The 144,179-nt window shown below is 40.4% G+C and overlaps 2 protein-coding genes across 2 annotated transcripts in view; one reads left to right on the forward strand and one right to left on the reverse strand.

Annotated features, from left to right (window-relative positions):
- Nucleotides 1-4,127: 4,127 nt before the first annotated feature.
- On the forward strand, nucleotides 4,128-112,038 carry ELOVL6 (ELOVL fatty acid elongase 6). The gene is made up of 4 exons (XM_042470133.1): nucleotides 4,128-4,500; nucleotides 89,293-89,424; nucleotides 103,492-103,643; nucleotides 108,651-112,038. Exons 1-4 carry the CDS (start codon nucleotides 4,412-4,414, stop codon nucleotides 109,073-109,075), a joined length of 798 nt encoding a protein of 265 aa, XP_042326067.1. The 5' UTR covers nucleotides 4,128-4,411; the 3' UTR covers nucleotides 109,076-112,038.
- A 29,510-nt stretch (nucleotides 112,039-141,548) lies between these two features.
- Nucleotides 141,549-144,179, reverse strand: part of EGF (epidermal growth factor) — a 74,802-nt gene continuing 72,171 nt past the window's right edge. Inside the window, 1 exon segment of the mRNA XM_042470080.1 lies at nucleotides 141,549-144,179. This exon segment is cut by the window's right edge and continues 530 nt beyond it. The gene's annotated coding sequence lies outside the window, so the exon portion shown is untranslated.

Below are 144,179 nucleotides of genomic sequence, written 5' to 3' on the forward strand. Positions count from 1 at the left end.
TGAAGCATGCTGGCTGTCTTTGGATTCCTCTGCCCTTCTTCTGTTGATCTGTAGCCATTAGCATCCTCTGCTTAATGTATAATGTCACTTAATGCTTAATGCCACTGAGCCTGGATTATAGCACAAAGCAATATATGTCTATTGACTTCAATGAGATTTATCTTTTACATGGATGCATGCAGTTTTTAAAACTTTTTGAGTTAATTTTATAATTGGAGTTGTGTTTCAGAAAATGGAGTAATATAACACGGTTCAGGTAATGGCTCATGCTATGTCTTGTCCTGTGTTGTGCCTTTTGCAGTGATGCTGAGATGGACAGTAAGATTTGTGAACCGGCATTTTGTGATTTGTAAGACAGCATTCAAGGTTGTTGTTGTTTTTCTACATGACAGTGACTAACAGGTAACCATTTGTTACCTTGAAGAAACAGGACAATAACTAGTTACTTTTAAAAACATTAAGTTGGAGTGGTAAATACACATAGGTTGTTCTGGAACTATAAAGGGAACTGCTTGCTTTTGGAAAGTAGCTTCCCAATCTTTAGAGAGAGAGAAAGAGAAAAAGATTGGTTGGTCACGTATTTCTTTCATAGAATATTGATGGTACAAGCTGTTCCATTAAATCATCATCATAATTGAAAAATTCCTACTACACTTGCGCAGGGCAAAAGCAGAGAGAGCAAAAGAAGGCAAATAGAAAGGAATGTTTACATCTTGTTCTGATAATAATAGCACTTGTATTATTCTCTGTATTTCAGAGGTGCAGCTAAGGTAGGCCTTTGGAGCCAAAGTCCCCAGAAGCCTCCAGGACAAATGAGCAGCAGCAACAAACACGTCTGCCATCAGCACCTGGGCCAGCATGGGCTTGCTGGAGCCTACTGATATTGACCATGCCCACCACAGTGCTTAAGTGTGCTGATATCCAGTTAAAGGTGTTTAGAGTAAATGTAATAGAAAGAAAACCCATTCTCTTTATTTCTGTAGTCATTTTGGTGATATAGTTTTGAACAAAACTGCATATGCTCAGAGTATTCCTTTTTCAAAGGTAAAAAAAAATCCCCACCCTACCTCATCAATATACTGTATAAGGAATGTAAAAGCAGTTCAAAAGCCTGAAACAAATTGTTGGTAAGGTGAAGAGGGGAATGTTTTGTTTTGAAGTCTGCTTGGAGTTTATCAGACAAGGGAAATTGGAAGTATAATCCAATGGCAATCTGAACGCAATCATGGGGTTTAACATTATTGCGTGATAAACTACCACATGCAATTTCGGGCAATGGCAAGATATTTTCGGGCAATGGGAAGTCAGTTTGAATGAAATTTGAATTCATGTAAATTTGCTGAACTAGCAAATTCACGTGACTGCGTTCTGGCCCCACTTTCTTTTCATTCGAAATTAAGAGAAATTCCTCCCGTGTGATAAACTTCCTTGAAGGGCAATACAACCATTAAGTCCCAGGCTTCAAACTGGGCACTGTCAGCATCACTTTCAAGCCTTGTACAAGAGTGGGGAAATTTCCTGCAGAGTATTGCAAGTCCTTAACTGAGGTTATTTAGTTGGTTGATTTCTTTCAGCATAATCAAAAATTAACTCACCTCATAGTGAAGAAAGCAGAAAGAAAGAAAATCAACTCATTTGAGATGTGGTGCTGGAGATATTGCGGACAGACAATAGGACAGACCAATGAGTCCCAGAACTCTCCCTGGAAGCCAAGATGACAAAACTGAGGTTGTTATACTTTGGACATATCATGAGAAGAGATGACTCACTAAAAAAAGACCATAATGCTAGGAAAGGTAGAAGGTAGCAGAAAGAGAGGAAGACTGCTCACCAGATGGCTAGACTCAATCAAGGAGGCCACAGGCATGGATTTGCAAGGCCTATGAAAGTACAAAGAATGAAGTGCAAAGGCAAGCTTAATGCAGAACATAAAGAAAACAAAGATAATGACCACAGAGGACCTCAATATATTCAACCTTGACAAGAAGGAAATCCAAATAGTAACAGAGTTCCTGTACCTTGGATCAAACATCAATCAGGAAGGAGACTACAAGAAACCAGAAGACTAGAAATGGGAAGGACTGCTATGAAAGAACTAAAGAAGATCCTAAAGAGCAGATATATAAAACTGAGCATTAAATTAAGAATTGTCCAAGCCCCTTCACCATGTATGGATGCAAGAGCTGGACAGCGAAGAAAGAAGACAGTCTTGTGCTGGCAGGTCTTTGTGAACTGAGAAGGACTGGGTTTTTAACATTGTGTCATGTTATAAATTTTAATGGTTTTAATTTTAACATGTTATATTTTAATTTATAACTGTTTTAACTCTTAAAATTGTTTAATTGTTTTTTTAAATTTTATATTTATCTATTTTATTTTATTTATTTATTTATTTTCCCCATAGTTTATTTATTAAAACACTAAATTAACATCATTCAAATAAAATTTACAGATTTCTTATTCAGTTACAATCTTCCCATAAGTCCCATAAATTTGCTTCCAAATTTGTCATCCATTCTTTTCCCTCTTCTATCTTCCACTTCATTCTTCCTTTCCCACTTCTCTTTCATTTCTTTCCCTTCTTTCATAATCTCCTCTTACAAACCCCTTTCCCATTCATCTTTCACTTACTCCAATCATCTATCACCTACTCTCACCTTCTTCAACTTCCTTTTCCCATCTTTCCATACATACTGTATCTTCCAACATCCTTATACACTCATCCCTCCACTTTCGCTGGGGTTAGGGGCACAGGAGCCCTGTGAATGTGAAAAAAATGTAATTAACAAAAATTCAATGTTTCTACCTGAGAGAACACCTCTCTGGGAATCTGTAGGTCTTCCAGTTTAACTCTGTGGTCAACATCTGCCAGACATTCAACACAGAATTGCACTGGAGGAGCTACAAATGCCTAGTGGAGTGTTCTCTCTAGGAATCTCTAGGTCCTTCAGTGCGACATTTAGTTAAAGTTGACCATAGAGTTGCACTGGAGGATCAAGATATTCCTAGAGAGAACACATTAATAAAACCTGTGCATAATCACAGCCACAAAAATCAAAGCCCCAAATGTGGAGGGACGCGCGTACTTCGGCTTTACCACACTGGATTATTTATGTTACATTCCATTCATCATTAAGTCATGGCCAGCATCCATAGTTTTTTGTGGGTTTTTCAGGCTATGTGGCCATGTTCTAGAAGAGTTTATTCCTGATGTTTCGCCAGCATCTGTGGCTGGCATCTTCAGGGAATGCTGGCATGGATGTGACTGGGGTATATATATATACTGTGTGACCCTGGGTAAGGAGGAGTGATTCTCATGTTAATCTGTGTATTGCTTTGTTATTGATGGCAAGGCCTCTGGGTGGGAGGGTATGCAAAGAGGATGATTAGTGTCTGTTTAATTAGTGATCATTGTCTGCTGGGAAAACCACTGACTCTGGCTGGTTTTTCATTTGCAATTGCTGAGTCCTGATTTTGCTGTTTTCCAGGACTGGTAGCCAAACTTTGTTCATTCATCCTTCTCACACTTTAACTTCCCATGTACCTTTGACGTGATAAACCTTTATACAGCTAGCTGGATATTTTCCTCCTGATTATTTCCTTTCAATTCAGGGACGTAGCTAGGATTTTAGGAAGGGGGGGGGGGTCCAGGGTAAGTGCCGCCATTATAATGGGGCTTGGGTGAGGCGGCGCAGCAGCACGCACCATTCATTATTCTTATGGAAGGGGGGGTCCGCACCCCAAGAACCCACCCCCCCTTGGCTACGTCCCTGTTCAATTTAGTCTCGATCTATTTATCGATTTTAATCGTCTTGGACTGTTTTTCAATGGCATGGTTTTAGAGTTGTGGTTCGCCGCCTTGAGTCCCTATGTTGGGAAAAAGGCGGGATATAAGAATATAAAATGATGATGATGATGATGATGATGATGATGATGATGATGATGATGATGATGATGATGATGATAGGCTCATGGGAGGCAGGTTCACACAGCCCCAGCCCCAAGTCCTTGGCATGAATGGCTGTGGGAGAGGCCCAGGACTTGGAGGCAGGGACACTAGGACCGCCTCGACTCCCTTCCCCGCCCAAGAGTGGATTGCAGAAGCTGAAAGAAGGAGGAGGAGAGAGCTCCAGAACACGAGAGGAGGTTATAGGAACAGCAGACAGAGAGAGGAGGGGAAAAAAGGAAGGGGAAAATAGAAAAAGCAATGCTCCAACGAGGCTATAGCTGAGAGAGAGAGAGCCAAGCAGATCGTGGGAGGAGGAGAAGAAGAAGAGGAGGAGGAGGAGGCAACCTCTGGCCAAGCATCCATTCCAATTTATATATATATATATATATATAGTCCATTCAAAGGAGACGATCTCCTCCCAGCTCCTCCTGCCTTTGCTGCCTCTCCCTCCCGATCGGTCCAATGAACATGTCAGTGTTGACTTTGCAAGAATACGAATTCGAGAAGCAGTTCAACGAGAATGAAGCCATCCAGTGGATGCAAGAGAACTGGTACGAGGGGATGGGGAAGGAGGGATCGGGCTGTGTGTGTGTGTGTGTCTGGGGGTGTGTGTGTCTAGGGGATCGGGGCTGTGGGTCTGAGAGAGTGTGCCTCTGGGCCAGAAAGTGTGCCTCGATGCGCGCGCAGACGCCCTGCCCAAATCTCTCTCTGTGTGTGTGTGGGGGGGGGTCTGCAGATCTCCCATAGGTAGGTGATGGATTTCGTTTGATTTCAGTTATTTTATTTCCCCCATCCCTCCTTCCCTCCTTCCTTCCTTGACCTGAATGGGTCCAGTGTTGGGAAAGCTGGCCCAAGGAGGCCGAAACAAGGGCCCCGCTGTCTGTCTCTGGAAGGAAAGGAGAGAGACCCAGAGAAAGAGAGAAAAATTATATAAGGAGAGAGCATGCCTTCTTCCTTGCAAAGCCTTTCTCTTGCTCTCCATCTTTCTGGGTGAATGGGATTGCAAGGGTTTTCCGGAGAGCAGCTTCGAAGGAGCGGCTGGTTAGGATGAGGGGGATGGGGATGGATGGATGCATTATTATCATCATTATTAATATTATTATTATTACTACTGCTACTAGTACTACTTAGTAGTAGGCCCTTAGTATCCGCCGGGGTTTGGTTCTTGGATCCCTCGCGGAGATCTAAATCCTGGGATCATTGGGATCCCTGCATTAGTGAATGGGATCCCACATTCAAAAGCTAATTCATATATTATTATTATTATTATTATTATTATTATTATTGCTGCTGCTGCTGCTGCTGCTGCTGCTGCTAAAGATCTAAAGCATCAGTGGGATCTCACAATCAATGGGATCCCACAATCAAAAGCTAATTAATATAATAATAATAATAATAATGATGATGATGATGATGATGCTACAGTGGGCCCTTGGCATCCACTAGGGTTTGGTTCCAGGAGTGGATACTAAAATCCAGGGATCAATGGGATCCCAAAATCAAAATTTAAATTTGTTATGATGATTATTACTATTACTACTAGTACTACTATAATGGGCCCTTGGTATCCAGTGAGGTTTGGTTCCAGGATCCTTCATAGATAACCAAAGTCCTGGGATCAATGGGATCCCAAAATCAAAAAACTAATCAATTATTATTATTATTATTATTATTATTGCTGCTGCTGCTACAGTGGGCCCTTGGTATCTGATGAGATTTGGTTCCAGAGTTCCTCGTGGATACCAAAATCCTGGGATCAATTGGATCCCAAAATCAAAAACTAATAAATATATTATTATTGCTGCTGCTGCTGCTCTGCTACAGTGGGCCCTTGGTATCCGATGAGATTTGGTTCCAGAAGTGGATGCCAAAATCCTGGGATCAATGAGATGCCAACATCAAGGGGACACCAAAATCCAAATCAGTGGGATGCCAGCATCACTGGGATGCTCAAGTCCCATTAAATCCCATGATGTAGTGAAATGGTGTCCCTTGTATCCAATAGCAAAATCAAGGTTGGAGAAATTTTGGAATGTTCTCAAGCCGTGGATGGTAGAATCCAAGGATGGAGAATGCGTGGATAGAGAGGGCTGACTGTATGTGCATTTTAATTCCTGCTTTCCTCTCAAAATTGGGGTTTAAAGGGGCCTTCTGCCCAAGCAGTTGACCTTCTCCTCCTCCTCCTGGTGGGCCTGTTTCATTCCCCTTCTTTCACTCAGGAAGGGTTAAGGACTGGGATGTTTAAGGATGAACTAGGAGGGAATAAAAAGGGAGGGATCCTTGTTTGTAGGCAAGGATGGGCCAGAAACTTGGAAGTCAGGTTAGCTGGATTCAGTCTTCTCATTCAAAGAGAGAAGCAAAAAGTACACAATTATGTGTGTATGTGTGCATTTTAGCTTGCCAACAAGGGATAACAAGGTTGTTTTACTCCGCCTAGAATAGTTAAGTGCCCTTCAGTGTGTGGTGACCTCCTCTTTCCCCATTCCCTGCCATGGGCTGCGTCCACACTGCAGAATTAATCTGGTTTGATCTCACTTTAACTGCCATGGCTCCATGCTCTGGAATACTGGGAATGGGTGTTTGCCTGGTGCCACAACAAATGCCCATTCCCAGAATTCCAGACCATGGAGCCATGGCAGTGAAAGTGGGATCAAACCGGATTACTTCTGCAGTGTGGATGCAGCCTAGTAATACATTGTGTAGTTTCTATTTCCCCCTTGAGTGACAATGCAATCTTGGCCACATTTATGATAGTTCATATCTACTGGACATGCTATCCCAAGGTAGCCCTGTTAGCAAAGTACAGTCACATCCAAAATGGTGATGCCATTTATAGGGCCAACTGAAATGCACAAAGGACATGTTGCAAGCTTTCAAAGCTCCACCGGCTTCTTCATCAACGGGGTTAGAAATCATACAGGAGGAAAAAGAGCTATGCTACTCCCAACCTTGCATTTTATCAAGATGTACCTGTCCTCTGTTCAAGGGGTATTGGAGAGACATTCGTTCAGGCAGGCCTTTTCTTCTTCAGGCCATGCGAGTGCTGCAGGAAATAATAACATGTAAGGTCCCTTAGCAAGACCAGAACAAAAATCTTCCTCTTCAGATTTGAGTTGTCTCCCCCCTTTGGGAAGTTTTGTTATTGTTGCTATTGTTGTTGTGTGCCTTCAAGTTGCTTCCAACTTCTGGTGACCCTAAAGTGAAACTATCATGGGGTTTTCTTGGCAAGATTTGTTCAGAGGTTTGCTATTGAGGCTTCCCCTGAGGCTGAGAGAATGTGACTTGCACAGGGTCACCCAGTGGGTTTCATGCGCCAAGCGAGGACTCTCCAGAGTCCAACACTCAAACCATTACACCATACTGGCTCTTTGTGAAGCTACAAACTCCTTTGTCAGACCTGGGTTCAAGGCAGGTGAGGAGGCTTGCCACAGACTTCTGTAAGGTTGAGAATGCTGGTTTTAAATTGATCCACAGGGGAGTGTGGCAGGAAGAGAAGGGAAAAAACTGTTGTGGACCATGTTTAGCAGCAGCAATGGCTGTATTTTTCCCCCCCCCCCCCCCCCAATAAAGCACAAGAACTCTGACAAAGAAGGCTCAATGTCTCACAAAACTACAAATCTCAGAATTCCATAGCATTGAGCTACTTAAAATGGGGTCAAACTGGATTATTTCTGCAGTGTGGATGAAGCAGGGTGCAGGGCATTTTAGGTGGCCAGCTTGATTTCTCTTAGACCCTCATCTACACTGCAGAAATAAAGCAGTTTCACACTGCTTTAACTGCCATGTGCCATGCTAAGGAATCCTGAGGTTTGTAGTTTGTGTAGGATACATTTATAGCCTTTTCTGTCAGAGAGCTCTGGTGCCACAAGAAACTACAAATCCCAGCATTTCATAACATGAAGCCCTCCAGCTAAAATAGTATCAAATTAGATTATCAAAGTGTTGTCAAAGTGGATTATTTCTGCAGTTGGATGCAGCCCAGGTTGTTTAAGGTGGCTGAATTGGTTTTTCCTAGGGACTCAATCTACACTGCAGAAATAATTGCAATTTCACACTGCTTTCACTGCCAGGGCTCCATGCTAAGGAATCCTAGGGTTTGTAGTTTGTGGGAGACATTTAGCCTTGTTCTGGTGCCCCAACAAACTAGCATTCCTTAGCATGGAGTCCTGGGAGTTAAAGTAGTGTCAAAGCGGATTATTTCTGCCATGTGGATGCAGCCTTTGTCTGCCTTTCCGAAGCCCTCCATTCTGGACAAGTCAGTGGCAGACTGTGAGGGAAAATGAGGTGAGGCAAGGGCAGCTGCGTGCTCCAGGACTTAATGCCCAGCTGCTGGCGACGGAGGAGGAGGGTAGAGGAAAAGGGGGGCCTCAATCCCAGAACCTATTTTTGAACCTGTCAATGAATAGGAAGAGCAACCCTTGCCTCTGCACATGAGCAGAGTGCCTTTTCCCTGCCTCCCACCCCCTTCCAGGCCATTGTAACAAAGCTATTAGCACAGAATCTGCATTTTAAAGGGGACTGGGAGATGGTTAGGGCTTGTTTTTCCCAGAGGATTTGAGCCTTAGGGGGCAAAAAAAGGATGCACAAGATGGATGGAGTGGCTCAGTCTTGCATGGGTCTCTGTTAGGCTGTTTGGCCTCCTTTGGGTTTTAAAAGGGGATTGGGAGATGTCTTGCCTTTTTCCCCCCTGAAAGAGTTGAACCTTGGGAAGAAAACAAGGATGCTTGAGAGAGGACCCTGACCCATGGATAGAATGGCTGGGTCCTGGATGGGTCTGCGTGCTTCTGCTAGGCTTCTTGGCCTCCTTGGGTCTCCCGGAATGGTGGAATGTCACCATCCTTTGCTCCTTTTTAAAGTCCAAACCACATCCATGTCCAACCAGTTCAGGCTCCTTCGGGTTCAGGGTGACCAGATGTCCTCACCACAAAGGAGGACAAGGCACATTCCAGAAAAATGGACGACCTTCCAAAGGAAACTCTACAAACACTCATTGCAATATAAATGTGTGCTTCTTTGTCGTGCTCGAATATGGAGGGCATTTTGAAATTCCTTCCAGACAGAAGGTGGAAATGTAGGGCATTTCCTGGGAAAGGAAGACATCTGATTACCCTGCTCAGGTTTAAGTTTTACATCTCCTCTGCTTTTCTTTCTCTTGGGCTGCATGTGCACCACATCCCTCTTGGGCCATGCCACTTTCTGGTGCAAGCTTGTGGACAAAGTTGGAGGCATGTGTGGGATTGGTCTCCCCATGGGTGCAACATGTCCCCAGGCCATGGTTTGGTTGCCCTGCTCTATGGTGGGGCAGCTCTCCCTAGATGTGGGTACCAAACTGCTCTCAAGCAGGCCTGTTTTACTCAGCGAATGATCCCTTTTAGACCCTTGGCTTCCAGGCTTGCTTGAGCTTTGTTCTTGTTGTGTCCTTTCAAGTTGTTCCTGACCCTGTCATGAGGTTTTCTTGGCACTCTTCTCCAGAGGAGGTTTGCCATTGCCGTCCTCTGAGGCAGAGCATGACTTGTCCATGGTCGCCCAGTGGGTTTTATGGCTGAGTCCTGAATCCTGTTCTCCAGGAGTCATAGTCCAATGCTCAAATCACTCCACCACACTGGCTCCGACCCTACTGGAAAAGGCTGGTAGAGATCCATCCTCTCGGATCGATGGCCAACTGGGCAGGGAAGGAGGTGTGGAGAAAGGACACCTTGGCTTGTTTCTCTCTCTCTCTCTCTCTCTCTCTCTCTCTCTCTCTCTGTTTGTCTCCCACAGAAGCTTCACAGGTTGGGTTAGTAGACACCATCGTTGTTGTTGTGGTGTGCCTTTCAAGTTGTTTCTGACATATGGTGACCCTAAAGCAAACCTGTGTGCATGTGTCTTGTGTGCCTTCAAGTCATTTCCAACTCAGGGCAACCCTAAGGCAACCCTATCATAAGGTTTTCCTGGCAAGATTTGTTCAGAGGAGGTTTGCCTTTGCCTTCCCCTTAGGCTGAGAGTGTGTCATTCACCCAAGGCCATCCAGTGGGTTTCATGGCTGAGGAAGAATCAAACCCTGGTCTCCAGAGTCATAGTCCAACAGTCAAAAGTTACCAAAGCACAGGGTGGGGAAAATGTAAGTTTTAAAAAAAAATCTGGCACTTTCAGTCTGGGAGATTAAAAATTATCTTCTGCTTGGCTTCGCTTATTTCCACACAGAGACACCCTGTGTGCTTGTGTTTGGGAAGGAACTTCATCTTGTTTATTGTTGCTGCTTCTCTTTCAGGTAGAAGAAACTTCACACAAGTATACAAAGTGTAATGTTTTTATAACTGTTATTGAGTTTTAAGTTGTAATGTAACTGTAGCAGTGTGTACAGTGTTTACTGTATTGTAATTAGGGAAAAAGTCCCTGCCAACCTTACTGCTTCTAGTTCTCACACAGCCTAACCTGAAAACATAGAATAATGTTTCATGCCTCTGACGAAACACTGAGCTCTGTAAAAGCTTGTGCTGCAATTATCTGGTTAATCGTTTTTCATGCACTAAATATAATTTGCCTTTGCATATAAAGTTGTTGTGTAGCGGGACTTCACTTTCCACAAAATCCCAACTCTCAGCCCCCTTTGCTCCCATTCTTCTCCCCTGTGAAGATCTGATCACCTAGATTAGGATTGGCAATATGTGGTCTTCCAAAGGATGTTTGATTGCATCTCCCCTTGGCCTGGTTAGCAGAGTCAGTCTTGAGGAAAGTTGGGAACTGCAGTCATCCCACACTTCATGAGCAGTACTTTCCCCTTCCTTAACCAAAATAAACTGAGATAGATGATCAAAAATCAAACAAGAAACCAATCAAAACAAATAACACCAGTTCTTTCTGGCCTTTTATAAAAATAGTGGGGGGGGGGGGACCAAAAAAAATAGATATTGATTGGCCTTCAGAATGTATCTTTCCCTTTGTTTCAGGCATAATAAGCAGTAAAGCATAGCCTGCAGCATATTTTACCATATACTTTTCATTCGGACATGCCAGTGCATCACCTTGCATAGAAGCTCGGTTACCTAATTGAAGGAAAGCTTTAATAGATGCAGGACTGAAATAAACAGGAAATAAAAAGGTATAGCCATGTTAGTCTGGAAAATCAGTATGGAAAAGGTATGCTACAAGATCTCTTTGCATACTGAAATCAACAGGTTATGCTCTTCTGCATCGGCCATATTTCTCCTGGTTTCTTTTATTTGTTTTCTGGCTTCTATGTAGCTATTAAAGACGTAAACCTCTCTTGTCCATTTTTTAAAAAGTGGTCTTTAATTTTTTTTCCCAAAAAGAAAACCTGACCATTTTAAATAACTTCAGTTCATTCGGCCCTATTAACCTGTTTTAGATGTGTTTCACTTAATATATTAAAAAGAAAATAGAATCCATGTGACAAAAAAACAGTTTAAAAAGATAAAAAGAGCCTGGACATTTAAAAATGGGTGGAGGCTAACTCTCTTGACCAAGTTCAGAGGAGCATTGGCTGTTGTCCTCTAAACAAAGGAAGCTTGTAGCATCTTTGCAGCATACACCTGAGGATGTAGGCTTAAGTCTACAAAAGATCATGCTATCAACTTCTTTCTTTGAATTAATCTCAAAGGTGGTACAAGATCCCCTTGCATACTGCTATTCCAGGCAAATTTGGCTGTGTCTTTGAATTCTACACATTGTGCACTAAAGAGAAAAAGATATTCATAAAGACTTGGCCACCTTGTAGATAGGAACAAAAAGCAGTTCCACAGCAAAACGATATGGTTGCCAGAGGGTTATCCTAACCCTACTTCTGAAACTGGGCCTGATAACAACTTTTAGCTAAACTAAAATCTGGATCTTCTGTTCTAGTGTTGAACATGTCCTGGTTTCACATACCCATATGAAAATTACTATGTTGTTGTTGTTATTTTACTGAAGTTTTCTTGTACTCAAGGCAGTGTACATAGGGCTTCATACTTTTTTGCACAACAACTGTTTGAGATAGGTCTCATTTGAGAGACAGTGACTGTTCCAAAATCATCCACTGACTTCCATGGTTCAGTGGAGATTGGGGGCCTGAACCCTCATATCTCAAGTACAGTGTTTCTCAGCTTTTGGTCCTTCAGATGTTTCAGACTTCCCAGAAGTTCCAGCCATCATTGCTAATGCTCAGATTCTGGGAGCTGAAGTCCAAAACATCTGGAGGACCAAAATCTGAGAATCACTGCTCTAAGCACTCTACTAGCTGCCTGGATAGAGTACGATTAGTCTGTCAAACAGATACATTTTATTGATTTCATTTAAGTATCCCCATTGAAGGTGTTTCAAGAAAAGGAGACAAGAATGTACTTGCCTTTAAGCAGTAAAGTCCTTTATATTTAAAAATGTCATTGATATACATCAGACCTTGCCATGCACTGTTGAAAATGTAGGTGCATTTTTGCTGAAATTAAGCTCTCAGCCCTTGCTTCACATATGTAATCCATTCCAAATGTCAAAGTATCACCTCCAGATCTTGTTACTCAATACTGTCAGTTACTCAATTGCATCATTATCTTCACTTTATTGCAGCTGTGGAAAACCCATGGCACACATGCCAGAGATGGCATGTGTAGCCCTCTCTGTGGGCATGTGAGGCTCTTGCTGCCAATGAGAGCTGGGAGAGAGGGAAGAAGAGGAGGCAGGAGGAAGAGGAGGAGGAAGAGGAAGCGGTGGTGGCCCCATGCCTCCAGCGACCCATCCGCTGCCAGTGAGAGGAGGGAGGAAAGGACAGGAGGAGGAGGAAGAGACAGGAGGAAGAGGAAACACTAGCAGTGGCAGTGTGTTGTTTCATCAGAGGGGGGTTTGCTGTTGCTAGCCTAAGGCTGAGAGAGCATGCCTTGATGTGTGTGTGTACGCGCTTCCAAGTCATCCCTGGCGACCCTAAGGTGAAACTATCATGGAGTTTTCTTGGCAAGTTTTGGGGGGGGGGGGTTGGTATTGCTGGCCTGAAGCTGAGAGAGTGTGCCTTGGATGTTTGTGTGCTTTCAAGCTGTTCCTGGCAACTAAGTTGAAACTATCATGGGGGGGCTGCTATTGCTAGCTTGAGGCTGAGAGAGTGTGCCTTAGTTTTTTTCCCCTGGAAGCCCTGCCCCCGAAGTCCCTCCCTCCCAGAAGTCCCATGGCGTGACACTCAGTGTGGGAACAGCACTGAGTTTGGGCTCTCTGTCTCTAAAAGGTTCACCATCACTGCTCTATTGCATAATTTCATCCATGCTTCTAGCTAGGATGCCACCCTTCTGTCTTTCCCAGATTTTCTGTACCTCACCTATTGCCATTGTCCTTTACCATACACATCTTTGCTCATAACTTGTATCTTATTTGCTATCATTTTCACTGTTCACCACGTGTCCTTAGCTTGCACTTTCACATAATTATTTCTGTGTTTTTTGTACTTTATTTTAACATGGATTCTGTTCTATGGACTCTCCCATCTTCCTCCCTGACACTTTTTGTTAAATATCCTTCTACACCTCTTTCCATGTGACCTGTTGCCATTTTTTCTGCCTCTGCACTCTTGTTTGTTGCACCAGCAAATGCTCTATTTGTTGCATCATTTCTTTACCCATGAAGCTCTGTCCTGATCTACTTTTTTCTTACACTGACAGCGAGCAGTTTTCTTCATTTATCCCAAGTATTGGTAGAACCATGGTTTAGAGTTGTTAAACTAGTCCTATCCAGTGCTCATTTCAGGTTCCCCATACTAAATAATCTGGTGACCTCCTTGAATGACTTGAGATTTTATGGAAAACAACAGAAGGAGACCACACCTGAGTGTCATCCGGTGGTCTGGATTATTGAGGAAGCTTAGCCATGTCAGGTTGCTCAGGTGTCTGGTTCTGATGCTGTTGATTTCTTTAAATTCTTGCATCATTGTAAGTCTAGGAGCAGTGCATGATGCTGTTATGTGAAGGAGACAATTCAAAAATTTTCAAGCTTGTGCATCATTTCCCCTCCTCTGATACAGTTGAAATTTCTCTTTAGGAATACACAACCTGGCATTCTCTAGATGTTTTGGACTACAACTCCCATAAGCTCCAGAAATCAAGATTAATAGGAATCATGGGATTTGAACTCTAAAACATCTGCATAGTGTGAGATTGCCTGCCCTTTGTTTCTAATCCATTCACAAAATGTGATTGTTTATATTATAAATGGTACCCTCCCACTTCCTCCAGTAAGATTTTGCTTAGATTCTTATATGTTAGATGTACTGGTAAAACCCAGACATATGTGGTCTTAGGAAAGAAGCCTGCAGTTACATTCTGTATGTGGTTCATAGCAAATGTTCCTGATTGCTATCATGTAGCAGACCTGAATAGGTAGATTCGTTTTGTTTTTTTAACTCTGATGTTAACTGCCCAATTTTTTTTTAAAAAAAACATGAAATTACTTTATTGAAAATTAAGTCATTAACTATCATGACAGGAAATGCTACATTTCAGGGAGTGAAATATATACTATAACTATAGGTACTGTGCAGTACATGTTATGCTCCATTGAACAGAATATGTCAACATGGAAATATTTTTCATTATAAATATTGAGTAGCAACTAAACTGAGTCAATTAGGATGATAGGTTATGATTTGTCCAAGGATGTGATTTATAACCCTGTATTTTTAATTTTTCTGCATTTTCAGTTCAAGGGCCTAAATTGTTATCTGCCTCGATCCTTTGGGGAGAGGTGGGCTATAAATAAATTATTATTATTATTATTATTATTATTATTATTATTATTATATTAAATACCCTAAAGACACCAGATCCCATTTGATTTTGGAAGCTAAGCAGGGTCAGCTCTGGTTAGTACCTGGATGGGAAATCGCCAACAAACATCAGGTGCTGCAGGTTATATTTCAGAGGAAGGAACTGACTAGACTATCTCTGAGTACTCCTTGTTCTATGAAATTCATGGGATCCCCATAAATTGACAGGCGACTTGAATGTTCTCTCTCACACACACATTTTCAGTTTGACTATGCAATGCATATTTAATGAATCACCTTGCTATGGGTGCCACTGTTTCTCTAGCTGTAATATAAAATAAGACTTACTTGAAGAGGATTTTTTAAAAAAAAATTTCTCAAAACCTGTGGGAAGATGTAAGACGTAATACTGGGAATTAATAACAGGAAACCTTGATGTTCATTATAAAATCCCCTGTGTGGTTTATTTTGCAGAAGACATTTACCTGCTGGAATCCCAGAAATGTTAAGCTGTTGCTGTTTAGTCTCATGGGAGAAATTGATGTTTTTGCAATTGCTTGCTTCTAGCTTCAAATATTAGATTTTCCAGCTTCAGATATTAGGGCAGCCTCATCTTTTTAAAATCAATTTAGAACTGTATGTTTTGGTTAAGGGACCACCACATTTTTTGTGGAACCACCTCAGGTTTTAATGTTACATTGCTCTAGGAGAGTATAGAGAACAAAACAGAGTCAAAGCTCTGAAGATATTCACTGAATTTCTTGAAAGTACTGGAGAGATCTAGGAAAGCACCCAGGAAGCTTCAGTTTCATTTCACTTGTTCGTTATGAAGTCTGCATTAAGGGTGGAGAGCTGTTGGCTATCCATTTGTTTTAATATAATTAATGAATAAGTTTTCTTAATTATCGAATAAGTTTTTTAATAAGGGGGGGATACAGACAGGCAGAAAATGGCAGCCAGATGCTGCCCCTTCCTGCTCCGGATGGAGGCTGCAGCAGACAAATGCTGAGGCCTCCGTGAGGCTTAAAAAGAATCCACTCCTGGTGGGTTCTTTTTCCACCATGCGTGGGGCACCATTGGCACACTCATGCGCAATGATGTCCGTGCAGCACTGCATTGTTTGAGCATTCGCGGCACACGGTAGGGCTCAGGAGCATGCAGATTCTCCTTGCTCCTGAGCCCTAGTTTCGGCCCCAGGCCGGCACAAAGCACCAGTCTTTACTGGGCCTAAATTTTCTTTTAGGATGACTTGCACTATCTGGCAAACCAGAGAAATTTCATAAGATAGTTTTGGTCTGTAAACTGTAATAATTGCTCTCCAAGTGATTAATATCAATTGCACATTACAATTGATATCAATTGGAGGGTAATGCCAAAATAGGACTTATACTAATTCTATTGTATTACTTATACTCCACATCCCCCCCCGCCTCAAAGCTGGGTCTATTATACTGTCTTATGCACAAGTGTTGCGTCATATTGAACTTTATTGCATGGGCCCTGGAACAGGCCTGTTGCGTTCTAAAAAGGGGCCGTTCTGGGGCCCATTCCATCCCCAGAATGATCCCTTTTTAGTACGCAGGGCATTCCAGGGCCTGTGCAATAAAGTTCATTATTGGCCATCTGACAGCCTATACACCAAATCCATCTTCTGAAATCCGTCTGGCTTTCCAGAGAGTGACAAGCCATCCTAGAAGAAAACTGTTGTAACAGTAATTGTATAACCCAATCCTCTGCCAATGTACAGTATTCACAGGAATAAATCCTGTTAATTTCAATGGACTTACTTTAAGTAGTATTGTGCACTTAGGCTTTTGTTTGCAACAGTTTTTTCTCCATGGGAGGTGGAGAATGATGGATAATGCAATGAAACCTCTGATAGTGTAGATAATAACTTTGTCTAATTTACAGTCCTTATAATCCAGGAAGTACTGTTTTACAGAGGCTGAGAGAAAGGATATTTTGCATGCTATGGGTCTTTCTCTGAGAAGGGCTTTATTCACTTTCCAGAAAGATTCTCAGTTTGTTAATCCCAGAGATCAACTGGGTTCGTTGCCAGCTTCTAAAGAATGAGCCTGCTTGGGAAAAGAATGGCATGAACAAGATGCTACCAATGAGAAGACCTTGCATAATATTGCCACATAGCTAGCTTCCACTTGAGAATGTACCCAGAAAGGGCCTTCAGTGAATATGTTGGTGTAGAAGGAGTATTCCAAGCAAGCTGCAGTACTGTATGCTTTCAGACTACTGAATCATCAGTATACGTGTCCAATTGCATTTGTGTACAGTTTTAAAGAACATGGAAGTGTAGTGAAAAAAGCTATCGGCAACCTGCCTTTTCCTTCAATCCATGTTACTGTCCTTGCAAAGGGATCACATGGACCATTGGACATGTAGTGATGGCCATAGGCCAAAAATGAGAAATGTATGGCTCTCTAGATGCTTGACTTCCCTAACCAGCATAGGCAATGATGAAGAATGCTAGGCATTTCATTTTAGCAATGTAGAACCACATATTCCATCTGTCTGCCTCTGACTTGGGTGACTTGAAAAAGTACCTGCCCTGTTCCCTTCCTTTGCACCATCACCCTACCTGGATTTTGGCCAATTAACACTAAGGCAATTAAGGTAGACAGTCGCACTTAGATGAAAGAAGAGTGAATTCTTCCCACTTGTATACCTGCTCAAGATGAGACATTAGAGTTGTCTCTGCTGTGGCTTCAGAGGAGCAGGGATCCTATTTCCTCACATAGACTAGTCCAGCTCTCCTTGTGAGTTGAGCGAGACACAGGTTTTGTCCCTATTCAAGTTTGTCTAGATCAGGCACATGACATTTAGGTGACTGGAACTTAGGCAAAAGTTACCTTTTAGGAATACTGTTCCCCAAAGAATAACTTTGAATGCTTGAGCTTTGCACTAGAGCTTCCATGTATCCATATTACAGAAGTGGTAAACAGCTTTGGGAACATTTGCTTGTTTGCCTAATTAATATGACTTTTATTATTTATCTTTTTTCTACATGTGATTTTTTTTGTTTCTTTATGTGATAAATTTAACATGATTTTTTTTCCTTTTTCCAAAAGGTGAGAAGCTTTTCTTCTTCCCCTTTCTTTGTTGACCCTTGCCTGCAGAGCTTTCTGAACCCTTTCTTTTCTTCAGACCACAAACCATAACAGCTAGTCCTATTCCTGAGTTGCCTCTTGTAAAATTTCAATAAAGATTTTTTAATATATACAAATAAAAGATTTGCATTGTCGAAAACTTCATACTATTCTTTTCCCCAACCCATTCCCTCCCCCCAAGTTCTTATTGCAGTAGTTACAGTTATTACAGCTGATCTTCTTTGTAATACTTGTATTTATTTGTAGCAAAAGATTGTGCAATTACTAACCTTTCGTTTCTTAATCACTATCACTATCCCTATCCCTGAGTTGTCTCTAAACTTGTCTCCCCAACCACCTCCTAGTAGCTGACCACGATGATTTTTATATCCTTATTTTCATTTAGGAAACTCAAAATAGCATGTATGATTTTCTGTCCTCCATACATACATTATCCTCACAAGAATCCAATGGTGGAGATCAGGTACCCATTTATATTCCATGGTTATTTTCTCACGATTCCAATTTAACAGGCATGGCTCCATCATATGGAACCCTGGGATTTGCAGTCCAAGGAGAGGTGTTTAGAATTTTCAGTCAGAGAGCTCTAGTGCTTCACCAAACTACAAACTCCAGGATCCCATAGGATGTAGTCATAGCAGTTAAAGTAGAATCATAGTGTGAAGTCAAATGTCAAGAATAAACTCTTCTAGAACATGGCCGCATAGCCTGAAAAACCCACAAAAAACTATAGAATCATAGTACTTTAACTCTGTAGTGTGAAAGGGTCCCAGTTAAAAACTGATGTCTAGCTCAAAATAGCTTACAAAAGTTAATTTTAATGGAGTACAGTTTGCATAATGCTTCAGTTTGCATGACCACTGGCCATGCTGGAGGGGGATTCTGTGAGATGTGGTCCAAAAAATGCTCTCCCTTTTCAAGATCCACCCAAATCACCCAGTGAGATTCATAGCTGACTTGAGATTTGCACTTGATACTGCTCTAGGGGTGGGAAAGTCATTTGTAGAGTTTGCATTGCCTGAGACTGGCAGTGGGGTGGAACTCATTTTGCTTTGGAAATTCATACACAAACAAAGCCTGAAATGTGAGTGGGTGGAGGGATTGTATCACTCCCACAAAATTATGTGTGAAAAATGTACAAGATATAAAAATGCATATATGTGAAAAATGCCCACAAAGGGGCTTTAGTCTGTATAAAACAGGCGCACAGACTCCTATCTTAGGGGAAGGCATCCCAAACACATACATTCTGTGGAAAAGCCACAAATTATTATTTTTGTTGTTGTTATTGTTATTATTATTGGCAGAGAGGGGGAGATCTCAGAACAGGAAGAGATAAGAATGTTGATGGTATTTTGAAAAATGGAATAAGATAGACAAGTTTTCACATCTGTGACTTGCTAACTCAGGTTAAAGTTCTTTCTGACCAAACAATCTGAACAAAATTAGAAGAAATATGCTACAAAGTGGGCCCTTGGTATCGCTGGTGTTTGGTTCTAGATGTCCCAGTGGATAACAAAATCCATGGATGCTCAAGTCCCATTAAATACAATGACATAGCAAAATGGTGTTCCTTATATGAAATGGAAAATCAAGGTTTGCTATATGGAATTTATACTTTCTTTGAATATTTCAAGCCATGGATGCTTGAATCTGTGGATAAAAAAAATCCATGGATAAGGAGGGCTCCTTTCAGGAAGTAAAAAAATGGATTTTTTAAATATATATATAAAGAAATGATTTTAGCTGTCACACTTCAATTTAGAAATGTGATTTATATGGTCAAAGGCATCTACTGACATGAAATGGTATTGTTTGTATTGGTGTGATTTATGCTCTAAATGTGTGGGAGGTATTGAGGGGGGGGGGGGGACCGAAAGGCATGGTGGATTCATATTTCTGTTTGGCAATCATCACAATTATTATCTGATAACACTAAGTGTGTGAAATTTTCCCAGCATATCTCAGTAGCACTCTAGTAAGATAGAGCAAGCATGCAACTTTTGAGCTGCACAGCACTTTGCCTGCTGAAAAGTGTGTGATACATTGTTAAATAAAGTTTTGTTGTAACATGCCCTATTGAAGTGAATACAGGTTGGGCTGGCTGAGAATATATTAGCATAAAAATCTTCTCTGTCTCCCTGTTATTGTTTTCTATTGAAACAACATAAGGAGTTAATGTACAGTAGTAATTTGATCCAATTAGAATTAACATGGGTGGTGTCCACAGGAATTTTCTAGAGGGGCTGGGGCCACACATGAAAGTGAATTTCTCCTACATTATGTACACTACAACATTTTCCTTCTTGTGTATTGTGTTGCTTGGAGCCCATTTCATCTCATTGCTGAGTCTTCCCAGCAGAAAATGCGCAGCAGAAAATTTGACATGGTAAAAAGGAGCTGGGAGTCAGGCATCTCATGAGAGGTATGATGAAGGATAACAAAACTTTGAGTGAGAGATGTTAACCCTTGAAGACAAGACATTTTTGTCCCCAGAGTCATATTTTGTTACACAGTCCACACAAAACTAGACCTACAAGATAGGCATTTCATAGAATCGTAGAGTTGGAAGAGACCACAAGGGCCATCCTTTCCATTCCCTTGTCATGCAGGAAAATTCAATCAAAGCATCCCCGACAGATGGCCATACAACTTCTGTTTAAAGACCTCCAAGGAAGGAGACTCCACTACACTCTGAGGGAGTTTGTTCCACTGTCGAACAGCCCTTACTGTCAGGAAGTTCCTCCTAATGTTCAGGTGGAATCTCTTTTCCTGTGGCTTGCATCCATTGCTCCGAGTCCTGTTCTCTGGAGCAGCAGAAAACAAGCTTGCTCCCTCCTGAATATAACATCCCTTCAAGTATTTAAACAGGGCTATCATATCACTTCTTAACCTCTTCTCCAGGCTAAACATCCCCAGCTCCCTAAGTCATTCCTCATAGGACATGGTTTCCAGACCCTTCACCATTTTAGTCGCCCTCCTTTGGACATGCTCCAGTTTCTCAATGTCCCTTTTGAATTGTGGTGCCCAGAACTGGACACAGTATTCCAGGTGGGGCCTGACCAGAGCAGAATACAGTGCCACTATTACTTCTCTTGATCTAGACACAATACTTTTATTGTATTGGCCTTTTTAGCTGCCACATCACACTGTTGACTCATGTTCAACTTGTGGTCAACTTCGACTCCTAGATCCCTTTCACATGTAGTTTCATTCAGCCAGGTGTCCCCCATCCTATATTTGTGCATTTTATTTTTCTGCCCTAAGTGCAGTACACTACCGTAATTTCTCTGTGTTGAATTTCATTTTGTTAGCCTTGGCCCAGCTTTCTAATCTATTAAGGTCATTTTGAATTTTGATCCTGTCCTCTGGAGTATTAGCTATTCTTCCTAATTTGGTGTTATCTGCAAATTTGATAAGTATGCCCCCAATTCTGTCATCCAAGTCACTGATAAAGATGTTGAATAGCACTGGGCCCAGGACAGAGCCCTGTGGGACCCCACTGGTCACTTTCTCTCCGGATGAAAAGGAGCCATTGCTGAGCACCCTTTGGGTTTGGCCAGTCAACCAATTACAAATCCATGTGACAGTTACCTTGTCTAGCCCACATTTTACAAGCTTGTTTGCAAGAATGTTATGGGAAACCTTGTCAAAGGCCTTACTGAAATCAAGATATACTATATCCACAGCATTCCCTTCATCTACCAAACTGGTAATTTTATCAGAAAAAGAGATCAGATTTGTCTGGCATGAGATGTTTCTCTGAAATCCATGCTGACTGTGATTATAGAATTGCCTTTTAGATGTTCACACACTCTATGTTTAATGATCTGCTCTAGAATCTTTCCTGGTATTGATGTCAGACTAACTGGACGATAATTGTTTGGATCCTCTTTTCCCCCTTTTTGAAGATGGGGACAACGTTTGCCTTCCTCCAGTATGCTGGCAGTTCTCCTGTTCCCCAGGAGTTCTCAAAGATTATTGCCAGTGGCTCCGATATTACATTTGCCAGTTTTTTTAATTCTCTCGGATGTAGTTCATCTGGTCCTGGAGACTTAGGCCCGTTACAAATAGGCCTAAAAGTGTGTGCTCCGTGCATGCTAGGGTTAGAAAGGGGCATCCTTTCTGGATGCCCCCAACCCTAGCACGCCAGGAGCACGCACAAAATGGTGGCGGCCGTTCCACACAGCCGCCATTACGACATTACGACATCACAACCACGCTGCCTCTATACGGGGCGGCGCGGATGTGACATTGTCATGCTGCGCCAGGGCACATAGTGTGCCTCTTCCACGGCCACAAAAGGAGCTCCGAAACGGAGCTCCTTTTGCCGTTTCCATCGCTGGGCACAGCCTTCAGATGGCTGCACCCAGCGACGCAGAGGAAGCCCCAAGGACACCCCTTTCCAGGCTGCGGGGAAGGGGCCTTTTGCTGCTTCCCCGCAGCCTGGAAAGCAGCGGATCGGGGCCTCAGCGGCTGCTGCTCTGGCCACTGAGGCCCCGATCCGGCTGGGAAAGGGGCGAGTGCAGGCCTGTAACCCGCCTTATATTCATTTAGATTAACAAGGTATTCCTATACTATCTCTTTGCTTATTCTGTGCTGAAATTCCCCTTTCTGTCTTCTGCTCCATTATCTTCAGATTGAGCATCCTTTGCCTTTTCTGAGAAGACTGAGGCAAAGAAGGTGATGGCATTGTCACCTGAATATATATAAATATATTTTTTAACATCTTGCCATGGATAGTTTTGTTTTTACAAGTGAAAAACAACCAAGACAGGCAGGCATAATATTCTCTCAATAAATCTATTGCAGTTTGTCATTGGGATTCTTACTTCCAAGTCACTATAATATATTGTTTTTTGTTTTTTAAAAAAAGAAGTTCCATTCTATTTTATATATTTTATTTGCTGAACTGTGAATAAGTGAAGCAGAAGTGACAGCCTCTGCTTGTCTATAGGTTGACATGGGGGATAACAGCAGTGGGATTGCCACTAGGGTCAAGAGATACATATTTCTACCCTAATCCTAACTCTAACCAATATTTGCCATACATTAAAATCCTCATTGTAGTAGGCATTTGCAATCCACAACTCAAATACATACAGATAACTGTATGCATGACTTAAGAAAACTAAACAGTGATGCAAGGAGTATGGATTAACAGTAAAGTAGACAAAGTATTTAGTGGCACTGCTTTTCTGGGATCACTGCTGGTAATGGAATATTGACAGCTTCTAAGATGTCCATCTGTTCTAAATCAGGTGGCAATTATGTGGCTCTACAGATGTTTTTAGCCTGCAATTTCCAGCATTCTTGTCCCATTCTAGTTTACTAGGGCTGCTGAGGCTTGTAGTCCAACAATATTTGGGGACCACATGATTCCGACCACCTTCATTTTGGAAACAGTGGGGAACAGCAATAGAGTCTGAAGGGATTCTTTTCAGTGTGGGAGTAGAAATTGATATTCTTTATTTATGGTCTAAAAGAGCATTGCCTACTTACTTTTCTTAATTGTTTATTAGTCAAAGTTGTTCATTAACACTGTTAGAACCACTTTTTATATTGGCTAACATTGTACAACTTTCACACTGGCTGCAAACTTGCATTGGGAAATGGCTCTTAAAGTCCCATCCAGGCAGAACTGTGGGCCCAAAGAGACAGGGCAAAATAAAGCTGCTTCGAATCTCTTTGGAGGAATGCTGTTTAAATGATGCATGCGTCCTAAGAGGCCAGAAGCCATGCCAAAGTCACGCTCCAGTCATAAGGACTTGAGTGCAGCTTTGGCATAGTTTCTGGCCTCTTAACGTGTGTATGTCATTTAAACAGCATGCCTCCAAAGTGACCCGAAGCAGCTTTATTTTGGCCTGTCTCTTCAGGCCCTATGTCCCACCTTCCTTCTCACTTCTCTCTTTCTGCCCATTTGACACAGCTGTGTAATGACTGGTGGAGAACAGTGGTGGTGGTGGCAACCATGGACAAGGAGCATCTGGCTCTGTACCCAGAGCTAGATGCAAAATGAAAAGGTCATCTTCATGGACTTCAAGAAGTCCTAGAGAATGCCTTCGTCATGCATGTGGCTTTAATGATAAAGGTAGATGATTCTCAGCTGGCTCATGCTCTCTACCAGCCACAGTATGGGAATGCTGGGGGCAGGCAGAGAGAGACAGATGAATTTTGAAGGGGTGGGGTTTATATTTGAAGAATATAGGCGGGTTACAAACCGCCAAAAAGCGGCGGCCTGCACCCGCCCCTTTCCCCGCCGGATCGGGGCTTCAGTGGCCAGAGCGGTAGCCGCTGAGGCCCCGATCTGCCGCTTTCCAGGCTGCGGGGAAGCGGCAAAAGGCCCCTTCCCCCAGCCTGGAAAGGGGGGTCCTTGGGGCTTCAAGCCCCAAGGACACCCCGCGGCGGCAGGGAGGAGGAGAAAGGGGCCGCTTGGCCCCTTTCTCCTCTGTGTCGCTGGGCACAGCCGTCTGAAGGCTGTGCCCAGTGACACAAATGGAAAAGGAGCTCCGGCCGGGGAAATGCTCCTTTGGAACTGTGCTTCCTCTGCCACCACTGAACATTGTGCCTAGTTTCATATGTTTGGAGAAAAAAACCCAAATGTCAGAGTCTGTTGTCTTGTCTATTCTGGTAGATCTGACAACAACAAGGCCTGTTTACCAAATTGATTATAAGAGTTGGCCTCTGACAACCTCATGTGCCAGCTCTTGTTCCGGATGTGTCCTAGTGGGGGCGATTTTCAGGAACGCTTGAGCAGCGTTCCTGAAAATCGCCCCCGGGGAACACATCTGGAACGTGGTGGGAACATCGGGCTGTGGGAGCAGCGTTCTCCCTGTGCAGTAAGATGTGTTCTTTACCACCTCCCATCTCCATCACATTCCCTTTTAGAACGCGACAGGCTCGTTCCAGGGCCTATGCGATAAAGTTCATTATATTTAATGGGATTTGAGCATCGACAGTTTTTGTTATCCACAGGGGATCTTGGAACCAAACCCCAGTGTATAGCAAGGATCCACTGTATTAGTTAATAGCAATACTATAGAAAAGGGGCAACATTGTAGTTTCCACCTTCTGTATACTAACAGATGTATCTGCAACAAGATTGCAGTATGAAGGATTCTTCCAGGCTTCAAGCCAGTGATACTTTCCTCGGATACTCTTGTTCATTTCATTATTCATCCCACCTGCACCACTCCCAACAATTGCTTGCCAGTCTAGTCCTGAGCATGTTTGCTCCTCATTGGCTGTTTATTAAGAGGGGAGGATGTTTTTACTCCAGTGTAGACGCACCAGGTGACGGGGGGGGGGGGTTACACCACTGCTCCTCAACATCTACATTGTGGCAGAAAGGAGCTGTAGCATTTGCCAGTATCCTTAAAACACTAGAGATAGTGTGGAGTGGGTTGAGGCTCAGTGGGAGAAGAAAGGAGAAGCTCCAGTTTTGGTTTTTTTTTTTGGGGGGGGGGTTGTTTGTTTTTTAAATCAAGTTTCAAAATGTGGTTCCGTCCTTGCAAATACTTTTTGCATTTCTACAAACTTAAAAGATGCTGATATGTTTTTGTGCTGCACAGTCCTCCATAGTGCACCACTTGATTTATAGTTAAGCAAACTCATTCTCTTGAGTGCTTGTCCTTAAGTAGCCAAAACATTGCCATCCGTACACAAGAAGGAGCTTCAGCAAGACTGTAGCTACTTAATGAGTTGGCATGTAGAAGTAGACTGGAGGCTGAGTATTGAGAAACAGGTGGGTAGGCAATTTATACAGACAATCTTAGGCTACTTATTATGCCAGCCCCTCCTCTATATGTTCAGCTCTTCGTAGTTGGCCGTAATCAGATTATTTTTACTATATGTTGGGATTGTGATTTCAAAAGTACAGAACGCCACACCTTTTAAAAAACAAATGCTTTAAATTAACATTCAGAACAGCACATTGTTTGCATAGCATCCTTGCACTGACTAATAAGCTCACATTTACCATTTCTTCATTTAGATGTGCATTAGAGCTGACAGTTCCTTCTGTCAAAAGTTAGCTATGCATAGTCTGCATACGGAAAATTTGCAGTCATTATTGGATGTGACTGCAAAATAAGGTCTTGTGTTGCTGCTCCTGCACCAAAAATTGGTTGTGACTGTAAAATTTATTTGCTTGGGTTTTAAAAAAAACCACTGAAGCAAGAGGCAAAACCTTACTTTCTCTTTTCCTTTCATTAGCACAGACTGTCAGTATGTGCCATCAGCAATAAATGACAGTTACTCTACTTGCAATGGCCCAGCCAATAATAGTTATCTTCTGAGGTCTGCTGATATGGGGCACACCAATAGGAAATCAGAAAGCCTGTGCTGACTGTTAGAGAATGTGAGGTTATGTCATCACAAGGGTCTGTGTGGTGTGTGTTGTTGTGTTGTTCATGCACGCTTGAAATGCCATCAACTTGACTCGCCTGTTCTTGGAACCACACAGCATTCAGATAGCTTGAAACTAGTTTCTTTTGGCTTAGTCTATTCTGCCTGTTTGGAAAGTGTCCCCAGTTGGCTTGCTTGTTCTCTCCCCGCCCCCCTATTTCTTCTTATATTTAAACTAAAAACAGAGGTGTTATGGAGAAGAAACAGTCTATACATAGGATTTTAGAAAAAAAAACAGGCTTTAAATAAAATGAGCAAGATACAATGTGTTTTCCATCTGTTGCTTTAAAAAAACGATTCACATTACATTCTTTTTTTCTAGGCATTTCTTTCTAAGAAGCAATATTTAGGCCAAAACACTTGATCAAAGTTTATTCTAGTTATAAACAGCAAGGTGGCTCTATTGTTCTTTAGGAAAAGCATGTAATACAGACACAGTCATATGCTGCTTTTGTGGATGTTTTATTTTTAACTACCGTATGAGGCCCTGTTAACCAGGAAAAATTCAGTTTTTAAAATCTGACCATTGTGAATTGTTATCACTTTGCAAATTTAATAAAAAGAAGGGAATAGTTTTAAAAACAATAGGCAATTTGCTTGACTTTAAATGCTTAGATGGAGGATACATAAAACTAAGAGGTTTTAAAAAAAATATGCCGCCTTTCTCCTAAATGGATCAAAGGTGGCTCACAAAAAATACTTACAAAGCAATGTAATTTTAAAAACAATGAAAAACATCACATTACAATAATAATAATAATAATAATAATAGGATTTTATTTATATACCGCCCAATCACTGGGAACCGAGCGGTTTACAACAGAGGGGCTAACAGACGGTTCCCTGCCCTTAGGCTTACAATCTAAAAGACACGACACAAAGGAGAAGGGAATGGTGAGGGGAGAGGGATCAGGTCCAGCAGTTATCTCCCTCTGAGGCCTGGACCAGCCAGATGGACTGGAGGGAGGCGTTGTCTTCTTCCAGGCAGGCCGGGTGGAGCTAGCCTGCCGCTTCTGCTCCCTCAAGATGGTGGATGAAGGGAGGGCTTTAAAAAGATAAAATAATTAAATCAGTGTATTAAATAGTGTTTTAAAGTACTTCTTTGCATTAATTTTTTTGTGGGTTTTTCAGGCTATGTGGCCAAGTTCTAGAAGAGTTTATTCCTGATGTTTCACAACATCTGTGGCTGGCTGAAGATGCCAGCCACAGATGCTGGCAAAACATCAGGAATAAGCTTTTCTAGAACATGGCCACATAACCCCAAAAAACCCACAAAAAACTATGGATACTGGCCATGAAAGCCTTCGACTTCACTACTTTGCATTGGTTTTTCCTATACTTTATTATAATCTAAATTCTTGTTGTGTGCCTTCTAGTCATTTCTGACTTACAGTGACCTAAGGTAAAGCTATCACAGGGTTTTCTTGGCAAGATTTGTTCAGAAGGGTTTGCCACTGTGTTCTTTTTCCAGGGCTGAGAGAATATGACATGCCCAAGGCCAGTGAGTGAGTTTCCATAGTGAGTGGGGGTCTCTCAGGGTCCTAATCCAGCACACCACTCTGCTCTCTTGTATCGTCAGCCCTTCTTATCTATGGAATTTTTATCCACGGATTCAAGCATCCATAGCTTGAAAATATTCCCCAAATATTATAAATTCCAAATAGCAAAGCTTGTTTTTCCATTTTATATAAGAGACACCATTTTGCTATGCCATTGTATTTAATGGGACTTGAGTATCCATGGATTTTGTTATCCCCGTAGGTTCTGGAACCAAACCCAAGAGGATACCAAGGGCCCACTAACTGTACAGTAATAGATTTCCCTTTCAATACTAATACCGGTAATTTTTCAAGCTTTTAAACAGTCCACACCAAAGGAAATGGGAAATGCAAAATCCTCACCCCTGTTTTGGAGTTGTTCTCGACTTCATTTATACCCTGCTTTTTGCCACAAACTGGGACTTACAAGACAGTGTACATATTAAAACAAGTACCATATAGTTAAAAGATTTTTTAAAATATAACACTGAAATGGGATCAAACTATTAGCAACACTAAACATAATTCAAAACACACCATTAAAATGTTCAAAAACAGGTTAAAAACAGTACAAGTAAAACAGTAGGACATAGTCTTGAAAGCCCTTTCTTTTTTAATAACACCCTTCTATTATTAAAGCTATTACCACTATTTAGACTTGTTTGCAAGTAATTCTTGGGGCCAGAGGTGTTTCCAGCTGAGGTAGACCAGACTGAAAGAGAATGACTGATCCAGGGTCACCATATTCAATTGCATTACTCAGTGTGGAACTGAATTGGGACTTTCCAACTTCCAGTCCACCCCTCTAACAACTACATCACACTGTCTCATAATTTGGCATGACATTCAAACTAACAGTTCATGATTAGTTCTAACTCCAAAGTACAACTTGGAAAAGTTACCTTTTTTGTACAACAACTTTTGTATTACAACCACTAGCCATGCTGGCTGAGGGATTCTGGGGATTCTATACCAACCTTTCCGACCTCTGCTCCAAACCATAGAGTGAATGTTAGTGCTGCTTCCAAACCATACTCTGGAGCCTTGTGCTTGTTGATGCAGAAAGGCATTAATGCTTGTAAAAGTAATTATTAAGAAAAGGCAATCCAGATAATGCTTGGCTTTTGTTTCACCACTCTGTACCTTCTTTAGTCTTTGTATTCAAGCTCTTCTGCTTCCTTCTTACCTGTTGAGGTCACTTTTGATAAGGCATACTTTTTGGGTATCATTTCCCCCTTCTTCTAGCAGTTCTTTTGTCTGTCTCCTTTCCTATTCCAAGATGCATTTTTACAGAAAAAGACATTCCACCTCAACATTAGGAAGAACTTCCTGACATTAAGAGCTTTTTGACAGTGGAATATACTCCCTCAGAGTGTGGAGTATCATTCTTTGGAAGTTTTTAAACAGAGACTAGATGGTCATCTGTCAGGGTGACTTGATTGTGTATTCCTACATGGTAGGGGATTTGACTTGACAGCCTTGAGGTCTCTTCCACCTCTATAATTCTATGATTCTTGAGACAATAAACAATAAACATATATCTGGAGGGATTAGAGTTGTAGCAACCACAGGCTCATATTACACTAGTCCTGCTGCACTCTGCTTAATATAAATATTAAGTATGCCTACAGTGCTTACCATTCTGACTTGATTTGCAATGCCATGGGAAACTGTGTTGTATATCTTCTGTTTTCCTGTTCACTTGCTGCTTCAATGAGCTGGTCATGAGGACTGAGAAAATACTTTTTTGCTGGTTCAGAATCTTCTCTAAATTATTGATGAAAGATTACAGCTCTTAAAAAATATTTTGACTAGGATTATCTATCTAAACAGAACAGAGTGAATGCCAAAGTGAATGGACTATTGATCTGCCTAAAAATGTTCACTTTGGGTGAACATTAATTTTATGCAATGCTCAATCTCGCTCTTATCCGTATGTGTGTGTCGAGTTACAGTGACCATGAATTTTATGGGTTTTCTTAAGCAAGAAATACTCAGAGGTGGTTTTGCCAGTTCTTGCCTCTGAAATATAACCTACAGCACTTGGTAATCATTGGCAGTCTCCCATCCAAGTACTCACCAGGGCTGACTGACACTGATCAGACAGGATCTGGTGCCTTTACGGTATTTAGGCCTCTTATCTTTTTGTATGCAGCCATTAAATATAACGGTACTTGGCTATGGAAAAAAATGTCCAAAAAGACTGATGGAGTCCTGTGGACTTTTGATGGTGGTAGGGCAAGGTGAAGGAAGGAGCCATATGCTCAAACAAAAAAGCAAAGCCCACAAACAAGCAGAACTCGGTCTTTGAATCATTCATGGTTTTTCCCAGGTTGAGCAGCCCTAATCCTCTCAGAGCAGGTCAAACAATCCTTGTTGGCCCACTGTGGATTTTCCTCTTTGCCTATGTATCCATCTTCCCTAGAGAGCCAGTATGATATAATGGTTTGAGTGTTGGACTACAACTCTGGAGACCAGGGTTCAGTTCCCAGCTTGGTCATGAAACCCACTGGGTGACCTTGGGCAAGTCATAGTTTCAGGGGAAAGCAATGGCAAACCTTTCCTGAACAAATCTTGTCAAGTAAATGCCATGATAGTTTCCATAAGTCAGAAACAACTTGAAGGCACACAACACCTTCCCTTGATCCTATTACTGGTTGTAGGAGAGCAGCACTGCTGAATCTGCTACAGGTCCATCTAGTCCATTCCAACTGCCACTGCCCTGGCCTTGGAGGGAGAGAAGAACTGACAGTATCTGCTGGACTTGATCCCCTTCCCCACTGCCATTTCTTTCTCCTTTTGCATCATGTCTTTTTTAGATTGTAAGCCTGAGGGCAGGAAACTGTCTAATTAAAAATTTGTAAACCACTCTGGTGAAAGAGTGGGCCATAAATACTCTGAATGAATTAATGTTGCTCCTTCCTAAAGTAACCAGTCAGGTCCTCTTTGGGAAGAATATTACATGAAGAGTCCTGCCTTCCTTCCCAGTTTTCTTATCTCTGGCATCTGATATTCATAGATATACTTTATATTTACATGGAGACTCTATGTGTTTTGTTGTGGCTAATAGCTACTAATATACCTGCTATTCAAAGATTTGCAAAACTTTGAAAAGTTCCTTTTTTGGATTTGGAGTACCTAATGGATATTCTTTCCATTACCTAATCTGTAATGGAAAGAGTATTCTAGGAGGTTTAGTGTAAAATACTTTCCTTTTTCATACTCTGTGGATTTGCTTTTATCATTTTAAAATCTCACTGAAGCTGGTGGCTGTCACATCTTCTTGATTTGGCAATGAATTCCATAAGTTAATTTTGCTCTTAGTGAAGAAATGTCCTTTTCTTTTTCTGTCTCCTAAATCTTTTGCCAGTCAGCCTTTGAGTGCTTGTAAATGTCAGATGTGCTTTTGTTTCAGAGATCATGCTTTAGAGGTGACAGTCATGATCTTTATGCAGGGGGATTCCCGGCCTGTCATGTCTTGTTAAGTCACTTCCTACTAGACATTACTGAAATAGCCAGGTAGCTTCTGTTTCTTCAAGACATAGGGCTACCATCTTTTCATTAAGCCTATAATAAGGTTGGGGTTGGCATGAGGTTATGACACAACATCAAGTATTTGTCTTATTTGCTTGCTCATTGTACAGCATCATGGCAAACTGACCTACATTTACCTGCTAGTCTCAGTTCAGATAGACACACTGGTTCAATTGTTGAATGGTAAATCAACACTTACATAAATCCCATGGATTCAATAGGTCTTCTCTAGTTGGAGCTAGCAACTGGATATGGTTCACAGTGAGCCAGCATGGCATAGTGATTTGAGTATTGGACTACAGCTCTGGAGACCAGGGTTTGATTCCCAGCTCAATCATGAAAGCCACTGGATGACTTTGGCCAAGTCACATTCTCTCAGCCTCAGGGGAAGGCAATGCCAGAGCTCTGCTGAACAAATCTTGCAAGAAGACCCCATGAGTCTTAGGGTCGCCATAAGTCAGAAATGACTTGAAGGGACACAACACACACAGTGTTCAAAAGTGAAACAAAGCAAGCAATTAAATTAAAATGCCATGCCCAATAACTAGCAGAGAACTAATAAGAAAAAAACCTGTTAAAGCCTGAACCAAACAACTGTCTGAAATGAAATCTATGTTTTGTTCCCTTTTTGCTCCCTTTTTCTGGCAGAGAAAGGGAAATGTCCAGTACTTTGGAAAAAAGCTGGTCTAGCTGCTGTAACTACTTGCTATACTTCAGTTGTCAGGGCTGAGATGGAACAAGCTAGATGCCACCCGTGTGAGAATTAAAAAGGCAACAGTGCATAGAACCAGTAGCGATGGTGAGAGCAATAGATACAGAGGAAGCCAGTGGATCCATTGTGGATGAAAAGCAAATCTGCTGTCAGGTTTATAGCTGCTCTTCTAGCCCCTGTTCTAAGTTGTTTGGGAACCTGTTGTTTAGTTGTGGATCCCCCCCCCCCCATCAGAATTCTGGCATCAGGAGAGCACCCATCCACCTCAAAGGGGCCATAGGGGGACTGACTATAACACCGAGTGTGGATTCGTTGTCCTGTGGCACATAGGTACACTACTCACCCCTGGGCTTGTGCATCTCCTCTCCTCTTGACTTATTGTGAACAGTTGATGTTCCAATTGCTTGTTTCTTATTTCTTCAAGAAATCAATTTAACAGTTGTTAGTTTTTTGCCTTTATTAGTGGAAAATAGCGACACACATGGCATACCTTCATAGCATAATCTCCCAACTAGCATGGATTCTGGAAATTATAGTCAAAAGTAATGGTTTTAAGCTCTACTTCATGCAGATGCCTCAAAGCCAATATTACAAGCTTCTGTAACTGAGATTATCCCTGAACAGGTTTAGTGAAAGACTAAACATACCCCAATTATTATTATTATTATTATTATTATTATTATTATTATGCCTTATTTATATAGTGCTGTAGAGGTACACATTTTTACCTTATTATGAACATACTGAGTGGTTACTTCTGTTCAGTAGCCATAAACTCAGCAGTAGATAGGAAGAAAATCAACTCATCTTAAATGAGGTGCTAGAGAAGAGTTCAGTGGACCAATAAATAGGTCCTAGAGCAAAGCAAGCCTGCACTGTTCCTAGAAGCCAAAATGACTAAACTGAGACTATTGTACATTGGACCTATGACAAGAAGACATACTCCCTTGAAAAGACAATAATGATTGGTAAAGAAGAAGGCAGGAAGAAAAGAGAAAGACCATATTACAGATGATTAGATTCAATCAAGGAAACCACAGCCTTGATTCTGAGAAGGGATGTTGATGATAGGGAGGAATCCCCAAGCAGGTAGATTTGCATGTTTCTCATTCATCGGGCCACCATAAGTAGAGGTTATTTTGATAGCAGCCAACAGCAACAAAAAAGTATGCTATACTCATCTAGGATACAAAATACAAAATATCTTTACAGTTCTACCATCCCAGTATTAGAATATTTGCCTTTATTTTAAAAAATGATGTGTTGTTTCCTAGCAAAGCCACCAGAATTTAAATTTTCTTTAAAAGTTGGCATGTTTACCTGGTTGTGCTTTACATGAGAGGAGTAAACCTATCAGTGAAACTCCTACTGGGAAAAGTCACATTGTTTAAGACTATGCAAATACAGAATTTGGTTACTGACCTTTCATCCCCTCTTTGGTTCCTGAAGTGCTGTGTCTCTTTCCTATTGCCTTGATGAACAGAAAATCAACAAATTGGGGTTGACCTCTGCACCAAGATGCAATGTTGGCCAAAGCTTGCATCTGTCAAACCTGGCATATAATTGGTAAAGGCACTGGAACCCTACTTTTTACAAAATATGACTCATAATGTAGACATAGTGTTGAGCAAGAAGTCAGCCTCAGCCCTAATGTATGAATCCATATAATATCCGTATTTAATTGTACCATCACGATATATTACCAAGCTTATTCAATACATTATTCTCCAAGCATTCTTAGAATGTATTACAAATGCAAATCTTTTAATGGATTAACTAATTGGTACCTATGCTGCCCAAGATGTTGACAAAAAACATCCCAGAATATTAACTATAGAATTAAGGCCTTAGAATGGAGGGACAGTTCTTTTTTTCTCTCTCTTAGTAAAATGCAAATGCTGTTATCTGGTTACTGATCTTCTTTTGTTCCAGGCTTTTTAAGGCCCTTTAAAGAATGGCATAGGCCACTTACAGAATCCTGTTTGCTCTCTTTTGAGTCTCGAGGGAGAGAACTTGTATATAAATTGTTGTTTTCTATGAAGACTTTACTTTTGCAGAATGTCTGTAGCTCAGTGATAGAGTGTATGCAGAGAAAAGATCATAAATACAATTCCACCCCACCTCCAAAAAATTAGACAGCAGTTTTCATCATCACCTAACTACAAACCCAGAAGGGAGAATCAGGAAGACCTTTGGATCACAGCTAATCAGTGTAGTAAGGAAACTGAACTGGACAATTCTGAAACATCTTTCTATGGCAGTTTGGCCAGATAGCTAAAGTGTACACAGACCCTTATTGATTTTTCCTCTTTAAAATCTGATTCATATAGCTTTGCGATGAGCACAGAATTCATCAAACCATCACTGTGCACAGTTCCACTGCTTCTGAAAGATTCAAGGACTGGCCAGTCAGTACAAATCTGGTTTCTGGTACAAACCAGAAGCACAAGTTTCCCAGGAGAAGAGGAGAAGGTTAAGCACGACCATCCAAAATTGGGTTGAAAGTACTCTTCCAAAGCAGGTTGATCACAGAAAACATATCTGTATGCAGCCATCTCTACAGTCTTTCCAAATGTTGTCTACATTTTCTGCCATTGGCTTTAAGAGGCTACAAAGAAAACTGCCTTACAAGAAAATAGGGAAACAAATAAATTGTACTGTAGAAAAGGAAATCTTAATTAGAAGCTGATGTATTTCTAATCCAGCAGCAGCAGATGAAGATCTGATTGCACTTATTGATTTTAATAGTCAGAAACGCTTGTCAATCTAAGAGATTGCCTTAATCTGCTGAGTCACACCACTGCCCCCCTTTCATGATTTTATTTTTATCTCTACTTTGATGGTGGGGTTTTTTTTCAGAAGCTAACTGCTGCTTCTGTGACTATTTTAAAATGTAATTGGCTCTGACAGTACACTAGGCACTGAATCCAAAGATGCTCCCATTTGGCCTGCATGCTGGTCAGAGTTGTCAAAGTATGTTTTTAAAATTATCTGCAGGCTGCTCAGAGTCAGGCACAAAGAGCCCCCTCTTTGTGTATATACTGTACTACAGCAAATACTTGTTGGAAGGATCTGTCTCAGTTTTGTTATTAATTTATTGTACCATCTCCTGGTTTGGTTTTTTTTGGTGTCATGTTACTTGCAGAGAAGATATTTTATATAAATTATTGCACAAAAATGACTTGTTCTAAGATTTTTTAAATGTCAAATTGCAAGTGGGCAACATGAAACTCTCCATGGCCTCCAAAAAGTGAGCAGGGTCTGGGAATTACCAGAAGAGGAGAATTTCCATTGCTGGAAAATAGCCGTTCTCTTTCGAAACAAGAAACAGCCTCCCCCCTGCCCCCCAGACACACATACACACCTTATTTCCTCCTTTGCCCTCCTACAAAACCAGCAGTAGAATTCTAACCACTTCTTGTTTCATAATTTGGGGATGATGTGGTGAGTTTAAGCTTGGAAAATTAACCCAAGCTTGGCCATATTGCTGCAAACTTACTAGAGAAAGTGGTTTTGAAGGACAGTAAATTTGGATCATAGAAAGTATCCTTTTCCAGCTCATACCATTAATCCATTTAGCTCTTTGTTCTCTGCATCAATTGCAGATATCTGCAGGGTTTTCAGAAGGAGTGTTCCCAAAGCCAACCTGCAAATGCTGGGTAGGGACTGATCCTATGTGCAAAGCATGAGCTCTGCCCATAAGCTATGGCCATCTTCTTATATAGTGGGAGAGTTAAGGGGTTACACTGCCAGTCTCAAAGTGCCTCTTTGCCTCAAGCCTCCATTGCACAACCTGTGAGCCACTAAACATCCTCCCTTGTATTTTGGCCTGGCTAAGTACTTGACAATTCCTCTGTTATGTAGACCCTGGCAAGGAAAACACAGATCACTTAGCAATCTCCTAATAGGTTCCTATACATAGTTGGTTCCATTTGCAGGCCTTCTTTACAACCAGCTAACTCTGACAAGCACTGGGCAGCCCTATGCTTCCTTTAAAAGGGTCTGTACAGAGGCATTTTAGGCACACCATCCAATGTTGCAAAATTGTGTATGGATTTGTTTCTTTATTTTATCCAGGATCTAGCACAAAAACCTGATTATATGTCTTCTTTTGTGCACATCTAGAAGAATCAAGGGCTTTTGTATGAATCCTTTTTGCATCCTCATACACACATTTAGTAGTTGCTCAGTTTTGCTCTAACACAGGGCTTCAGTTGTTTAAAAGTACAGGTATGCAGGGAAGACAGAAGGAGAGCTACATTTTAATTTTTTGTGTACTGCTGTGATCGCCTCTGTAAGGGATCGTTTAATATGTAAACTAGGAATTCCTGTGGTTGATGCTGGGGTGGAGAAAGGATGTTGGAATTTAGTAAAACTGGTATTTTATATAATAAGCAGAGTAGAAATGTGCGCCCAAAGGTGTGTATCTAAGCTTCTGGTAATAAAAAGGATACTCTGGTAAGTTAAAAAAAACAAGACCTACTTTATTTTTTTCTGGATTTTTTGGGGCTATGAGGCCATCTTCTAGAAGACTTTAGCCTGACATTTTGCCAGCAGCTGTGGTTGGCATCTTTATCTGAACTATGGATGCCAGCCGTGAAAGCCTTCGACTTCACATAAGACCTACTATATCGTTACACAAAATCTATCTGGCATTTAGGAAAGTTGACCATCAGTAGAAAAATCTATACAGTGGGCTCTTATCCATGGGCTTGCCTTCTGCGAATTTGAGCTCCCACAGACAGCAAGCCCCATTGCTTTAAATGGATTCACATGCATATTCCTGTTGGCACGGCCACATATACAACATCTGGCCATAGGAAAGAGCAGAACTTGAGATCACATGTTTTTTGTTATCCATTGAAAGAGGTCCAGCATGGATCCCTCATCAGTAAGAAGGTACTACTGTACTTTAGTAGAGGAGTCCCTAAATCTGACTCCTATACATGAAAGTAAGAAGAAGAAAAATCTCTGAGGTTGCATCCATCTCTGCTCAGGACAGGAAGGAGAAGAAAGAACAAAGAGTCATAAATAAGTTGTAACCTTTAATGGAGAAAGGGAGGCGATAGGAAGTGACCTCTGCAATCACAATGACCAAAGGAGCATAGAAAGATAAACATGGCAGACAACAAGGAAGTTATCTCTCTACTCCCAATTCTATGGAGAAAAGCACTAATGTAAATATCCACTTTCAACAAAGAAAGGGGAGAAGATTTGGAGATTTCTGCACTTCTTGAAACTATTTCTATAGTATTTTGTATTTGTTGGTGCTTCAATGCAAATGGAAGAGTTTTGTGGCACCTTACTAACAAGTGTATTAAGGTACTGTATAAACTTTAATGGAAAGGAATCCACTTGCATCTGAAGAAATGGATTCTGGTCCTGGAAAGCTTCTGCCACAATAAATTTCATAGGCCTAACTCTATATTGTATTTTGGCCTCAGTCTTTTAAGTTGCCAGTGCAAGACTCTTTGTTTTGTTATTTCATCTAGCTTATACGTGAGGGACAGTTGATGTGCCTGAAGTGAGAAAAGAAATCACCAAAGAAAAGCAAAGAAAGACTTGCCTCCAGCATAGGCTGAGTGAGTTCCTTGCCGCAGGAAGTAGATTATCAAAGAGAACTCATGCCTAGCATGTGCAAGCAAGGAAGGAACTGCTTCCTTCATGGTATGAGCCAGATACATTTTGTTCAGCTGCACTCTCTTGCTTCAGAGGAATCTCAGGAGTGCTGTATATTCAGGGGTGTCTGAAGGGCAACTCAATGAAGTCGAATGATGAAACCAAGAATTCTGCCTTAAAAACATTGGCACCATAAGGGCACCACTTTATTTTGGTCCCTGCTATAATAGAATATGTGTTGTTGAGCAAATAGTTTGTAGGTTGTATTGAGAGCTTTTTTGAGCTATAAAGGTGAGATGTGAGTATTTCAAGTAAATGAACACATAAAGCATCACAAGTTCTTTTGGGGTACATATCTGAGATGTTGTTAAGAATACAGGATGTTGCAACAGGTGATGTTTTCCTTCCCCATCTTTTGTATGATAAAGTTCTGAATACATACTAAGCATTTAGGCTCTGGAGTGAGGATTTCAAAGTAAAACCTGTCAACATTAATTGAAATAGTAGGCTTGAGGGGAATACCTGTGCTGAAAATACTAAGAAAAAGGAAATACTTTAGTTCTATGATTTGGATACAATTGTTTAGCTGTTAAGAATGGCGTGTTGGTGTCATTTTGGAGGGTACCAAAGCAGACAGACACACTGACCTTTTTGGAAGGGTACAAAATTCCCAGTTGTACAGGTTATTTCTTAAGCTGCTTCACCTCTACATTTGCAGACTGGGGCACCTTAGCTTATTGTAAATTGCAGTGTAATGATTTGGTTTTTGCTTTGCAGATAACTTAATATTTTCTTTTCATTGCTATTCTGCAGACAGTCATTATGCACTACATTGGAGAGATTGTGGATGGCCTTTCTTCAGAAAAATCTATTCTGCAAAAATAGACAGTTTTGGCAGTATTATATGAAAGAACCAACTTCTCTTTTTTTGCTTCTTCCTTACCTTTCAGGGCTCTGAGATTAAGATATGAGCACAAAACTGTTCTTCCATACCTCATTCTACTGTGTGAAGTTGAATTCACAGCTAAGGAAGAGACTACTGACTTACACAGAAATAGTATTTTCAGTTCTCAGCCAATGCAAATTGGTAGGGCAAAAGATCAGAAATTTAAATTAGAGTACTGCTACTTATTTCAGGCTTTGCCAAGAAGTGACAGTGCTACAGGTTTTCTTTGGCTAAGAGAGAACACTTGAGTCTTATTATGCTTTTGGAATTATTATTTATAAGTTTAGAATCAGATCATAAGGGAAACAGATTCCAACCATACTCAAAAAATGGTTCACTGAACTTTCATCAGCCTTCCCAGAGCAGCAGAATGCTTCAAATCCCGCTCTAAAAAATTCTCTGGCTGTGATTAATTTCATATGGATACATTTACAGCAGCATGTGCAACATTGGCTCTCTAGTTGTTTCTGATCAGCAACTCCCATAAACCCTCATTATTGACTTTGCTGGCTAGAACTTATGGGAGTTGTAGGCCAGAAACATCTGGAGGTTGCCAGAGCTGCCTATACTGGATTCACAGTTAACAATTTTGCCTCTCCCTAAGTGAAAGGTATCATCCTCTAGTGGTTGGAAACAGATCCTAGACCAATGGTTCTCAACCTTCCTAATGCCTAAACCTTTAATACAGTACCTCATGTTTTGGTGACCCCCAACCAGAAAAGATTAATAGAGGAGCGATGTCTCAGTTCCTAAGACCATCGGAAATTTATGTTTTCCGATGGTCTTAGGTGACTCCTGTGAAAAGTTGAGAACCGCTGTCCTAGACTATGGTTGCATGCTGACATGATGTTTCCAAGGATTATATGTTCCAGGATTGCCCAAAACCACTTCTGAAAAATCCTTGTTTGAAGGGAGGAGAGAATGTCACTGAGGTTGAAGATCACGGGAATAAGCACCTGTGACAATCTGTCAGTGCAAAGGACAAACATCGGTTTCATGGTTTCTCTCTCCTCCCTTGTTTTCTAATCCAAATTTTTGCAGACAAAAAACTGGCATTGATTCGTTCCCAGGATGGATTCAAGAAAGGGCTCCTGTAACTTTAATCCTTAAAAGATTTTGAAGCAGAATGATGTCCCATAAGCTCATCAGGGGGATGATGGTAACTAATCTCCCTCACCTTGTAGACTCCAACTTTCAGTTGCCACCATCCCCTTCCATTATGGCTGTGATCTTGCCTATTGTCAAATAACATGAAGAAGTTAGAGTTTCTTCCATACCCCCCTCCCACAGTCCCCACAGTTGAGAAATTGGGTTGAGATGTATCTGCAAATTGGGAGTTGGAAGATGAGATATTTTTTGTCCCAATTGACAGAGATTTATAGTATTAAAAATCCCCATCCTGAATCCAAACTGGCACCCACAGAAGTATAAAAATGATAACTCCCATAATCTCCAGTCATAATCACCTGGTTGGGGATGATGAGGCCTGTTGTCTAGCACATCAGGGGAGTACCAATTTGAAGATATTTTCATTCTGATTACTGTAAAGCAGGGCTCCTCCAGATACTAATTTTCAGAACTCCTGCTAGCATGCATAGGTTAGGTAGGCTGGGAGTAATAATTTACCCACCATTCCAAAAAAGTATCATTCCATCATGTTTCCTAAGCTGTAGGAGGTTCACAGCAGCCTCTGCAGAGTTAATTTTTAAGGGGAGAAAGTTCATTGGAGGTTTATGCATTTTTGCATACTTTATTTGCCTATAGACAACACGAACAGGTGTCTACTGGGTTATAGAAGGAAGCACAGAGACAGAGCTAGCAATTTCAGAACATCTCCAAATCGAGTCAGCTCAGAATTCATCAGAGCCAAATAATTTTAACTCATTCAGTGTATTCTCAGACTAGGAAAACAGTCATACTCAGCAGTCTGTACTGCGCCAATATTACATTAAAAATTCTACTCTACAAATGTTTTAAATACCAGTGTTATTAAAGCCTTTGATTAGAACAATTAAAACAGATGTCCTCTGAGGAACAACTTAGGGAGCTGGGGATGTTTAGCTTGGAGAAAAGAAGGTTAAGAGGTTCTGTGTAAATATTTGAAGGGATGTCATATTGAGGAGGGAGCAAGCTTGTTTTCTGCTGCTCCAGAGAACAAGATCCAGAAAAATGGATGCAAGCTACAGGAAAAGAGATTCCACCTCAACATTAGGAAGGACTTCCTGACAGTAAGGGCTGTTCGACAGTAGAACAGACTCCCTCAGAGTGTAGTGTAGTCTCCTTCTTTGGAGGTCTTTAAGCAGAGGCTGGATGGCCATCTCTCGGGGATGCTTTGATTGAGATTTCCTGCATGGCAGGGGGTTGGACTGGATGGCCCTTGTGGTCTCTTCCAACTCTATGATTCTATGATTTTATATTTAAAACATATATAAATAATATATTTTTTAAAAAACTAAAGTACAGCTGGCCTAAACAAAAAGGTCTTCATGACAGCAGGTGCTCCATCAGCAGAGGGGATTGGCAAAAGTATCACAGCTGTCCAAGTGCTTCATAGGAAGCTACTTTATTCCCAGCCAGAGCCAATTTTGTCTATTCTGAGTGACTGGTCTTTCCTATTATCAATTTTCTTTTAACTGAACATGGCATGGGCCTTCTGCATGCAAAGCATTTCCTCTTTCACTGAGTTGTGGCTGCTTTCTGTACAAAAGGGGACACCATTTGATGCAGACAGAGTTTGGAAAAGCAAGATTGCTAGCTGGATCATGCTGACTGGAGAAATTATGGGAGCTGTAGTCCAAAAACTAATTCTAATGATATCCAAGAATCCTTTAAATACTATCTCTTGCTGGGGGATTGTGGGAATAGAAGTCCAAAATTTAAACTTTTCAAGCCCTAGAGATAAGGGAGCCCTGGTGGTGCCGTAGTTAAGTGCCTGTACTGCAGCCACTCACAAGGTTGTAAGTTCAATACCAGCCAGGGGCTCTGGGTTGACTCAACATGGCATCGTTCCATAGGTCGCTAAAATGAGTAACCAGCTTTGTAAACCACTTAGTACATTGGTAAGCAGTATAGAAATGTACTTGCTATAGGGCTGAGTCTGAATAGTGCCCAGTTTAGCAGAAGATCTGTTGTCAGCACATTCCTTAAGGTTGTCTTTACACTGTCTCAGCTCCTTCTTCTTGCCAGTTTCCATTTGCCAGAAATGCAAAGCATAGCATGATTTGCACACTGAAACTGCGACGAGAGTTTATTGTTATATAATAAATTTTGCCCTAACCTCCTGCATTTGAATTCTCTGATAACAAATGCAAATTGTCAGCCACTTTCTTTGAAAGGAATGGAGTAGGTAATGCATGTTCCACTTCTTTTCCAGGCTCAGAATAATCTTGAAGCTCTTGCAGGACAGAAATCAAGCGTTTTAAAACAGGTCTCGGAAACCTGAAATGGGAAATTGCTTTTTTTGGGGGGGGGGGGTCAATGATGTAGTTTAAAAACAACAAAATTCTTTCTTCCCAAAATTTAGCGGTCACTGTGGAATGGGGAAGATGACGAAACCTTTGTGTCCCCCTTCTCCCTATATTCTGTACCACCTGTTTATGTCAGTTTGTGTGGATGGGTGTACATCTTCTTTGCTGCTGCTGTACAATAAATTATTCATGGTACAGTTGTTTAGCTCAGTGCAAAAGAAAAAAAACTGAATAGCATTTTAGCTGCAAATGCACAAACACGTGAACAAAAAAATGTTTCTTTGTACACATAGAGAGTGAAACTATGATAGTCTTTCCCCAATTATAGCCATTTGTGCCTCACAGGATGTCACTACAGCAATGTTTTCCAACCAGAGAGGTTCCTGTTTATACTTCTTAGCAGTCCAGGATCTTTGTTGGCTGATTAGGTACATGTTGGCATTGGTGTCAATAGGGTTGGTGTCACCTGGTGCGGTAACTCTTGATGCTGCCCCCCCCCCCATTGACCTCCTCCCAAACCACACCATACAGAATCCTTAGTAATGTTTTTGTGCTGATGTTACTCATAAACCGTAATTCACAATTATCACTGAGCCTTGTTCCACTCACTTGATCTCTTCAGCATTTTAAAGGGATGCAGGCGAATGCCACAACCCATATCTTCCCAAAGGGAAGACCTCTTCCCCAGCTCTGTGCTAGTGATGCCACTACACATTAGCAGTCACCTAAAGTACCATAAGCCATTTTGTTGATTGGTTAGTGGCAACCTCAGAGGTGATGATGGCTCAGTAGGATTAATATTTTATGGATAAATGCAAAGAGATTGGTTTATGACTGTTAACCAGGAGAGCCATTTGGACTTTCTGTGTTCAGCAGAAGTATTGCAGAACAGGAGAGCTAGAAGTTCACTCTACAGAGTTTAGCATTTTTGCTGTCAGCTTCACTTCCATCTTCTCTATCCCCCACATAACAACCAATAAGGTATTGCTTGTTAGTGCTCCCTAGGAGAAAAAAAGACCGTACCTCTCCTTCTTGCATCTGGGTATGTGGGAGCTTAAATAAACAACATTCCCTGAAGCTCTGATCTGCCCCACACTGAAGGATCTTAGGAATCGTGTGTGTGTGTGTGTGTGTGTGTGTGTGTGTGTGTGGAGAGAGTAATAGACTTCATGATGTATTTGAAGAACAATAACATTTTTCTGACTCATGAGGAAATGGTTCCTAGCTGCTACAAAATGATAGAGAGACCGTTGAGTATGTCATGACACTATGACTTGAAAGTCTTTCCAAGCTTGCCCTCCAGGTAATGACAGGAACACATCTCAGGAGGTCCTGCCTGACTTCTTTTGCTTCTCACTAGGGAACATCAAAGAAGTACATTAGTGCCCTGTGGCAAGGCAGGGTCACATGGAGACTGTCTAATGTAACTTCCTGCTGGTGCTGAAATGAGAGGGAGTTGACTGTAGAAGACACTGATCATTTGTGCAGAGAGCAATGATTCAAGGGTTAGTGCTCCAGTCAAAAGAAACTTCCCATCCGTATATGAATGTGGAGTAACTGAGATAGGATGCTATTGTGATGATTCTGAGGGGAAAGGAAAGATGAAGCATAGTGTTATTTTCAATATTTTCAATATTCATTCCACTTCAAAAGGAAAAGGATAATTGCTCCAGAGATACACGAGAGCCCAGCTAGCAGCAGCCAAGAGGGAATACTAGTAATGGTGAATTACTCTGAAATTATGTTAGGATAATTACCACTCACCTGTGGGGAAACCACTGAGTGACCGTAGGCTAGTCACTCTCATTGTCTCAGCCTTAGAGGAAGGGAATGACAAACTTCTCTGAATAAATTTTGCCCAGAAAACCCTATGATATAGTCACTGAAAGTTAGAGTTGACTTGAAATCACATAGCAGCAACAGGATAGAAATGAGGTCGGAAATTCAGATTACCTTTTCCTTCTATGGTTCACTTTTTTATCAGCTTTGAAAAGGAATGCACAGTTTGCCCAGAGGCCAAGGTGGCAGTGGGCACGCTTAGGATGATTTTGCTGTTTTTCTTTTGTTTGTAAATGTTTTCTATTCCCATAGGGGAAGAGGTTTTCCCTGAAAGGCTGAAGTTAGCAACAAAGGGTGCAAGTGCATATGGGCATGTGGAGTCAGTGTGAGAAGCCAGAATTGAGGCAAAGCAGAATTGTTCAGGGAAAAAGTGTCTAAAAGTACCATTATGCTGGGAGGGGTGGATTGTTAGTGTGGGAAGCATTACATGATCAGGATTAAAAATGCGAAAGAAATCACATCAAAATACAGGGGAGTCCAGGAAGGGGAAAAAGGTACTTAGTATAGATTTCTTTTTGTTTCTGTTCTCTCTCTTTATTTTTTAATAATTTTATTTTATGTGTTTTATTTTATGTATGTTTTATTTATGCTGTATATTGCATTTTTAAAGGTGCAAGGCAGAATCAAGCACCTGGAAGCTGGGCTAGGTCTAGGCAAGACTAGGGGGATGAAACTTGTATCAGAGGTATGTCTTTGCTAACAGACAGAGACATAATGGGAGCAGAAGGCCAAAAGGAGGGGTAGATTCCTCCTTGTTTTTGTTTTGTTCATTTAATTATTAATAAATGATATATATATATATATATATATATATATATATACATACATACATACACACATATAATTATTCTTGTCCCAAAGGGGGAGGCAAAGTCAAGTCTGGCAGTAGGCAGGCTGGTAGTAGAAGTGTCTTTGCTCACAGAGAGACAAGAGGAGGCTGTCTGAGAAGGCAGATTGTCTGGTTTCTGTTTGTTTGTTTGTTTCTTTGTACAAGTCAATCAGAAATATTTTTCTGGGCCCAAAGATGAAGGCACAATCAAATATTATTATCTTATTCACCCATTCATTTATTTGTTTCCCTTTTTGCAGCCCCTGGGATTCAAGGCAGCTTACAGAAATTAAAACAGTGGCATTTAAAGGACACATTAAAAAGTTAAAATATAATTGAACTATTAATAAAGTTAAAGAGCGGGATAGCAAATACAGACAACAAAGTCCTTTACTGAAAGCCATTTCCCATAAGCAAAGCGCCCTCAAAGGCCTGAGGTGCCAGTCTAGCCTCCCTAGGAAGGGAGTTCCCGAGGCTGGAAGCAGCCACCAAGAAGACCCACTCCCATATTTTCTCCAAACATACCTGTGAGGATGGTATTAGAAGTGTCATTGCTCACAGGCAAAGTCGGTAGCAGGAGGTCAAGCAAGCTGGAAGATTAGTTGACTGGGTGGTTGTTGGTTAGTAATTAAACGGTTACTGTAGGGTCCATATAATTATTATGATCCCAAAGGAGGAGGCAGATGAGGCACTGGGAAACCAAGCTGGCACTGGATAAACTTGGAAGAATATAACTTATACCAGAACTGGCTTTGTTCACAGATAGAAAAAAGAGCAGGGCTAGGAAGTTAGTTGGTTAGAGGTGGTGTTGTTAGTTTTTTTGTGGGTTTTTCAGGCTATGTGGCCATGTTCTAGAATATTTTCTTCCTGACGTTTTGCCAGCATCTGTGGCTGGCATAGATGCCAGCCATAGATGCTGACAAAACATCAGGACGAAAATCATCTAGAACATGGTCACATAGCCTGAAAAAAGCACAAAAAACTATGGATGCTGGCCATGAAAGCCTTCGACTTCACAGTGTTGTTGTTTATGAGATTGTTAATATGAGATACGTATAATTACTCTGCTTTCAAAGAGAAAAGCAAAGTCATGAGCCCTGATGCTGGGTTGGTAACAGGCAAGATTAGGTGGGTGATATTTATACCAGGAGAGAGCCAGCATGTCATACTGGTTTAGGTGTTAGATTAAGACTCTGGAGACTAGGGTTCAATTCCCAGCTTGTCCAGGAAACCCACTGGGTACCCTTGGGCAAATCTCATGCTCTCAGCCTCAGGGGAAGGCAATGGCAAACCTCCTCTGAACAAATCTTGCCAAGAAAATCCTGTAATAGGTTTGCCTTAGGAAGTGACTTAAAGGGACACAACACACACACACCTATACCAGGAATGTGTCTTCCTTGTTCACAGAGACAGGAACTGCTGGGCTGATAAGCCGATAGTTTGCTTTGTTTTCTTCCATTATATAATTAATATTCTGGTCCCAAAGGACTGGGAAAAATGAGATGCCCAGAAGACAGAATGGCAATCCTAGAATCATAGAGTTGGAAGATATCCCCAAAGGCCATCCAAAGCAACCCCCTACCATGCAGAAATTAACAATCAAATGACTGGGTTTGTTTTCAGATAGAAACAGAAGGAGGGATCATAGTTAGTTAGGGGAGCTGTTGCATATGAGATTCTTTATATGAGATATGTATGATTACTCTGTTCTCAAATAGGTAGGCAAAGTCTTCATCCAGTTTCCAATCAGGGTGCAAGGAGGATGACATTTTCACCCCTTTCCTGCCAGTGAGTGAGGCTGGAACAAGGACCTGTGACAGAGATCCTACTTTTGATTGATGCAGCCTCACTTGCTAGTGGGATGGAGGTGGAAGCATCCTTCTCCTTATGTCCCAATTATTTTGCTTGAATATTGTAATAATGTAAAGAGAAAAGTATATGCTTTACTTACACTGTCAGCCCTCTGTATCCATAGATTCTGCATCTATGAATTCAACCATCCAGAACTTGAAAATATTCCCTTCCCCATTTCCCCCTCATTAAACAAACCTTGATTTTGCCATTTCATATAAGGGATCCCATTCTACTACATTGGAAAATTTTCCAGATCTGACTATCAGGCAACTGGAAAGTGAGTATCAATGAAGTAGTCCTCCATTGGTGCTGTCTTAATTATTACATGCAAAACAAACTTAATAAGGGGAAATTACATTCTGTACATACTTTGGAGAAATAAACTGCTTCTTGTACAGGTTGATGGGATTATCAGTACAATTTCATTTCTGTAGCTTAAAGACTTAAGGAAATTCTCATGTAAGTTAGAAAGATAGCTTCTTCAGAACACGAGTAAGTTACTTTTTGGACTACAATTCCCAGAACCCCCCCAGCAAACATGATCACTGGAGTTTTAGTCTAAAAGAGGAACATTTCCAAGCTCTGAGTTCCTTTAAATAACATATGTATGTTATTTGTGGGGTTTTATTTTATTTATTCTTTTAAAAAGCAAACCCAAATTAAAAAGAACAAGCAGAGAGATAATAAATTGAAAATGCACCAGTGAAAACTATTTATGCATATATGGCTAGAAAAGATGAAAATATACAAAAATGTGTCCATGTGAAATTCATGTCTCCATGTGATACATTAAAACGTTGAATTGATATGAGGTTCTCCATGCAATGACTAATAGAGAATAATCTTTTGCCTTTCTAGTGGTGCAGCATGCAGTATTTTTATTTTTATTATTTTTAAAGAAAATCTTGGGTAAGATATTTCCTCACTATGGAATTCATATAACTTGATAGAACTGCAGAGAGATGACCATATAGAGATATGAAAATTTTTGTGTAATCCAAATTGCCTTGGTACAATGCCACACATACCTGTCTTTATGCAGAGAGCAGAGCAAGAAGAAAGTGGCCGAGAATAATAAAATCTCACAAGACATGTGCTTTGTTCCCACATGAAAAGAGAAGTATCATATCCATGTGTAGATGAATCTTACACAGTATTGTATGTTACAGTTGCCTTGTTTACCTATTTCTCAAGTGAGATGTGTATATAATTTGGTGTAACATTATAAAATGCTCAGTGAACATATATCTTTACTGAATGACACAATCCATTTAGGAATGCCTGTTATCATTATTGTACCATCAGGTGTTGAAATCTAGTGGTCTGACTTAATACCAGCAGCATTTAACCATGAATTACTTTGGCCCAATCTGTCCTATGTGCATCCCAGTATTCCTCTGCAGAAGTAAATAATACTATCTGGGGTTTTTCAAACCTCCTTGGTAGCTGCTGGTCTGTTCAGACAGTCAGCAATGCTACTGTACAGTTTTCCAATTATCCTTCCATCTTTATATGCAGCATTGGATTTTTGAAAGATTTATGCTTTTGTATACAGTATATAGAAGATTAAGCCTCGTAGTAAAAAAAAAGTCTGCTCAGAAAGAAGGCTTGAAAATCATTAAAACTTGGCAGTGGCATAGAGAAATGTCCCACTCTTGAGAAGCCAACTTGGAACAAATGAGTACTATTTGCTGATCACTACTACTGTAGTGGGATGGTTGCCAGTGCCACTCCATTGTGGTTCCAACGTTGTGTAATTATTTCTCAGGAACACCCAAGACTCTGGCCAGCTTGCTGGGATAGAGAGTGACTGTTGTTACAAATCATCAGATGGTAACTATGTACTCAATATGTATGCCAAAGCCAAAGTCACCAAGGTACAAAGTGAAACCTATACTGTATTGGACTTTGACCGGCAAGACCTAGCACTACTCAATCAAGAAGTTCCATGGTGATTACAGACTTTCTGTCTTAGCTGTTTCATAAAGAAAGTTAGGTAGCTGAGCCTTGTCCAGAGCTGGAACAGGCAATGTGGTGGGTCCAGGGGCTACTTTTTCTGCCCGTGGGACCATCAAAGGCTTGCAGGAACTACCAAAAATGCCCCTCAAACAAAAAGACAACAAAGGTAGTTGGAAATCCATTTTTGGTTTAGAGAGGTAAATGTTAAACAGTATAGGGAGGGTTTGCAACCTTTTAAAACGCAAAGCTTCCAGGAAAGTACTTTAGATAAAGCTTCTTGGAGAGACAATTCACATTTATTTTGTTCTAGAGAGGGCAATCTGAGGAGTCCAGAGGGGGTGAAGGCAGTAAAAATAGCCTCAAGGTGGGCTGCATTTGCCTACCAGTGGTCTACACTGACTGGCTGCAGTTCACCAGGGGTCCAGTCAGAGGTCTTCAGGAGCCCTACCTCATGGTGCCAGGGGTTTGCTCTGGGATCTTCTGTACACAAAGTATGTGTTCTCCCACTGAGCTATGGCATGGCTACTGCCCTGCAAGTAATGAAGTGGAGTGTGAGCTTTTGGTTTGCATAGGCTGATGGTGATATTGTAGGGTGGTGCTGGTAGTCAGCAACATTGTTGTTTAATTTTGGAATTCAGCTTATAAAGCTGAAAAGTCCAGGACATCACCAATTTTATAGACTATGGCCTGTTACAGACAGCCAAAATAAAGCTGCTTCAAGTCACAGTGGAGGTATGGTGTTTCAATGATGCATGCGTCCAAAGAGTCCAGAAGCCACACCAAAGCCATGCTCCAGTCTGGAGCATGGCTTTGGTGCGACTTCTAGACTCTTAGGACGCATGCATCATTGAAACACCATACCTCCACTGTGACTCGAAGCAGCTTTATTTTGGCTGTCTGTAACAGGCCTTTGTCTGCATACCATGTGCAAATGCAGCTGGGTTCAAAATGAAATACTCATGCCAAATGTTTCCATGTTTGCCTTTTGCTGTAGTGAAACAGCCATTTCAACAAATTATAATGTTGTAACTTGTTGCAACAAGTTAATGTTGCAACATCCAAGTTATATCTAACTTGGGTGTTGTAGAAACATTCGGTATCAACTTAGGTGCTAATGCTTTTGTAAATTTAGTTTTTGTTTTGATAATTGTTTTAGTGAGGTGGCAGTCAGTATTAAACACATCCACCTCTGCTCCTGAGTTGAGGAAGTGGTGGTCAGCAAGAGCTCTCACAAAGGGAAAAATCCAGGGCAGGTTTTTTTAAAAAAGAATCCTGTGTTCTCTAGTTCTCATAGGTACCAGAAAGCATTTTCCCTCCTCTTCACCTCTTTCTGATGAAAACTTGATTGATAGGTTGAAGGGCAATATTGCCATACTATTTTCAATTTCTCTGCAGCCTTCACCAGAGAAGCACATACCACATACAAAACTTGCTTTCTCCTCACAGTCTCTTTCGTTTCCCCATATTCCTTCCAAAATACTTGATAAGCACACTAGTACCCACTGAGAAGAATAGCAGGATCACCAGAGATGACAAGGATTGCTAAAGGGAGAGACAAATACATCTAGTTGGCTATCGAGTCGCCTCACTTGCATAGTCTTAAGCATTGCTTTCTAATTAATTCAGCCTCAGTTCAGAAGAGCTAGGTATTCTCACACTTTTCTGGGTAAGAGCCATCCAACTATGTATACAAAGGAGTTTGACCTGAATGAAGGTCACCCTTCAAAAAGTGCTGTGAGCAACAACAAGAATAATAAGTGTCTTCGGAGTAGAGCACTTGGTTCTATGCTGGCAGGAAAGGTGGGTGACCTCTGCCATCTGTACAGCTGCCACAGTCTCCCCCTCCCACTTGAACAAAGAGCTTAGCCTTGGAGCCTCTAGCTGTAAATAAAAGGAGGAGGGAGAGAAGAGAAAGAAAAAGGAGTAAACTCATTTCAACATAGTGAGTGAAATGCATATGAGTGGGAAGGAAATCCTAGGAGAGATCATGACTGCAGTAACTAGGACTGAACCTAGAACTATATTGTCCACAATTATAATCTTTCATACATTTATATACATTTATATGCATTTATATTTACATACATAATTTACATAAATGCATATATTTACATACCTGTTCATATACATTTATATATTTATATGTATAGGTGATCAAAAAGCAAACCAAAAGCATCTGTGTGTGTCTGTGTGTACACACATATACATACATATACTGTATTTTCTGGCATATAAGACTGCTTTTTCACCCAGGAAAATCTTCTCAAAATTCGGGGGTCGTCTTATACGCTGGGTGTCATCTTATAGGGCAGGTGCTGAAACTTCCGAGCCGGACTGGAGAATCTGCAGTCGCTGCATATGGTGGGAGGAACTCAAAAACAGCCACGGCCACATCCCCGCCATATGCGGCGATCATATGAAAGCATCTACCGCTCTGATAGTCTTGGAGACAGGGAGGGCTAGGCAGGCAGGGAGAGCTGACCAATCCAAGCAGGCTTTGTATACAACAAGGTTTCCTGCTAAATACCTGCATGTCATAAGCTTTTGAATTAAAATTACCATATTGAAATCAAATCTGATGTTTTTTTTAATTTTTATTTGGTGTGCGTTGGAAGAGGGATAGTCTTATACGGTGAGTATATCCCAAACTATATTTTAACTGGAAAAGTTGGAGGTCATCTTATACGCCCAGTCAGCTTATACATCAGAAAATACAGTATATACATTCATGTATACCTGGAAATAAAGATGCATACATGCTCTAAAAGCACCATATCCCTTCTGACCTTGAAGCTAAGCAGGATCAGCTCCGATTAGTGCTTGGATGGGAGATTGCCAAGAGATACCATATTTCCAAGGAAGAACTGGCAAAACCATCTCTGGGTATTCTTTGCCTAGGAAACCCCTATGAAATTTATGGAGTCATTGCAAGTCAGTAGGCAACTTGAAGACACATACAAACACACTCATAAACCCTTGAAAATAAGCCCTACTGAACAGAGTATAGTTTACTTCTGAGTATTTGTTTTTATTTGCCTATCAAGTCAGTTTCAATTTATGGTAAATCTTTGAATAAGAAACCTCTAAGAGCCACAGTGATAAATAGCCCTGCTCAAGTCTTGCGAACTCAGGGCCATGTTTTCATATATTGAATCAATCCATCTGTAATGTAAAGTAATATTTTTGGGTATACATGCATAGAATTGCACTGTAAAATACTCTTATGCACTGACATATGACTAGATTGTGAAGGGGAACTACTGCAAAGAAAGTATTTCTTTGAAGGAGAGGCAGTTGATGACTCAGTTGCTTTAGTGTGAATGCACACTGAGCATTTCAGGAGTTTTACATACATTGTTTATAGGAGCTATCCAAGGTGCTGAAACTTGTTTCCAAAATAGACCACGTGAACAAAATCTCTGCATAGGAGAAATAAGACACATGGATATGCACCATAATCCAAAATAACAGTACATGTAAAAATAGGCTGAACAGCCCGCCATGCTTGCCCCATGAGCATGTCACAAAAGAATGCCCTTTAGATAAAGGTCAGTGTTTTTCACTTGTTTGGAACACTGACAGGCCAGTATCTAAAAAGGGGAGATGAAGAAGAAACATCAGGCTAAATGGTGATGTGCATTGGAGGAAAAAAAAGTTCAAGCAATGCCTGCAGCTCTGTGCATATTAACAGGCGCTGCTTTAGTTAGCTTAGAAGCCCCATGGGCATTGGCTTACCATTGTGTGGAGTGGGAGGAAGGAGCCCACTCTGGTCAGCAGCTATGCAAAAATATTTTTACCTGAGTCAGTGGGCTCCATGTCAAGTTCACAGTTTGGAGCGGGGGGGGGGGGGGTAAATTCTGCAACTGTTAGTGGAGCAGCCTCTTTAGTACATGTGGATGTGAGTCAAGGACTCACAGGAGAGCTCTGGACCTCTTGATTCAATTGGTGGATCCCAGTGGGGCTCCCCCTTTGTTTTTAAAGAAATTATAATTAAATGTTTAATTTGTACATCACAATTAGATTACAAAATACCATTTTTCAAGCAAATAAGACATTTGTTTTTGCATTTAATATTCTAATATATGTTTTTGAAAAACCTGTTAGTCTCAGCTTTACTTTTTAACTTCTGTTAATGGCCCCTAAGAGACTACACATGGACGAAAGGATAGTCATTCCCTTGGGTAGGTTGCATTGCTATATAGCCCTGTGAGAAGGGAAGCAAAACGGTTGTTGTTGTTGTTGTTGTGTGCCTTCGTTTCCTGCCTGTGGTGATCGTAACACAAACCCTTCATGGGGTTTTCTTGACAAAATTCATTCACAGGGGTTTTCTCTTTGCCTTCCTCAGAGGCTTAGAAGTGTGACTTGCCCTAGGTTACCCAGTGGGTTTTCATGGCTAAACAGTGATTCAAATCCTTGTCCCCGGAGTCCTAAACTAATGCTAAAACCACTACACTATGGAAGCTCTCAACGCTGCTGTCGACAACTGTATTTTTAAAGGCTGGGCATTTTTAAAAAAAGCCTTCTAGTTAATCCAGACCTCTCATTGTCTGTGTGCTTTGGATCTTGCCCAAGCTACTCAGAAGAATTTGATTGTTGTATGTTGGTCATGTGGGTGTGGAATTCAAGAGCAAAGGGGTTTCTTTACATTAACAATGTCAAACATTTTTTCACAGACTTTCAAAAGCTGCTACTACTGTTCCAATCCCTTCCCACCCAGTGCCAATATGTTCTACTCACTACCAACACGTGCCCCTTTTAAATGCTTCAAATCAGCCAGTCAAAGTGGAGTTGCAGTGCTTTATGTTCAAAGTCTTCTAGAACAAAGGTCATATGTATATACATATATGCACATTAGTGCTAAGACTCCTCTGATGTGAGAATTTACTTTTTGGATTATAAATCCCAGAATGAAATGGCGAAGGGTGATTTAAAAATACTTTATTCTACCAACTTTCTGATCTATAGGTGTGTATATGTACATATACATATGAAACCCCCACTCACCCACCCACATAATTAGTCTTAGTAGCACTTTAAAGATAAACCTATGTCAAGCAAAAAGAGAGGTAAGTGCTGGTAAAATGCTGGTAAAACATCGGGGAAGTCTGCATGTGTGAAAGCCTGACATGCTTCTGAAACGTCAGGGAATCGTCCCCTCACCTCTAGCATCCTTGAATCATTCATGAAGCAGCAATTTCTTATGATCGGAAACTTTGTGTTCATAGAAAATTTCTGCTCTGTGCACGGTTCAAGGACGCTAGAGATGAGGGGATGATTCCCTGACATTTCAGAAGTGTGTCAGGCTTTCACACACGTGCACTTCCCTGATGTTTTACCAGCATTTTACCAGCACTTACCCCATGGTAAACGCTGGTGTGAAAATCTTCTATAACTAATTCACAAAATGTAATCTGGCAAGCACCAGCTTGCTAAGCTGGCAACATTTTTCTTCCAAACAATGCACAGAATGTCAAAGGCGTGCTCTGTTTTGATTCTGAGTACATCCACAGTGGGATTGCTCTGTTCAACCAATGACCTTATGCTCTCCAAACAGGCTGTGCTCCTCTGCTGCAGGTTGATCCTATGAAAACACAGCAGTGCTGAATGCTCTCATTCTGATGCACTGCCAGCCACCAGGAAATGATGGTGGCTGGCAGTGCATCAGATGCAATGTTTGTGCCTGATGGCTTTTTCATCAGAAGGCAGGCAAAATACAAAACAGTTGTAAGAATAATGCCAGCATCCAAACTACCAACATGCCTTGCAGCTTAGTTGGAATAATTATTTTCTTTTTAGATGAGAGGGAAGTGTACCTGTAATAAATAAACAGCGTGGTTTTTTATGATCTGAGGGGGCTGTGCATGTGCACGCCTTACCTCCCTCAGAGAAAATGTGTGTTTAACTATATTGCCCTGGGAAAATAGTTCATGGTAGCTTGTCATAGAAGGAAAGTATGCAGTTAGGTAAGCAGAGATGAGCTAAGCCTTGTAAAGCTGCTTACCTTGCATTAGAGAAGCTATAAAGTAAAGAGAAGAGTCATTATTCCCTCTCCACAGTTATTTCAGGAATGTCATTGGAAGGTACATTGTGAGCATTGGCTCCTTATTGTGTTTCGTGCTAAACATTCAGAAGAAAATGGGTATTAACAAGCTAGAACATCTCCAGGTGTACAACCCTGCCCTTCATTAGAAACTTCATTAGACAATGAATAAAAAAGATTAAATTTCCCAGGTGTAAAATGCAAAATTCAAAAAGATTACAATTAGCAAGGTTTTCAGCTCCTCCTAGAAACTGTCCCTATTTATCTTTCTCTTGCTCTCTCTTAAGTAAGGTTCCAAGACTGGTGAGAAAGGATAATGTCATAGATTTATAGTGCAATCTTCTACACATTTATTCAAAAGTTAAGTCCCTTTCTGTGCAAGTTACAAAACTGCAGTTTTAATGTTGCAAAGGCCTGTTGGCTTATGTGGCTGTGCTTTTAATTTAATAATAATAATAATAATAATAATAATAATAATAATAATAAATTACAGCTATCACAGCTGATGCATGTTGATATACACTTTTATCTTTTCTGTTATCCCACATGGAGTTTCTTTCTTTCTTTTTTTTAATACTTCACTTAGATCGCCGGCCCTTTTTTTCTGCCTGAGTTTGGACAAGTTCATACAAGTGACAACTATGGTTTTCCTCGATATAATTTTGCGGGTTTGAATATTGGTAAAGGCAGTCTCCTTGCAATGGAAGACTTGCTTAGTGAAAATGCAAATAAATGATGAACAACAAAAATGGCACTCAAATGTATATATATTGTTCAATAAACTCACTAGGAAATGTTCTGTATGCATATGCTGTTTCTGTGTTTGGCTGAAAACCAAAAAATAAATATATATATATCTAGCAAAAGCTCTAGCACCATCCATACTCACAGGAGTACAGGCATTTTTCACTTAACAAAGCCCCTAATAAAGATGTCCCTTTTCACACAGGCTTTTTTACATCCACCTAGCTCCACCCTTTACTCTGGGGATCTGTCTAGATGGATGTTTTTTAAGCAACAACAGCTTTGGCAGGTTTGTGAAAGATGGGTTGAGAAAAAGACTTCTGATGTCGGCTTGCAACAGCTTGTCTGCAGTAAGCAATGTAATTAATGAAAAAAGCCTGAGCTGCAAAAGAGTAGGATTGTAGTTTAGCTGATCCTCCTGTATCCGTGTGTGTCTACCTACAACAGGCAAGGTAGACAGTAGATGCATCCAGTATCACTTCCTCGGCATGAATGAAAAGCAAAAGAGAGAATATTGGAGAGGTTGCCTCACCAACTACACCCAATATTTTTTTAAAAAGAACAATAGATCTATATGTTTGGCCATCAGAATGGTTGTCATAAGAAAAGTGGAGGCTGGTGAAATAAAAAGTAATCCCTGAATACATTATGTAAGACATCTTCAAGTACTCCCTAGAAAATGTTCAAAATGTTTATCTGAACCTGTTGTTTTATTTCACCTGTGCATTTTGTTAGTTCTGAAGAAAACATTTCTGAAACAGATTGAACTGTTCTTCGTTGTGGTGTAGGAAAGTTTCCGTATTCTTTCCATGGTTATTTGGCTTCTAGTACCAAATTTTTGGTTAAAGATGTAATGCCTGAGATCACATCTACTTGGTTAACTGAGCTATACATGTAATCTGAGAAAAAATCATGTGCAAGAGACCTACATTGTGTATACCTTGTGAACCTCTTTACTTTTTAAAGTAAATCCAGAAATCATTTGAGTATCTTCTTGTTGTCACTTCTTATGTTTGGCATCAGATGACACATTTCACATTTGCTGGATACATCCATATACCCCTTGGAATATGCTAGCATTTTGAACTGAAGTAGTTACTAAGCCACACACCTGAAATAAGCAATATTGTGCAATGATGTGGATGTGATCAGAACACTGTGCTTGAGCTTTTTAATAGAGGGTTACTAAATTAATTAGTCAAACATTACTGGGATATAACTGAGTATCATAAGAAACCTTAATAAGAAATATTGCCATATATTGTAAAATGTACTTGGAAGAAGCCATCTCTTGTCTAATTCTGTATGTTTCTTGAACCTGACTACTAATTTCACTTTTTTCCAATGTAAGGTCCATAATTTTTAATACCTCTTCACACCCTAAATACCTTCATCCCATCTTATCCTAAAAGCTAATCAGGGTTAGCCCTTGTTAGTTCTTGGATGGAGGACCACCAAGGAATATCAGGCACTGCACAGGCTATGTTGTATAGGAAATGACAAAATCACCGCTAAGTATTACTTGCCTTAGAAAACCCTATGAAACTTGTGGAGTTGCAATAAGCTGTTGCTGTTGCTAATGTTCCTGCATCTCTCCTGTTATTTTATAAATAATAATAATAACAACAACAACATTAACATTTTATTTGAATCCTACCTTTTCCTGAAGGAATCAAGGCGGGTTACAAAACAAATAGCAATAAAATACAATATCCAATATTCAATATAATTTAGATTTAAAAGTTATCCCCTACCCTAGCCCCCCTCCCAACCATAAAAAGCAGTAAACAATATAAAATAAAATGACAATATAAAATAAAATTTAAACATGAAAATTAGCTAAAAATTAAAGGTAGAGAAAAATTGAGGTGAGAACATCTGTCTTCACAGGATAGTCAAGGGCTATCAGTATCAATAAAGGGGAGGCTAATCTGGAAAGGCCTGCTGAAAGAGATCTGTCTTAACAGTCTTTTTAAAGGCTTCTAGAGTGGTAATATGATGGCTCTCCATCGGCAGGTTGTTCCATAACCTAGGAGCGGCTGATGAGAAGGCCCTCTGGGTTACTGCAGCCAGTCTGGTCTTTTTGGGCTGCAGCAAATTCTTCCCAAAGGACCTTAATGTGCAGGAGGATTATGTGGAAGAAGTCACTCCCACAAGTAGTCTGGACCCAAGCCATGTAGGGTTTTAAAGATTATAACCAACACCATGTACCACGCCCAGAAACTAATTGGAAGTCAGTGAAGAGATTTCAAGACAGGTGTTATATGGTCGGCTCTAGTCCGGCTGCCATATTTTGTAGCAGTTGGAGTTTCCAAACTTGGCACAAGGATAGCTCCATGTAGAGCGCATTGCAGAAGTCAAGTCGAGAAGTTACCAGCACATGAACCACTGTTTCTAGGTCACCCGGCTCCAGGAAGGGTCACAGCTGGCATATCAGCCAAAGCTGATAACAGCTTATTCGTTTCTATCCTGTCTTTCTCCCAGTAATCAGATTCAAGATGGCTAACAACATAGTTTAAAACATTACAGATAAACAAACTATACAAAACTTTAATAAAAGCATAAATATAAAAGTTATAAAACAATTAAGCAATTGATAAAGTTTATGAACTTCATGAACCACACACACACACACACACACACACACACACCCTATACAACATTAAAAGCCCATCTTAGTCAATTTCTAAAAATCATTCTAAAAATAATTTAACTTGCCAGTGGAAGGAAAACAAAGATGGAGTCATCCTGACATCCTTATGTAGGGAGTTCCAAAGTCTGGGCACAGCCACCAAGAAGGCCCTCTCCCTTTTTCCCACCATACAAGCCTGAGAAGGTGATAGGGCAGATAAAAGGGCCTCCCCAGATGACCTTAGAGCTCTAATGGGATCATAAGGGGAGATATAGTGGTCCAAATAGTCTGGACAGGCACCTTTATGCACACGCACACACACACACACATGCATTCACACTTTTATCCAGTTATTAAAACAGAAGTGAAAAGATCATTCATATGAACATGGAAACCCAGTGCTGGAACAGAAGACTATTTCAGATCCCCCTCTGTGCTCCAATTGTCTTATATTGGAGGAAGTGCAATTTATGTATGTATGATAAGCATCATTCTTGTTTCAGCTGTTAAAAGAATCTTTCATGAGGTTATGAATTGTGCAGTGGGGCTGAGAGTGGCTCTTGAAGAGAGATACAGATAGCCAAAAATGGTGTTTGTTTTCTAAATGAAGTTTAAGTGTAATAAGAAGTGGACAACAGTAGAAGTGCACAACTTAAATATTCTTCAGGCAAAAGTCACCCATGCTCACTTTAGCCTGTGAACAGATTTGAACTAATGAACCATCAAGAAATGGATCTAGATCCCATTACGAAGCCACCATTCTGTCCCTCTCATTAACATTTGAGTGGTAGAAGCTCAAATGGTTTATTTCATTAATAGTCATGAAACTAATTACAGTTAGTAGCAAAGGCAGCTGACTTTTTGTTTGCAAAATAAATAAGGTCTTTGTTAGGCAGTTAGAAAAGGGGAGACAGACAGACAGATAGCAATGCTTTAGCCAAAGAAAAGTTGCTATTACTTTTTAGGGTGCAACATGACTCTTCCTTTATGCAACAGACTGAGGTAACCTACTCTGCCCCCAAGAATGGTTGATCATTAAACAGACAAGACTCATTTCAACATCATGCTGATGTTACATCCTAAATATAGACTGCCAAGTTCTGATTGCTTTGAATGCAATCATTTAATGAAATAATGAGAAAGTGTCTGACTAAGCAAGCTGATTAACAATACTTTTTGAATACAGTTCTCAGAATGCCCCACCAGCATGGGTAGTTGTAATACAAAAATAAAATTCCCAAGCTTTGTTACACAGACCACACCTCATTATCCATATAGTAGTTCTGTAACAAAGGCTATCTACAGATGGTACATTGATAAAGAGTAAGGGAAATAAGAGCACTCTTTTGCTTTCTTTTTTTCACACTTGTTTTAGAATGATTCATATGATAATGAAAATGTATATTTATGCATGTGTTTATTTCACTATGCATAACCCACCTTTTACAGTTTCACCTGCTAGGCATCTTGCAACATGTTGTTTGTTCGTTGTGCCTTCAAGTCCTTTCTGTCTTATGATGACTCTAAGGCAAACCTGTCACAGGGTTTTCTTCACAAAATTTATTCAGGGGTAGAGGTATCTTTGCTTTCCTCTGAGACGGAGAGACTGTGATTTACTCAAGATCACCCAGTGGGTTTCATGGCAAAGCAGGGATTCAAACCCTGGTCTCCAGAGTCATAGTCCATTGCTCAGACCACTACACCATGCTGGCAACATACGAATGCACAAAACATTAAAATCATAATAACATAATATGAAACACTGAGATACTCTGGCCATATACATTCTTGGATCTTATTTATCTATACACAGGACAAGTGTGAAAGCTATGAGTTCAGTTAAGCAAACATGTAAGAAATGCAGCATAAATAAATATGAGCTTGTTTAATAAACAATCTAGAAATATTTAGTTGCTTATGATGACCTATAAAACTCTATCTAGCTTGGTTCCGGGTTATTTAAAGACTGTTATCTCCCTTTGTGAGCCCATTAGAGCACTAAGATCATGAGCCTTAAAATAATCTGGAGAGGACCTTCTCCTTTCCCAGTATCTTCTCAGGATTGTTTGTTGAGAACAAGAGAGAAGGTCTTCTTGGTGGCTGCTCCCAGACTTTAGAACTCTGTCCCCACTCCTCGAGGGGCTCTTTCTTTATTCTCCTTCTAGCAGCAAATCATAACCTCCTTATGCCCAGTCAGTTTCTACCAGGCTTGTAGAAACTGACTGGGATGGGCTTTTAATGGTTTGTGGTTTGTATATAGGTTTTTAAAATGAATTCTTGTTTTTAACATCAGTTGTTTAATCATTTTTGAATAACTTGTATATTTATGCTGTTATTCACATTTTTGTATAGTTTTCAATCTGTATTGTTTTTAACAACACAAGCCAGCATGGTATGGTGGTTTGACCATTGGAAACCAGGGTTTGAATCCCAGCTCAGCCAAGGAAATGCAATGGATAACCTTGGGCAAGTCATGGTCTCTCAACTTCAGGGGAAGGCAACCGCAATGGCAAAACTTCTTCTTAACAAATCTTGTCAAGAAAAAAACATGGTAGGTTTGCCTTAGGGTTGCCATAAGTAAAAAATGACTTGAATGCACATAACACACACACACACACACACACACTGTTTTTAATTACATTGTTATCCACTCAGAGTTCCATAGCATTGAGCCATGACAGTTAAAGCAGAGTCAAACTGCATTATTTCTGCAGTGCAGATTAGACCAAAGTGGAGCACAGTGCTCACTGACTGGAGTACAAAGTTTAAACTTGCCAATCTGTTTTGTTACTTGCATTAAGTCAGGTGTGGAGGGAATAGAAAGTTTGAGCAAATCACTAAAATTAGTCTAATAGTCTATTCTTTCCCTGTATCCTGCCAACTGCAGAATAGTGGCCCAAACAGTAGAAGAGAATCTATTAGCTTGCATGAGATATGAAGGAAAATTTTTATGGGTAGAATACTGTACATACTGTATGTTGCTAAATACAGCTCACTATAGTAGCCACTGCAGTTACTGTATATTCTTCAAAAAGAGGGGAAACTTCAGGTTCTGCCTCTTTTGGGATTCCAATCTGGCCTTCTACCTTTCCCAGTGGCAGCAGCAGTTTCCCATGATACTGTTGTTGAATGGTTTCCCAGTTTTTGTATGCATGGCCCTCCGAACCAAAAGGTTGAAATGATTCTGTTAAGGCAGGGGTACCTTTCACAGTATCCAGTGATAGCACTATGGAGATTATCACACAGAGGCTTACCATAGCGAAAACATGGTGAAATCATCTGAAAACCACAATGGTGTGATTGCCAGTCACGCTTGTTTCCCGTGATTAAATCATCAGGGAGGTATCCCGCTTCTCTCCTGTCATCAAAGCGTTCACACATCAGACATTTCTCCAAAAATGGGAACTTCCGTTTTAGCCACATTCTATCAATGGTAAGCCTCCATACGATAATCTCCTATGATTCCACTTCAATCTCCATTGCTGCATCCCATGGCACTAGCACTATCTGGCTGAAAATTCTAAGTATCCCTCCCTAAACTGCAAATTCTAAGATTCCATAGGTTAGCACTATGGCAGTTAAAGTAGAATCATGGTACTATAATGGGTAGTGTGAAAGTACCCTTAGTCACTGGCAGCAAAATCCTTAAGCTAAAATATGCAGTTCCTCACTTTTGCTTCAAAAGATACTTTCTTTTAAAAAAAATATTTAGCATGTCCAAGAAACAGTTACTGCAGCCAAGTACTTAGTTACTGTATAAGTTTATTATGTGGACATGGATTAATGAATAGCAAAGAAATTTATGCTGATAAGACTTGGACCAGATTTTAAATTCATTCCTGACTGATTGGTTGATAGTTGTTGCATGACATCTTCACTATCTGAAACATGCCAGTCATCATAAATTAAGGCAGAGAGAAACATAATGGGGTAAAGTAAACAAACCAAAACTACTGGGTGAATCAGTCTTGTCTAACATGTGCTGTGGGTGAATCAGTTCTGACGCAGGATATCTAGCCTGAAAATAAAATCACTAAAGCTTCATGGTTGAAATATCAGTACAAACTTTTTTTTAACATCCTCTCAGTTTCAAAAGATGTTTGTGTTTGAGGGAAAAGCAGGGAGGGAAAGAGGAGAGAGGTATATGTAAAAACAAGGGAAATCCCTCCCTGATGTAGCCTCCTTTGGAGACTGATGTAGAGGAAGTGAACAATATCTGGTTTAGAGGTAGATGCCAACTCATTCCTGGCAGGTGGCCTACAGGTAATTGGAGCTAGGTTGGTGTGATTTTTCAAGGAACACAATGAACATCTGTCTCCCCAGAGAAGAAACTCAGTGCTTTGGAAGTATCCCTTTCCAGTGCTTAGATACCACCATCATACTTGTTGCATGCTTTAAGCAGAATTGCAACAGAAAAGCATGCCTTGCGACAGCTGGAGAATTCTGAATCTTCAAACTTGCCCTGCTCATAATGCAATATCCTGGGAGACATGGGTTTCAGCATGCTGCAGAGTATATGAAATATATGCACAGATAGGAAGAGTCAGACAGGTTTCCATCCTACTTTAACTTTCTAAATAGATTACTATTACTGAGTGCAAATCTTGATTCAGACTAGGTCTGTCATTTGATTAAAGGAATGCTGCTTGAGCAATCACTTTACTTTTAGTTTTAATGGATTACAGTTTGGTTCTGCAACACACCAAGACCAAGGTTTTAACTCTTGCTCTTCTGGATGGCTCTTAACTCACCTTTTCAGTACAGTGCTTGCAATTTTTCTACCCTTGAGTTAATTTATATAGTACTTTTCCAGAAATCTCCTCAAGGGCCTGCTACACCGCTACGTAAAAATAACTCACATTTGAAAATGGGGGAGGGGGCTTGCAAACCATTAAGTTCACATAAAAAGCATTTTTGATCATTTCTGGTTTAATTAAAAACTGGAAGGGTGCCCTGCAAGGGTTCGTTGTGAGAGCATGTGGGGCAGCTATAATCCCAGTATCCACCTTGATACTATTCTCTTGCCTGAGCTAATGGGCTGACATGGAAGGTGTGGATTTTGATGTGGTAGCATAATCAATTCCTTCTGGGACACAGGCCCTATGGACATGGACTTGGTCCATGAACCAAGGCTCCACTTTCCAATGGTCAGGCTCAAATTCAATCACAGTGCCAAGGTCTCGATTGGTTTCCAGCACCTGGGCTTCCTAGACTGCTGCTCAAATAGATTTGCCATTCCCAATCCTAATTGTTTATTTATTAGCTCATCTTAACTTTATGTATATATTCTTTCTGGCATTCAGAATTGTATACATGGCAGTCTACCTCCCTGCTATGTCTTCAAAATTATCCAGTCTGTTTGATCAAGAGGAGAAAGAGTGACTGGCCCAAGATTACCCAGTGAATTTCATGGTTTGATGGAGACTTGAATCTCCAAAGTTCCATTACAGTGCTCTACCTATGCAATACTGCCCTAGACTTCCACTCAGAATGGCAGCTCCATTCAAAAGAGTCCCATCTGAAAATACTGTGATGTCCTTTGCAGAAGGAAATACTCTCTCAGTTTAATTTTGAGGTTTTATCTTTTGCCTGAAGTGTAGAGTCCTTTAACTGCTGCACTGGCGTAGGCAGGCCAAACACATAGCTTTTTTTTATTAAAAGCATCCTCAAGCATAGAGGTGGCTGTGCTGAATAATAAATTCAGATCTGTGGTTCTCCACAGTTTTAATTTCAATTTCTAAGCACTACCTCACTGCCTCTCTAGAACCTTCTCTACCCATCAACTATGTGGAAAGTAATTGCTGCATGGCTCAGTTAACATGTTACTCTAAAATCCAGAAAAGAACATCCTATCCAGAGTTGGTTTGTTCTTGTTGCTGCTAAGGTGGGGCAATAGGGGAGAAGGGTAATAAAAAAAAATCACACCACAATTGTGCCACATATCAAAACTCACTTATGCATCACATACAGTCCTTGTGCTCATCACCAGCAAACACTTCATCTTACATTCAAGGCTGTGAATTACAGATAGCTTTAAAGATCAACAGTTTTATATTGTTTGTTAGCACATAACCACCAACTCAGCATTCCATGCCATGGGCCTTATCCTTCTTCACCTGATTCAGGTGCATGTTAAATCTTTCCAGCTGTGGGAACAGAAATATTATACCGTCTTCCCAGGAACTGGCTGAGGAAAGCAATACCTTGCCCTGGGGGACCAACCACACCTGGAAATTAGGAAATTATTCTTCAGAGGATACTCTTCTTAAAAGTGCTGTTGTGTGTTAACTCAATGGCGGGATATAGACCGCCAAATAGTACGTATACAATACATACTAGGGTTAGGAAGGGGCGGTGCTTCCGCACCCCCCTAACCCTAGTACGTATTGAATACGTACAAGATGGCGGCGCCCTGTTCATACGGGCGCCGCCATCTTTACGTATTGGACACTGAGCGTCCGTACGTGTCGCAGCCTTTATGACGTAGCGAGTGCGCCCCTGGCGCCTTGCTACGTCACAAACGCGACTCAAAAAGAAGCTCCATTTTGGAGTTTCTTTTTCGGTCCGCGTGGTAGCCGCGCCGTCTGAAGGCTCCGGCTCCCCCACGGACCTACCGGCGGCGGCGGCAGACCGCCGCAAAGCGGCAGTCTGTACCCCGCCACAAAATACTAAAGAAGCATGTCAATTTATTTTCTCTTTCAAATATAATGAGTGCTTAATGACATCTTAATAAAGTAGCTCTTGTAGTATTTCAGTGATTCCAATAAAAAAGTGGGGTGTCAGTATAACTGGAGGGGACAGAGACCCACCTTAATTTTTCTCATCCTTGATGTGGCACATAAACCCACCCAAACTCTCTAAACCCATAGTACTAATAAGCTTATTTGTATGCTGCTTTGCTACAGGCTGAGCCTTCCTTTGCTTCAATGGCTCCATTGCACCCGTGCATATTTGGTCCCTGTGCATTTTCAAATATCTGTGTATATTACACACACTCGTTTCCTCTTTCTTCTAAGCAGAATATCCAAGGGATAAATTCCATGCTTGGCTTGACCTATTTTCCAAAGTTTTTCAGGTCTAACAGCTGTTAAAAGGAAAATGTTGCATCCACAGAGTTAGAACACAGTAGGTCACTTTTGTTTTTATTGTAAGAAACTGTGCACCTGCATGGAACTGATAACATACATGTCTAGAAGCCAACTCAAAATCATGCTTCCCTTCCACCACCACCCTCTTCCCAAGTGGTGCCCAAGCCTAAGGCTCATCCCCACATCCCTTCCACAACTTTGAAGCATGTCTGAGCTAATGCTATTGACACCTGTCTGCTTTCTTTGTACCCAAGATCCATTTCTGTCTTAAAAGTGTCTATGGCCCAAGACAGACGGGTGGAAAGTGCCACCCTGGTGCTGATTCTAGGGTTCGGGAGCACGCAGCATCCTCACACTACTGAACCCTAGCATGTGGTGGCAGTGCAGCCCCACACAGGGGCTGCCATGATGATGCAAGCGCGGTGCAGCATCCGCACATTTCAGCGCCGCGCTTGCATCATCGATGCACCACAGTGCACCAATGGCACATTCATGGCAGCAGCCACATGCTACAAAAAAGAACCCGCTTTCAGTGGGTTCTTTTTGCAACGAAGGAAGCCCATGCGGTTTGGTTGCTGCAGGCTCCCTGAGGAGCAAAACCAGGCAGCTCCAGCCTGCCTTTTCGGGGTAGTCTGTTGAGCCCCTATCTTAGCAAAGATAGCTTGGCTAACTGCATATTCTTTGAGCCAGTAACAGTTACCACCTAGTTGTAGAACTAGGTGGGCATCTGTTGTCTCCAAAGCACAATATCGTTCAGGTGGCGGGGGGGGGGGGGGGGGAGATGCATAGCTGTTGTTTTCCAGGGAAGATGTACCCTAGACTTTTTCAGGGGATCTGGGAAAGAAGAAATAGTGAGGACATAAAAAAGGAGTGCTTTTCTGTTGCTTTCTAGATTTCTATCCTGCTTTGCACCTGTGATTGTAAAGTCACTCAACTTTTCAGAGTGATGTGTGTCATTTTTGAGGCAGAAATACATAATTCCAAATGAATGTTTTAGTATATCTTGTGCAATCTATTGTTGTTTTGTTGTTGTTGTTGTCCCACCCTCCTCCCAAGATTGGGACTCAGGGCACCTTACAGTATTAAAAAAATACAATTAAAACATACAAAAATTGTACATTAAAATATAATTAAATTTCTACAATAATTAAAACAAATTACATATTAGAATATCAAATACTTTAAAAAGATAAAAATCTTTAAAGTACATTAAAAACAATATAGCAAAACAGGCCATTCTTTAAAAGCTTTCTGTTTTGAAAGCCTGTCTGAAGAGGAAGGTCTTCACCTGTCAGTGAAAGGCCATCAAGAAAGGACCTATTGTGATCTCCCTGTGCAGGCACATCCAAAGTCTTGGGGCAACTGTGGAAATGGCCCTCTCTTGTGTTCCCACCAACTGTGCTTGTGATGGTGATGGGATGGAGAGAAGAGCCTCCCCTGAGGATCTCAGAGCCTGGGCCAGCTCGTATAGGGAGATACAGTCTGCCAAATAGTCTGGACCTGAGCCATGTAGCTTCCCCTCCCTTTACTTTGTACTGAGAATCTTCTAGTTCATGTGTTTGTTTTTTTTTCTTCCTTTCTCTGATCTGTATTGCTGGTGATTGCAGATTCAAAAGCCAGCTCTATCTGGGGTCACCTATTGTCTCCTCTTATGGTGATCCTCTCCTGTGTGCCACTGGTAGTGGGTACCAGTCATCACTGTACTTCAGATATGTTGTCTGAAGGTCTCTTGTAATGTTATTCATAATAGAAAGACAAATTTTAATTGAATTACAGCTTTTGTCTATAAATGGAAGTGTTTTTTCTAAAGAAAACATATGATCCATTGGCACATTTCTATTGATAAAATTAGAGAAAAGTGAATTGTGTGGATTCCCTTCCCCCGCAGCCCCCTATGCCCCCAAATCTGGTCTGGAAAGATGAGGAACCATCCAAAGCAGCTGTGGGAAGACTAAGGTTGCTACCAGAGTGCAGAATTAATGCAGTCTGACACTGCTTTAACTGCCATAGCTTCATCCTGTGGAATCCTGGGATTTGTACTTTGTTGTAGCACCAGAGCTCCTTGACAGAGAAGGTTAACTATCTTAGAAAACTTTAAATCCTAGAATTCCACAGCATTGAACCATGGCAGATGAAGTGGTGTCAAACTACATTAGTTCTGCAGTGTAGATGCAGCCAAGGAAACCATATGAAGATCTTTCTACTCTTCCAGAAGAGGGGGTGTTCTGTGTATAAGTCCGCTCTCAGGGTTTCCTGGTTTGGGAGAAGTGAACACTGAGTCCAAGCCTTTTTGGAAGAAATGTTAAAATTCTCATTGCCTTGGTCTTACCATCACATCTGATTGGCACATAACCACCTTTAAAAAATACCTTATTTTATTTGAGTCTGCATTAGCATTTGGTATTTTACTGAAATATTGATCCACATCTGCATTTAGTCATAAGCAGTGCCCAATGTCAAATTGATTCTGTAATTAATTTACAGCATCAGGAAAGATAGCTGCAATAGTATCCAAGTTGTTCTTTGAACTTCTTGTTCTCTTTTTTAGTTTAGCATGATTAATTGATAAACCAAGAGTGGAACATAAGTATGTTCAAGTTCAGGAAAGAGAGGAATGTATTTGCAGAATGTATTTTTTTGGCTGAAGCTATTGCATTTGACAAGCTGCTTTTATTCACTAGAGACCCAAAAGTAGAAACCAGAGCTGTTGGATGCAGTTCATTTTTATACACACAAAAGTACTGGATACTATAAAATATGTTCATCACTTTTACAAGGTAGTTAATTCACTTGTTCAAACTACTTAGATTTGAGAGGGTCTCCAGATGTTGTTAGGCTACAGCTTCCCAGTATTCCCAGTCATTGGCAATGATGGCTACAGTTTATGGGACTTCGTGTTGTTGTTGTTGTGTGCCTTCAAGCCACTTCTGATTTATAGCAACCCTAAGGTGACCCTAATCCCAAATTCTGTCAACTATAAAAATGCTTACAAAATAACACAGGAAGAAAATGATAGTATACAAACTGGAGAACTGTATATAGAAAATATGTGGCAGAAACTCACCCAGATTATGATCATGATCTAAATCCAATTATTAGTCCCAGAAGAGTAGACCCATTGAATCAATTGCTGAATGGTACAAACAATTACATAAATGTTAGTGATTCAATTGATATGCTCTAATTAGGACTAGAAAATGAATTTAGGCCAATGATGGTGATTATGATTTTGCATTGCTCTCTGAATTATATTTTGTGTATTACAAAATAATTATTCTTCTAAGCCCCCTATACCCCCCCCAGTTAACATTTTAAAAATAAACAGTGTCTTTGCAGCTGGTTTTATTCACACCAATTCTTCTGAATGTGAGGTAGTACACGCTATAGAGTTCAACAACAGTTAGTCTGAGTTTTGACGTTGATTGGAATTTGTGGACCATGATTCTATGTACTATTACAGCATTGTTAATCTAATTGTCTGCCAAAATCTTTGCTTGGGCTTTCAGACAATTTGACAGAATCTTGTCAGCTTTAACAACCAATTATAAATTTTTAAGACTAGCAATTAGAAAGGGCACCTGAGAAATAAAAAACAGTTCACATTTTACATTGGATTTGTAACTAAACTAATTACTTAAGTCTCATGTAAAAAGTGTTGAAATTATATGCCAGGTAAATGTCTGCTCCTGAATCTTACTATCTAATATGTTGTGTATATAAATATCTATAGCTGACCAAGATAAAAATTAGGTAAACATTTTTTCTGTTTCAGTCACAGAATGGCATACAAATGAGACTAGAAAATGGCATAGTTTAAAGATTTTATTTCATCTGTTCCAGTTTCATAACAACAATGGAAAATCGATTACACTGCGATCTTTCGCATTTCTTGTTCTGTACTAAATGCTAAGACCATTTTAGTATTTGGGTTTGCATACTAAATTTAAATAGCATTTAAATATTAAATACTATTTAATAATATTTAAGTATTAAAAAGTATTTAATTATTTAGAATTTAGTACATTACTATTCAACAGTACTTATTGGAGAAGAAATTTAAAATGGCTACTCACTGTCAAAAGTGGCCTACATGACAATAAAGAAATGAGTTTGAATTCCTTCCCACAAATTCCCCCACTTCAGAATCATTTTTCTCATTTCCCAGTCATACTTTCATCAAGAGTCATAGAATCATAGCATCATAGAGTTGGAAGAGATCACAAGGGCCATCTAGTCCAACCCCCTGCCATGCAGGAAATCTCAATCAAAGCATCCCCATGTTGAAATGTTTTGGGTGATGTCTCTTGCCCGTGATCCCGGTCTGGTGCCAACAGTCTCCACTGGAACTCGGGATCAAAGCAAACTCCAACACAGGCTTTTCAGCTTGCCTGAACAATGCCTAGTGAAACAGCTGCTTAATTAAAGAAACAAAGGCCTGTTCCAGACTGCCAATATAAAGCTGCTTTGGGTCTCTTTGGAGGCATGCTATTTAAATGATGCATGCATCCTAAGAATCCGGAAGCTGCACCAAAGCTGCCCTCCAGTGCTTAGGAAGAGACCCAAAGCAGCTTTATTTTGGCAATCTGTAACTAGCAGGTTCACTCATTAAAGAGGGCTTTATTGTCTTGTAGCTATATACACAAGCTAATAGCTGATACTGTACAACATGTCTTACTCTTACAGAGTCCATTCTCCCAGAATTCACTAGAACAGTCTTTTTTCTCATATGTAAAACATTCCCACTTAGTCCAATCTCCTTCCCACAAGTTGCCATGCAACATAGGAACCAATCATAGTACAAACAGAAAAACATATATTGTTACATTTCGTCTTGTTCCGTTGTCCTTGGACATTCTGTCTGCGGCCAAGGCTTTTGGCCTTCAGCTGTAACCAATTTTAAACTTTAGCAACCATTGTCACATCTGAACATTTTCACCACAAATATACACTAACACCCCTACAGATGGCCATCCAGCCTCTGTTTAGAGACCTACAAAGAAGGAGACTCCATTACACTCTGAGGGAGTGTGTTCCACTGTCAAACAGCCCTTATTGTCAGGAAGTTCCTCCTAATGTCAAGGTGGAATCTCTTTTCCTGCAGCTTGCATCCATTGTTCCGGGTCCTAATCTCTGGAGCAGCAGAAAACAAGCTTGCTCCCTCCTCAATACGACATCCCTTCAAGTATTTAAACAGGGCTTTTATAATGCCTCTTAACTTTCTCTTCTCCAGGCTAAACATCCCCAGCTTCCTAAGTCATTCCTCATAGGGCATAGTTTCCAGACCCTTCACCATTTTGGTCGCCCTCCTTTGGACATGTTCCAGTTTCTCAACATCCTTTTTAAATTGTGGTGCCCAGAACTGGACACAATATTCCAGGTGGGGCCTACCAGAGCAGAATAGAGTGGCATTATTACTTCTCTTGATCTAGACACTATACTTCTATTAATGCAGCCTAAAATCACATTGGCCTTGTTAGCTGCCAGATCGCACTGTTGACTCATGTTCAATTTGTGGTCTACTTGGACTCCCAGATCCTTTTCAAACATAGTCTCATTCAGCCAGGTGTCACCCATCCTATATCTGTTCATTTCATTTTTCCTCCCTAAGTGCAGTACCTTACATTTCTCCATGTTGAAATTCATTTTGTTAGCTTTGGACCAGCTTTCTAACCTGTTAAGCTCATTCTGAATTTTGATCCTGTCCTCTGGGGTATTAACTACTCCTCCTAGTTTGGTGTCATCTGCAAATTTGATAAGTATATCCCCAGTTCTGTCATCCAAGTCATTAATAAAGATGTTGAATAGCACTGGGCCCAGGACAGAACCCTGCTGAGGAGCCAGATGACAAATATAGCCGTATCAGCAACTTCTAGGAGATAAATTGCACTCAGTATGTAAAAGGGTAAAATACCCTATACTAATAAGAGACCTGGGTAGGAGTGCCCATGATGTAAAACGAGTATGATCTGTAGTCTCAAGAAATAGGTAAAGAAATATTTGGAAATATGAATTTATTTATTTTTTTAACTATTCTCCTTTGACTTTCAATATTACTATTCCTAGGACAACCAACAATCATATAAAGAGGAAAAACCAATTGAATCAGGGAATCTCAGGGCATCTCTACATGGGTCATATGAGCCAGTTAACTTCTGCCCTCAACGTATCTTGTCTATATGATGCAAGGCCAAAGCGCAATTCAACTGTGGACAAACTTCACAACATGAGGCTATTGAATCCAGGCCATCCCTGTCTTAAATCACATTGAAAATACTTATCATTTGTTCTGGATCTTCCAAGAAAATCCAGAGTATTCCAGAGCAACACTGAGCAGCTGTTTGCATAGTGTCCCACTGTGCCACCTGATGCCACTGCCACTGGTATGAGTCACTCCTGAAGTCACAAGGTACTTAGTCATGTGATCAAAGCTGGACACCTCATTTTTCGACCCAAAGGAAGCCACTTAGACCAGCATTGGCAGCCCCAGGTGTATGTAGACAGCGACCCACTGTCAGGAATGCAGGAGCAATGGGGAGATTCTGAGGCAGATTCTGGGCCAGAATACTCCAGGCACAGCACAGAGTATTCTGGCTGGTCTAGAACTAGCCTCAGACACTCCATAAATCCAGTTTAACTCAAATTTTAAAAACCTAGGAAATGTTGCTTTAGTGTGTGTATGTAGGTGATCTGCAATAACAACATGTTTGTTCGGACATGAAATATTTTTTTTTTCATCAACAGAGTGAAGCAATACCCCCAACCTTGTTTGAAAGCTAAGGTCTGGTGTAATTGGTGCCTGTCACATTTCTCTCATACTTTAACTGCAGCAGGAGTTATAGGTGCTTTTTTAAAATTGTTAAACAGTTGTATGCCTACTGTTGTTGTTTTTAGTATTGACAATCATAAACAGTCAGCCTGAATCCAGTTGTCTACCAAACCAAAAGTGCAACACAAAACTTTCAAAGGTTGAGCTACAGTACTCCAGTACTATATCTCAATGTTACTAATTTTCTTAAAATTGTGGTGCAATGATTTGACTTGGACTAGGTTCTGGACTAAAAATCTGGAAGACCAGAGTGCAAATCCCCATGAATACCCACTGGTGACCTTGGGTAAGTCACACTCTGTCAGCCTCAGAGGAAGGCAGAAGCAGAGGCAAACCTCCTCTGAACAAAAATTCCAAGAAAACTCCATGATAGATTCGCTTAGAGTTGCCATTAGTTGGAAATGACTTTAAGGTACACAACAACAACAAGAATGTAAAATATAATTCCTGTGAAAATATTATTCCTCATTTTCAGTGCTGAAGTTAACCTGGTTTTTGGTATGATTGCTTTTGTAATGCAGCTCATATATTTAACCTTTTGTGGAAATTCTGTTTTCCTAAAAATATCTCATCTTGGCAAGTCTCTCTGATCAGGAATTAATTAGTTTTGCCTTGGAAACATAAAAGAGTTTTGTGCTTAGACTTGGGTCCCCTCTCCAAAATGTCTCATTATGTACATACATGCAAATATAGGTCTTCCCAAAAAAAAAAAAACTCCACTGAAATCCAAAACACTTCAGGTCCCAAACATTTCAGATAAGGGAGACTACACCTGTAGTACTGTACTACTGTGATGTAGAGTTAGTGTAAGTGTAGTGGTTTGAATATTAGACTAGTGGCTGGGGCAGATGGGAATGAAAGGGTCACCTTAGGATTGCCATAAATCAGAAATGACTTGAAGGCACACAACAATAAAAAGAGTGTAGGCTGTTCTGAAAATATTATTCCTCATTTTCAGTACTGGAGTTAATCCAGTTTTTGATATGATTGTTTTTGCAATGCAGGTCATATATTTAACCTTTTGTGGAAATGCTGTTTTCCTGAATAATAAAAACATCTTGGCAAGTCTCTACTATGGTCAAGAATTAATTAGTTTGCCTTTGTCTTTTCCATTGACCACATCTTAGATCATGTTACCGTTTCTTTAAAGAATGCTCTTTTTTCACTGCTTCTTTGAAAGTTGCACTTTAACTGTATACCCTAAAGTTTCCATTTCATGGCTTGATTGATAACATTAGTGTCTTTATCTGATGACCTGAGTTTTCTTTCTTGAACCTAGACTTTTACAACTTGTGTGATCCACCAAACACAGCCTGCCAAAAATATGCGCTTGTCTAGTTAGTTTGAAAATTCCCTGAGGATTTATATATTGTTTTGGCCCTCAGAAAGGCAACAAAAATAGAACTTTATCACACTCTTGTTGGGTATCATATCCAGTTTGCTGAATCACAAACCATGTAGGCTTGTTCAAGAGTTTGGAAAAGTTACAGCTCCCAGAAATCCTCCGTGGCCAGATAATATGCTAGCTGGAGCAAGACCAAAAAGGAAACTTCTCAAAGCTCTGTCTTGTTCTGTGGTACTACTGTTTCCGTTCTCCTTTATTATTTAATTTCAGAGGTTAACCACACATGACAACCTCTGAGAACAGTTGCCTATCCAAAGCCAAATACATTTTCCTAAAATACTCTACTATTCTACAAGACAAATAAGTGGCTTGGGGGGATACATGGGAGAGAATTTGTTATTAATGCCAAATTTTATCACTAGTCCATGGTAAAAGCTCTTTGACCATCCAGATGATGCTGGATTGTCTAGGCTGACTTCTGGGAATTGCAATCGAATTTCCATCTGGAGAGCCATACATCTTTCACTGATGCCCTAATCCATAATTATATTTCCTGAGCAATTGGAAATTTATTAGCTGAATGTAAAGAGTGAACAATGTAGCTTATATGTTGCCTAGCTAATTTATTGCTAGCAGTTGGTTAATGGAGTCCTCTGTTGCACTGAAAGCCCTTACATTTATAGAAGTCCAGTTTTTGTAGTGTTCATAGAGTTAATGTTCACTCTAGCAGCTCAGCGTGCATTTGTTGAACTGGCAGCAATACAACCAGCAGCATAGCTTGCATTTGCTGAAATGATGTTTCAGTGATACTTGAAGCAGAAATTTCTACTAAAAAATGTATTGATTCTGACATAGGGACCGAAAGAGAAAAAAGGAAAAGAGGAGAAAAGGAGTCTTAAACTGTCCTTTTGGTTTTGGTGTGTGTGTGTGTGTGTGTGTGTGTGTGTGTGTGTGTGTGTGTGTGTGTGTTAACATTTAGTAACAGAAGGTGCTGGTTGGTGCATTTTGCAGTTTCTGGACCTGTTTTGTACTAAATCCCTTTACACCAGTGATGGGGACAGTGCAGCCCATGGGCCACATCCGACTGCTTCAGGGCAGTTTTGGTAGCTCTGAGATTTTAAAAAGTTCAGAAATCCCCCAAAATGACATTTAGAGGGTGTAGAGTACATTTCATCCACATTTGGAAGCCAATTTAAAAAATGGCAAATTTTTGCAAAATAATATTTTTTTTAAAAAAAAATGCTGTTTCCTCAAATGCTGTCTTGGGGATGTGGAGGCATTTCTGATATGTTTTGAGGTCCCTGGGGCCAATTTATATCCAGGCAAGGCCTTTAAAAAAGTGATCAGGAAATAACTTTTGTTCACTTACTGTTGTTTAAAAAAAAAGGCTTCTCTTGTACCTGACATGGCCCAGAACGCCCCAAAACATGGTGATAATGCCCCCATGTCCCCTAGAAAGTGGGTGGGGGATATTTCATTTTTTAAATTTTATTTTATGGTGTGCGGTGGGAGAGTGTGGTCCTCTAAGGTTCCCCTGGGGGGGGAGGGCCTACCCTTCCACAATAGTTAAAGATTTCCCATACCTTGGATCAAACATTGATGAGAATGGAGGCTGCAGTCATGAAATCAGAAGAACACTAGGGATTGGAAAGGCACCTATGAAAAAGTTAGACAGGATCCTGAAGTATAAAGGTATACCACTGAACACTAAAGCCAGAATAATCCAAGCTATGGTATTCCCCATCACCATGTATGAATGTGAGAGCTGGACAGTGAAGAAAGCAGACAGAAAGAAACTCAAGTCATTTCAAATGTGGTGCTGGAGAAGAGTGCTGAGGAAACCATGGACTACCAAAAAGACAAACAAATGTGTCCTAGAACAAATTAAGCCTGAATTCTCTCTGGAAACGAAGATGATGAAACTGAGATTGTTTTACTTTGGCCACATCATGGTCAGATTCACTAGAAAAGACAATAATGCGAGTAGAAAGAGAGGAAAACTGCATGCCAGATAGCTAAACTCAATCAGGAAAATTGTGATCCTGAACCTGCATCAGAGCAGTAGAGAATAGGGGGTCCTGGAGATGTCTCATTCACAGGATCACCATGAGTTGAGGTCAACTTGAAGGTAGTTAATAATAACAGACTGTTCCACAGTTGCCCTACCCCTGCTTTACACTGTGCTATTTATATTGCATTCATTCATTTGCCCTCCTGTTGTTGAAGGTAAAGCAGGTGGGCTTTTTGTTTGTAGCACCCAAGATCTGGAACAGCCTCCCAAGTGAGGTACACTCACTTAGGCCTCATTACCTCACACTTTTAAACAGGTAGGAAAGACTAGTTTAATATTGTTGCAAGCTCATCTTGATAATTTTAAAGATTGATTTTTAAGCATATGTTATACTGAAATATAACAAATAAAGAAATAAGCAATAGTAGTGTTTATTTATTTAACCAGGTCTCATCTTCTGTATGTGACCTAAATACCTTAGAGGCATCACATCCTGCCTGAACTGGGAAGTTAAGTGGGGTCAGCTCTGGCTAGTACTTAGATGGGAGATTGTCAATAAATAGTTGATGTTGTAAAGGAAAGAACTTGCAAAACCTCCTCTGAGTATTCCTTGCATAAGAAAACCGAAAAAGTAATTTTTCCAGGTACTGTTCAAAGATCTTCCACTCAACCCAGAAGCATAAATTCAGTGCTGTAGTATCACCATAGGGAAATTGAGCCAAGATAAAGGAGCCTGGCAGATGAAAATTCCTTTCAAAAAGTTCCATCCCATTGAACAAGTCTGTCTGGGAAGAAGAATATTCATTTCCTGAATCAGAACATACCACCTCATCTATAACAGAGTTCATTTTACTAACATTAGCTGTCAGAGGACAAATGAAAACTGCCTGCAGACATATTGGGTCAATTGATATTTTATTGTTTTCCCATTTCTCCTGATCCAGACATCTCATCACAAGCCAATTTGTATCACCTCCTATTGCCTGCATAACTGGTCTATTGTGACATCTCTCAGTCTGATTCAGACCTTCATCTGTTGCCAGAGGATTTATCTCTACAACAACTTCTACTTTCCCATTTCTTTCATACATTACTTGCAGACCCTTATTTTACTTGGAATTTCTCTCCTCACTCAACTCCTGGTTCACTTGTACTCAGCTAAGTACCTATGGATCCTGGGAGTTGCAGAGTGAACCGGAAAGCAGGGGAGATTATCCCAAGAACATATTTCTATTATGTTCACAGGCAGAGAATCAGAATCCTGACCATTATCTTTTAATTGGATCTAGGATTTTTAAAATATCCCTGCATAATTCACAGTGTGGTCATGACCAATGAGCCTAGAGCCACTTCTTAGATAGCTAGAATTTAATTCCAAGTAATACCTCTAAATTCATCCCTGACCCATTCTTTTGGTCCAGAAAGCTGTAGAAAAACATTTAATGCCATATCCATGTCTAGGGTAATCCACAGCAGTTAATAGTAATATTCTGGAGGGTTGCCTCAAGGTTGTGCACATTTGTCTGCGCTATTAAACACATGCTTTAATAGCATATTGAGAAATGTATTAATGGGGGCACTTACCAGTATGCGTGATCACATCGCTCATGCTCTAAATATAAATGTCAAAGGATATTCATTTATAGAAGGAAACCAGCTTGCTGCTGTTCACACGTATTAAATCAATGCTTTTCTTGCCCTTTCTTTTTTGCATCTCTTGCTATTCTTAAATTAGTTGTCAAACAGATGAAAGTTTTTTTAAAAAAAAATCTGCTTATATCCTGTGTCATTGTTAGCTTACATATTGCCAGAGCTGTCTAATTTACACACATGAAATCTCCTTTGAGGGATTTTGTCATGTTACTTGTAGAATAAAAGAAGGATTTGCTTTGACAATGGCTCAGATCAGATGATATTGCACTCCCCTTCCCCCAGAGTACAAATCTGGCTCATCATGTCTGAGCATTTCTGCTCTGCTTGCTGCTTTGCCTCATTGCATGTAGGAGGAGATCTTATAAAGATCTCTGGAGGAGAAAATGGAGAAACCTCTCTCCACCCCCTCACCCCAGCAATCCTGATCTCTCTTTTCTCAGGGATAGAGTGACCTGTATGAAATGGATGGGGAAAGTAATAGGTGGGATGGCAGGCATGAATTTGCTGATTGAAGGCTCATTCACACTACACAGTTATAGGGCAATAATTCACTTTAAATAACATGGCAACATACAATGGTGTCCTGGGACTGGCAATGCAGGGGAGGGATTTTAGAATTCTCCACCAGAGAGCTCTAGTGCCTCCCCAAACTACAACCCGGATTCCATAAGATGCTTCTATGGCCGTTATAGAGGGATGTAGCGCTATAACTGTGTGGTGTGAATGGTCTCAGAGAGGTCAGGACACCCAAACACCCTGTAGAAGCTATAGGATCCACCTGTCACTCTTAGGTTAGCGGGTTGTGAAGCTCTAGTTGTTTCTTCTTTTTGTCCAGCAAATGGCGTAAAAACAGCCATTCCAAAAATTTCTGAAGGTCAGTTTCAGAAAGTCCTTGAAGAAGGTCTTTGAGAGTGTATACAGGCTGAAATGTGTTGGGCTTCTTATTAATAACTCTTTCATTCGTTAAGCACTTTGGGACACATTTCTTGTGTTCTGCTTATTTTATTGAATGCTCCCCAGTATTTGTTTCCAAGGGAGAAGAGACAGCTATAAGGGCCACAGACTTTAATAAACTCATTTTGAGAGAAAATCCTATCTAGTTCAGTTAAACTGGTGTAAGAGTAGATACACAGTGGCGGGGTACAGACTGCCGCCGCCAGTAGGTCCGCGGGGGAGCCGGAGCCTTCAGACGGCCCGACTCCCGCGCGGACCGAAAAAAGAAGCTCCAAAATGGAGCTTCTTTTACCGTCGCGTTTGCGACGTAGCGAGGCGCCAGGGGCGCGCTCGCTACGTCACAAGCGGCGCGACACGTCTGGACGCTGTGCGTCCAGTACGTAAAGATGGCGGCGCCCGTATGAACAGGGCGCCGCCATCTTGTACGTATTCAATATGTACTAGGGTTAGGGGGGTGCGGAAGCACCGCCCCTTCCTAACCCAGTACGTATTGTATACGTACTATTTGGCGGTCTGTAAACCGCCAGAGACACTGTGAATGCCTGGAGAATCAATGGGAGTTATAATTCATGAGTGACCAATGACATGATGCATAGATTTTCTCAATATTTTTCCAAAAGCAGAAATAAGACATTGATTAGCATCCTGTTAGGACATAGGTACCTTCTCTGACACATGCATATGCCCTTTTTTGGGAGCTGCAGCTGTTGGTATTTCCTTCCTCCCTCCACAGTGCCCATGGATTCCCTCCCCCTGTGAAGTCCCCAACATGGTCATTCCCTATTTCATGGGAGGCTTGCAGGATTACAGAAGTATATCCCACAGGTAGACATGAAATGATAGCACCAGCATATACTAGAATCCCATTGAGGGAGAGAGCTGGGATATAAATCCTTGAAATAAAGAAAGAAAGAAAGAAAGAAAGAAAGAAAGAAAGAAAGAAAGTCATCTGGAGCTCTCAGTTCTATTGTCATCACTTTGTTATCTGGTTAGGAAACATAGCCAGACACTTATACAATCATGCTCTCTCCTCACAAAGTGGGAAATGTCCATGGAGGGGGGGGGCTTCAGAGGCTGTTATCAAGGGATGTGATATTGCTCAGCCTATTGCAGATCCACACATAGACAACTATGCTGTGCTGAGCCATGTAGGATTGCAGCCAGAAATTTCCCCTTCTTCTGCTTTTCTTCCATTTCTCTCTCATTTCTTCAGTGTTCAGTTTTAGACTGTAAACACCCTGGGGCATGATCTGTCTTCTTTGTACTCTGTAAAGCACCATTCAACTGATACTACTATATAAACTGTAACAATCTTTTATTTAGTTCTTTATCCATGGGCTTGGAAAGTTATTTTTTGGACCAGTTCCCAGAATTCTGTGGTCAGTAATCAGGGTGGATGGCAGCTTCTGCAAGTCGTAGAATGAAAAAGTAACTTTTTCAGCCTCTGTCTTTATCTGTATTTTGGTCTCACTTTTTCTTGCTCTCTCTTTATTTTTCTTATTCCTCTTGGGTTTTTATTTTATTTCATATCATTCTGCTACCTTCCCCAAGTGATCCACTCTTTCTGAACTGCTTTTTGGTTTTCCTAGAACGAGCATATTCCATCCCAAGAGACTGTGTCTCATGGGAGGGCTTGGAGAGCTGTCCTCTTTCTTCATTTAGTCTCTGTGCCCATTTATTGTGCTTTTGTCTTCTTTTGGTTTCTCTTGTCAATATCGCCAATGGATGACAAAATACATGAGAAGATTGCTAGCTACTATACATCTACCCATTGATAACCATTCATCTGTATTCAGCATAATTATTGTGGGGTTTGTTTCTTTGTTGCTTTTGAAATGCCCTCATTTAAAAAAAAAATACAGAATGTCATGTTGTAACTCATTTTAGTTTGTTATGATCCATTCATTTGTTCAGCTATTAAAATATATTGCCAGTGACGTGAAGACTCTTGCACAAATGATGTTAGATAGGCAGATACTGTAGTGATGCCAAATTACTTCAAAATGTTAGCAAACTGTGACACAGTGCTTCTCAAACTTTTTACTCTTGAGACATTTACATCCATATGTGGACAGCACACACACCTCACTCAACACAGTATTTAGTGTATGTGTGTTTGTGTATTTTCAGTCACACATTCATGCACATTCATATATATTCATATTTTAGCATTTTATAATAAATAACATTGTTCAAGTTACAACTGTTTATTTAAGTAAATTCAATATTTAACTCAATGGATGTGTAAGTTTTACACATAAAATAAAAATGTTGGGAGGAGGAAGAGGAGGGATCAGAGCCTCTGAGTCTTGTGCATTCCCCACTTCCCTGGGGGTCCTACCTTACCATTTGAGAACCAATGATGTAGCATCTTACTAATATAGTATGGATAAATTGTGACCTTCAAAAGTCAGAAACAAAGAGCTAATTACAAAGCAGTGTAGTGACCTGATATACATATATAAATATACTTTCTGACCCACTTAAAGTAATTTGGGCACAGGAGTCATGTCAGGAATAATTCAGATGCCATTTTTCTTAAGTAAAGTGCATTTGTGCATTAACTTGGGTTAATTCAGTTACCTGAAACTGGAGCATATTCAACAATTTTGTTTGGGTTATCGCTTGAATTTGATACACAGAGATAAAGATCCAGACAGTTACATGGGTATTTTAAATATTACCTATATTTAAATATAACCTACCTTGTAGATAATTAGTTAACCTTTGGAATCATAGAATCATAGAATTGGAAGAGACCACAAGGGCCATCCAGTCTAACCCCCTGCCATGCAGGAAATCTCAATCAAAGCATCCCCAACAAATGGCCATCCAGCCTTTGCTTAAAGACCTCCAAGACACTCCACTGTTGAACAGCCCTTATTGTCAGTTAGTTCCTCCTAATATTGAGGAATCTCTTTTCCTGTAGCTTTCATCCATTGTTCTGGGTCCAAGTCTCTGGAGCAACAGAAAACAAGCTTGCTCCCTCCTCAGTATAACATCCCTTCAAATATTTAAACAGGGCTATCATATCACCTCTTAACCTTCTCTTCTTCAGGCTAAACATACCCAGCTCCCTAAGTCGTTCCTCATAGGACATGGTTTCCAGACCCTTCACCATTTTAGTCACCTTGCTTTAGACACTCTCCAGTTTCTCAATGTCCTTTTTGAATTGTGGTGCCCAGATCTGGACACAATATTCCAGGTGGGGTCTGACCAGAGCAGAATATAGTGGCACTTTTACTTCTCTTGATCCAGACACTGTATGTTTATTTATGCAGCCTAAAATTGCATTGGCCTTTTTAGCTGCCACATCACACTGTTCACTCATGTTCAACTTGTGGTCTACTTGGACTCCTAGATCCCTTTCACATCTTGTCTCCTTAAGCCAGGTGTCCCCCATCCTATATCTCTGCATTTTATTTCTCCCCTCTAAGTGCAGTACCTTACATTTCTCCATGTTGAATTTTATTTTGTTAGCTTTGGTTCAGCTTTCTAGTCTATTCAGGTCCTTTTGAGTTTTGACCTCTGGAGTATTAGCTATTTCTCCTAATTTGGTGTCATCTGCAAATGTGATGAGTATGCCCCCAATTCTGTCTTCCAAGTCATTGATAAAGATGTTTAATAACCCTGGCCTCAGAACAGAGCCCTGTGGGACCCCACTGGTCACTTCTCTCCAGGATTAAAAGAAGCTATTATTGAGCACCCTTTGGGTTCAGCCGGTCAACCAATTACAAATCCATGTTACAGTTACCTTGTCTAGCCCACATTTTATAAGCTTGTTTGCAAGAATGTCATGGGAAACATTGTCAAAGGCCTTACTGAAATCAAGATATACTACATCCACAGCATTCCCTTCATCTACCAAGCTGGTAATTTTATCAAAGAAAGAGATCAGATTTGTCTGGCATGACATGTTTCTCTGAAACCCATGTTCACTTTTTATGATTATGGCATTGCTTTCTAGATGTACATAGACTCTCTGTTTAATGATCTGCTCTAGAATCTTTCCTGGTATTGATGTCAGACTCACTCTACAATAATTGTTAGGATCCTCTTTTTTCCCTTCTCAAAGATGGGAACAATGTTTGCCCTCCTCCAGTCTGCTGGGACTTTTCCTGTTCTCCAGGAGTATTATTATTATTATTATTATTATTATTATTATTATTATTAACTTTTATTTCAAAGATTATTGCCAATGGCTCTGATATTACATTTCCCAAGTCTTTTAATACACTTGGTTGTAGTTCATCAGGTCCTGGAGACCTATATTCATTTAGATTAACCAGATATTCCTGTACTATCATAACTTATTCTCTGTTGTATTTCCCCTATTCTGTCCTCTGCTCCATTATCCTCAGGTTGAGCACCCTTTTCCTTTTCTGAGAAGACTGAGGCAAAATGGTGTTGAGTAATTCTGTCTTTTCCCTGTCCCCTGTTAACATTTTGCCATCTTTCCCACGTAGTGGCCCTACCATTTCCTTCTTCTTCCTTTTGCTGTGGACATATCCAAAAAAGCCCTTTTTATTGTTTTTAACCTCTCTAGCAAGCCTGAGTTCATTCTGCGCTTTAGCTTTTCTGACTTCACCCCTACACATGCCTGCTATTTCTTTGAAATCCTTTTTCATGATTTCCCCCTTTTTCCATTTCTTATACATGTTCCATTTAAAACTTAGCTCAGTTGAAAGTTCCATTGGCCCGTTACAGACGGGCACCCTAGGACGGACTCAGTCTGTGCTAGGGTTAGAAAAGGGCGTCTCTTCCAGATGCCCCTAACCCCAGCACAGACTGAGTCTGTAACAAATGGCGGCGGCCGTTTCACACGGCCGCCACCATCTTGACGTAATGGATGCTCTGCTTCCGCATGTCACGCCCCGGAAGTGACGCCGTGAGTACGCAATGAGCGCCTTGCGGCGTCTCTTCCAGGGCACAGAAAGGAGCGTGATTTTCATGCTCCTGTGCAGCGTCCGAGAACCGCGCTTTGACTGCTGCGGTTCCCGGACACTGCAACCGGCGGCAGTGGCAGAACTGCCACTTCTTGGTGGTCTGTAATGCGCCTTAGTCATCCATCCTGGTTTCTTGAGACACCTCCCATTTTTCTTTCTCACTGGAACTGTTTGAAATTGGGCCTTCAGCACCTCTCTTTTGAGAAATCCCATCTGTTCTGAACTCCCTTCTCTTTTAGTATTTCTGACCACGGGATCACCCTCAATACTTCTCTAAGTTTACTGAAATCTGTTCTCCTAAAGCCTAGAATGTGTGTCTGACTATGCCTGGCTTCTCCTTTCCATTGTATAACAAACTCCAGGAGAACATGGTCACTTCCACCTAATGATCCCACCACTTGCCTTGCTGGTTAGGATCAGATCTAAAATAGCTGACCCCCTTGTTGCTTCTTCCACCTTTTGGACAATGAAATTGTCTTCGAGGCAACTGAGAAATTTGCTAGACCTTGAGGATTTTGCTGAATTTGAATTCCAGCAAATATCAGGATAGTTGAAGTCACCCATCACTACTACATCTCTCCTTTCTGGGTGTGTGGTCATCTGTTCTAGAAAGGCATAATCCAATTCCTCCATCTGACTGGGGGCTCTGTAGTAGACTCCCACCGTAACATCCTTGTTCTTTCCCTCCCCTTTAATTTTTACCCAGATGCTCTCCACCTGGCTTCCATGATTGATGTCCTGGATCTCTTCACTGGTGTAAATATCTCTGACATATAGTGCTATTTCTCCTCCTTTCATGTTTGGCCTATTTCTCTTAAAAAGGTTATACCCCTCTATTTCTACATTCCACTTATGAGACTCATCCCACCAGGTTTCAGTGATGCCTATAATATCATATTTGCTTTTTTGTACTAGGAGTTCGAGTTCATCTTGCTTATTTCCCATCCTCTGTGCATTAGTGTAGAGACATCGCAGACCATGTGTCCCCTTTACTTGCTGCCTATGCAGTTTTTTTTGGGTTTTTTGCCTCCTACTGTTGGATCCTTGCACTATTTGTCTTGTTTCCTCTATGTCAGTTTGACTATTTTCTCCAGCCCTTTTGCCTTCTTTAATATTGTCTCCCCCTGCCACAAAACTCAGTTTAAAGCCGTCCTGATCAAATTTAGGTAATATTACTGATGGGTATGTAAATTGTATATAATTAACAGTGGAGTAGCATTGGCTGTAAACAAATCTGTACTTTTACCTGGCTACTGTGGCTGAAAACTACTCCACATCATGACATCTGTCCACGAGTTTAGAGCCAACCTCTCCCCCTCAAATCCAAATGCAATGGTGCCTTAGACTAGAAGAGAAAAAGCAAACCTATTGAGAGCCAGAATTTTAAAACAATCCATGGGCTAGGAGGTACAAGAGGCTCCTGTGCCTAAGTGCATTAAGGGGCTATTTGAGAAGCAAATGTTGATCATATGACCCTGTGATTTCAGGAAATATAAGATAAAACCTATGAGAGCCAGCATGGTGTAGTGGTTTGAACATTGGACTACAACTATGGATACCAGGATTCAAATACTGACTCAGCCATGCAAACCCACTGAGTGACCTTGGGCAAGTCACATTCTCTCAGCCACAGAGGATGACAATGGCAAATCCATCTCTGAAGAAACTTGCCAAGAAAATCCTATGATAGCATCACGTTAGGATTGTCATAAGTTGGGACCGAATGGAAGGCACACAACAACAACAAGATAAAATACAGCATTGATGTAATAATTAATTAGGGCTCTGTCTACCCTGGAGTGGAGTAGCTTGCAGTATCCTGTCTCCAGAGCTGCCCTGATCCTCTTCCATTGCAAAGTCTTCCATTATAAAGCCAAGCTGCCTGGTGTATTCGCTGCTGACATGGGTCACTTTGCATTGAGGTCAGAACAAGATGCCCAGTAATAGCCAAATGGCCAAGCATCTCATTCTGACCACAGAGTGAGCAACCGGCAGCAGCAGACTCGCTGACCATCTCAGTAGGATATGTTTCAAACAGCTGCCCTGCTTCAGAACGGAATGCTCCAGATGTTCCCAAAGTTCTGGAGTGATAGATGCATTATTAAAATCCAGGGTAAGAGGGGTGAACCCCAATTCTGGTGCTAAGTGGCCTGGATGTTGTTTGGTATGTTCATACCAGAACTGGGCTTTGGGATATGCTTCGTCCAGTTTCTCTACTGAGGGAACAGGTGGAGACCATTGTATTTGGCTGCTGCAGACAGGACCTAGGTTACTCATACAGCAAAGATTAACCACTCCATGAAATAAATGCTTTGACTTTTTTATGTCCTTTTATGCAGGCAGCTTCTTATCCCCTCTTTTCATTTTTATTTAAGTTTAAGAATGGCAATATAGCATGTATATTTCTATACCATTTATCAGTGAACTCAGCACTCTCTAATTAGTTTACAATCTGTAAGCTAATTGCTCCCAACAAGCTGGGTACTTATTTTACTGACCTATGAAAGGATGGAAGGACGGAACCCTGGAGCCCCTGGGACGGAACTCACAACCTTGTGGCTGCAGTACCAGCATTTAACCACTGTGCCATCAGGGCTCCTTGGTATATTGGGGCACACACCCTGATTAAAAAGACTAGAAAATCCCAGATTTTGTTCCTGCTCTTTTGGATTTTATATTAGTGACCCATACATATTTTGTTCATCTCAGGATATTGTCTGTCAGCTTCCAGTAGGGTCAGACACTTTTACGCCAGCTCCCCAGGTTGGTTGATTTTTAACCCTGTACAAAATCGGAAAGAACAAGAACAGAAGCAGGGATTTTTCAATCAATCTGCATGCATCTCATAGTGGGTTTGGGTTGGTTTTTTTTTTTTGGCAATTATTGGAATGAACAATAATGCACAAATATTGATAAACATGAACAGCCACACTTTTAAAAAAAATTGAGAAACCATACAACTGAGGAATTTCCAAAAATTTTCAAAAACATTTTTTGTCCACAAAAACCTTCTAGAGATGTGGGAGACATTTCCACCACATTTTGGGCCCACCTGAACCAGTTCAGGTCCAAGCAAAGCCATTTGTGAGACAGGCAGTAATGCGGAAGTGACTTCCACTTGTTAAAAAGAAAGGCCTCTCTGAGCCTAAAATGGCCCCGAAAGGCTCAAAGACATGATGAACAGGCCTTCCTTCTCTCCTAGAGGGAAGGCCAATCAATCAATCAATCATACTTAAAATATTTTTTTTTATTTATTTTGCAGAAGTGAGTGCAGCTGGGATGTGTTTCCTGGGAAGTTAATGCAGCCCCCTGCCCTGCCACTGTTGCCCATTCCTGCTTTTAGGCACTCTATACTGCTGCAAAGAACTGAGAATTTGTATATTTCCCTGTGCCTTGAATAGGAATAGAAACTGTAAGGTTCTCTAGATGCTATAACCTAACTCCCACAATCCTGGCCAGCTTAACTACTGGTGAACAATGCTGGGAGTTGCATTCCAGCTGTATTTGAAGGCCTGTTTGATTCCCACCCATAGTCTAGAAGGTTAGCTATTGTTGCTTGGTGTATGTCTTTAATAATCTTAACTTTTTAGAATTTCATTTGGCTATATTTTGGTTCTGTGATAATACAGTGGAAGCCTCTGCCCTTTTGAATAAATTTGTTGCATTCCTCTTCTTTATATAACCTGTACAATTACAATTTATCCGCATTAAAAACAATGTAGATTTAAGAACTTTGTAACCGTGGTATGGCCTAATTTCTGTTACTGTGTTCAGCTGTGACTAGAAGTCATGCCCAGTCTTTTGGAATAACTCTATCCATACAGTGTGAATCAAAGAGGGTTTAAAAAAAAATAGATAAGCTATAGGACTGCACATGCTTACAATGGGTTCTTTGTGTGTGCTGCACCTGATGTGGCATGAAGAAGCAAGGAGATTAAAAATGTAGCTTCAGAGCTCATCAAGAGACATACTAGCCAACACTGGATCTAATTTAACATTTTGACTAACTAGACTATGTTGTTCAGGCTGCAAACCTATTTTTCTGTAACTCCAATGCTCAGGGTGGATTTTGTCCTGAATCTGTATTATACATGCTGTTTTGGAAACATGTAATTGGAATTCCTGCACTGCAACTCTGCAAGCTGCATTACTGTGTGATTCTAGTTAACATCTAGTTTGAGGGCAGAGTGACCTAGAAATGTATTTTTATTCTTATGTCTGAATCACAATGGCTTTCTCTTTAGGTTACTACAGATCCTTCCAGATAAATGATTTTTTTTCTTTTTCTTTTTTGCTGTTGTTTGTCGCTAAAAAATCTATGATGTTTTGCTCTTTTAGTCTATCTGCTAGACCAAATTACTGTATAATATTTTTAGCAGTATCTGGAACGAAGAGGAATATCCCATGTAGGTTCGGACAACATCCTAATTATTGCTGGTTGAATAATTTGCCAGAAAGATATTGGTGTATAACAGGGTTTAAGAGGATGTGGGCTCTTTTCTAATACAGTTAGTGGTCTAATCTACACTGCAGAAACAATGCAGCTTGACACTGCTTTATGTACCATGGCTCAGTGCTATGGAATTCTGGGATTTTTGGTTTTGTGAGGTATTTAGCCTTCTCTGTCTAAGAGCTCTGGTGCCACAACAATTTACCCAGTTTACAACATTTATCCAGATTTATCCAATTTACAACAAACTACAGATCCCAGAATTCCATAGGATGGAGACATGGTAGTTAAAGTAGTGTCAAACTGCATTACTTCTGCAGTGTTAACTAGACCAGTTTCCAAGTGGATCAAGGTAAAGTGTGCTTGTATCACTATGTTTGGCTTTATTTTTATGATATCAGCTATTTATAACTGATTACTCCATATACATGGCTATATTACACTGTTGTCGATGTCATTTTATCAGAACATTTGGGTTGCAGTCCTCTTAACATAAATGCAGGTTGTAGTAGTAGCAATGTAAGCAACCAGGAGTAAAATGGCTGCAGGCACAATTGTGATGGAAGGGAGGATGGGAATTGCATAGGAAAATGTCTTTGTCAAGAGAGAAAACTGTCCAAATGGTTGCTGAGCTCAAGAGTCAGCAGGGCAGCTTTCTCTGGTGATAGAAATGGCTCTCTTTTCCATCCCCCTGCTGCCATTGCCAACTTGTCCAAAAACTTGTTCACTTTTGTATAATCAGAATGTTCTACCCGTGTTTGTCACCAATAGGATTACAGTCTTAATGCTTCTTGAACATCCATATTAATACCATCATCCCTCAGTATCCATGGATTTTGGATTAGGCCACTATATTTAATGGGGCTTCAACATCCATGGATTTTGGTATCCACAGGGGGTCCTGGAACAAAACCTCTGCAGACATCAATTGCCCACTGTAACATGCTCCTAGAAGAAGCAAGTAAGATATGCTTTGCAGTAGATGGTAATGTAATATATTTACACATAATGTAAAAACATAGATTCATGGAAGAGGAATGTCATGGTGCATAGGAAAGGAGATCCAAAAAGACATACAAAATTCCATTGCCATCCCTTTGCTAGCCTGCCCCACCTCAAACAATAGGTACACTGAATGCATATGCTTCCAGTGCTTTGCTGAATAGATATCACTAGGTTTAGATTGAGTTTGGTATGATGACTACAAGTCTCTGGTGAAATACAATTCACAGAACAGATTTAAACAACATATGGTCTCTTTCTTACATGTGACTCCCAAGAATCATTTGTACAGCCTGTGTGGTTTGGATCCAAATGCCTTTTAAAAAATGTCTCCTGTAATTAAAATATTTCTACTCATAATATATTTACACTCTCAAGCAGAAATATTGGCCCTCGTTTGATGTAAGTTATTTTTAAGGACAATCACAATAATGACCAGAGTCTGAAAATGTTACCTTTTTTAATTAAAATGACCAGGTGCCTTTCACACTGCAGAATTTTAATAGTATGATTCCACTTTAATTGCTAATGGCTTCAAGCTACGGAAACTTGGGGTTTGTAGTTTTGTAAGCCACCAGAGGAGATTTCTAGCTGAGAATTCTAAATACACATCCCCAAACTGCAAATACTGTATACCACTAACAGGATGCTATATGCCTGAGAATGATCATGTTCCTCTCTTTTTGTGTGTGTCTTAATTCTTAGGCTATTCAAACCACAGTTTTCTATTAAGTCCAAACAGTGAGTCTTTTATTAACGATTTCACTATACACAAGGATTGCAGACCAGAGTTTTATTCCAGTTTGCATGCCAAGATTATTGTTGGGCTTTATCAAATGGAGATCATTACATCTGAAATGGCCATTGATTTTGACATGAACCAGAGATATATACTGGACAGCTTTCAAAGATAAAAAATCATATGGTATACATCAACCCTAAGGCAGTGTTTTTCCAAACTATTTTGGAGCAAAAGCCTTGAAAATATAGTAGTATGTTTGTGTACTTAATATGCATATGCACATAAAGTGTCTAGGGGGGGGGCATGGGTTATTCAGCACAAAGAATGCCTGGATATTATTTAACTGTTTTCTTTTTCTTTTGCAGGAAAAAATCTTTTCTGTTTTCTGCTCTATATGCTGCCTTTATATTTGGTGGTCGGCATCTAATGAACAAACGAGCAAAATTTGAATTAAGGAAACCACTAGTGCTCTGGTCTCTGAGCCTTGCAGTCTTCAGGTAAGCTGTTGTTGTTTTTATTATAATCATTTTTATTTTTTTAAAAAAACATGATTAGCAGGCTTCAGTAAGAATGCCCTTTCGTTTATGTTATCCTTTAGGAATTTGAGGTTTCTTATCCAATTTATATTCCAATTGCTTTTCCCATCGTATCACTAGAATCATAACAGCAAGGAAAGCAACTATCTTGAGGGCAAGTAAAATATAAAGGAGAAAATTGCATTGTACTGCACCAATTTCTCAACACTGAAGATTTCACTATTCTGTTGTTACCTACAGTGGAAAGATTCCACTGGGAACATGCTCAGTTCAAATGAGGAGGAAATGTGCACGTGTATGTCCCACATAGGGAAAAACACCTGATAAACATTCCAGATGGTTGGACACCTCTCCCTCAAAGTCTAAAATGCTGGTTTATTTTTACATCAAACCTGATGACTATTGTACTAAGATATAATGAGTAATTTTAAAAGAACACTTTCATGAGATACATCATACGATAGCAATCTTGGGCGGAATACAAACCGCCATTTAGTACGTCTTCTATACGTACTAGGGTTAGGAAGGGGCGGTGCTTCCGCACCCCCCTAACCCTAGTACGTATAGAATACGTACAACATGGTGGCGCCCCTTCCACATGGGGGCCGCCATGTTTACGTACTGGACGCATAGCGTCCAGACGTGTTGCGGCGCCTATGATGTCGCGAATGCACCAGCGGCGCCTCGCGACGTCATAAAGGCACCGCAAAAAAAAGCTCCAAAATGGAGCTTCTTTTTTGCTCCGCGTGGTAGCCATGCGGTTTGGCTGCTGCGGCTCCCGCGCGGAGTAAATGGTGCCGGCGGGAGACCGCCGCAAAGCGGAGGTCTGTATCCCGCCTTGGACTCTTAACTGGAATCCATCAGGGTATATTGCTCTTTCTGCCCAGGAGCTCCTACTAAAAGTGGACCGAAAGCTACAATTTCTCCACAGCAGTCTCACCTCATAAGCATTATGAGAAATTTAAATGGCAGTTGCAGGGCATCCTGTGTTGAACAGAGTGCATTGCTGCCATCTGTTACAGAAGGCTACGGAGTGTAGATGTGGCCATCAGAGAATACAGCCAAAGGCAGAGTGGATCCAGGACATTTTTCCCCCTGAAATGGAGCAGCAGTCATAGTATATAGTGGGCCCTTTTTATCCGCTGGGGTTTGGTTCCAGGAACCCCCATGAATAACAAAATCCATGTATGTTCAAGTCCCATTAAATACGACATAGCAAAATGGTGTCTCTTATATAAAATTGAAAAATCAAGGTTTGATACTTGAAATTTATACTTTTTTGGAATATTTTCAAACTGTGGATGCTTGAATCTGTATATTAAAAAATCTGTGTATAAGGAGGGCCAACTGTGTATTATTTTTCAAGGTCAACAGGGCTTGGAATCCAGTAATTGCTTTACAAACCACTGTTTCTTATTAGTTATTAACATTTATGAGTAGTGTGCAATGTAAGACACTGATAACACGTTGCTACTTATTTTTACCAAAAAAAGTATTCAAAAGTCCTAAATAATAAACATCACTCATTAAAGAAAAAGTATCTAATATTTGCTTTGTTGTCTATAAAAGTAACAGTGCTGCCAGTTCTTGCTTGAAAAAGTAACCAGTAACATCATTACTTTCAACAAGCTATTTCTGAGCTTAAAAGCCAACCAAATTATTTTGGCATCCGAGCACAAAATCTCCCATGAACATCTATCTCTCTAGAAGTAAAAACACAGCAGCAGTGAACTGGTAACTTACAAGTTTGCTATCTTTTCCTGAGGCCCAAACTTTACTGCCTGGGGCAGCTGCCTCACCTCTGCCTAATAGCAGGATTGGCTTTGGATCCTGTGCAGGTAGAAAGATAGGATAATTAATTAACCACATAAACCCCTCTCATAAATCCCAATCTGGCTCAGAATTCAGAACTTTATTTTATATTTTTCTCTCTCACTGGGATACTTGTTAGATTTGAAGTCTGCTTACAGATCAGCTGTAATGTGTTGGTCAGATTTTCCCTCACACTAAAATGTTGCTCATGCTCATTTTATTCTTTTTTATTGTTAATTGTAGAGTGATTTTCTTTGAAGTTTTGATACTTCTTTTGCAATTTATAATACGTCCGTTGGCCTAAATCTGACTAGACATAAGCAAGTAGAGTGGATTGGGATCTACTTTAGCTGGGATTATATAGTGCATTATAATTACATTGTGAACTCACGTTGTGAATACAGTTATTCATATATTCAGTATATGAATATTTAAAATAAAGAAAGAATGCATGAGGTTCTGACAAACTCAAGAGTGCAAAAAAAAAAGTGTAATAATAGCATCATAATTCTGCAGTGTAAATGGGCCCCAGATGATAGACTTTATCACACATGGCTTAAAAAGTGGAATTAGAGCAAGATAGTAGCATCTGTGGTCATGTTTTATATCATACGATGCTGTGTCTGTCCAGTAGCTAATCTGTGGTTCATCTGTTGATGGAGCGCTCCTTCTCATTGATGGGGCAAAGCCTGCCAATGCCTCCCAATTGCACTGCTTTTCTACTGTTGTAGTGGGATAATTTCCTTTTGAAGCAGTTCTGAGATATGGGCAATCACATGATGTGTGTGGCATGATTATGCTCATCTCCCCACTGTCTATCATCTGGGGCACATTTACACTGCAGAATTATGATATTCTTTTCTTTTAAAAAAAATTCTTTCTCCTCCCCCCCCTTTTCTTTTTTACTGATTGGATTACATAATCATGCAATTGTACTGAAAATAAGAATACATAAAATAAATACAGACCAAAAGGCATCCTGGGAAGGGCATAGGACAGGAAGGCAGGGCTGTGGAGGCTGTCATGTAGAAGACAGAAGCAGCACCATGGTGATTTGGAAGAGAGGTGCAATAATGACTGTCCCCAACCTGGCATATTTGCTTTTCTTACACTAATGCACTTGTGGCACCTTATGATCCTGGTGTGAGTAAGGACCTTATCGCACTCACAATTTTCAATGTTTTGGGGATAGAAGGAGGATGCTCGTGTGCGCCCGTGTCCTGCAAAAAACGGAATTTATCGCACACGAAGACATCCTCCAAGAGGCCCCGTTCCGCCCCCCGGCGTGCACCCATTCGTGTCCAGGCCTGATGGGTGCCATTTTTTGCCGACGGAAGGTAATCCGTCAGGCAAAAATCACGCCTGTCAGGCCTGGACGTGAATGTGTGCGCGGGGGGGGGGGGGGGGGGGGTGGAATGGGGCCTCTTGGAGGATGCCTTCGTGTGCAATAAACTCCGTTTTTTGCAGGACGCGCACGCACACGAGCATCGTCCTTCCTTCCCCAAAACATTGAAAATTGTGAGTGCGATAAGGTCCAAAGTCAAATGGCAGGGAGGGTGCCTAAACCCCAACATCATCAGGTCCCTGGCCAATGAGAGCAGGGATAACGGGCAGATTGTTCCTGGAAGTCTTGAGGACCTGGAACATTTGGCAGGATGGATTCCAGCACACTGGGGACCAGAGAATATCTACCCCAACTCCCATAATTTAGTTTTCTTACAACTCTTAAGCTTATTTCTAGTAATTTTTTTTGTCATTTGTAATCTTCTTAAACTATTTTTTGAAGATTTTTTTTAAATGTTAGGCTTACTGGGTTAATTGATTTGCCCTACTGCTTTCCTTTCACATGATTTGTCTAGGATAATTTTTTGTATCTGAATAGATATATACCTTTCACTGCTAAGTCTTCCAGTTGCTATAACAACTGGATACCTTTGATCTTGTAAGTATCCTTAAGAAACAAGCATTATGTCTGTTTGGATTACTCTTCAAATCTCCAGATTACTTCAGTTAGTCTGGCAATACTACCTCCTCCCATTTTATCACAGGACTATGTCCCCAAAGAATTCATTAAGGACTATTTAAATGTTATGCCATGCTTATTAATTCCTCTTGGGCCACATTAGAGATTCCTGAGTGCTCCCTTAGGTCCTGGGAGATTTCTTGCCAAATATAGAATTTAAACAAAAAATTGAACATTGTCTTTATGTATAAAATCTGGATGCTGTCCAGTCTTCTGGGCAGAACATGGTGGAAGTAAGACATCTGTTAATTAAATCAGTTGTTTCTTATTCTCAAGTCTCACTGTGGCCTTATGCAGATCTTGACATAAGTAGAAGCTTTGATATATTTATTTGTAAGTGCTGAATTTATTCAGCCAAGTGTAACAGACCGGATAAGCAATTTCAAAGGATAGGAATGATGCAAAGTAAGCATGCTCTGTCTTATATAACAAGACAAAGTGAAACTCAGTATTGATTAATTTCTAGGAGTTATTTGGTAGATGGGAAATGCAGAGGAAAAGATATGGTGCTGCATTTTAATTTGGAGTTCTGTTGCTCAGAATCTTCTTAAGATAATGATTCTCAGTCCTACATAACCCATTGTTGGACTGTTGTTATTCTTGTTGTGTGCCTTCAAGTCATTTCTAACATATGGCAACTCCAAGCTGAATCTACCAGTGGGTTTTCTTGTCAAGAATTGCTTTGAGGGTGTGCCTCCCACTGAGGCCAAGAGAGCATGACTTGACTAAGGTCACCCAGTAGGTTTCCATGACCGAGTGGGGATTTGAATCCTGATCTTCAGCATCATGGTACAATGCTCAAACCCCTATATCACACTGGCTGTCTCCATTGTTCCTGACCATTAGTCATGCTGGTTGGCATGACAGGAGTTGCAGTCCAAAACAGCTGGAGATTCAACTTTGTAAACCAATGTTTTGAGTGAAGCAGTGAAATAAACATGAGAAGTCGCAGTCATCGGCACCTACAACACGCAGGCCTTGGTTGGTCATAAACTAGTGAGTGAGAGCAGAAGTATCCCCATCTTGCGGATCAGGCCATAGGCAGGCAATATAAATCTAATCTGTACTGCAGTTTATGGCTATGACTCAGTGCTATGGAATCCTGGGATTTGTAGTTTGTTGTGGCACCAGACTGACAGAGAAGGCTAAATATCTCATGAAACTACAGCTCCCAGGATTCCATTGCATTGAGCCATGGCAGTTAAAGCAGTGTCAAACTGCATTATTTCTGCAGTGCAGAAATTAGAAATTAGTGCAAATTAGATCTTGGTTACACTTGCCACAGGCAGAAGATTAATGTCTTCTTTGGATAGGGATTGTTGTTAGTGATTCAGTGCCTACCAATCCTTTGAACATATTTGCAATGGAATGCCTGGGGCACCTTCACACTGCACAGTTATAACATTATGATTCCACTTTAACTACCTTACCTGCATCTTCTGGAATCCTGGGTTTTGTAATTTGAGATGACAGGGACCAATGTCCTGATCAATGATTTATTTATTTATTGTAGGTGCACTGGAGCACACATGGAGGTCTCCACTGTGAGTGACCTTTTCCGCAGTTTAATAAATCTTGTTTTAATTTATGTTTGATTTGATACTAAATTGATACTAAATTCACCATCAGTCTTTTGGTGTCCAAAACTGAATAAAGATGAGTTGTGTGACTATCCTCTCAGGCAATCAGAAGGATAGGCCAATAGTTGAGGGATATTCTTGGATTTGTGTGTTTGTGTGTGCATTTTAAAGCAATGTTTTTACACTGAGTCTCTGGAACGAGAAAGGAAGCAAATGTAAATACATGTCTTCATTCTATTTATTTTAATCCGATTATTAAAGTTGTTAAGTGGTTTGCTGGGGTACAAGTTAGTTAAAAATAACAGCCTGATCACACTTAATTCCACTTGAATCCCTTAGAAAAATGGAAACTGATGAATCCTGGATTGTTAACATGCATATTTTTAAATGCCTATCCTGGGTTTCCAGTATTATTTTGTAATTGCATTGCTGCTGCTTCAAAAGGAGCAGTTCAAAATAAAAACATGTAGACAGTTTGTCCCTGAAAAACAAATAAGCTTCTTTCCACAATCCTAAGAAATAAGTATAATGAATACAATAAAATAAGTATCAGGTGCATTTAAGGTTAACCGGCATTAATCCTATGAAACTAATCAGTCTCAATATGTGTTCCTTTCTTCTTGCAATGGACCAAGAAGGAAACTTGAACTCATAACAGGAAACTGTTCTCAAAACTAGGAATGCAAATCTTCACTTATTTCATCCTTGTATGAATTTTATAATCTCCCCTGTCAGGCAATATTATAGGCCTTTGTACATATCCTGATGATTTCAGTACTTCCTGTGAAGATTCCATTAGTACAAAAACCAGTACTTTAATAAATGAAAACTTACATTCTTAGTTTTCATATCGAATCTCCTTGGGTAAGTCACACTCTCTCAATCTCAGGGGAAGGCAATGGAAATCCTCCTCTGAAGACATTGCAAGGGTCAGCTTACGGTTGCCACTTGAAGGCACACAACAACAACAAATTATATGATAGATGTTAAAGATCATTGGGGGGGGGAGGTAAAATGGAACACTGCACAATTCTACAGACCAGATGCCATGGGGTCGAAATGAATACTACTCATAAACTGCAGAGGTGGCCCCCAGCCTGCAAAGACTGTCCAGGAAAATGCAATGGACAGTAGTAGAAAAACCTCCTGGAGGTGAAGAAAAACCAACAGATGTTCATGTACCCTATCTTTCTCACAACAGAGGTCACCCATCAGGTCAACCAAAGTGATCTTAGTGCCAAACCACACACTAGAGCTGGACTGAAATGGTTAAGATTTAATTTCATTTTAGGATTTTCTGGAGTTCAATTGGCAGTACCTTCTCAAGTCCCTTGACCCAAAGGGGGAATTTGTGACAGGATAATAGTTGTTATAGATTGTTTAGGGTTACATAAGACCACCTCTGACCAAGAAAACTAGCTATATATACGTACCTGAAAGCCAAATAATATGTTACTATATAGGTGGTATATAGTATTTAAATAATTAAACTTCCTTTCTTTCATTGTTAAACTATATGTGCCCTAGGTAAATATTGTTCAGTAGGTGTAATAATTTAGAAACTCTTTAATTTACACAGGCAGAGGATACCATCTGGACTTCCATGAAATCCAAACCCAAAATGGTGAATGAGAAATGTAGTCCCTAAATTTCTCCCTGTTTCACAACTGAACTATTTTTTCATGAAGAATGACAATGACTCTCAACTGCACTATACAAAATAATCAGTTCACATTAGCTTTTCATCTTTCCTAAAAACAATAGATGCATGGAAGAATGAACACCTTAAAAGGAATAGATTAATTAATTAGCACCCAAACTACTTTATGCTACACTGGATTGGATATTTGGCATTCTCAGGCAGCTGTAAAAGAAAGTCTGTATTGCATTTTTCTTCTTTAAATTTGTTTTATGACAATTTTGCTTTAAACAAATAAGATTCACTTCACTGGTTTTCTTCCCAGTGAAGAATTGTCACTTTCTCCATATTCTTTTTTGTGAAGGAAAGAATATATTCAACAATCTGATATTGCCAAAGCATTGTGCTACAATTTGGTATTAAACCAAATGTAGAAGACAACAGTATAACTATATAATGTTTTTTCACATACTGTAAATAAAAAGAGAGGTTAGGGTGTATGTGAGTGTTTACATAAATGTTGTATGCATGCAGTTCATTGACCCCCCCTGGATGACCCGCCTCTGGAGCATACAACACTTTTTACCATCTAAGACTTGACAGAGAGCTCTTGGACATGATTATCTATCCCATGGTAACCTTAAGATCAGATTACTGATAATGAGGCTCCCTCTAAATATTCCTTGGACATTTTAGAGCATTGCTTCTAGCTGGAATTAGTACTAAAAGGTAGATGTCTGGCACTAAGAGACAGTACAAACTGAAATAAGTGCCTCAAGAAACAGGTTCAGCAGGTGGTCATTCAACAAGTGATTGCCTTGGATTTACATTAAGTGTAGATCTGTATATCAGCTCTAGGGTGAAGCTGAAATTCCTTGGAAGGTGTTCTGAGATATTTATGTTTCCTGTCTCCTCAAAGATAGCCATTTGGCAGAGGTTTCTCTCAGTACTCACTGAGAGTTTCAAGTGACCATTTAAATCCCCATCCCACACACACAATGCCTCAGGACACTGTAAGGTCCAGGGCACTGTAGTTCATACAAGATGATGGACTGGCAGTGGCAGCAAAACACCAGCAAACAAAAAAATGTATTTATGAATAAAGAGGTCATTTTAATATTGCCCCTGCTAAAGATGAATCCCAGGCCAACAAATGTCTCTTCCCACGAGAGAATTTGGGTAAAAAGTCCTCCATCCCAATTGCTTGGATCACGGATAAAGTGGCTAATGATAAGAGTCCCTTTGCACACCATTCCATTGTGTGTAGGTACGATATCAAGCAACTTGGGTGGAGAAAAATATGTGAATGCTGTATGTGAAAGTAGGCTGGCATCTGGACTAAGAAAAAACCTTTTCCTATTTTGAAATGATAATCTCCTGTTCTCCACTTTTTCCTTTGAACCTAAGCTGGAGCTTTGTGTTGGGTGTCCATGACACTTGTCTGCATGTATTAAGATCTTCAGCAAATCTTCATGGGCTCATTTATCCTGGAAAATTAGTTCACAGTTAAAGCCGGGAACTTCAAAGGGTATTAATAGAACATTGTCTGGTTCAGATTTTATGGCAATGAATGCAAAATGCTTGGGGGGGATATCCTAATCAATTTTGTCTCATGGTTCATATCTCTGTCTTTGATCCTGTCTGCACTGGACAGGATACTCTGAGGCAACCTGAAGTATCCTGGCCCTAGAGCTGCTCTGACCTCCTACTTTTACCTCGGCCCTCTGTTCTGAAACTGGGCAGCTGTTCATATGTGCATCTCGTAGTGCTGCATGGTATGACCACAACTGCAACGTGTTGCTTTGCTCAAAGGTCAGAACGAGGGGCCCAGTGAAAATCCCATAGCTGGAAACCTTATTCTGACCTCAGAGTGAATGATGCACAGCAGCACCAGATGATAGAGCAGGATGTGTTTTAAACAGATGCCCAGAATGGTCTTGGAATGGAAGGCTCTGGATCTACACTTTAATAGGGCTATATCCTGTTCTGGTGCTGAATGAACCAGATGTCTGTTTGCACCAGAACCAGGATTTGGGCCCTGCATCATCCAGTCTCCTTGCTGAGAGGATAGCAAAAAGCTGTTGTATTTAGCCTGTGCAGTCAAGTCTTTGTCATCGATCCCTAATTGCTATTGTCTTATCTTGCTTCTTGGAATGCAGGACTGGTCCTATATTCAGAAAGAGTGAGTTGGTTGCCTCAGGTAGCAGATATGATGTATAATGTGTCGGAGACTTTGGCAATAGTTCACTGGCCTTTTTCCTTATTGGTAAAGACAGCCTGCTGGGGCCCTGAAGCTACCTCAATACTGTCTGGTGTGGTGGAGGATGGTATCCCATCACCAAGTTAATGTGAGATTAATCAGTGATGCCAGACTAGTCAACTTCTCTAGGTGAAATGGTAGCCCTTATTTTTCAATTGAAGCAGAAAAAAATATATTGGCTGACCTTGCTGTAGGATAATCCCTGTTTCATAGCAAAGGCAGTTGTGACTTCAGTCTGATACAAAGACTCTTCTCATTCAATAAGTGAGCTTGGAAATTGCAGATAAGAAAACTCCTCTCAAGCCAATAACCTTAGATGAACCTGAGCCTTGTTGAAGAACCAGTTGCTACCCTCGGTGACATGGCCACATCAGTAGGTTACCTGGATGGAGACACCCGCATTAAATATTGAACCTGTATCTTACAAATTAACTTGGAAAAGTTACTTTTTGGCCTTCAGCTTCTAAAATCTCCTGGCCAGGAGGGTTTCCTTGGAGTTGTAGGCCAAAAACAATTTTCAAAGCTCTGATTAAATGCAGCAGATAGAGAAACGTTCAGAAACACTGAAAATGGAATTCCAATTAGCCACTTCACTTTTACAGTCTATGTTCATTCAGGCTCACTAAAGGTCTCAGGATTTAGGCAGAAGCTGAATGGGTCCTTACTGAGATTTTTTTTTTAAATAAATGCATATAATGTGCCTCCTCCCCTGGTTTATTTCTCATGAATGTCTATGACTAGCCATGACTTTTTAAACCCAGGCCTAAATCCAGAGCAAGGGCTGGTTGTTGCTGTTGTTTTTGTTTTCTGTCCTGAGAAATTCCAGCACAAACAGGGCTAGGTTCCCATGCCTGTATCCTTTTGTCTCAGTTCTTTTTATATTCCTGAGCATGTTGACATGTTGAATGGAGGTGTGGTCTTTGACATGTAGGTTTTCCTCTGTCTTTCCTTACCTCACTACATTTCCAGTTACCAGACAGAATGCTGTGCTATTTTCCCCTTTCCCCTTCTGCTTTTGCTTCTTTTTCTTTTACAGGTAGCATGACACTTTAACACTATGACTGGAGCAAAACATTTATTAAAATTACATGTGAAAGATAGGGAATGTGGATACTGGCGGAGGAGCATTGGGGGGGATTCATGGGGGGTGATGAAGAGGGAGAAGGAAAGCTATTCCACATCAAAGTTAACCACATCTCAAGCAGGAAGAAAATAGTGGAGGATATCCTGGTATATATCTAGGGCATAGCTGGATGCAGAAGTGGTAACCTGTCATAGGATGTCAAATCCAGAAACAAAAGAGCCTAATGTTTACTGAAACTAACTGGTAGAGCCCTCAGTTTCTTAAAAACTAAACATTCAGTCCTCTTTGAATATTCCAAGTAGATAATTTTCCCTTTCTCTTAGCAGCTGAAATCTAAGCAGATCTTTCAATTTCATTTAATAAGAGGAAGGCATTAAGAACTTCTAAGTCATGCATATTATCTTGGTAGGGCCTACATTTGCTATGAACCTGATAGTTATTCTGACCTGGTCGACTGTAAGGATTGTGATGGCAAATAATCATTATTTCTAGGTGAGTAGCTTGTTAGAAGTGGATTTTCCTCGGCTAAAGGCTGTAACGCTATTAGGAAATCTCAAACACCCAAAAAACTGTAACAGCCCGAGTTAAGAAAAGACAAGTACTTGAGAATTTCTCTACTGTAGTAAAGGAAATATTTCCCTACTGGGAAGAAAGCAAATTGTAGAGAAAGTAAATTGGACTGGAAAGGAAGGGAGGGAGTAGAGGGGATCTTTAAACAAATGATGAGGAGGAATATCCTTCTTGTCTTTTCAGCTTCTTCTAATGCTCATCTTCTCATTTGTTTTGTTTTACGTATCATTGGTTCTTGGATTTTACATCCCTTCATATAGGAATATGTTCTGATTTTACATTGTGTTGTCTTATTTTGGGGGATGTGACATACAGAAAATGGTTAAGTCTTCATTATCAGTCTCATGTCATGTACTTCTGTAAATTCTTGCTAGGAATTAAGCCCAGTTGAGTGAAATGGAACTTAGTACAGGAATACTGTGTCCAGTTCTGGGCACCACAATTCAAAAAGGAAGTTGACAAGCTGAATGAGGGCAACCAAAATGGTGAAGAGTCTGGAAACCATGTCCTATGAAAAGTGACTTAGGGAGCTGGGTATGTTTAGCCCAGAGAAGAGAAGGTTAAGAGGTGATATGATAGCTCTGTTTAATATTTGAAGAGATGTCATGTTGAAGATGGTCAAGCTTGTTTTCTGCTACTCCAGAGACTAGGACACAGAACAGTGGATGCAAGTTACAGAGAAAGAGATTCCATCTCAGCATTAGGAGGAACTTTCTGACAGTGAGAGCTGTTCGACAATGGAAACATACTCTCTCGAAGAGTGATGGAGTCTCCTTGGGTTTTTAAACAGAAGCTGGATGGCCATCTGTTGAGAGTCCTTTGATTGTGTATTCCTGCATGGCAGGGGATTTGACGATGGCCCTTGAGCTCTCTTCCAACTCTATGATTCTATTATTCTAATTGTGTGGGAGCTTACAATTTTAAATGAAGTATTTTGATTTTTAAAAAAATCACAGTTTCATTTTCTGTTTCCAGTTGTCTTGTTTATTTATTAATTTATATTTTATCTTTCTTGTAAGGAGTTCAAAACAGCTTGATGGTGTTACCTTATTTCCCAGCCCACCCCACAATTATCAAGAAACCTGTATAAGGTTAACTACTGAGCTTTATGCATAAGCAAGGATTTCAAACCAGGGCTCCCAGGGCCAATGTGAACATTCTCTCCCTTTTTGTAATACAAATTCAGAGGTCTTCTCTGGCTTCCATCAAGGATCGACATGGCTTTTTGTGATAGAAACCCTTGGTGCTTGTTTTACATGGTAGTTACACATTTGTAGCCAGTTAGTCTGGCTGTCACCTTAACCACAGAGAGAAGGCTTCTTCTTTCCAGACTGCCCTGGTAGGCAGATAGCTTCTTCTCCAAATATTAACTGTCCCTTAATCACAGTGTCCATAGTTCCCCATATACACCACACTGTTAAGTCTAGTACTGGATTTTAATGGGCCACTTAAAAAAAAACTGGAGAGAAGTGACCAGTGGGGTCCCACAGGGCTCTGTCCTGGGCCCAGTGCTATTCAACATCTTTATCAACGACTTGGATGACAGAATTGGAAGCATTATTATCAAATTTGCAGATGACACCAAATTAGGAGGAGTAGCTAACACTCCAGAGGACAGGATCAACATTCAAGATGACCTGAATAAACTAGAAAATTGGGCCACAGCTAACAAAATGAACTTCAACAGGGAGAAATGCAAGGTACTGCACTTAGGGTGGAAAAATAAAATGCACAGATATAGGATGGGAGACACATGGCTGAACGAGACTACGTGTGAAAGGGATCTGGGAGTCCAAGTAGACCACAAGCTGAACATGAGTGAACAGTGTGATGCAGCAGCTAAAAAGGCCAATGCAATTTTAGGCTGCATCAGTAAGAGTATCGTATCTAGATCAAGGGAAGTAATAGTGCCACTCTATTCTGCTTTGGTCAGGCCCCACCTGGAATATTGTGTCCAGTTCTGGGCACCACAATTCAAAAAGGATGTTGAAAAACTGGAACGTGTCCAAAGGAGGGCAAGTAAAATGGTGAAAGGTCTAGAAACCATGTCCTATGAGGAACGACTTAAGGAGCTGGGGATGTTTAGCCTGGAGAAGAGAAGGTTAAGAGGTGATATGATAGCCCTGTTTAAATACTTGAAGGGATGCCATACTGAGGAGGGAGCTGACTTGTTTTCACTTGCTCCGGAGACTAGGACCCGGAGCAATGGATGCAAGCTACAAGAAAAGAGATTCCACCTCAACATTAGGAAGAACTTCCTGACAGTAAGGGCTGTCCGACAGTGGAACAAACTCCCTCGAAGTTTAGTGGCGTCTCCTTCCTTGGAGGTCTTTAAACAGAGGCTAGATGGCCATCTGTCGGAGATGATTTGATTTGGATTCCTGCATGGCAGGGGGGTTGGACTGGATGGCCCTTGCGGTCTCTTCCAACTCTATTATTCTATGATTCTATGATTCTAAGTGTTGTTATCTTCCCTTGCCGGTAGCAAGACAGTCAGTGCTGTGCTTAAAATGTACAATATTGACACAAGAAATCACATCTTTTTCGAAGTGATCAATCCAAATGCATCTATTAATAACTATGGATCTCTTTAAGACAGTAGTTTGACAATAAAATTGTTTATGGGTCTATGGCTTTAGCATTTGCCCTCAAAAGATGGCCAGGTGTAACATAACAAACAGTGAGATATTTGTACAGATATAAATACAGATATTTGCATATTAGCAAGCAGAGAAAAAGAGGAGATAAGTTCAGCTCATGAGGCCTGTGTTCATTCGTTCCTTCCTTCCTTCCTTCCTTCCTTCCTTCCTTCCTTCCTTCCTTCCTTCCCCTTCCTTCCTTCCTTCTTTCTATTGGTAAAAAGCTAGATAGTTCACAGAATATGTAGAGTAACACTGAGTGTTGTGGGTTCCCCCCCCCCCTTCACCTCTATATGTAAGCTTTAAAATAAACAAGAAAGGGGGCAAAAATTCTGACCAAGTTTGCTAACTTGGCCTCTGTAAATTTTAGCTTTCTCTTTTCTGATGATAACTCATTGTTCTTTGTTTTCTCTTCATGAAGTATATTTGGTGCTGTTCGAACGGGTGCTTATATGGTGTACATTTTGATGACCAAAGGACTGAAGCAGTCAGTTTGCGACCAGAGTTTTTACAATGGACCTGTCAGCAAATTCTGGGCTTATGCATTTGTGCTAAGCAAAGCACCAGAACTAGGTGAGTGCCTTCTCTTTTTTACTTCATGTGTACATTTGAAGCAAAAGAGCACAGTCAGAAAAATCTTTCTGCTTAGCGATCAAAAATGTGTTTTAAATTTTGCAGCCAGCCAGTACATTAATCAACCAACCATCCCCATCCCTCTCATATTTGTGATCCCAAAGGATTTTTCTCACCTGAACAAAATGGTAAAATATTAGCAAGCAAGATGACAACCAAAACCCTTTGGAAATATTTATCCTTAACCCATGCTGTTTTGATTTAAAGTATTCAGACATGGGGAGTTTACTACTGATGCTATGTTCCAGTTCTTCCCCGAGTTAGAAAGTGACAGTTCATTAATAACACAAAAAACTATTCACCAGTCCAATGAATGGTCAATACAGGCAAAATCTTTAGTGCTATACTATTTTATCTCTCACGGTGATGCTGTATTGTTATTTATTATTCTGGAGTAGTTCAATCAGAATTGCATAGATAACAAACACAGCTTTCCCAGTAAGATCTTATGGCACTGGGGACTGTAGGGAAAAGCCCCAGAAACTAACTGTTGAGAATATTATGTGTATCAGGATCCTTTCACATAATTCAGCTGGAGCTCCCAGTTGGTATATGGGGTTTTTACTTCTAGAAATACATGTTAGGAACTTAATCTCATTGAAAACAAACACTAAAATATCTGGCAATTTCATTTCATTATGGACTGTGGTTGCTGAGCATCAGGTGCAATGACTTCCCCTACCCTTTTTATAAAGATATACCATTCTGTCCATGGAACTATGTGTAAAATGCGCTAGAACATCTTTGAGGAGAATTTTATCAGTATGCAGCCTCATGGGAGCTCTGATAAGGAGCTTTTTCACCAAAGGCCTAAGTAGGCTTGGTGTCAACTGGTATGGGTGCCCGAAAGGGGCTGTCCTCCTGCTTGCCTCCCACAGCTCTTCAGTCAGACCCAGAAAGGTCAGCCCTGCCCTCCCTTCCTCCCCTACTGCTGTTTCACTTCTCAGCCAGCCACTTGGCTGGCTTCCACTTGCCCAAACCCAAAAAGCACTGTCAGGACACAAATGGACAACCAGACAAGCAAGGCAGTGGGAGGGAGCAGAAGGGGCACATGTTACTCCTTTTTCTCCACTGCCTTGGTTCCCTTGGTGAAGAAATCCAGGGAAATGTAGAGATATATGCTCTTCCCTTTTTTTGCACTGCACAGGGACAGCCAAGGCAACAGAGAAGCCAAAAGGGGCATACCATCAATCCTTCTTCTCCAGTGCCTTGACTCCCTTGGCCAGGGCAGTGGAGAAACTGGGAGGGGTATGTGCTCACCTGTGAGAGTAACAGCAGCAGACAAGGAGTGGGTGCTGCCAGCATCAATGCTATAACAGAACAGCATATTTATCCATTTATGGTGGACATTTCTACATAGCACATACACACACATTGCTGCAGGGTGTCTGAGTGTCACTTGGTGCGTTTCACAGTCCCCACAACCCCCTAGTGATGCCTCTGCTTTCACACTACACAATTATAGCATAATTAAGAATGCATTTTAACTACCACGGAATATTGGGTTTTGCTGTTTAGGAAGAAGTTTTTAGAATTCTCAAACCCAGAGTTTAGTGCCTCACCAAACTACAGACTCCAGGATTTCATGAGATATTGCCATGACAATTAAGTGGAATCATAGGGCCACTTGTGTAGAAGTGTGGTACAGTTCTCACCAGTTCCAGGTCATTCCTAATCAATATGAGTTACCAATAATTACATGCACACTGTGCTATGTTACCTCCTGGTATCTGCATTCACTTATAAAGGCCAAACACAGTTGGGAGATGTAGCTAAAATTTTTGATACAGTGCTTGTTTTCATGAAGTAAATTCACATAAACTTAATTGAAACTCATGAAGTCACTAGCAAAGCTTCACGCCATAAAACACATTGTTTTAATGAAATGTCACACATATGTTTACTTAATTCAGTTCTAAAAAAAAATTACCTGTCCACTCATAAGCCTGCAGCAGAGGAGAAGCCAGTCTGTAGTTCAAACAAGCTACTCACCTGGAAATAATTATTGTTTGCCCTGTGCAAACTAATGAATTAAATAGTTGCTGTAGCTATTGTTTATTTCCATGTATGCAGAAGAGAATTTTTTGCTGTTTTTATCTTATCCCTCAAAAATGGAAAATAAACATGGTAACAAAGATTTTTCCAGGAATCTGTTTTCTGTCTCCTTCACTTTGCCCCAATAAAACATTTGGTAGACATATAATATTGAATTCTACAAGATTAATGCAACTCAGCAGACCTTAATTGTCATCATGCATTTTATAAAGTTTTGCCTAAAGAGTTTCTTCTCTAGCACTTTTAGAAAGTTTCTCAGTAACAAAACCATCCTTTCCTCTAGTAATTTGCATACAGATTTATGTTTATCCTCAGATTATTAGGATGATTCTATCTGGAAATAAGAAATAATGATTTGACACAATTTCCAGAGCTCATTTCTGAGAAAACTGTGCAGGGTTGCCAGTTCAAAATAATGATGAATTTTAAGGATGTGTTTTTTCAATGAATTACTGGTTTGTAGCCCAAGCCAGGAGGAAATAATATATCTCTAGCTTTTATATGTCAAGAGTCTCTGACTTCCTGCTGCTTGAAATGTGTGATAACCTACTGCTTTAGCTGTACTTCTTTGCAATTGTATATGGAAATGTAACTTAGCATTTCTGCTGCTAATGAAGAAGCAAGAAGCCTTATTGCTGATCTGGGCTACAAAGCTAAGCACTCAACACTTAGCTGGAAATGCACCAAACAGATTTGCACATAAACATGTGATTGAAATTGGGGTATGAATAATGAAGAGACAGCTTGTATCTTATCTAGTCCGATTGTGCTTTGTGTTTTGAAGTATGTTCTTTCCAAAAATCTTTATATTAAATCCACAGTATTTTAAGTGTCAATTGAAAACTGTGATTAAAAACTGTCAGATAATAACTTGAGTGAAAATGTAAATGCTTGGATCTTTGCCTCACAGGGAGTGATTTGAAAATTTATGTTTTTACAGTTGGCCCTCCTTATCCACAGATTTTTTTATCCACGGATTCGAGCCAACCTTGATTTTCCATTTTATATAAGGGACTCCATTTTACTATGCCATTATATTTAATGGAACTTGAGCATCCATGGATTTTGTTATCCATGGGGGATCCTGGAACCAAACCCCAGCGGATAACAAGGACCCACTGTATTGTCTTGGGTATTTTAGCCCATTACTGGACCTTACTGCATCAGTATACCCATAGGATGAATCTTCTTTGAAAAATCCTTCCTTTTAAAATTGGGATTTATATTCCAACAAACAAATCAAGCCTGAATTCTCCCTAGAAGTCAAGTTGACTAAATTAAGACTGACATACTTCAACCAGATCATGAGAAGGCTTAACTCACTAGGAAAGACAATAATGCTTGGAAAAGTAGAAGGCAGGGGGAAGAGAGGAAGATCACATACCAGATAGATTGACATGGAGGACATGGCCCTGAGTCTACAGGACCTAAGCAGAGCAGTTGAGAATACTGTAGGTTGTCTTGGGGATGTTTCATTCACAGAATCAAGAGGTCAACTTGAAGGCAGTTAACAACAACATTACAACATAGAACCATAGAAAGAATAATAGAATCAGTGTTAAAGGCAGTCTTCTTAATTGTCAGTCTTTCCCTACAATTTGGTGTCCTTAGGTATGGACACAGTTTTCACATAGTCAAGCCAATTCAAAGGAGCATCTCCCAAGTGAGATGTTTCATGCCTGTGAAAAGGCTGCACCACCTTTGCCATTAGTCTAATGTCCCATGTTCCATTGAAATCAGTGGGACTAACATTCAGATGCACAGGGATTACCCTCTTTCCTCATCCTCTTCACAAAGGAATAGGTTGTTCACACATAAGGGTCAAAGGTTTGATTCCTTTTGTACATGTATTTGTATCTCTATAGGTTATAGGTCCCCTGAAGGAGGGAAAGATGGGATACAAATAAAATGAATAATAAAAAATAATATGATAGCAGGCATCCTGTCAGTCAGTTATATTGCTGTAAGTTAGACATAAACCACATACATAACTGTTTCCTATTCACATTTATGATTGGGATACCCTTGCCAAAATCTAAGTACCCAACAAAATCCACTTTGAGAGCCAGTCATTCATCTTGAGCAATGGAGTTCTGCAGGGCTGGCAAGAGGGCCAGTACACAATGTCATGACCAGTCTTCTCCCAAATACCAGTGACAGTGCTTTGACATACTGTTGCTCACTAGCAAGATGGGGCTGGTCATGACATCCTGCAGTGCCCACTTGTCAGCACTGCAGAATTCCATTGCTATGGATGACCAGATGGCTTTTAAGGTGGGTTTTTGGATCAAGAGATGGTACATAGCTACAATACTGTAGCTTCCTCTCTAATGCAGGGTCTCGGCCATAGGTTGTAAATGTAAAGGTCATCTGTGTTGGAACATATAGGCAAGATTAAATTTAATGATCTCAGAGAGCATTGGATCAATATGCATGGTCTTCATCTATATTTAGCTACCATTTCACTTGTGCTAACACTAGATGAATAGCCATTCTCTGTGCTTAGATATATAATAGGTTATTAGAATATTGCTTCCATTTTCCCCTGACACTAACAGGTATTTTCCTTACAATATCTCCAGTGCCTTCATTCCACAATAAACCAAAAGGTAGTTAGAGAATGGTTCCGAATTGTGGATGGGTTTTGACATTGTGACACATCATGAGCTGAAGTGTTCACTTGTGCCCTAAATCTTGCTGTTAACTCCAACTAGAGTAGAGCCATTGGATAAATTGGATTTACCTATTTGTGGACTCACCATTTAACTATTCATCAAATGGGTCTACTCTAGTTGGAACTGGCCAACAGATTTCCATCCTATGTGTTATATTATTGTTTAATGCACAAATTTGTTTCACTTCTAATGTTGTTCTCATTTGTTTTCTTGCCAGGAGATACAATATTTATTATTCTTAGAAAACAGAAGCTTATCTTCCTCCATTGGTACCACCACATTACTGTACTGCTTTATTCCTGGTACTCTTATAAGGACATGGTGGCTGGTGGTGGCTGGTTTATGACCATGAACTATGGTGTCCATGCAGTCATGTACACATACTATGCCTTGCGGGCTGCTGGCTTCAGAGTGTCACGCAAGTTTGCCATGTTTATCACTTTGTCGCAGATCACCCAGATGTTCATGGGCTGCATCATCAACTACCTAGTCTTCGCCTGGATGCAACAAGGCCAGTGCCACTCTCATGTTTCAAACATTGTCTGGTGTTCTCTCATGTACCTCAGCTACTTTGTGCTCTTCTGCCATTTCTTTTTTGAGGCATACATTGGCAAAGCCAGAAAAGCAAGGAAGGCCGAGTAAAGCTAGAATAGAAGAAAGAAGCCACCGCTCAGGTCATCCACAAAACCAACAAACACAAAGGAAAAAAAATGGCACAAGGAAACGTTTTATGTGGTGCAACTAAAACCCAGCAGCCAAGGAACAGCTAGGTTTGTTCAAACCAGTAAGTTTATGATCCTGCCATGGTGAGGGCTCACTGCGTGATCTCAAAAGGCTGCTGTAAGATATCTTCCTTCTTGCATCTGTCTGCTCTTAAAACACACATTTTTAAAAAAGAAAGAAAGCAAAGTAAAAGAAGATGAGGATTTTTGCAAAATAAAAGATTAAAACACATTGTTTCCCTGAGCATAGATGACTTTTATTAAAAATAAGTAATTATTTATATATCCTTTCTAACTTTTGTTTTTGAGATACAGAACTTGAACAAGTTTTAAGTGGAGGAAACATAAAGTTTGTTTTGTATGCCATTTGAAGCTGCCTTGTACCTGTCAGAGGATCTGGTCCCTTATTTTCTATTCTGACTGGTGGCAGTTCTCCAAAATCTCAGGCAAATGCCCTGCAACCTGAGATCTCATTTTTAAAAACCGGAGAGCCCAGAGATGAAAACTGACATCTTCTGCATGTAACCTCCCTGATCTTTTGCTGAGCTGTGGCTCCTATGCCAATATCATCAGTGTTTTTTGCAAAGTAAAAAAACAAAAAAACAAAACCCTTTCTTCTCAAAAGAGCTGTACACTAAAAAGCCCCAACATGAAATTGAAAGGTTAATCTGGAGTGTCTGTTTTAGATAGCCATTACTCCATTGAAAGAATAAATGGAGAGGAAATGGTTGATATTTTGTTTGCGTGTTCTGTATACTCTGCTGTGAGAAGATCTGATTTGTCAGCTAAAGATCTTATACAAGATACTGATCTGAGATTAGATATTGTTGAGATGCATATCAGAGAATTGGTTCAAGTGCATTTTCTTGTCAAAAGCAAGACAGAGAACAGTTTAATATGCAATCGACGAGTCCTGCTTGGGGTTAATAATAAATGAGAGCAGGGTAAAGGAATGAAGGGTTTAAGTTATAGACAATATATCAGAGCACACCAGTTCTCAAAGTGCTCTAAGGCCCTCCTGAGGGGCACTGTTGTTCCAAAGATCAGTTCTAGCATGTTGTTTGGGGGGGGGGGTGCAAGGTATCACTAAATATGATTGCTGTGGGTTAATTTGAGCTGTAATGTGTTCTCAACAACACTGGTCCAAAGTCAGTTGCATGAGTTAGGGAGGTCCTGCTTATGCAGTCTCTACTGACAAGCTGGACAGATTCTGAGTAGAAATCTACAGCAATCAATCCAAAGCCATCTCATAAATGCAAATATTACAGTAGGGACTGGCCTTTGGAACAAATACGAGTGCACAAGGACTCTGTGCTTGGGGTGGCTTCCCTTTTTCTTCTGCCTGTTTCCCCCACCCCATAGCTCTCAATTCAAGACCAATAAATTATTGTCATTAAGAACCTGTGGTGGGCGTGCGTGAGTGCACGCGTGTGTAAGTCTATCATACAACCAGTTTGTCTGCAAGGAAGGGTGTGTGCAAAATTTCAGGTTCTGCTCCTAACAAATGAATGCAAGCAAAACTCCAAGGAGCCATCTCAGACAGAAGAAAACAATAAACTGTCCTAAGCACAACACAGCCCTGAAGTTACAGCATTAAGTGCAATTTGAGTGAAAGGTGCAAAGATTAAACAGAAAATCTAAGTATCTTTAGAGAGGTTTTAGTATTGGATAGAAACTCCAGGGGAGGAAAAAAAAAGCCCTGTGGAGTGGAAGATATTTTATATTTTTTATGAACTTCAAAGAATAGATATTTGCAACCTTAATAACATTCTGCAGGACTTTATGTGACTTTAGGTAACACTGTGCTTCTGCGTTTGCCTCACAAGCAATGCAAAGATGTTTAAAGTGCCCTCCTCTGGTCACTTGGAGATACTACAATAGAAGATATAACCTGGCATCATCATATTGGAAGTTTTAAATGGGGGGAAGCTTGACTGGAGTAATTGTGCTGCAACAAATTAACTCTAATGTCCAGAGAGAACTATTGTTACATTAGAAACTGAATCTGTAGGAAAAAAATACACTGTAGCATTCTTGATCGCTTAAAGAGACATCTGGTTCTTTGGTCAGCTGCAGATATAAGGACAAAATATTTCACTCTGAACCTCAGAGAATTAGCTGAAAAGAGCCATATTTTCTACAAGGAAAAGTAGATTGTATTATCTGTAAGATTTCAGTCCTTACAAAGCCAAATAAAATGTGTAACCGTTCCTAGTACTTCAAAGAAACAAGTATGTAAACTTGATGTTATAACTGTGTTAACATAATAGTACTCTCAATTGTATCAGTTTGGTAGTTTAAACAGTTAGAAGAGCTAGAGGAACCAATTAAGAACTGCTGTTTTACATAGAAAATCATACATGCCTATAAACTACACCCATAACACCTGTTATGTGAGTTGTCCAAAATTTAAGCTGAGGGGCAGATTCACTCTTTTTGTTCTGGCTAATGTAAAATATCATCAACTTCCTTGCTTAAATCTGAGACTGTACAATACAAAGTGTCCCCGTCCCCCTCACTTTAGCTTCAACTCTGTTGTCTGTCATTCATAGCACAGAGTGGATGTAATATCCTTTTAGACATAACAAGGGCTTAAGTGTCTCACTATGTGCAGTAAAACTGCTACATTCTGTATTGTGTGAGTGGTGTTCTTAACAATGAGGGGAACCAAATCAAAAAGCTCTCTGGGGCTTAAGTCATGACTGTGGAAAAAAAATGGAAGAGTTTATATTTGTCTCATTTAAGTTATAGATGTTCCGCCAATGTTATATGGTACAAGAATAACAGGAAAAAAATGTTATATTCAGTGGAACATATGACATGACCTTAAATTACAGAACTCTTGTATGAATGGAAATATCAATTAAAATGTTAACGATGTTATTTTACCGTTTGGGGAGTAGATTATACTCTACAGTAAACCTTTCTTTTTTTAAAAAAATCCTCTTAAACATCTTCCTCCCTCATCCAATCTGCATTATTTGGAACAAGCCAAAATCAGTGATTATAGAAATGCAAAATTATTGGGGAACATTCTCAGTTGTGCCATTTATTTTGTGTCTCCCATTTCTTTTTAATTTTGTGCAAGTTGGTCTCTCAGATTTCTTTCAGATCAGCTTTCTCTCTCTCCCACCTCTCTTGAAATAAATGAAAATGGCAAGGGAACTGAAGAATTGTGTTATAATTTCTTCTCTCTGAAAAGAAGAGTGGCAGGCTGTGTTGAGCAGGACATGCCCTGGGACTGAAGCCCTGTTTATATTTACTTAGAAGTAGTCCTGCTTGATGTTCTGGAACTTGGTTTTCAAGCAACTTCATAAATAGGTTAGCACTGCTGATCTATAGATGTTTTCCCTCTTGCAAGTTTCACTTTTGCACCAATAACTGAAAAGTGACCAAAAGAAAAGTGCTATTATTATAACTTGTGAAACTGTTCTTATACAGGTCTACTCAGAAACAGAACCCTGATTTGCTCAGAAAGACTGAATCCACCTCCAAGGAAAGTGTTACAGGAATATAACCTCATTCATTTTTCTGGAAATGATTTTTTGGAAAATGCATCATTGCAAAATTAGTAGCGACAGTATCCAACCCTCGAAATGCTGGACTGCAGCTCCCAGCATTCATTACCATTGACTATGTTGGCTATAAGTAATAGGAGTTGCAATCCAGCAACATCTTGAGAGCCATAAAGTTGATATCCTTATATATTTATTGCATTTATGTACCACCTTTGACCCATTGTGGGACTCATTGCCACTCACAAACAATAAAATGAAATTAGCTTTAAAAAGTATATGGTAATACAATTAAAATATCCCCATTTTTTTTAAAAAAAAATCATGCATTACATATGCATTAAACAAATATTAAAATATAAAATCATTAAAAAACATAACAAAAGTTAAAACTAGAGTACCCCAGGCCCCTCATAAGAAGGTTCTCTAGCAACAATTGGTCATTAAAAGCCTACTTAAATAAAAGTAGAGTGGGGAAGGGGTCAGCCTAGCCTCCCATGGAAGCCAATTTCACAGGATGGGAGCAGCCACTGAAAAGCACTCTCCTGTGTTCTCAGCAGATGGACCTGTGATCTTTGTGGGACCAAGAGTAAGCCTTCTCAAGGATCTTAATATTCTGGTAGGTTTATATAGGGAGAGATGGTCTTTCAAGTAGTCTGGACTTAAGCACGGCCTCTAGGGATTTATAGATTATAACCAGCACTTTGAATTGTGCCCAGAAACAAACCAGTAGCCAGTGAAGCTGTTTTAACAAGGAAGTTATATGCTTCCTATACTAGCTTCAGACAGCATTCTGGCCACAGCAGTTTGGACCAACTGAAGTTTCTAAACAGTTTTCAAAGGCATCCCCACATCCAGTACATTACATTAGTCCAAATGGGATGTAATAAAGGCATATGTTCCCCTAGCCAGATCTGACTTCTCAAGGAACGGGTGCAGCAGTTTACTCTTGCCCTAATGGCTCTGTCACCACACCATTAAGAGTAAATGTGTTCATCTCTTCATTCAGAGATACTAGAAAAATGAATGAAGCACCACATCTCAAAATTCATATTCCAAATATCATTTCTCTGAAAACAAAAATAAATAATAGTGCCAACCAATACTGTTACATCTGAAACAGCACACAATAATAGTATTTGTTCTCATGATAGATAGTACATCCATCTATATGTTGTTTTGTTGTTGTTGTTTTATAGTGTATCATACCAAGTAACACAGCATGTGGTAACTGGAGTTTTCCTCCTGGTACAGAAACATTTTATACAAACTGGAATACATTTAGAGATTTCAAGCTGAGGAGCAACAATGTGTCAGAAACCCAAGAACTACAACAGAGAGGCATGCTTATGTATGTTGAATTCAATGAGCTGAAGTAAATAAAACCATCACACTTACAAACTTTCTAGAGAAGGTATGGGCAAAAGACAGCCCATGGACCCAATGTGGCTTCCTTGGGCTGATTTATGGCCCCCGTCAGCCGCCCCACAAGTGGTGGTGGTATCATCATCATCATCATCATCATCATCATCGCTGTCTCCTGGAGATGTAGAGGACAGTTGCACCACATTTGGAGACCCTTTACCCCAGAGGTCAAAAAGACATTTTGCCATTTCCCCAAAAATTACCTCCAAATGTGGGCAATGGAGGGCATTTTGCCACATTTTCAGGCCCCCTGGACAAATTTATATTCCAGGGAAAACTTTTTAAAATGGGACATGAACAGGAAGTGACTTCTACTGGTTTCCTGTTGTTTACATGGTGAACACATCCTCACATATTCCTTTGAGTGCATTTAGGGGCAAAAAATATTTTGATTTTTTTCACCAGTGGGTTTAGGAGGGTTGCAGCCCTTCCAAGGTCGTCTGGGGAACCAGTGCACCCCCTACCCTTCCACAGTTGCCCACACCTGTTCTAAGGAGTAATTACATGTTAACAAAAACTTGGCTGTTTATAGAAAGCCAATGTAGCACATAATTTTGAATGTAGGATCAAGACTCCAAGAGAGCAGAGTCCAGCCATGGAAACCCACTAAGCAGCAGCAAGCAAGTCAAACTTTCCTCGTCTCAGAGGAAAACAATAACAATCCTCCTCTTCATAAAGAAAACCCTGTGATAGTTTCACCTTATCAGAAGCAATGTGAAGACACACAGTCAGCAATAGGCCATCTAACTTGCCCTTTTGTTTTCAAAAATTACATTTTTTAACATCTCCCTGCACTAGCTGTTACATCACCTGTAGAATTCATGGGATAAGTGGTGGAACAATGTATTAGTAAAATGCCCTTTTCTTTAGAATTGGGTGTGAACAGTTTTCAGAATTGATACTACCAAATCACTAGTTCTGTGGGGCTAAAAAGTACAGGTCAGTAAGATGATCACCCTATTTTTCTTGGCATTCAGATTTCACAAGAATCAGATCCATCTAAGTGTTTTACAGGAAGCCAGTTCATGTTTTTGAATATACAGTACGTGTGGTGTTTCTGTGTGTGTAAAAGCAAGAGAAGAGGGAGAGAGAAATAATGAATACTAGTACACTCATCCCTCCCCATTTGTGGTCTTGGAGTCCACGGTTCTGGTCCTCCATGGATGGCAAGCACAGAAAGACAAAATGATGCATGTGCCATGGCACATGCATGGTGGCACACAGTGGCATACCACCATTATAGCCAATGGCTATATACGCAATATTTCTGATTCGCGGGGGGGGGGGGGTCCGGAACAGATCCTCAATGAATCAGGGGGGACGAGTGTATTGTCAGTACCACTTAGATTTTTTTATTCCCTGCAGAGGGAAGAAATGCATACCAATCCTTTGGATTAGTTTTAGCAACTGAAGCACAAAAAAATATTTTGTACCAAAGCAGCTACATGTTTTCACAACCAGCTTGGGCAGAAGAAAGTCATGGGCTTCACTTGTCATTCATTTCCCCTTTGATATCTCCCTGTCTTACTCAATACAAACTCTCAGATAGGTCTATTAAGCTGTATAAATGTTGTCTTCAGAGAGTTTAGAAAAAAATACTTTTTGTACTGGATGCCCCATGATCCTATAATTGGGACAGCCACTAACCATGCTGGTTGAGGAGATGCTGGGTACTGTATTCCAGAAAGTATCTTTTCCAAACTTGGTTTGAAGCAGTGCTGGGAGGTCATGCGCTCCTTCAAAGGTTGCTGGACTGCAACTCCTACCTTCCTTCACCACCAACAAACAGGCAGGATTGAGGGGGGATGTAGTTCAGAAGATTTTCCCCAACTCTGTTATTTACAGCACCAGGAGGGTTCTGCTAATGTTTGCACTGGAACTCTCACTAGGTTTGACCTTCTGCACACTATGTTCTTCGTCAGTTCCCCCCACACCTCAAAAAATCAGTAGCGTATGTAAATTCTGATATGACTGATTTCATTTAGAGTCTATAGCCAGGTATCAAAGAGGGAACTACGGGTACCATTTAATTCTTTCAACGCCATATTTATTACAAGTACATTATTGGATAGCAACATACAAACCTTCTTGTCCTCAGTTATCTGCTTTCTCTGAAATCATTTGGTGCTTTAGGCTCATCAGTGTCTTAAAGCTTGAGCTAGATATTCATTCAGATTCAAGTAGTTCTGTAAAATAGCTACGAGGTAATGCTTGGGGATAGTTTTATTTTATTGCTTTCAAATATGGATATTTCATGACCCAAAAAAGGGGGGAAATGATTTTAATTTTATTTTTGGTATATGGATTATTCTAAATAAAATGTCAAATTTTGGTTTTAAAATTACACAAACATTCTGTGTCTTTTTCATCTCAGACTGGAACTGCTCTTTTATTATTGTTGCTATGTAAAATTAATGTCTGTGCGAATGTGGTTGTGATACGCCTAGGGGCCTTTCACATGACACTGTTATAGCATTATGATTCCACTTGTCATTCTTCCATCCTATGGAATCCTGGGATTTGAAGTTTAGGAAGCTGTATTTTAGAATTCTCAGCCAGAGATCTCCTCTAGTGCCTCAAATAATATCCCAGGTTTCCATAGGATTCAGCCATGACAGTTACAGTGGAATCATAGTGCTATAATTATGCCTCACATAAAATAAAAAGGCCAAAAAAAAAAAATTCTGGTGGGGAAAAACCCAGGAAGTACAAACCAAGAATTCATTTTTAGGCACAAGTCCAGCTGATCTAGGACTAACAACATTTCACCACCACACAGAGATAAAAGAAATTGTCCCCTACCTCCACTACAGTTGCTGACCCCTTTGCTATCATCATTTGAGTCTAACTTGGGGGGGGGGGGGGCAAAATAAAAAAAAAATTGAAAAAATAATTGATTATGTCAGAAAAGACAGAGTTGGGAATCCATCAACAGCCACCTGTTATAAATGTACACTGTTGGAAATAAGGAGAAATTGTGCTGCTTTGCAAAAGTGACCTCCATGCATCTATCCTGTGATAAAGTGATGCTAAACAACATTTTGTCAGTGCCTGGCGAGCCTAGGCAATTTATTAACATATCCTCCAACATTTCACAGATGAAAACCAGGACATGTGTGGCCAAGCAACATCAAAGTGTGGTCAAGATGGCAAAAGGTATCAGTGAAAAAGAACACACAAGCTAAGAGAGGCTGCAGAAGCTGCTTTTGCTGGAGCCTACTGGAAAAGACAACATTCTGCCCCCTCCTGTACTTTTCCCCTGCTGAGTAAAGCACAAACTACCTTTGCTCCCTGAGGACAAAGCGGGAAAGTGGGAGAAGGAGGGAGAAACTGGGACATTTTAAAAGCAGCTGGAAAAGTGGGACAATGAGGATAAATAGGAACTGTCCCAGCCAAATTGCATACCTTCTCACACTTCATAGATAAAACATGGACACAGGTGGTCAAGCAACATGACGGTGTGGTCAAGATGGCAAAAGTTATTAATGAGGGAGTACACTAAAACTAGGAAGGGCTGAAGCATCCCCCTGATGATTTGGGTGCAAACTGTTTTTGAACTCACTTTGCAGCCATGGAAGTAAGTTGAGGACCAAGGGCATCAGGAGAATGCAAGGGGTTCACACTGCACCTTAAACAGGAGGGTGACACCACTGCTGCCCACACATTTGTTTTCTAGTAGAAACAGGCGGTGGCATTTGCCTAAATCACTTTAAAATGCTGAAGAGATGGTGTGACAGGGTGCGGCTCAAGTGGGAGGAGAAAAGAAAGGATTGTTTTAATTTTGCTGGTTGTTTATATCACAACTATTACCATTACATTCAGTGATATATAGGAAATACAATTTATGAGTAACAAACAGGACAAAGAACGTGAAGTCGAAGGCTTCAAAGAACATTACTAAGGATTCTGTATGGTGTGGTATGGGAGGATGTAAGTGGGGGGGAGGTGACACTATGAGTTACCACACTGTGTGATGCCAACCCTAGTGAAGCCACTGTTGAGGACAAAGGGAAAAGTGGGAGAAGGAGAGAGAAATTGAGACATCTTAAGAGGAGCTAAAAAAAAAAGTGGGGTGACAATCAGGACTGCCTCTACCAAACTGGGATATTTAGAGGGTATTTACTAACATTATTATGTATCTTTATGATTTACACATTAACTCAGTGAAGCACTTCTGATCCCTGTGCTAACACCCTGTATTGCCAGTCTATTCAACATCCCTGCCCACATCCTAAGTGGAGCAGAAGAGCAAGTAACATGGAGAAGGATAACGTGAATTTTCCACATTGATCAACTCAAATACTTGAATTATGATAAATCTGTCATCTCATTACACATGTTCATAATATACATATATATATGGATGTTCATGAGTGTTGTATTCAATAGCTGTGTATAAACCAATTTAGCAAGATTTCTCTTGATGCAAGACTTGATACAAGTATGTTTCTTCAGAACATCTAATTTTTCATCTCAGTGAAAAAGATATGCAATTCCTATACCAATGATCAAGTGTGCTTTGTCAAATGCTTATAATATTTGTCAGTAGTTTAATTGCCCCAGATAATCCTTTGTCATTCCAGTTTTTGTTGCTGTTAAAATGTCCCAGTTCTCTCTCTCCTCCTCCCATTTTTCCACTTTGTCTTCAGCTGCTGCAAACTGAGTTCAAAGTGAACCCACAAGAAACTTTCCCCTGGGAAAGATGGGTGGTGCATCAAGGGAAGTTTTGAAGCCACATAATCTGAGAGTTGACATGATAACCATCTTTAAATATCTGAAGGGATGTCATGTAGAAGATGGAGCATGTTTGTTGTCTGCTGTTCCAAATATTAGAACAAGAATCAATGGGATCAAATTTATAAGAAAAGAGAATCTACCTAAACATTAGGGAAAAAATTCTTGCTGATAAGACCTGTTTAACAGTGGAATATAGTGCCTCAAAGGGTAGCGAACCCTCCTTCTTTGGAAATCTTTAAACAGAGATTGAATGATTGTCTCTCAGGAGTATTTTAGCAGTGCATTCCTGCATGGCAGGCAGTTGGACTAGATGATAACACCTGTGTCCCAGTTCCATGATTCTATCCGTTGTTATTGTGTTGTTATGCACTGTCTAATCAAGAACGACTTATGGCAACCCTATTACATAGTTTTCTTGGCAAGATTCATTCAGAGGAGGTTTGCCATTGCTTTCACCAAGGGCTGAAAGAATATGACTTGTTTAAGGTCACCCATTGGGTTTCCATAGCTGAATAAGGGATTCAAACTTTGGTCTCCCAGAGACTTAGTCCAACAATCAAATCACTACTCTGTGCTGGCTCTCTACAGAATCCATAGTTTTACCATTTCCATGACCAACCTTTGGCATTAAAGGAAATGTATGGAGGAGGATCCCAGAACCTTGGAGGATCCCAGATCAGACAATACTGCCTGAGCTGTGAAGTTCTTTAGAAGTTATCATCATCTCTTTGTATCAATACATCTGTTCCTATAGCTCAGGAATGGACTAATGTGTCACTATTTAAATGTGGCTGGACTGAAGCTGCTATCATCCCTCATCCTTGGCTACACTGCCTATAGTTGATGGAACCTATGATCCAATATCACAGCCATATTTTCCATCCTTGAGTGAATGAGTGAGTGAGTTCTTGTCCTGCCACCTCTTGGGCAAAAGACAGTATGCAACTTATTAAAGCATCTCAATAAAACACAGTAAACTATAAATATGGAACCACACATTATTTAAAATATTCATCATGACCTTCAGAATGGTTGCTGAAGGCACATGAAAAAGTATTTTATAGATTCTGGAGGCTCTACATAACATACAAAGGCTTCAGAACAATCTGGGCTAAGTATTCAGCTACTGTGAATCAATCTCATTTAGTGGCATTTTACAGGTGAAAATTGAAGCACATATTTATTTGAGTATTTTAGAAGGGTGATGAATGTTATTGCCAGCACCAAACATGAATGGTAGGACATATTATACAGTTTGATAAACAAACAAGAAGGGAAATACTGAAAGTCCTTCAGTATTTGGTACTCCCCAGCAATTCCCACCCACCTCCTTTTTTGATAAACTGAGATCACCAGTAAAAGATCTGTTTGCATCCATTAACTGAGGAAATTGGACTAATTGCTAGAGCTGAACAGCTTATTTGGTAAATAAATAAAGATTAGTTGCAGTGCTGCCCTCTGCTGAAAGATTCTCTTCACATGAGTTCAGAGAACACTGAGCACTCATTATTTCCCTTCATTTTTCAGCCAGCAAACCAAATGTACTCATTGCAAAACCAAAAAGCATGCAGCACACAGCTCTGTTGTTTGCTAATTCACTGCTACTTTAACTGACTACTGATATGGTATACACATTTCAACCAGAACAGGATGAATTTTAGTATTGCGCTGCAAGAGAACGAAAGGTTTTGGGTCATTCTACATCCTGTGCCTGCATATGTGTATACACAGCAAGCACATGGTTGTATACAAACTGGATTGGGGGAAAGACTTTGTGTAAGTTTTATAGAGTCCTGAGTTAAACTTGTACTGATCCTGTCTCTGTGTTCTCAACAACAAGAAAAGGAGCAAGAGTGAAATTGGTATACTTCTGAAGTGTGCATGTCCATGATGACATACAGCATAACCTTCAACTGTCTCAGTTTGGCAGGAACTATCTTGGTTAATCTTCTGTTATCCCAGTTTTTCAGCTGCTTTTAAAATGCCCCACCTTCCTCTCTTCTCTTCCATGTTTCCCATTTGTCCTCAGTTTATTTCAATTGCTGTAAACTGACTCCCAAGTGCAAAAGTAATCTGCATTCATTTATTTCAGCAGTGGGGAGAGAAGAGGAGAGGAGAAAGTGTAATCTTGCTTTTTACAGCAGAGTCTGGCAAAAGCAAACTGCTGCAACATCTCCTACCTAGCTTGTGTGTTCTTCCTCATTAATAATATTTGCCATCTTGACCACACTCCAATGTTGCTCAGCCACATGTTTTCACCTATGAAGTGGTGGTGGTGGTGGGGGGGTATGCTATTGGTACATCTGCAAGTAAAGTCCAGAAACACTTGGAAATGTGTTGCTGCATTTCAAGAAACCAGTTTTCATCTCCGCCACAAACAGCTGTATTGAAAAGCTAATAGGTGTTTATTTATTGTTCATTTTGAAGCTAAGGCCACCCTTACTACTTTGATTAAAGCAGGGACAATTCCAAAGAACACATTGTTGCTGAGGAAAGTTGTTTTGTTTTGTTTTGTTTTGTTTGGTCCAGGTACTCTGGAGACTGCAACTAAGGAAAAAATTGTTAGGGGAGAAACAAAAGATGCCATTAACATTCACCACCAGATGAATTCACCACAAAAATATGAATGCAAGAATAATGTGGAATAGTTGTGAGAGAAATTAACTCCATCAGTGTAAACCTGGGTCTTCAAATTATTAAAGTTCATTAACAGAATTCTATAATGATCCTTTCAGGTTCCTAATACAGTTCCATGGCAAGATATATTTTAGGCCAAGGGAAAGGGGGGAAACCTGAATTTTACTGTCCTAAAGTAAATGGAAAAATGGGCACTTAATTTCACTATGCCTAAATAGGACACTCAAACAATACTCAAGCTATTAAATAATTAATAATAATAATAATAATAAATTTTATTTTTATCCCGCTTTTCCGCGATGATCAAAGCGGCATACAGATTAAAATTCCAACATAAAAATACATACGTGTCAATTTAAGTAATTAAAATAATTGCTTTATACTACTAATTATGTTTGAATCTCTCAAATACAATCCTGTTTGTGTCTGAAAAGTAAAACCCACTGTTTAAACAGATTTACTCCAAAATAAGCATCTTCTTCACATAATTATTTCATCACAAGAATGGGTATTCCATTTGAGACAGATTATTTATTATAGCCATAATCAACTCATGCCTGTATCTTGTGGCACCTTCAAGATGAATACATTTTGTCATTGACTTTAACTAGAAGCTTATGGCCTCTAACACATGAAAGACAATGCCAGAATAAATGTGCTTCTTTTAAAAGGGCCACAAGATACTTTGCTGCTCAGCTTCCCATTATTTTACAAAGGAGACTAGGGGTGTACCGACATTAAATAGTTATATCAGTTTTATGCTGCTGTAAGTGTCATGGCTGCAGCATATGGAATCTTGGGGTTTGCAACTTGGGAAGGAAATTAGATTCTCTGCTAGAAAGCTGTAGTGTCTGTCTACAGGGACAATTCTAAGTCCTTGTCAACTTTAAAATCCCAGGATTCTGTGTGATGGAGCCATGACTGAGTGGTATGACAATATTACAACCATGCAGTGCAGATACACACATTGCTGACACTCTCCTTGTTGTCATTCTGCTAGCAGTCAAGGACCATTTTATTGAAGAGGCTTTTAGCAACTGTCCAGTTGATGAGGAATGAGCTTTTTATCTGACAGGGCTGTATTTTCTTTTTTTATGTGTTTGAAATAGTGTTTTTAATCCAAATGTTTTTTAAATATTTGAAACTGTCCTGTGTTTTTAACGGGGGGTTTTGTTCATATTAATGTGGATTACCTTGAGTTCTAGTTCTGGTTAGAAAAGCAGTGTATAGATCCAATAAATAAAGCACATTAATGCCTTTACCTTGCCCATGGGCACCAGCCTGCTTAATAAGTAGCCAGAAGGGGGCACAGGACAGCCTAGCAACAATTGACTGACTTGTGCAGCCATGAGCAAAGAACAGCTGTTCCCCTCCCGGATTTCCAGCAAGTACGTACTGGGGAGTCAAGAGGATGATGGCTGCTCTTTTCTCCCAGGTACATCCTGGTACGGCCTTCCTCCCAGCCACTAAATGACCCAAGGAGCATGCACTTGCCCTCTATAGCATGCCTGTGGGATTGGGAAGGAAGGTATTGCACAAGGAGCTAGTGGACAGACATATGCAAAACTGTGAATGATCCTTGCAAAGGCCATAAAAGAAGAAGATGTACATGCCTAATACTAAATTATGTGCATGTGTGTCACTGACAGAATTCTAGTCAATATAGTTTCTAGCCAATATAGATTCAAGCCAATATCATGCAACAGATATAACTAGCTATATTTTCTCCTCTTTTAATTTACTCTAAGATCGCCCCAACCCACCCCACAAAAGATTGCAGCAACATCATTCTCAAGCTGCAGTTCATTTACCAGCGAACAGACATCCCACTGGACTTAAAATGGTGCTGATTACTGAATATACTTATATATTACACTGTCAATCTTGCAGTGTAGAGGCAGTTCCTTTGAAGATGATATCTATGTGGACAGGCACACTCCTCACAAAGCAGTCTGTTAAATGGGCACTGTTATTCACTCAGTACTCGTGCAGAGAAGTAAGAGACAGCAGTGATGGAAGGAGAGTACTGCTGGTTCCAAGAAATTGTTCAAGCCATTCTTCCCAGCATGCACTGGCACCATACCCCCCCCCTTCAGATGCCAATATTAGAGCTAAAGACTTATCCTCCCACCACTGCCACTGCCAAATTTGTGTTCCACTTTTTTCTTCTTGCTGTCACCTGTTTCTTGGACTATATTTCAATAATTCACCCAGCGTTTGGGGCAGGTGAGGCAACAACCATCTAACCACCAACACTCTTCAACATTGGGTAAAAAGAGTGCATATAATTAACATCATCTCTATTGATACTATGTCTTCACCACAACCCCCGGCAACCATCTCATGCCACTAAATTCATTTGTATTTTTGCAAACCTTGTAACTGATCTAAGCCATTCCCTTCACAAACAGCTTGAATAGAAGAAACAATGGCTTGCATCCTATTTTTAGGTAGTTAATCTGACTAGTAGATCTATGACTCATCATCCAACAACTGATTCAAGGATTTACTGTAGCTGGAATAATACCTAGGCCAATTTGTATAAAGAGAAGCACTGTGAGATTATTTTCTTTTAACATTGCCAAATGATAAACCAAATTCCTCCAATAACATGGACCTACATAGTCACTACCTTGAAATTAAATGTATCCCTTTAATTCAGACTCTTTTTAACAAACTTTATGCCTATGTCTTCTTTCTGAAAACCATGAGGGACATGATCCTTATTTAAATAGCATTTCTTATTATTTTTCAGACTCGTCCTTTTACATCAGTACCAGCTCATTTTTCATCAGGGGCAGGTAACACTTCTTCAACATAATGTAGGTAATAATGTAACGTAATCCGTAATATAATGGAGGTGATGAGCTGGATGAGGAAAATCAAATTTAAACTGAATCCAGACGAGACAGAGGTATTTATTATTAGGGGGTGCTTACTAATCTTGGTTTGGAGGTGTGTCAACCAGTTCCAGATAGGGTTACACTCCCCTTGAAAGACTGCCTGCAGCTGAATGTGTCTCTCTAAACGTCCACCCAGATAGATGAGATGCCCAAGAGTGCTTATTATCATCTTTGGATGATATGCCAACTGAGCTACTTCCTAAAATTGGAAGCCCTAAAGATAGTAGTGCACTGGTAATCTCAAGGCTCGACTTTTGCAATGAACTCTAAATTGAGTTACCTTTGTACCATGTTTCGAAACTTCACTTCGTTCAAAAGACAGCAGCCAGATTGATTGCAGGTACATCTAGGAGTGATCATACCACACAAACATTAAAATCACTCCACTGGCTGCCAAGCAAAGTACAAAGTGTTTGTTATTACCTTTAAAGCACTAATTGGTCTGGATCCTGGTTACCTATTGGATCCCCTCCTCCCATATAATTCCTTTTGTACCCTCAGGTCATCTGGCGGACATCTACTTTAAGTGGCCAGAACTAGACTGGCCACTGTCACCCAGAGGAAGTTTTCTTTGGCCACCCCTAGACTGTAGAATGAACTGCTGAGTGAGATTTGACAGCTAAATATGCAGTCTGAATTTAAAAGAGTATTAAAGACCTATCTCTTCTGACAGGCCTACCCAGGCAATTTTAAACGATGAATTTTAAATTAAGATATTTTAATTTAAGTTGGATTATTTTTACTATGTCATGTTTATGTGTTTTAACAATGGTTTAACAGTGCTTTTACAGTGTTTAAATTGTTTTATGTGTTTTAATCAACCCCACCTCAAACCTTGGGTAGAGATGATTAAAGAAGGAGGAGGAGGAGGAGGCAGTATTGTTGAGACTTATGGTGTCCCTATGAATTAGGGACATCAACAGCCCTGCTCACATCCTGCAAATTCAGGGTCTTTGACTAGGTTTATCCATCTGAAATGTGGTCCTTCCTTGACTGAGTCTATCCATCTGGAATGTGGTCCTGCTCTTTTCCTACTGCCTTCTGCTTTATCAAGCATTAATGTTCTTCCTTTTTTTGTTTTCATCTTCAGATCTCTGCACTGATTATTAAAATAGCCCTCCTTGTCCCTAAGTTGCATTCATGGTTCTGACTTTATTTCTGTCACCCAATGGGTTTCCATGGCTGAGCAGGGAATTGAACCTTGATCTGTAGAGTCATAGTCAAGACTCAAATCACTGTACATATCATGCTGGGATGTATGTCAAGGAAGGCTTTACATACTTTCCTGAAAGTATGTCCCACTAAACTCAGTGAGGCTTTGGGAGTAGATCTTCTTCTACTATTCAGTCGGGCAAAGGCTATCATGATATTTGTGCCCATTGACAGTTTGGTTCTTTCATAGAAACTTGCTACAGACCATCAGCCAATGGTTCATAGATTGGCACCAGTCTAGAGACCACCGCTGGATCAGTCCACTCCCTGACATGCTACTTTTCCCTGTACAAGAATGCATGTTTTTTTCCTAATGTGATAGAGCACATGTGTGGGTTTGTTTTTTTTTGTTTTTTTTTAATGGTACAACTGAAGAACTGAAGAATAGGGATATTCTGCCCACTGAAATTGACTCTGACAATTTTCTACCATGAGTGTTTGAAATGAACAATCCCAAAATCATATCAAATGCCTTGCAGGCTCAGTTCCAAGGTCAATGTATGAGATACAGAGCGCCTCTAGCAAGATATGCTTTGCTGTAATATTTGCTGTAATGTTTATCCAAAACGACAGTCCTCCTGGGGATAGATGGCACACTCTTACTCAGTTCACTGCCTCATTCTGTTTGTCATTTGACAAACAGAAACAAAGTACTCTTATACAAAGACTGGGGCTACAGACCATATTTCTATCTGGATCTTTCTCTTGATCATTTTAATCAGCTACATTAAGAATGACAGAAAATACTGTCATTTCATTGGCAATCCACAAACACCCAGACAATTTCAACAGGAAACAAGAAACCCTTAAGGTAAATAAAGTTTGGCTACCAGCCCTGAAAAACATCAAAACCAAGACCCAGCAAGTGCAAATAAAAACCATCCAGGGTCAGGGGGGATTCCCAGCAGACAATGGATCACTAATTAAATAGACACCTTGAGGCCTTTCCTTTCAACAACAGACCAACACAAAGATTAACATGTAAATCACTTCCTCTCAACCAAGGCTCACACAGTATATAGATCCCACTCACTTCCATGCCAGCATTCTCTGAAGATGTCAACCACAAATGCTGATGAAATGTCAGGAATAAACCCTTCCAGAACACGGCCACATAGCCCAAAAAACCCACAAAAATCCTTCAATAATTTTGCATTCTCCAGTTATAGGGATTAGGAGTAGGTTTAAACCTCTTCTTCCAGCATTTATGACATATGATCTCAGAGATCACTCAAGATCACTTTTGGCTGGGCTAGTATCTTCCAAAAAGAGGAGGCAGAAGGTGGTGGGGGAGGCAGAAAGGGAGCAGGGTGAGGAGGGAAATTAATTATACCAAATTCAAGGAGAAAGTGGCAGCTACCTCTCCTTCAGGTTCTCTAGAGTGACAGATTAATTTTGCTTCTACATTGTTGATGGAACAGAATCCTCCACTGCATTCTTTTAGGGAAAGCCACTCCACAGTAATGCATAGGTCTCAGTGGCTGGTAAAGGAGCTTTAAACTCAGTTCAGCTGGTGGTTTCCATATTGGTGAGACAGTGAATCAACTCTGTGTTTTAGTCCAAACTGTAAAGAGGCTATTTGTGATGCCAAACATATTTGGGGATGGGGTTTGGTCCTTTGGATAGATATTGTAAATTTCAGATTAAAACCTAGAGTACTGTTTTCACTGACAAGGGACCGATAGCTGCCATAGCCAGAGCTTTTTGGATTATAGCTCCAAGAATCCTCTCTGTGTGAGTTATAGTCTGAAAAAGTTGTTTTCCCAAGATCTGGCTTAGTGGAAACAGGACAGGCTGCAAAAACAGTCCTGTCTTTCAAAGCCTCACCATTGTCCTTTCCTTCAAATATCTCCCACTGAAGCCACTGCCTCACTGATAGACCTGGTGAGGCCTCTATCCATGCACAGATATGAGTGCATACATATGTATATCATTTATGTTTATTCCAATAAATCTTTCAGACAGAAGTCTTTCACCTTGATCCATACAACTCCAATTTTAAACAGCAACAAAATTGCTTCATCTCATGTTCCTTATAATTCCCTTCAAAAAACGAACCTCACAAATTTGGCCTAACTTTTGATCCACATCAAAACAGGAATTACTCTACCACTGGGAATAATTGGATTCACAAACAATTCTTTACAAAAGTGTCACTTTTCCTGAAAAGGGTTTATGCAGTGAACAAAGCTTTCCCCTTTCTTCCTTTTGCTACTGCCCTCCTTGTCAAACATGTGTGAGGAAAACTGGTTTCGTTGGTATCAAAGAACCACTCTGGCTAATTGAAAACTCACTTGAGCTTCCAGCCATTGTAATGCCAGTTGTTCCTTCAAAGAAATCCCTCCCAAGTTGCTAAGGTAATGCAGGTGTCAATAATTAAGCAGCCTTCAAGCCACCAGGAAGGTATCTCCCAAGGGGGAGAGGGGATTGGAAAGGCCCTTTGTTTCAAGTTCCAGAGAATCCACAATTAATCCTGAGATTTCCAAGAGGATCCTCTTTGCTCTTCATTTTATTTCATTGCTGCTACTATTGTTGTTCATTGTTGTTACCATTTCATTTTATTTTAATATAGGCCATTACAGAGCCCAGAAAAGCATTATTTTTTGACTACAGTCCCCAGGATTCCCCAGCAGTATGGCCATGCAACTTTCCCAAACATAGCCTCGCCATTCAATGTTTCATTTTGGCGGTCTTTCCCCTTTTTCTTACCAGCACCATAATCTCAGAAATCTAGGTCTCTACGTCCTGTTGTATTCCACCCATCCAAGGACTAGTTTGTAAAGATTACAATATAGTCAGCCCAGATTGTCTGGTAGAAGATTCAGAACAGTGAAAAGGAACCACTTCTTCACACAGGAAGTAGGTAAACATTGGCCAAGATACTATTGGAACAGAAAACTCTACTAGTGTACTTACACAGGAGGAAGAAGGCTCCTTTTCCCAGCTGCACAGTACAAGCCAGGTAAGTCTTAGACACACCTGTACAGCTTACTGGGGGCAAGGGTGCAGAGCTGCATTTGGATGCCATCCAGCTGGTATTGAGCAACCAGGAGGACCTGAGAGAGAGGAGAGTCTACTCTTTTTCTTGGCTATACAACACAAGCTAGATAACATTCAGGTGCATCCCTGCACGTGCAAGGGGAGCTGGACTTGAGTACCCTGCAGCTAGACCTGGATCTGAAGTTGCTCCTGACCATTCTTCTCCAGTTTGGGACTTATGTCCATTCATCACCAATTTGAAGAACCTCACACCATGGGCTCTTCTACACTACAAAATCAAACAACATTTCACAGCTGAAAACTAGGATGTGTGTGGTCAAACAACGCCAAACTGCAGTCAGGATGGGAAAAACTCTTAATGAGGAAGAACACACAAGATACTTCAGCAGTTTGCATTTACCTGGGTCTACTGGGAAGAACAAGACTCTGCCCTTTCTCTTCTCTCCCCCTCCTGCTGAGTTAAATGAGTGCAAGATAATTTTGCACTTTGTGTTTACTTTGCAGCAAGTAAAACAAGGACAAACAGGAAAGGTGGGAGGAAGAGAGATAAACTGGGACTGTGGAGTTTATTGCATTGGCTTTGCTCCTGCAATAGATGTGGGATGTGACTTTAATAAGGCATCTTTTCAAGAATACCTTAGGCCACAATTCTTGAAAAGATGCAGGAGGAGCCTGGAGAAGCCCAGGTTGCAAACAAGCTGCGTGCGCCCCAGCTACAGGGAAATGTGATAAGATCCACTTTCTTAAAGTTACATCCTGCATCTATCGCAGAAACAAAGCCAATGAGATACACTCCATTTTAAAAGCAGTTGAAAAAGTGAGATGATGGAAGATTAATTGGAACTGTCCCTGCCAAATCAGAACAATTGGGTGGTACGTTACAGGGTTATAATCCATTTTTACTCCATGAAAACCTGTGGTTTGTAGTTTTGTGAAGTGTAAGAATCCTCTGACTGAGAATTCTTTATATCTCTAACTGTAAACCCCAGGATTCAATTGAATGCTGCCATGGGAGTTACAGTGAAAACATAGTACTATAATTATGTAGTGTGAAAGGATCCCATATCCCACAGTATTCTAGATATCTCCCAACTCCTAGGAGCAGAAAAGGGGAGGTATTCAAGGCCCTGTAGGGAGAAGCAAGTGGTAAGAAATAGCTATTCCACCTGTTAAATAGTTCCATACCTTAGGCCACAATTCTCTGTTACCTGGAAATAATTCAGTATTTGCAAAATAATTTATGGAATCTGGTGTTGATAGAAAGGAGACTAAGCAAGGCTGAATATTATCACACCATCTGTTGAACTTGTATGCCGAACATATCATAGCTGATCATAGCAGGATTAGACTCAGAGAAAGCCAGCATGAAATCTGGAGGAAGGCACATCAACAATTGAAGATTTGCAGATGACACCATACTACTGAAGAAAATCAAGGAAGAAAGTGCAAAGGCAAATTTATAGCTGAACATTAAGAAAACAAAAATAATGACCACAGATTATTTACATAACTTTAAAATAGATGACAAAGACATCATTTTAAAAATTCTATATCTTGATTCAATCATTGATTAAAATGGAGACTGCAGTCAAGAAATCAGAAGAAGACTAGGACTTGGAAGGACAACTGTGAAGCAGCTAAACAAAGTCTTGGAGTGTAAAGATATATCATGGGCGGGTTATAGAACGCCCATTTGGGGCGGGCTGCACCCGCCCCTTTCCCCAGTGTATTGGGGCCTCAGCTGCCAGAACGGCAGCCGCTGAGGCCACGATCCGCCGCTTTTCAGGCTGCGGGGAAGCAGCAAAACGCTGCTTCCCCGCAGCCTGAAAAGGGGTGTCCCTGGGGCTTCAAGCCCCAAGGACACCCTGCGGCAGCGGGAAAGAAGGAGAAAGGGGCCGCTTGGCCCCTTTCTCCATGCTTCGATGGGCACAGGTGTCGAAGGCTGCGCCCAGCGAAGCAAAGCACCGCCGCAAACGAGAAGGAGCTCCGAAATGGAGCTCCTTCCGGTCCGCAGAAAGGGCGCCGAGCGCCCTGGCGTGACCGATGATGTCACGTCCGTGCTGCCCCGTGTAGAGGCGTCGCGGTCATGACGTCAAAATGGCGGCCCCCTTGTGGAAGGGGAGCCGCCATTTTGTACGGACCAGTCCGTACTAGGGTTAGGGGGGTGCGGAAGCACCGCACCTTCCTAACCCTAGTACGGACTGAATCGTACTTTAATGGCGGTTTGTAACCCGCCATGGAATACTAAGGGAGGATTGACAGTGGTCAACGTATTTCCAATTGGTTGTGAAAGCTGGAGAGTAATGAAAGCTGATAGGAAGAAAATCAACTCATTTGGTGCTGGAAAAAAGTTCTGTGGATACCACAGACTTCTGAAAAAACAAATAAATGGGTCCTGCAGCAAATCAAACCTGAGAATCCAAGATGACTAAACTGAGATGTCATACGTAATACATACATATGAAAAGATACTGTATGACTCACTAGAAAAGTCAATAACGCTTGGTAATGAAGAAAGCCATTGTGGTTTGAGTGCTGGACTACAATGCTGGAGACTAGGGTTCAATTCCCAGATCAGCTATGAAACTAACTCACTGGGTGACTTTAGGCAAGTCATATACTCTCAGCCTCAGGAGAGGGCAAAGGCAAACTTCCTCTGAACAAATCTTGTCAAAATAAACCCATGATAGGGTCACCTTAAGGTTGCCCTAAGTCAGAAGTGACTTGAAGACACACAACAACAACAACAACAACAGCAAGGTAGAAGACAATCAGAAAAGAAGAAGATTGCCTTACAGATGGATAGACTCAATCAAGGAAACCATGGTCCTGAGTCTGCAGGACTTGAGCAGGGTTGGTGAGGACAGAGTGATTTGGAGTTCTTTCATTCATAGAGTTGCTATAAGTAAAAATTGACTTGAAGTCAGCTGTTTATTTATTTATTTATTTATTTATTTATTTATTTAATTTGTATGCTACTCCTCTCCCAGAAGGGGACCAAGGCGTCTCACAGATTAAAAACATTAAAAAAAAACTTCCATTGAACTCCATTGGACTTCCTTCTAAGTAGACACATAGTATTACAGCCTTAGCTTTCAAAATGTTACAGTGTTTGTTTTGCTTCCCCTACAAATGATCAACATTGCTCATCATCCTTGGAGTTGGAAATAAAGGAAAGAACTATTAAAACACCCTCTGACCTTACGATCTTCTGATATTTGGCTGTAGCAGCAGGAACAACAAAGAGCCTTGGAACACCTTGAAGACAAGTGTCACAAAAAACCTTTCAGTCTTTAAGGTGACAAAACGTTCATTTTGCTGACATTGATCATTGATCACTATAAATGATATACCATGTGCTATAGCCTTCTTCTAAAAGGAGAGCATGTACTCCCTCTGGTGGTATAACTTAGAGGAAAAGGGAAGGAGCACCGTTTCTCTGTCTCTTTCTCTTTTTATTGTTCTTTCTTTTTCAGTTAATGACACTCAGGCGGGATATACACCGCCAATTTGGGGCGGTCTGGCCCCACCCCTTTCCCCGGAGTATCGGGGCTTCAGTGGCTACACCGGCAGCCGCTGAGGCCCCGATCCGCCGCTTTTCGGGCTGCGGGGAAGCGGCAAAAGGCCGCTTCCCCGCAGCCTGAAAAAGGGGTGTCCCTGGGGCTTCAAGCTCCAAGGACACCCCGCGGCGGCGGGGAGCAGAGAAAGGGGCCACTTGGCCCCTTTCTCGTTTAGTCCGCTGGGCGCAGCCTTCAGACGGCTGCGCCCAGTGGACTAAACCCGGAAGGAGCTCCGAAATGGAGCTCCTTCCTGCTCCGTGTCCAGGGCACACTAAGCTCCCTGGCGCGGAGCTACTACATCATGGACGCGCCACCCCGTCTAGAGGCGGCGTGGCCATGACATACTCACGGCGGTGGCTGTGCGGAAGGGCCGCCGCCGTTTAGTGCGTGTTTGCCACGCACTAGGGTTAGGGCGGTGCAGAAGCACCGCCCTTTCGTAACCCTAGTGCGTGGCGAACACGCACTAAACTGCCGGTCTGTAACCGGCCTCAATAAATTTTGTTGCACTCCTTAATTATTTTTAAAAGAACACTGTTCCCATTATTATTGGGTGCCTTCACATCCTTTCCAACTTATGGCAACTCTAAGGAAAACCCATCACAGGATTTCCTTGGCAAGATTTGTTCAGAGCAGGTTTATAGAATCATAGAGTTGGAAGAGACCACAAGGGCCATCCAGTCCAACGCCCCTGCCATGCAGGAACTCCCAATCAAAGCATTCCCGACATATGACCATACAGCCTCTGTTTAAAGACCTCCAAGGAAGGAGACTCCACCACACTCCGGAGGAGTGTGTTTCACTGTCAAACAGCCCTTAATGTCAGGAAGTTCCTCCTAATGTTCAGGTGGAATCTCTTTTCTGGCAGTTTGCATCCATTGTTCCACGTTCTAATCTCTGGAGCAGCAGAAAACAAGCTTGGTCACTCCTCAGTATGACATCCCTTCAAATATTTAAACAGGGCTATCATATCACCTCTTAACCTTCTCTTCTCCAGGCTAAACATCCCCAGCTACTTAAGATGTTCCTCATAGGGCATGGTTTCCAGACCTTTCACCATTTTAGTCACCCTCCTTTGGACACGCTCAGTTTCTCCACATCCTTTTTGAATTGTGGTGCCCAGAACTGGACACAGTATTCCAGGTGAGGCTTGACCAAAGCAGAATATAGTGGCACTATTACTTCCCTTTATCTAGATACTATACTTCTATTGATGCAGCCTAAAATTGCATTGGTCAACCAATTACAAATCCATGTAACAGTTGCCTTGTCAGGCCCACATTCTACAAACCTGTTTGCAAGAATGTTATGGAGAACTTTGTCAAAGGCCTTACTGAAATCAAAATATACTATATCCACAGCATTCCCTTAATCTACCAAGCTGGTAATTTTATTTAAAAAAAGATATCAGGTTTGTCTGGCATGACTTATTTCTCTGAAACCCATGTTGACTTTTTGCGATTACGGAATTGCCTTCTAGATGTTCACAGACTCTCTGTTTAATGATCTGCTTTAGAATCTTTCCTGGCATTTATGTCAGACTAACTGGACAATAATTGTTGGGATCCTCTTTTTCCCCTTTTTGAAGATGGGGACAATGTTTGCCCTCCTCCAGTCTGCTGGGACTTCTCCTTTTCTCCAGGAGTTCTCAAAGATTATTGCCAATGGTTTTGATATTATAGTTACCAGATCTTTTAATACCCTTGGATGTAGTTCATCTGGATGTAATTCGCCTTTGTTTTCCTCTGAAGCTGAGAAAGTGTGGCGTGTCCAAGGTCACCCAATGTGTTTCCAAACAGGGAGGTTTGCCTTAGGGTAAATGACATGAAGGCACCTAACAACTCTAGCCAATGCTCAAACCACCACACCATGCTGGCTCTCATTGTTCCCATGCAACATCAGTATTCTTAGGCCCGTTACAAACGGGCCTAAAAGTGTGCGCTCCGTGTGTGCTAGGGTTAGAAAGGGGTGTCCTTTCTGGACGTCCCCAATCCTAACATGTGCGGAGCGTGCACAAAATGGTGTCGGCCGTTCCACACGGCCGCCGCCATTACAACGTCATGACCACGCCGCCTCCAAACAAGGCGGCGCGGACGTGACATCCTTGCGCTGCACGAGGGCATTTAGAGTGCCCTTTACACAGCACAAGAAGGAGCTACGTTTCGGAGCTCCTTCTTGGCTTTGCGTCACTGGGTGCAGCCTTCAGACGGCTGCGCCAATGACGCAGAGGATTTCTCCTCCTCCCTGCCGCCGCGGGGTGTCTTTGGGACTTGAAGCCCCAAGTACACCCCTTTCCAGGCTGCGGGAAAGGGGCCTTTTGCCGCTTCCCTCATCCCGGAAAGCGGCGGATCGGGGCCTCAGCGGCTGCCGCTCTAGCTCCTGAGGCCCCAATACACTGGGGAAAGGGGCAGGTACAGGCCGCCGCTTTTCAGCGGTCTGTGACCCGCCTTAGTTTCTCCATTTTATATAGGGTATAAATGTATATTTGAAAGATTCTCCACATATATGGGTATATAAGCAATCTTTCTTCCCCTTGACTGCAGAAATTGTTCTGAGACTATGTAGGGAAATGTTTTTTGTAGCATTTTTTTAAAGTGTGTACCATCTCTCTGCATTACCTGCTGCCAAAAACATGTTGCTTTTAGAAAAGTGCTAACATGAAAAACTGGGACTGTGAAAACATATCTCTGAGATTGATAGCTATATTGTTGAGTGCAAAGATATTCAAAATCTGTTTGGCCAGGGTCACATACAGCAGAAGTATATGAACAACAACACCAAATGGGTGCTCTCACCTGGTATGTATATGTTCTGATTGAAAAGTTCCCGAGTTTTTCCCTGTTCTTTCTGATTTTATGTTGTTGGTCACATTCAAGTCATTTTCAACTTATGGCACCCCTAAGGCAAGCCTATCACAGAATTTTCTTGGCAGGATTTGTTCAGAGGGAATTTGCCTTTGCCACTTCTGAGACTGAGTGTGACTTGCCCACGGTCACCCAGTCAGTTTCCATAGCTAGGCAAGAACTTGAAACCTGATCTCCAGAGTCCTGTAAACCTGTACACCACACTAGATACCTTCTGATTTATATTGGGTGAAAATAAACTGATCTGGGGGAAAGTCTCTGTACTGAGAGCTAGAAAAACATACAGTTGGTCCTCCATATTCATGGATTCAAACATACACAGCTTGAAAATATTTTTTAATATATAAATTCCAAAAAGCAAACCTTGATTTTGGCATTTTATATAAGGGACACAATTTTACTATGTCATTGTATTTAATGGGACCTGAGCATCCACAGATTTTGATATCCACATGGAGTCTTGAAACCAAACAAAATGTGCACGGATCTCCCAAATAAAAATGGGAAAGAACGTGAACAAAATCTGGAGATTTTTGGTATTTTTAATTGGTCTGGATGCACCCTTAGATGCAAAGATCTTCTGTATATCTTTTTGTTGTTAAGAATATTTGGTATCTGTGCAAGTGACTCTGCATGAACATTTGCCATGCATAGCTCTTACTCAGAAGAATGCTCCAGAATTAAATGTTTGTGAAATAATTTATGGAACCTGGTGTTAATGGGGGAGAAAAGTTATGAAACAGGTAATGTAGCAAGGAATGATCAATCACAAGACTTTTTTCCTTTAGAGCCGGACTTCTTTTTTTACATATGTGAGCAAAGCTAGACAGATATATTCCTATGTTCCCCTCCAATAACAATATCAATTTTAGAAAGATAAACTGGGTTAAATAATCACCTTGCTGGATATTATATTTCTGTTTTTAGAAACTGATTCCCAAAGGTTATGTTATTTTTGTATTGTTTCTTTTGTCTCTTTTGGTCTTATTTCTTTCATAACAAAATGAGAGGGAGGGAGTTTAATGCCTGCTTCTATAACCAAAGAGAAATGATCCAATCAAATTTGTAGCCTACTGTGCCCATTTTAAAGTTTTAAAAGAAGCTGCCTTACAAATCAAACACAGATTCCTCACAGTAAACCTGGTTTGGCCCTTGGGTGGTTTGGGAATGGGACTCCAAGGAAAGTTACGCTTCTTACTGCATCATCAAAATGGTCTGGAAAGAACATTTGGTGACGACTTTCCTATAAAAAGTTGAGAAACAATAAGCACTTCCCACTTCGAACTGTTTCTCAGCAACATAAAGTGGCAAAACCTAATGGATTCTAGCAAAGTTTATCCATGCCCTGACAGGAAAACAGTAATGCATAATGCATTGGTACAAATGCTAACAGACTCTTGCAAGAATGTTTACATTTATTTTTTATGACCTTGAGAAATTGATCTGTAAAGCAGTCCTGCTGAAGGTTGCATCTGGACCCCAAACAGCATCCTGAGAAAGCAGGCTGTGTTCCTTCCATCACATATGGTATGTATTTGCAGATTTCAGAAAGAACAGGAATTCACACTTCATCAGGCTTCTTATAGGCAACAAAAGCACTCCTAATATTTAAACCTTCAGAACCTGGGCAATAAAACATCAGTTTTTCAAGGTGCTATTTTACTGTTCCCTACAGCTTCTAAAGCACTCCTCTGTGAAACAAAACATGAGTGTAGTTACAAATAAAAGTCCCATGTACTACCAATTCCCAAGTATCTTGTTTTCAGCTAGATTCTGGTGGGCATGGTTTCCAGGGCTCCGTAGAACTGGATCTGGAGTCCATTAGACCAGGGAGCACTGAGGGCAAGTGGTGTGGCCATTCTGGGGACCACATCGAGTGAACATCTTTCGGTGACTTGGGGCTTATTGGAATATGTGACTGACCGGTTGCATATATGCAAGAGGGTGTTTCTGTTGCCCCTACATCATCCTGATGCTTGGTCATGATCAAGCAACGTTACATCAATCAACCGGGGTGCTGATTGATGTTTCCTGATCCAGACCCTATGCTTTGGGCCAAACCTACCCTTTGTGCTGTTTGTTAATAAAGTTGTGGCCTTTCCCTCCAATTCTGTGTTGTTGTCTTATTGGGTGGGTTCCTTCCCACAGCAATTTTGTTTAATTAGCTTTACCAAGAATTTCTTGAAACCAGCCTAAATCTACCCTATTTGAGCATGGATCATATTGCCCTTTTCCCAAAATGGTTGACCAAACATGTACTTATTTATTTACTTTATTTATATCCTGCCTTTCTCCAAGCATGGGATGCAAGGCAGCAACATATAAAAATGCTATGGTTATGATCCAACAGTTCTTATCCTAGTCAGAATAATCAGTCTTTGCAGAACTTTTTGGAAGTTATCTCCATGCTTTAATTTCCCCCGTAAATATTATTTTATATTTTGGCATATCTTCAGTTTCTACAAAGCTTACATATTCCCTCTTGTGCATAGACACTGCAATTTCAGCCAAATGAGGATCAACGCATGGAGAATGCATTTCCTATAGGATGTGCTTGTTCTTGTTCTCATTCTCTTGTTATATTCACAGCATGGTTTTGAATGGTAGCAAATGACAAAATATTTGATTGCAACCAAGGATTATATACTGGTGGGGTACAGATCACTAAAAAGAGGCACCTCCTCGGTGCCTCTCTCTGCTGCGCAGGAGCGCCACAGCATACAGAAGGAGCTCCCAAAGACGGTGTTTAGAGGTGGCACGGCTGTGACGTAATTGTTGCACGTGCCGTATGTATCGCGCTGCACAACTGTGGCACATGCATGATGTGCTAGGGTTGCGGGGCGTGTGCACGCGCCACCCCGAGGCACCCCTAGCACGTCATGGACGCGCTGCAAAGGGCCCATCTGGACAGGGCCACTGTGACCTAAATATAATTGCTAGTCCCAACCAGAGTTGTTGTTTTCACTGTGTGTCTTCAAATCATTTCCAATTTATGGCAACCCAAAGACAAACCTAACAAAGGGTTTTCTTGACAAGATTTGCCTTCCTCTCAGGCTGAGAGTGTGTGACTTGCCCAGAGTCATCCAGTGAGTTTCTATGGCTGAACAGGGATTTGAACCCTTGTCTCCAGAGTCTTAGTTCTGCACTCAAATCAGTATGCCATGCTGGCTGTCATAACTATAGTAGAACCATTAATCAATAGAAATTTGGGAAGCTGTGCGAGTTCTATTGATTCAGTGGGTGCACCCAGGTGGAATAAAGCCTACACATTTGTGTATCCTGTCTATCTTCCATTGCAAAGATCATGCAAATTCCAATATTATTTAAAGTCAGTATGCACTGGAATATAGCTATTAAAAAAATTTAGGGAATGGTTTTGTTTTACATAAATCCTCCTGATTTAAGCTGAGCGCCTGTTGAAGAACAAGTGATACCATAGTAAGTAGCAAAAACAACATAAAGGCATGGGGAGGCAGAGTTTTTAACAGAGAAAGTTGGAACTTGAAACATATCCATTTTCTGCAAATACATGTGGAAACAATAAAGTTGCCTATTTTAAATCTGCTCCTTGTTGCTTTACATTTCAAGAACTGTTTTTTTGCTGGAAAGTTACTGCACTGTTATATACATTCTTGGAAATCAATATTTTGTTAGAAGTAACTACAACTTATCCACATGCAAGGCCTTTCTTAGAGCTTTCTTTCAGCTAACTGGGTGGCATATAATAACAATACTAATATAGATTTTGATGTAGCAGGTTGAAGGTGATTAGTAGGAGGGTGAGGGTGGAATGTCTTTTTCAAGGTCACTCAAACCCTTCATATTTTGTAAATACTTAGGTTAGTTCTGGGAGGGGAACATTAGCACTGTTTTAACAGTATAGCCAAAATGCACTCCTCCCAGTTCAGTCCAGTCTAATGACAATTGTAATGAGCAGTCCCAACAGATGCCCAGCCATTGCATGAAGACCTGCACCCAGTCTCAGTAGATTATTGGTTCCATTATCTAACTGGCCCTATTATCAAGATATTTCCCTAACTGGCACTGGATTTCTCCTGATTAGCATTTGCCCATTAACAAACAAAAAGAACAAGAGATTCCCCAAATTTTGCACCAGCACCAGGTGACGCCAAGCCTGGACTAATCTAGTGATGCCACTGGTTGTAGTGGTGAGATTAGGAACAATGTACAAGCTGCACAAGCCACATTGCCATTATATAATGTTGTGATGTACAATGGTACATCACTTTGCAGGACAGGCTATTCTTGTACAATAACAGTGCAAAGAGAGGGAAATAACAGCTCTCAAAAGAACTACAGAACACTGGTATATGGCAGTGGAAAGTAATGGGTGCCCTGCACCTGGCTGGAAAAAAGACCCACTCTTCATGTGGTAGGAACCCCTCATGCACAATAGGAACATCTTGTTCAGTGCTCCATTATGCAATGAGAGTCTACATTGTGTAATGGAACATCTTGTGAGAAACCCCTTATGCATTCACACAGTTCTCTAACATGGCTGATTTCATTGCAATAACTTTGCTTGATCATCCAAAACATATACACCACAGTCCATGGTACAGGATCTCAACTTAAGCACTAATTGAAAGCTTTGAAGCCTCTACTTTTCATTATCATGGTCTTTCCCCACCTCCCACCAGTCTTTAACTGGACATCTCTTCAAATAGAGGTTACTTTTAAATATAGAACCCCACCTCCAGAAAGTAGAACAAATATTTGTTATTCTCCTAATATTCAGCCAAAACCTCTCCTTCTCTAATCCACAAAACAGTGATACCTTTATGGGACCCACCAAAATGCACAAAATACCTGCTTTATTATAAAATAACAGCTTTTGAAACTTCTTTGGTTTCTTCATCAGGCAAAGGTGTTAAAAATCATTCAGGAGAAAAAATATGACAATGTTAGTCACAGGCCTACATTGTCAATATATTGTTGTTGTTGTTCTCAGTTAAATTGGAGGGATATTCATGCAAGGCTTGTAGCCTCACAAAGGATGGCCAAGGAACCTGGATCACAAAGGAAATATGGTTTATGGTTCACTTTTTAAAATGTGATTTATTCTGTAATAATTTTTTTTTTTTTAGGGGGGTGGCAGTTTTTTCAGTGCTCAGAGAATTAACTTTTAGACTACAGCTCTGAGCTTCTACCAGCCACCATGGCTTCCGACTATACTGGGCATCACAATCTAAACGTTACTTTTCCAAACTGTTAATTTTTAAAAAAAACATACTTTGTTAGTTACCTTCAAATGAATATGTGATATATTTTTGTTTTAAAAAAACTATTAGCCCTGTTTCCATTTGTCATTCCCATTCAAAGGTCATTCAACAGCATGACAGAAGAAAGCTCCTTTTAACTTGGACCATTTCAAATAGTCAGCTGACTGAACTGTGATGGTTTAAGCTACTGCTGTGTCAGGGACGTAGCCGGGGGGGGGGGGTCTTGGAGTCCGGACCCCCCCTTCCATTAGGAAAAAGGAATGGTGTGTGCTGCTGCGCCGCCGCGCCCAAGCCCCATTATAATGGTGGGCCCCCCCGACCCTTTCTAAAATCCTGGCTACGTCCCTGGCTGTGTAAATATTTATTGGAGATTTGTGTATTATTAGACAGTATTTATTTTTAGTTTGCTTGTATTACTGATTGGTTTTAAGTGTATTGTCCTATAATTGCGATGTGAGATGGTTTATACCATAGAACCAACTGACAAATACATCTAAATATATAAATATAGTTTCAAACTTAAAGGGTAATTTCTCTGCCTTTTCTATCAAACTACATTGAATGGAATGGTGTTATGGATTAAATGCATAGTTCAATGCAGTTAATTTAAGTCCTCCTCTTTCTGTCTCCTTTCACTTAGTGAAGACTCTTCTATTCAAGTCCAGGAAATATTTGGCCATGCCAAGTGAATTATCCATTTTATGATACACATACTTTTTAATCTTATAAACTTGTATATATATATATATATATATATATATATAGGCCAGAATCCTGTATATCAATCTCAGAGTAAACCCACTAAAACAATTGTTGAAGAGTGAGTCATCAGCTACTTCTCTGATTCTTTGACTGCCTCCACTTCATTTCTGATGGAGGCTTCTGTGTTACTGACTCAAAAATACAAATAATACTTTAATTGTTCACATTTAAGGACTCTTTTGTTCAAATTTCATATGTACAGAAAACACTGGCTGAGATCTTCTTGACTATTGGTGCAACAGAAGCTCAGCCAACAGATAAAATTGGAATTGCAGAGACAATAGAGGGAATTGGAGCAGCCCTGGCATCCAGATGCCATCTTCTTATCGTACCATACAGGGCAATGGACAAACTGAACAAAATGCTTCCCAAAATCTGTATTTTTGTATGTGGGCCCTTGTAAAGGCAGAAATGTATACATCATGTAATTTATGGATGTGGACAATTTAATTTTAAAGAGAAATACATGTCTAAATGAACTGAAATCAATACTTTTATTTGGTATTTCAGTAGAACATAAACTTAATAATTATTTCCTGATTGACAACCCTTTATGTCATAAATTTTGCTTATTGCTATTTTGAAAACGTAGCAACACTATTCCTTATGAAAGTTCATTAAAAGTACAAGAGCCAGTACAACTGCCAAGATGTACCAGCATAAATCCACACAATACTGACCATTGCTCTTTGTTCAGAAAACATTGTGTGCATGTCAGATACTTTGTGCCCAAGGAAACAAATTCAAAAAAGTGCTTGTCTTTTTGATTTTAGTCATGGTTGCTGGCAGTTCAAAGTGGTGTCTTGACATGTCAAGAACTTTCTCAGTAAGGATAAGGAAAAAAAATCAGATATTCTTTATATCCTCTAGTATTCCCATAACCATGTAGAATGGAGAACAATCTATGTAGAAAAAAGCTAACATTTTATGCATAGTAAGCTATTGTGCCTTGAACTCATGACAACTTAAATTGAAATGAGCATGAGTAGGATCAGTCTCTTTACACTATCCGAGGTGCAGTACACACCACCAGGAAGCAGTGTCCTGGCAGCAATAGTAGGGCTCGGGAGCGCGCACCAACCACATGCTCCTGAGCCCTATGATGTGTGGCCGACACCATTATTGAGCGGCACCACCCATACAGGGGGCATGTAAATGATGTGTGGGTGTCTGAGCATCCACACATATTAGAGGATGCAGCATCATAGGGTTACATTGCAGCCCTTACAATGCTGCAAAAAATAAGCCGCTCTAGGTGGATTATTTTTTACTGCACATCATTGCCCCATGGTTTGGTTGCTGTGGCAATGTTGTGCAGCAAAGAGGGGTGGTGTTGCACCACCATTGTGTACTGGGCCTGAGTTATCTGAAAGCAATTTTGAATAATTCTATTTTGCATTGTAAAGTAGATACCACTTTAAGAAATCTTAGGCCACCAAGTATATCAGCTTTCTTCCATTATTCATTACTTTATTATTTAATGTGTTAAATTGCATGAGTACATATTGGGGGGGGGGGGCAATGCTTCTAAAGAAAAAAATGCTTGTTTTTAAGTAATGCACATGCATCAGAACAGACACAATCAGGAAGAAAGAATGTATGTTTTAAGATGGTCCCCAGAATCCATAAGATTTTTTTAAGGGAGATTTTAAAATGATCATTTCTTTAAAGAAAAAAAAACAGCTGTCTTATTAATTAGGAGTGTTTTCATCCTAGTCACTACATTTGTTAGATTAACTGACTAATATTTGAGATATTGAAAACTAATTGCATTCCAGCAACTGGTTGTTGTAAAAGTCTAAATAACAATTCCAAAACAAGTTTTTTAAGGCTGAAATCCAGTTTTCATGTACACACTATTCAACTCAAAGTGCCTTACTACTGAATAATCATATCCATGACTGCATGGTAAATGTGTTAGTTTTACTAGTAGCTTTACTAATAAAATAAATTAAAATCTGGAACTTCTTTCTAAAAAAAATCACCTCCATTTTATACAATCAGAGTTATAGATTTTGTAGAGGCGAGCAAGTCCTTTAAAAAAAAAGTCAATTTCAAAATCTATTTTCAGTTAGTATGTAAAATAAGCATTTCTTATATACATCAGGGCAAACCTTATTTTATCCACATTCCCCTATGGACTGCTCTGAATTTTAATTCTGTCAGCAGTATGCATTATAAATGTACAAGATCACAATTACCACTGCTGCCCACAGTAAAATGGTTCAAAGAGTAACTAGGAGAGAAATTATTCCTTCATTCTTCACTGGCCCAGGTTGTGATGCCAAACATTAGCCTCATAATCACTACCATGTAATCAGATATGTATGTGGGTCCTGTGTTGTCCCGGGAGATAACAGGGAGGAGTAATAACAAGGTCAAGTAAGGGAGAGAGAAAAAGACGTAAGTGTGTGCAATGTGCTTTCTAAGGCCTTTAGGCCATGCATAACAAAATGTTTATTTTATTTTATTTTATTTTATTTGCTTTTTTAAAAAATTACTTCTTCCTAGGATAAAAAGTGCAAAACAACATCTGCAAATGATGTGACGTGTGTGTGTGTGTCATTTTTTTCACTGTATGTTTAGTTCTATTTTATTTTACGCGTCCATCAGTCTGACAGAGGGCCACATGATTTTGATTCATCAGAGGTTCAACAAAAATTGCCATCATTGGTAAACACACACCTGTCAGATGTTATTTATTGCTAAAGCTGCCAAATTGGAATCAGTTGGCCAATGGCAAGGCTCCCATACTGAACCATTTGCAAAACCAGCAGCTGTGTTGATTTATAGCACAAAACAATTCTACAAGGTTACCTTGCATTGAATACAGATATAATGATTGCTGGAGATTGACTAGCCCTTGTTTCCTGATAAATCACTTTAGCCTAGTTAAGAGTCCTTAGTGGACACTACTATTCCATACAGGATTCTACGGAAGTGTGTGTGTGTGTGCGTGTAAAACACACATAAGCACATGAATCTGCCTTGTCTGCAAACAGTCTCCTCAGAAATCATTTCTCTTTGTACAGCTGCATTATCTTTTTCATCTCCAGTTATTTTAAAAAACCTATTCTGGACATTAGAAATTCTGGCAAACGCAGTACAGTGAAGTACTTTTTTGAAAAGGAAGAGGCTAACCCTTTTTTTTTTTCATTTTTACAAGCTT

The sequence above is a fragment of the Sceloporus undulatus genome, chromosome 5 (assembly GCF_019175285.1).
Source record: "Sceloporus undulatus isolate JIND9_A2432 ecotype Alabama chromosome 5, SceUnd_v1.1, whole genome shotgun sequence".
In the NCBI taxonomy this organism is placed as follows: Eukaryota; Metazoa; Chordata; class Lepidosauria; order Squamata; family Phrynosomatidae; genus Sceloporus; species Sceloporus undulatus.

Excerpts from the sequence above, each read along its gene's own strand:
- ELOVL6 (XM_042470133.1), top strand. The coding sequence starts at position 4,412 with ATGAACATGTCAGTGTTGACTTTGCAAGAATACGAATTCGAGAAGCAG. Across the intron at positions 4,501-89,292 it reads CAGTGGATGCAAGAGAACTG|GAAAAAATCTTTTCTGTTTT; the intron begins GTACGAGGGGAT and ends TTTCTTTTGCAG. Across the intron at positions 103,644-108,650 it reads AAGCAAAGCACCAGAACTAG|GAGATACAATATTTATTATT; the intron begins GTGAGTGCCTTC and ends TTTTCTTGCCAG.